We start from the raw sequence: 144,179 nt of genomic DNA on the forward strand, positions 1-144,179 counted from the left end.
AAAATGCTATCCTACTCACCAGGCTCTTGACTTTGAGGTAAGGAAATTAAATGCCATTCTCTCACACTAGGTCTTCTGCCTATTCTTCTGTCTCCTTTCAGAAGAGGAAAAATATCATTTCGTCAAACACCAGACTCTTTCTTTCCAAGGAAGAGGAAAAAAGCCATTCCATCAAATCTCCTGTCTGGTGTCTTATCTTGTGGGAAGATAACACCATTCCTTCTACTTCCAGCATTTATTTTCTGAATTGCCTAAGGCCAGAGACAATTCTACCTTGAGACTAAACTCCTATGGGCAATAAAAACCTACCTGACCTCATTTCTCAAATATATAGAGAAGTGAGCCAAATGTATAAGAATACAAATCATCTTCTAGTAGATAAATGGTGAAACGACATGAAAAGGCAGTTTTCAGAGGAAGAAATTAAAACTATGTATAATCATATGAAAAAATGTTCTGTCACCATTGATTAGAAAATTGAAAATTAAAACAATACCTATCAGACTGGCTAATATGATAGAAAAGGAAAATGATAAATGGAGAAGATGTGGGAAAATAGGAACACTAATGTGTTGTTGGTGGAATTGTGAACTGATCCAATCATTCTGGAGAGCAATGTGGCATTATGCCCAAAGGGCAATCAGATTGTGCATATTTTTTGATCCAGCAATACCACTACTAGGTCTATATCCCAAAGAGATCATCAAAAAGAGAAAAGGACCCACATGTACAAAGATATTTATTGCAGCTCTTTTTGTGGTGGCAAAGAATTGGAAATTGAGGAAATGTCCATCAGTTGGGGAATGGCTGAACTAGTTGTGGTATATAAATGTAATGGAATACTATTGTGCTGTAAGAAATGATGAGCAGGTGAATTTCAGCAAAAGCCTGGAAAGACTACATGAATTGATCCTGAATGAAGTGAGCAGAACCAGAAGAACACTGCACACAACAACAGCAACATTGTGTGATAAACTATGATAGACTTAACTCTTCTCAGCAATGCAATGATCCAGGAGAGTTCTAAAAGACATGATAGAAAATGCTATCCACATCCAGAGAAAGAACTATGGAGTTTGAATGCAGATTGAAACATACTATTTTCACTTTTATATTTTCTTTCTCATGGTTTTCCTCTCTTCCCTCCAACATTTTACCCTACTGCTACCTACCCCTTCCTCTCTGTTCCCTGGAATGCCTGGCTCATAGATAACACAGATAACAAACTCATTTTCATTTCAAATCTCTTCTGTCTTCTGGCTCTCAATGAGCTATGAATCAGATCTCCCCAACCTCCCCAGCTTCTCTTCCCAGCATCAGCTACACTTTAATTTATTCCTTCAATTGACTGGTCAAAGTAGGAGAATTAGAATCCTTCTTGCTTCTCACTGCCACTTTCAGGTTGTTCCTCCACCACCATCAATTAGTAATCTTTCCTTCTTTGAGGTTCATTCAGTCCATATCTACCACCCAATCAAAATTCTGGTAGCTGTTGTTTACCAAACTCCAGGACACTTTCCTTCTTTTCAATCAGCTTGACTCACAGTCTTTCTCTTTTCCTCAACTCCTGTCTTCATACTGGGGGACTTCATCCTAGTTTCCCTAGATTCTTCTAAATTCCAACTAAAATTCTACCTTCTCCAGAAAGCCTTTCCCAGTTCTCCCTCCCTCTTTTTTCCGATTTATATCTTTTTTTTGATAGTTGTTTGCAAGTTGTCTCCACCTTTAGACTGAGCTCGTTGAGAGAAGGGGCTGTCTTGTGTCTTTCTTTGTAATTGCAGCATGTAGCACAATGCATGGCACATATTATGTGCTTAATGAATGTTTGCTGACTGACTATCCTAATATTCATGCCATATGAACAAGATGGTGAACAAATAAGAAAGGACAAAGGATCTCTTTTCCCATCAAATGGCCTGTCTATGGCCATGAAACTATCTCTAAAAACTGGCCAACTGAGGACTAGTGGATCTCTAAGAAAAGAACATAAACAATCATGCACTCTGGTTGTTCATTTGTCATCCCTCACTTTCTTCATGTGACCAGACTATCTTCTCTTTCTGCCATACAATTTCTTAATGCTATTCTTTAGCCCCATTGCTGTTGGTTACATGGTGGAGCTTCCTAGGTCCCCCTCCTCCAACCCCACATGACTTTCCATTGCTCTTTGTGTAATATTCATTTTCAAATCTTCAGAGGCAGTGATGCTCTAGGTTTCATTATCTACATTATCTACATTTCATCAGTGAAATGTTTCTATTGAAAAGACAAGCCAATGCTGTTATAGGAAGTTTGGAATTGCAGGGGAAAGGCTGACTCAGAGACATCCCTTTGTAGTTTAGGTTTCATTTTAGAACAAAATGAGGCACTTCTGGAACATTTAGCAGTTAACAAAAGGAAATTTACTTAGCCATAGCAGGGAAAATATACTCAACAATGTTGTTCAGCAAGAATTTGATGCAACTCTGAGCATGGCTCCCATGCCTCTTTGCTGTCACAGAATAGTCCACCAGTCAATCATCAGGGGCCAGCTGGAGCTCCTTGTTGCTTTTTGTGCTTAGATGATCAGGAAGCCATGCCAAAAGCCTGACCCTTAGTCCTCTGAGTCAACTAAATCTGAGTTTCAAAATTTTACTAGCAACAAAAATATCTACTCTTACTTGCCATGGTAAGGGTCATAGGATATCACTCCTACCACACTTGAGGGAGGGGAAGAGGTCAATAAAAGTACTTTGCTATTTCCTGAAAATAATCTTGGGAGCAAAGATACCTGGATTATATTCTCAACTCTGTCAGTTTTCTCAACTGTAAATGAAAGGATTGGGTGAAGTAATCACTTATGTCTCTCCTAGTTATTACATAGAATCTCTGATTCTGTTTTTTTACCATTCCTTTTCAACTTTTGGTCCAGATCATTGTCTATTTATATTGTCTCTTATAGATATACATAGTTAGACAAACTTTAGACAATGAATTTTAGACATTCAAAAACATTATTTAGAGCAGGTGTCCATAGGTTACACCACCAGACTGTTGCAGGAGACTATGAAAAAAAAAGTTAAGAATTCCTGCTCTAAAAAGTGTCTCTTCAGATGCATGTTGAAATATGAGTAATAGATATTTTCCATCTCTTTGTTCTATCCTGTCCAGGTGGGCAGAAAAAATTCCTTTGGGTGATTATAGCTTTCTTCCTGGAAACTCTACAATGTACTGGTATTTGACACAATAAATATAATGCCATTTGCAAACAGAAGCATGTGGGAATCTCTCCATCCATAGATATTATTACTACTACTACTACTACTACTACTACTACTATTACTATTACTAGTCTTACTACTATAAACTAGTATTCATACACCACTTTAAAGTTTGCAAAACACTTTACAAATATCTCATTTGATCCTCACAACAAGTCTGAGAGGTAGGTATTTATTTTACAGATGAGTAAACTGAAGTTGAAAGAGGTTAAGTGACTTGCCCGGGGTCACACAATCTAAGACTGGATTAAGCTCAGATTTTCCTGATACCAGGTCCTTTGCTCTATCCATTGCACCACTTAGATGCCTATGATCTGTACATTGATCCATACATTGCACTTTGTCTCCTTTATCATATTTACCTGGCTTTCACTATTTATTAGACCATTTACCCTGAGCAATATATTACCCTATAATATAAAGCTTCTTCTAAGGATGAAAGGTCCAAAGCCACCTGCATAAAAACATGGTGAAAAATAAATTTTGCAAATGTTTAAACACTTACTATGTTCAAGGCTCTGATCTAGGAGCTGGGAAAGATGAAGAAAAAAGCTGGGCCTACCTGAGGGATCTTGCCTTCTATAGTGTTTGGACATAAGGTAGAACTGACATTTATACAGATATTCATGATACAATTTAGGTAATTATTGGGGTAAAGGAATGATCCAGACAAAATATTGTAGGGAAATATGAAGAATGATAAGTTACTTTTCAAATGGTAGAATCAGGAAGGCTTTACAGGGGAAGAGGCACCTGAGTTGAGCACTGAATGAAGAGAAAGACTATGAAAGCTGAGGGTGAGGAAGGACAGCTTTATTTAAGATATGGAACCAAGACATAACATATTGAATTCAGGAAACAGGTAGTCGTCCCATTCGGCTAAACTGTAGAGATTTTTAAGGGCAGCCCTTTTATATAAGACTAGAAAAAAAGGTTAGAACCAAATTATGGAAGGTCTTAAGTGCCAGGCTAAGAGAATGGCATTTTATCCTAGAACCAATATGGTATTACTAATTATTTTTGATCAAGGAAATGACATGGACATATTATTTTGTTAGCTATATGATATTATTTTGAAAGTTATGTGATTGGAATAGACAATATACAGTAAGACTAGTGAAGAGGCAATGAGTACATGAGAAAGGTGATATACAGGAGAGGGGGATGAATTAGAATGATGAATATGCGAGTATAAATATCAGTTTATATTAATATTAACTGATCCCTCCCATTAACACTTATTAGAACTTGTTTGGATATGAAAAAAACAGAGCGTTAACAAAAAATTCTGTAAAGGAAGCTGGAATGTTCACTAACTTCCCTTTCTCACCCAGAAATTCTTAAGAGTCAGTGCCCAGGAAGAATTAGAATTCAATTTAACAAATAAGCCCTATGCAAGAGAATACTTGCCTGAATATTTTACTAATACCTTAATGAATGCTTAAAGTTATTTGGGGAATATTGGGGGTATTTCTAGCTCAGTATTGAAACACAAGTATTACAAATGGGAAATTATGAGGGAGAAAAGGACTAAAGGATGTCATAAAATCTAGAAGGCAAAAAGAAGGTGGACTGGTCATGTGGCAGGAATAAGGATTAATGTAAGTATAGCTTGTGTGTTCCAGCAGTATCCTCTTAATTGTTTGCCTGGAGAAATCAAAAGAAGCATGCTTCCTGGATCCCTGGTTTGAACCTGTGAGAGGACTAGAGAACAAGAACTACAGAAGACAAGGATGAATGGGTTGCAAACTGTATTGTTGGAAAGAATACCCACATTGATGGAATCATAAATTTGTTTGAGAATTCAAGTATAAATATGTACAAATATAAATATGTCACATAGACATGCCTTTCAACAATGACAACTATAATTTGAAATTGTAATTATTAATATTCCTAAAGATAAGCAACCACAAACATTCCTCAGGAAAAGAAAAAATTAGATTACAAATCAATATTTATTCTGCTTTGTCCCATTGGGGCAGACCTAAGACCAAAACGGGGAAGTTGTGTAGAAGCAGGTTTAAAGATTGAAGGAAAAAAAGAAGGGAAAGAAGGAAAAGTCTCCCAATAATTTGGGTCTTCTAAAACTGGAATGAGGGCCAGCTAGGTGGCAGAGTGGATACAGTGCCAGGCTTGGAGTCAGAAAGAGTCTTCTTCCCAAGTTCAAATCTAGTCTCAGGGACTCACAAGCTGTGTCACCTTGGGGAAGTCACTTAATCCTGTTTACTTCAGTTTTTTCATCTCTAACATGAGCTGGAGAAAGAAATGGCAAATCACTCTAGTATCTTTGTCAATGAACCCCCAGTGGGGTCATGAAGAATTGGACTCAACTGAAAAATGACTAAAGAAAATCAAAACAAAAAAGTGAAATGTGTGGCATCCGAGATTTCCCTTACTGGATGTCTTCAAGGAAAGGGTAAATGCTAGTTAGCTGTATCGGAGAAGTGCTTTGAATTCAAGTATGGGCTAGACTATTTGGCTTGTGAAGTAATATTCAACCTTACAATTCTAGAATCCAGTCAGAGAAGAGGATGAATTTGAAACATGCTGTGGAGGCAGAATTGATAAGACTTGGCAACTACTTGGATGTGGGGGATGAGGGGAACGTTCAAAGACAACTCCAAGGTTTTGAACATTGGTGAATGAGAGGATAATTATACTACGTGCAGAAATGTAAAAACATGAGTCAGCTACAAATTTAAAACTTGGTGGTGGTTGGAGGATTTGAAGGTAATGTGATGTGTTAGATTTTAGATATATTGAATTTTAAGAGTAACATCCTGTTCAATTCAATATGCCCAGTGGGTGATCTGAGTTTAGGAATAAAATTGGGACTAGGCATATAGATTTGGGAATCATTTCCATATTTGGCATTATTGAATTTATAATGGAGATCACCAAGTTAAAAAAATATGTTTAAAGGGAGAGGAGCCAGGGAAGGATTTAGGGAAGGTTTTTATTTTTTAATTATAAGGTAGAATTGAGCATGATTAATTATAAGCATTGGGGAAGAAACCAATAGATATGGTAGAATTTAAGAGGGTGTGTGTGTGTGTGTGTGTGTGTGTGTGTGTGTGTGTGTGATAGAGAAAGAGAGAGAGAGAGAGAGAGAGAGAGAGAGAGAGAGAGAGAGAGAACTTTAAAGTTCACAAAGTGTTTTACATGCATTATTTTACTAAGTAAAACATATTACAGAATAGGCAACTTAAAACACAGTGTGAAGAATCTCTCCAAAGTAGTTCAAATTTTGGAAAAAAAAAATGATAATGACAGGCTTCAAACTCAAAAATAAAGAAGTAGAAAATTTGATAGAAAAAAAAAAAAACAAAATAGAGTAACACTTAAGAACACATGAATTCTATATAAACCAAACTGACTTTTATATAGGACTGACCTTTAGTATAGTACGTATAAAGATAATATGAGGATCATTGGCTTCCTGTCCCCCCTCCAAAATATGATGAATTAAAAGACCAGAACACAATAATATGGGAAAAATATAATAAAACTACTCAGAAGTTTTGAAGGCAGATGGCAAAGTTCACATTGTTAGCTTTCATACTATCAAATTGGGGAGAAAACTTCAAGGTATCTAGTGGTTAAATGTCAAGATTTCAATGCCAAACAGCAAATTTTGTAGGTACTCAAGAGAAATACTTTTAACTATAAAGTAAACTCATTTTGAACTGTCCAGGGCTGCTCTGCATCTATGAGTAATCAGAAGAGATATTGGAAAAAAGTATTCCCCAAAGGCAAGAATGTATGGGTGCTGCCTGAATAATATACGTTACAATGGGTGAGCCTAGTTATCAAGGATAAAAGATGTACCTTGCATGAAAGGGAAACATTTTTGTTATTATTTCTTTTTTTTTTAATTTCTTTTATTTTTTAATGTTTAACAATCACTGCCATACAACTGCGATTTTATCCCCCCCCACCTACCCCCCACTCCCCCCCTCCCTCCCCACGACTGCATACAATTCTGTATAGATTCTACATATACTTTCCTATTGAGTATATTTTCACTATAGTCATGCTATGTAGTCAGACTAAGATAAATGAAAGAAATCGTATAACAAATCAGAACATGATACACAAACACATACACATACACAAACATGATCTGCTACATTATGTGAGTGACTTCCATATTTCTCTCTCTGAGTGTGGAAGGCATTTTGCCTTGAGATCCACCACTGGGATTTTTTTTTTTTAAGAAGTTCTTGTGTTATTACAAAAATCTAAGTCTCCCAGAAAAAACTCTCACACACTGTGGTTGTTGCTGTGCATAAAGTTCTCCTGGTTCTGCTCCTTTCACTCAGCATCAGGTCATATAAGTCCTTCCAGGCCTCTCTGAAGTCTTCTTGTTCATCATTTCTTATGGCACAATAGTACTCCATTACATTCATATACCATAATTTATTCAGCCATTCCCCAATTGATGGACATCCCCTTGACTTCCAGTTTTTGGCAACTACATAGAGTGCTGCTATAAATATTTTTGTACATGTGGGACCCTTTCCCATTTTTATGATCTCTTGGGGATATAGTCTTAGTAGCGGTATTGCTGGGTCAAAGGGTATGCACATTTTTGTAGCCCTTTGGGCATAGTTCCAAATTGCTCTCCAGAATGGTTGGATGCTCTCGCAGCTCCACCAACAATGAATTAGTGTTTCAACTCTCCCACATCCTCTCCAGCATTTATCATTTTCTTGTTCTGTCATGTTTGCCAATCTGATAGGTGTGATGTGGTACCTCAGAGTTGTTTTGATTTGCATCTCTCTAACCAATAGTGATTTAGAGCATTTTTTCATATGATTATAGATAGCTTTAATTTCTTCCTCTGAAAATTGCCTGTTCATATCCTTTGACCATTTATCAATTGGGGAATGACTTGTATGATTATACATTTGGGTCAGTTCTCTATATATTCTAGAAATGAGGCCTTTATCCCCGAGCTTAACTGTAAAAATTCTTTCCCAATTTACTACATCCCTCTGGATTTTGCTTGCATTGGGTTTGGTTGTGCAAAAACTTCTCAGTTTAATGTAATCAAAGTTATCCATTTTGCATTTCATAATGCTTTCTATCTCTCCTTTAGTAAAGAATTCTTCCCTTCTCCATAGGTATGATAAATACACTATTCCTTGCTTCTCCAGTTTATTCATGGTATCAATCTTTATACCTAAATCATGTACCCATTTGGACTTTATTCTTGTGTACGGTGTCAGGTATGGGTCTATGCCTAATTTCCGCCACACTGTTATCCAGTTTTCCCAGCAATTTTTGTCAAACAATGAGTTCTTATCCCAGAAGCTGGGGTCCTTGGGTTTATCAAACAGAAGGTTGCTATATTCCTTGCCTACTGCATCTTGAGTGCCAAAGTCTATTCCACTTCTCTACCTCTCTGTTTCTTAGCCAATACCAAGTGGTTTTGATAATTGCTGCTTTATAGCAGAGTTTGAGGTCTGGTAGCGCTAGGCCACCTTTCCAAGCATTTCTTTTCATTAGTCTCTTTAATATTCTGGACCTTTTGTTTTTCCAAATGAATTTTGATATTATTTTATCCAGCTCTAGAAAGTAATTGTCTGATAGTTTAATTGGTATGGCACTAAATAAGTATATTAATTTGGGTAGAATTGTCATTTTTATTATATTAGCACGGCCTACCCATGAGCAACTAATGTTTTTCCACTTACTTCAATCTGACTTTATTTGTGCAAAAAGTGTCTTGTAATTGTGTTCATATAATCCCTGGGTTTGTTTTGGCAGGTAGACTCCTAAGTATTTTATACTGTCTACCCTAGCTTTAAATGGGATTTCTCTTTCTATCTCTTGCTGTTGGACTTTGTTGCTAATATATAGGAATGCAGAAGATTTGTGCGGGTTTATTTTGTACCCTGCAACTTTGCCAAAGTTGTTTATTAATTCAAGTAATTTTTTACTTGAATCTCTTGGATTCTCTAGGTAAATCATCATATCATCTGCAAAGAGTGATAACTTAGTTTCTTCTTTGGCTATTCTTATTCCTTGAATATCTTTATCTTGTCTAATTGCTACAGCTAACATTTCTAGTACCATATTGAATAATAGTGGTGATAACGGACAACCTTGTTTCACCCCTGATCTTATTGGGAATGCATCTAGCTTATCCCCATTGCATATAATGCTTGCTGAAAGTTTTAGATAGATACTGCTTATTATTTTATGGAAAGTTCCCTTTATTCCTACGTTCTCCAATGTTTTTAGTAGGAATGGATGTTGTATTTTGTCAAAAGCTTTTTCTGCATCTATTGAGATAATCATGTGGTTTTTGTTAGCTTTGTTGTTGATGTGATCAATAATGCTAATAGTTTTCCTAATATTGAACCAGCCCTGTAGTCCTGGTATGAATCCTACCTGATCATAATGTATTAATCTCGTGATAAGATACTGTATTCGTTTTGCCAAAATCTTATTTAAAATTTTTGCATCTATATTCATTAAGGAAATTGGTCTATAATTTTGTTTCTCTGTTTTGTCTCTTCTTGGTTTGGGTATCAAAACCATATTTGTATCATAGAAAGAATTTGGGAGGACTCCTTCTTCCCCAATTTTCAAAAATAGTGTATGTAGTATTGGAATTAACTGTTCTTTAAATGTTTGATAGAATTCACTTGTGAATCCATCTGGCCCTGGAGATTTTTTCCTAGGGAGTTCATTGATGGCTTGTTCAATTTCTTTTTCTGAGATGGGGTTGTTTAAGTATTCAACTTCCTCTTCTGTTAATCTGGGCAATTTGTATTTTTTAAAATATTCATCCATCTCGTTTAGATTATCGAATTTGTGGGCATAAAGTTGGGCAAAGTAGTTTCTAATTATTGTTTTAATTTCCTCCTCATTGGAGGTGAGTTCACCCCTTTCATTTTTAATGTTAGTAATTTGGTTTTCTTCTTTCTTTTTTTTGATCAGATTAACCAAAGGTTTATCAATTTTATTAGTTTTTTCATAAAACCAACTATTGGTTTTATTTATTAATTCAATAGTTTTCTTAATTTCAATTTTATGAATCTCTCCTTTGGTTTTCAGTATTTCTAATTTGGTATTTACTTGGGGATTTTCAATTTGTTCTTTTTCTAGCTTTTTCAACTGCAAGCCTAAGTCATTGATCTCCTCTTTCTCTATTTTATTTATGTAAGCATTCAAAGATATAAAACTTCCCCTAATAACTGCTTTTGCAGTATCCCATAAGTTTTGGTATGTTGTCTCACTATTGTCATTCTCTCGAATGAAATTGTTGATTGTTTCTATGATTTCTTCTTTAACCCAACCCTTCTTTAGAATTAGATTATTTAGTTTCCAATTGATTTTTGGTTTCTCTTTCCATGGCCTTTTATTACATGTAATTTTTAATGCATTATGATCTGAAAAGGATGCATTGATTATCTCTACCTTTCTGCATGGGATTGTGAGATTTTTATGTCCTAGTACATGGTCAATTTTTGTAAATGTTCCATGTACCACTGAGAAAAAGGTATATTCCTTTCTCTTCCCATTTGATTTTCTCCAAAGATCTATCATATCTACCTTATCCAGAGTTTTATTTACCTCCTTAACCTCTTTCTTGTTTATTTTGAGGTTGGATTTATCGAGTTCAGAGAGGGGGAGGTTGAGGTCCCCCACTAGTATAGTTTTGCTATCAGTTTCTTCCTTCAACTCCCCCAACCTCTCCTCTAAGAATCTGTATGCTATACCACTTGGAGCATACATGTTTAGTAATGATATTGCTTCATTGTCTATGGTGCCTTTTAGCAGGATATAGTTTCCATCCTTATCCCTTTTGATTAGATCTATTTCTGCTTTCACTTTGTCTGAGATTAGGATTGCTACTCCTGCCTTTCTTACATGAGCTGAAGCACAATATATTCTGCTCCATCCTTTGACCTTTATCCTATGTGTATCCCCCCGTTTCAAATGTGTTTCTTGTAAGCAGCATATTGTTGGATTATGGCTTTTATTCCATTCTGCTATCCGTCTCCGTTTTATGGGAGAGTTCATCCCATTCACATTCACAGTTTTGATTACAATCTGTGTATTTCCCTCCACCCTCTTTCCCACCATTTGTGCTTTTAACTCTCCCGTCTCCCTTCCCCTCCTCAATAGTATTGACTTTTCTCCCCCTCCTCCTGCAGCCTTCCCCTCCTTCTTTTAGCCCCCCTCCCTTTTAGTCCTCTTTACTCTTATTGCTTCTTTCCTCCCTTTTAGCCACCCTCCCCTTTCTTCCCCCTTCCCCTCCTACTACCTATAGAGCTAGTTAGGATTATCTACTTAAGATTATTGTTCCCTCCTTTGAACAAATCAGATGAGAGTACCTCTCAAACAATGCTCATCTCCCTCCCCTCCTTCCCTCTACTATAGTTTTGTACTTCTTCCTGTGATATAATTTGCCATTTTCTGCTTCCCCCTTTCCACACCTCCTATTACATTCCCTTCTCATACTTAAATCATATTTTTGCCATGACATCATTTACTTTATGCCCGTTCCCTCTACATATATCCCTTTTATCATAATAGCTGCACAGTTCTCAAGATTAACAGGTATCATCTTCCCTTATAGGGAGGTAAACAGTTTGCCCTAATTGAGTAGCAAGTTTTTGTTTTTGTTTTTTCCCCTCTGTTTACCTTTTTATGATTCTCTGGAGACCTGCATTTGAAGATCAAATTGTCTATTGAGTTCTGGTGTTTTGGTCAGGAAGCTCTGGAAATCCCTTATTTCGTTGAATGACTTTCTCCTTGCCTGAAATGTTATGCTGAACTTTGCTGGGTAGTTGATCCTTGGTTGAAGTCCCAACTCCTTTGCCTTACGGAATATTGGGTTCCAATTCTTTTGATCTTTTAATGTAGAAGCTGCAAGGTCCTGTGTGATCCTGACTGTGTGACCTTGATATTTGAATTGTTTCTTTCTGGCTGCTTGTAGTATTTTCTCCTTCACTTGATAGCTCTGGAATTTGGCAGCTATATTTCTTGGGGTTTTGAGTTTGGGATCCCTTTCGGGAGGGGAATGGTGGATTCTTTCGATGACTATTTTGCCCTCTGAGTCTAGTACTTCTGGGCAGTTTTCCTTGATGATTTCCTGGAAGATATTGTCCAGACTCTTTTCTTCATCATGGGTTTCTGGCAGGCCAATAATTCTTAAATTTTCTCTCCTGGATCTATTTTCCAGGTCAGTTGTTTTTCCAATTAAATATTTTAGATTTTCTTCTATCTTTTCATTCTTTAGATTTTGTTTGACTGATTGTTGTTGCCTCATTGAGTCATTAGTTTCTACTTGCCAAATTCTAATCTTCATCGTATTGTTTTCTTCAGTTAGCTTTTGCATCTCCTTTTCCATCTGACCAATTTTTCCCTTTAAGGAGCTATTTTCTCCATTTAATTTTTGTACTTCTTTTTCCATTCGACCAATTTTCCCAGTTAGGTTTTGGGTTTCCTTTTCCATCTGATCAATTTTCCCAATTAGGTTTTGGGTTTCCTTTTCCGTCTGATTAACTCTTCCTTTTAGGGAATTATTCTCTCCAGTTAATTTTTGAACTTCCTTTTCCATTTCTTCAATTTTCTTTTTCAGAGTGATGTTCTCATCAGTGAATTCTTTTTTTATAATTTTAAAATCATTGGCCAGTTTTTCTTTTATATCCTTCTTCAGATGTTCCAGGTAATCTAGTTGTGCTTGCGAGAAATTCATAGTCCCATCTGAGGTTTCAGATGGAAGTACAGTCTCAGCTCTGACCTCTTTGGTGTTTGTGTTTTGGTCCTTATCCCCATAGAAAGATTCTATGGTTTTTTCACTTTTCGTCTGCTTTTTCCGATTCATGATGTTGGCTGAGTGTTGTAGCTTTTTGTTCTTTCAGTCAGAAGATACAGATCTTTTAAGTTGAGTTGATGTGTGTCTAGGCTAAAAGCAGGCTTTTTTTTTTGTTGTTGTTTCCCAGATCAACCCTGGGGTTAGCTTGTTAGGTGTGTGGGAGGGGTGGTCTGGTCTCAGGAGATCTCCTCAGCTGACTTGAGGCAAAGGCAAGGTCAGGGGATGGTGATCCCAGCTTCCCTATTGTCTTCCCTTTTCCCCTGGAGGGCTGGGGCACGCCTAGAAGCTAATGCGTGTTCCCGCCCCTCCTGGGGCTCGTCTCCCAGCGCTGAGGCTTGTCTGGGTCTCAGTGTGAATTTTCTCTGCCCTGGGTCGTCTGTCCCTCCAGATCGCCTCCGCCACAGTATGAAGAATCCCCCCTTGCCACTTTTCCAGCCTCTGGTGTTATGAGACCACCTGCCCCCTTCTGCTGTTCCCGCTGATCCAGGATTAATCTGGGGAAGAATTTTATGGTTCCCTCATGGTCATCGGGGGGGAGGAGAGAGCACTTACTGATCACTCTGCCATCCCAGCTCCTGGAAGTTCAAGTAGTTGACCCACCGAAGTCCAGTCTTCAGTCTGAAGGTTTCAAGGGCTGCTGCGCTGATATCTGGCGCTCAGCGGCTCTCATCGGCTCGGCCTGGCTTATCTCCTGCTCTGCTGGTCTCGCCCGCCACTCTTGGGCCCCTCAGATCCCCTCTGCCCTGCCACGCTGACGGCGCTGCGCTGTGCGCCGGGGTCTTACCCCCACGGAACAGATCCCTCCCGTGGACCCTCCAGTCCAACCTGGGCTCGGAATCTGTCAAAGTCCGTCACCCACTGGATTCTACACCTCCAAAGTCTGCTCAGACTCTCCCCCCAGAGATATCCAGAGGAGTTTTTCCAGGAGCTTAGGTGAGTCGTTGCTTTCACTCCGCCATCTTGGCTCCGCCCCCCCTTTTGTTATTATTTCAAAAGAAACCAGAGGTAAGCAGAATATTCAACTTGCAAATAATCCATATATGACTAACACAAGTTCAATTACCAAGCAATGAGATCTATTCTCTCATATTTATAAGGCAAAACAAGGCTTTTAAAAATTAATGAGTGAAGGAAAAGGAGCAATCATGGCCAACCTCTGCAAACTGACTTGACTAGTACAGTTCCAGTCCTCTAGGATGTATTTTACCAAGGTTAATTAATCCAGGGACTGATCATAACATAAATTTGCAGTGAACAAATTTGTCATTACCGTGACTTTTTCAAGAAGATTTTAGCATGATTTAATTAAGAACAGGGATGAATTTAATTAAGAACATCCCCTACTTATGGTAGGGGATGAGGGTTTGGCAAGGAGTTACTAGTCATGAGACAAAGGAAAAGAGATTTACCAGTAACTAATAGCGTATGGTTGAATTGGTCAAGCATATTTCCCAGTTATGAAGGGAAGGAAGGGAATTCAGAAGAGGAGTGACAGATAACAAGAAGTAGTAGGTGTAGAGGCACTGATGGTCATGCTGAGGAGATAGGGTTAGGAGGCAGAAGAGAAACTGAAGGATAGGAAGGTTTCAGAACAAAATCAATAGGCATAAAATAAAAAGTGAAATTGGAAGGTAGGAAATAATAGTTGTATTAAATATTTTATAGGGGCAGAGCCAATTTGGCAGAGTAAAAGCAGGGACTACCCTGAGCTCTTTCCCAAAGCCCTCCAAATATATGTAAAAATGACTCTAAACAAATTCTAGAGCTATAGAATCCACAAAATGACAGAGTGAAACAAATCCCAGCCCAAAACAACCCAGAAAGTTGATAGGAAGGGTGTTTTGCACAAGGCAGGGAGTGGAGCAGAGTCTGTGGCAGTTTTCAGACTTTTCAACACATAAACATCGAAAAAGTCAGTGGGAAAACACTGTGGGACCTTGGTGAAACATGACCAGGTGATCTGGCCTATCTGGCATCAGCCCCAGGACAGTGGCAGGAGGGGCCAGCAGCAGTGGCAGCAGGAGCAGCAGCAGCAGTGGTAGAGGCTGCTTCCAGAGCTCTGGGCCCACAGACAGTGGGGGATTGAGTGGCTGATACAAAATCCCTGAAACCTGGGATAGCACACCCCCTCCCCCTAACATCTAAACCCCACTGGAGGCAGAGTCCTAACTTGACAAAGAGTTAGAAAGTCAAGTGTTTGACTGGGAAAATGAGTAAACATCATAAAAGAACTCAGACTATAGAATCTTACTTTGGTGACAAGGAAGATTAGGGCATACAACCAGAGAAGGATAGCAAAGTCAAAGCTCCTACATCAAAAGTCTCCAAGAGGAATATGAATTAGTAGCAGGCCATGGAGGACCTCAAAAAGAATTTTGAAAATCAAGTAAGAGAAGCAGAAGAAAAATTGGGAGGAGAAATGAGAGCGATGCAAGAAATCATGAAAATCAAGTCAGCAGCTTGCTAATGGAGACCCAAAAAATACTGAAGAAAATAACACTTTAAAAACAGAGTAACCCAAATGGCAAAAGAAGTACAAAAAACCAAGGAAGAGAAGAATGCCTTAGAAGGCAGAATTGATCAGATGGAAAAGGAGGTCCAAAAGCTCACTGAAGAAAATAATTCCTTCAAAATCAAATGGAACAAATGGAGGCTAATGCTTTTAGGATAAATAAAAAAATTATAAAATAGAACCAAAAGAATGAAAAAATGGAAGACAATGTGAAATATCTCATTGGAAAAACAACTGACCTGAAAAATAGATCCAAGAGAAATAATTTTAAAATTATTGGACTACCTGAAAGCCATGATCAAAAAAAAAAAAAAAAAAGAGCTTAGACATCATCTTTCAAGAAATTATCAAGGAAAACTGCTCTGATATTCTAGAACCAGCAGATAAAACAGAAATTGAAAGAATTTGCTGATCCCCTCCAGAAAGAGATCCTAAAAACAAAACTTTTAGGAATATTGTAGTCAAATTCCAGAGTTGCCAGGTCAAGGAGAAAATATTGCAGGTAGCCAGAAAGAAACTTGAGTATTGTGGAAATACCATCAGGATAATACAGGATTTATCTTTTTAAATATAAATTTTTTCAATACCTTAGGGTTTTAGAGATGTTCTATCTCTTCTCCACCTCCTTCCAGAAAACTACTCTTTGTAATAGAGTAAATAAAGAGGCAAACAACAACAACAAAATTCTCCTAAACTGTTGAAAAAAAAAAGTCTGATTGTATGCAGTGTCCCATGTCCCTGGTCTCCAGTTCTGCAAAGAAGCTGGGAGAGGTGTCTTCTTGACTCTCTTTGGGGCCAAACTTGATTCTTCATTAGAGTTTTCCAGCCCTCAATTTTTTATCTTTTTATTGCTATTGTTCTATGCGTCTTCATTATTGTAGTCATGTTTCCCTGGTTCTTTTTACTTCACTTTGCATCAGTTCCTGTAGGCTTTTCTCTGATTCTCTGTTTTGATCCCATTCATTAATTAAAAAAAAACATATTTATATTGCATTACATTCATGTAACACAAATTGTTTAATCATTTCCCAATCAACAAATATCTTTGCTGTTTCCAGTTCTTAGTTACCACAAAATTTTTGCTTTCCTCTGTCTGGTTTTCAACCATAGCTTTCAATTGAAACCACTCTCTCTAAAGTTGATAATGATCCCTTACCTGTTAGATCTAATGGGCTTTTCTTAATCCTCATATTTTTTGATCTCTCTGCAACCTTTGATACCATGTCAATCACTTTCTTCTCCTTGTTCTTTTTTCTATCAAGCTTTCATGATCTTTTGTTCTCCTAGTTCATTTCCTTCCCATCTGACCATTCCATCTCAGCCTCTTTTGATGGATTTTCATTCAGGTCATATCCATTGACTGTGGGTATCTCCTAAGGCTCTGCTTTAGGTCTGCTTTCTCTTCTCCCTCTATTTTGATTGGTGATCTTATTGTCTTCTATGGAATCAGTTACCATCTCTGTGATGACAATTTTCAAATCTACATCTCTGACTGCTAGTTAGACATCTGGAACTAGATGTGATATAGACATCTTAAACTCAATATGACCCAAACTGAAATGAATTTTTCTTATTTCCCACTTTAGTATTGCTAAGGATATCAGCATCCTCTCTGTTAATCAGGCTCACAACTTAGATTGTAGCTTTCACACCCTTTCCCCATCCAATCAGTTGCTAATTCCTGTCAATTCTCTTTCATAACAGCTCTCATATATACCATCTTTTCTGATAATGCAATTACTCTGATATAGTTCATCATTTCAATCCAGATTATTCTAATATTTTTGTTGGATTATTCTAATAGCTTTCTGATTGGTCTCTCTGCCTAACATTTCTCTCTACTCCATTCCATTATCTACTCGGTTGTGAAATTGATTTTCCTAAAGCATAATCTGACCATGTCACGCTATTTGATAAACTTCATTGGTTTCCCAGTGCCTCCAAGATCAAATATAAAATCTTGTTTGACTTTTAAGTCCCTTGATAGTCTGGCTCCTTCCTACCTTTCCAGTCTTCTTAAAACATACTTGCCTTCAAATACTCTTTGATCCAATGACAAGATACTGGCCTCCTTGCTGTCTCTCAAACAAGGCACTCCATCCTCTGGTTCTGTGTCTTCTCATTGGCTGTTTTCCATGCCTAGAATTCTTTTACTACTAATCTTTACCTCCTGGTTTCCCTGGCTTCCTTCAAGTCTCAGCTAAAAGCCTCACCCTGATACTCACCTCTAATTTATCCTGAATAGAGCTGACCTGTACATAGTTATTTGCATTTCTCCTCCATTAGACTGTGAGCTCCTTGAGAAAAAGGAATATCTTTTGCCTTCCTTTGTATACTTAGGGCAGTTTCTAGCACGCAGTAGGCACTTAATAAATACTTGCTGACTATAAAAAATTTATATGCATACTGAGGCCTTTGTTGTTGTCACTGACTTCCTTGGGGGTGTGGACCAAGTAATATTTTTATTTGTCACAAGAAAGGGCTTATTAAGGTTGTATGTGGCAGTGTATCCAGAAATGACTTTGACGCAAAAAAAAGGCATCAATAAAACTTATTTTTGAAAAGATTCCTTAGCAATCATAACAGAGCTATTTTTGATGACTCTTTAATTATTAGTAAGTGGAGAGAAATGCTCTGCAGAAATGTTTGCAGTCATTATTGAGGAGGTCCAGCATAGACTCCAAATCAAAGAAAACTTCACTATCGTTGGTGATCCCAGACCTCCCTGTTTGCAGCTGGCAAATTGCTGATCACATAAAACCTTAGGATATTGCAGAACCCCTAAATGAAATTTACAACTATTTCAAAATGTTGATCTATCTATCTCCACAAAGAAAAATTAAGTGGACAAATACTTGCTGTCTAGACTAGGAATCCAGTTGGGTAAATAACTTAATAGAACTTGTCCGCAACTTCTCACACCTGTGCCCTCCAATACCCATGTACTCACGTACCCTCCCTCCATGTGTGCACATGTGCATGTACCCATGTTGGTCAGATATTGAAAATGCACAATGAACAGGACCCAGAATTGAAGAGGAAGAGAAGAGCATTAGAAAATGGCAAAATGAATTCTATTAACTCAAGATTATTCCTGAATTAAAGATCATTTTTTTTAAACAACAACCTTCTATAAATGGTGTTATATGACTTGCATCATATAATTCTGTAACCTTTGATGAGATAAATTTGAAAGTGACCAGGATTTGGTGTGTTTGTATAGGCTGCAAAAGAAGAATTGTGCAGGAATTGTGCAAAATTGTTCAAAAATTGTACAAAAGAATTATGCAGGAAAAAAGTGGTGCAAAATATATCAGAAAAGTGCATAACTAAAAAGAGACAAATCTTTTCCAGGTCAAGAGGGAGGGGTTTTCTTCTGTAATAGGCAGGCCTCATTCAGGCTGGTCCCTTGTTAGTTTAGATTTGATGCTAGAACTGAGTGAAAAACTTGGTTATTCATAATTTAACAAAATATTTACTTAACCATAGCACAGAAAGAATATTCAAGAATATTGCACCCACCAGAGCACCCTTGATGAATCCCATGGCTTTGGGATATCCTCACAATCTGAAGAAACTTGTATTCCCTTTAGCAACCTGGAAGCCAATAGGGTCAGAAATCCTTAGGAAGCAAAGTCAAGAAAGGTCCAGATTGGGCCCTGGCCCAGTAGTCCAATCAAGTCCCAAGGCATTTTTGTTGCCTGCAAGGCAAAAGCAAACAAGCAAACAAACAGACAAGCAAACAAACACCTCCTCAAAAACCCAAACAAACAGAACTATTCTAACCCATGTGGTGCAAGGATAGTGAACCTTGGTACACAGTGGTGCTATCATACCTACTGACATTTCATGTGCCCCATTAGTAGCCTTGGGATGTTGACAGAATGCGAAGAAAGGTCCAGTCATATTGGGTGAAATCTCCTCTAATGAATCTCTGGAAAAACATGGAATTGAGCTGCATGGAATGAGCGAGCATGGATGGGTTATGACCTGCATTTTTGGAATGAATGCTTCTCAGCAGTGGGGTGGCTCAGAGTAGCCTAAGGCTTTCTGGAGGGGGTGGGGGAAGGATTAGATGAGGTTGGGCAGCACCACTGGCCAAGGGCATGCAAGAAAGAGAACATGAGAATAATGTATTTTTAATGTATTAAAATGTCCTAAGGGCACATTAACTTAACAGTTTTTACTTTTTAAAAATTGAGGAGAATTTTATTGATTAAAGCCCAGTCATCTTACACATTTTCATTGAAGATTACACTTCTATTAGATATCCCTGTGAGCTGGGGCCTGAGGCAGAGTTTTCCTTGCTGGTGAAGGCAGGAAAGTGAATCAATCATGCAATAACCAACAAGGGGCTAAAGAGGCTTCTGAATATGTGACCTGCTGGTCCCAACCCTTACTGCTTAGCCAACTGGCTGCCTGAGCTCTAGTGGAGGCTAAGGATCCAAGATTCAGAGATGTGGCTCCCTCTTTCTCTGCCCAGTGGCTAATAAGCAAATTAACATCTAAGCCTAGACTGTGACATAAATGCCCTTGCTGAGAAGATAGGGAATTTAAATCATTCAGCATATGACCAGTAAGGACTCAAAGACCTTACCCCTTGATAATCTCACAATTCCTTTCAACTCAAATAAATTTTCTAGCTGGGGCCTAGGGCACAGATTTTTATAGAGAAAGCTGTAACTAACTGCCATCTAATGACTACCAAAATCTTTCATCAGAACCATTCAAAAACAAGGCTGCCTTAAAAAAAGACTTCCTTTTCCTTCTTCCACTTTCTGCTGGAATTTCCATCAGCCTCAGCTCTAACTCTCACATGACCTTATCTAATTCCTTTCTTTTCCTTTCCCTTTACTCTCAAATGCTATTCTATTGTTAAAGAAGCTCCTTTTCACATTAAACTTCTTTCTCTTACTAGAGAAAATTTGAATACCCTCAAAGATACTGTATCTCTGGCCACCCTGCCCGGTAATGGGTTGCTCTAGTCAGAAAAAGCTGTCAGATTCTTTCTGCCTCACTGCTACTTCCTGTAATGATAATTTAAAATGGGAAGATCTTTTTCATTCATTAATAGCTCTATGTGACCTGGGGCACATGAAAGCCTGTGTCACGTGAGTTTGCTCAATGGATGGAACAGGAAGAGGTGGAGCTAGAGCAGAGCTGAGAGAAAGTGAGTCATGACTGTAGTCAGAAGTGAAGGATGCATGCAAGCCCACAGGTGGCTGTGAGTGTGAAAAGGGGATTTTATTTAAGGAAAGCCTGTTTGTGATTTGTTTAATGGAGATGGTTTGTGGGAAGTGTAGGAGGGGGAAGGTTGGGGATGGTGTTGTTCTCTGCATTGTTGTTTTTTTTTTTTGGTTTTTGTTGCAAAGGTGGATTAGCTTCCTGGCATCTGAATAAATGTTTTGATTCTGTCTTCCATGTGGAGAGTTTGTTGTATTTCATGATTCAGAATTGCGCTGGGATATTCATAACTGCTGTTAAGTGCTGCAAATCTTGTATGCTGTCTATGGGGGTGGGATCAAGAAATATCAGACCTCTATTTAGAAGCAGGAAGGCTTTGCAGGATAAATGGATGCCTCAGGGGGTAAGGATTTGACTTATTCCTCCCTAGCAAGAGAATGGGTTAAAAGCACAGCGTTCTGTGAAAACAGAACCAATGCTACAGAAGGGAGAACTCAGACACTAAGGAATACCAATAGAACCAGGGAAAGAAATGTCAAGGGTGTGTAGGGGAGGCTGGGCCTTGCTAACAAGCTATTGAATTATATGTAAAAGCAGAGACTAGTTGCTGGAGGAGATGGAAAAGGAGCTCCTGATTTGCAAGAGAAACTTTCTATGCTGAACTGTCCTTTAGAAGAGCAAGCTAAAAAGAAGTGGAAGAAAAAGGTGTTGTTGGTTTTTCTCACAGGAGGAGGTGAGAAGTTAACAATAGGAAGGTTAATGCAGTCCTTGCACAGGCTGGGCTTGATTGGGGCCCAAACACAGGCCAGGAGGATGTGTGAGAGGAGAATGAAACACTAGGAAGGAAGCAGGAGAATCAGGGAACACACAGAGTATTTGGGGAGGTAACTGACAATTTTAATTAGCAAGAGGTCTCAGATATTTTGAGTGGCTTCACCCAAAAGAAGGGAGAATTGTTGGTATTTTGGATGGTGAGAATCAGTGAAAAATATAAATTTCCTTGAGAGAAAAGAGTAAATAGCCAGCAGACTCAAAGTCATGATAGATTGACAAGAAAAGAGTTGTTTACTGCTCTATTGAGGGCAGAGGAAGATTTTGGAAGAATAGATGGCATTCCAACTAATGAACTATATAAAATGTATCAAGGAAAGAGTCTTGATATGAGACTGAGCAGGGAAGTGAGAACTGCCTCTATAGATCCTCCTGAAACATTGTATCCAAGTTCATCATACCTGCAGGGAGAATGGGAGCTTGACCAGGAGCCAGCTCAGATTAAAAAAAGTATACCTCTAACAAGAATGATGACCCCAAAAGTGCAAACTGGAAAACAGTAAACAACAGTGAATGAGGCTATGATAGTGGGTTCACAAATTCCAGAAACATGACTGACCTTGTATCTACCCTGCTTCTCGTTATTGTCTCCTTGTTTCTTTTTGGCTTTTTGTTCACCTTGTTTTCCCAATTTGTTTTTTGCAGTCTTAATACCCTCCACCTGCAGATACCTGATTGCTTAAGCAAAATGTCATCCTTTGTCCAAGACACCTCTGTACTTGGTGTCAACCAAGCTCCAAAAGCCAGCTAAAGAACCGATCCCTCAAATGGGACCTCTTAGGGTCAAGGACAGTTCTACATCCATTTTCAGCAGAAAGTAGCTATGGAAGAAAAGGCCTTTGCCCTGTACCCCAAGATTTTGGGCACCATTTGTTTGAGGGGGGAATGATGGGGTGCTTGTGCTCAAGCCCCACCCTCAGATATTGTTTTATGTGCTTATTTTGTGTGATTCCTGTTATATTGTTGTAAATTTCTGTTGGCACTAGTTGCCTGACGTATTGTTTTATATGTTTATTTTCTGTTATCCCTTTATATTTCTGTTGATACCAGTTGCCCCACAAACCTATATAATGAATGCCAAAGATCTTAGGGCCACATATAATGGTAATTTAAAATGGGAAGATCTTTCTCATTCATTAATAGGCCTATGGGACCTTCCTGGGTCACATGAAAGCTGAGTCACATGAGTCTGAGTCACATGGAACCTGTGGTGGGAGGAGTTTGCTGAATGGGTGGAACAGGAAGAGGTGGAGCTAGAGCAGAGCTGAGAGGAAGTGAGTCATGAGAGTGATCAAAAGTGGGCAAGCCCACAGTTGACTGTGAATGTGAGAAGGGCATTTTGTTTAAGGGAAGCCTGTTTGTGATTTGTTTAATGGAGCTGGTTTATGGGAAGCCTAGCAGGAGAAAGACTTGGGAATGGTGTTGTTCTATGCTTTGTTATTATGTATAGATTTTTGTTGTTATGATGGATTGACTTCCTGGTGTCTGAATAAATGTTTTGGTTCTGTCTTCCATGTGGTGAGTCTGTTGTGTTTCATGATTCAGAATTGCTCGGGGTTATTCAAGGTGCTGTGAATATCACTTTGGTGCTACACTTCCAAACCTTTTTTCATGCTTCCAACACTCATCAACCTCTCTTCTTCTAAGAATCACTCTATCTACCTCTATAACTCAGTCTGATTTCTTGTCACAAACATTGACAAACAAAATACAACTTGCAGAGTATTCTCCCTCCATTCTCAAGGAGTTCAATACCTGACTCATAATCTTTCTATACACCCTATTCCCTAATCTAATGTTAAAGGATTACTTGTTGATATCCATTCCAAAACCTTGAATTCCTCCTTGACTTTCATGATCTTAACTCCATACACAGAGATAATCATACCCATGATCTTGCCATTTCCCACAAATGTTTCATTTTGAAATTTCTGAATTTCATTCTGAAATTTCTCTTTTTAACTGTAACCATATCATTCACAGGATCACAGACTTTAAGGTAGAAAGGAGTTTAGAAGTCACCAAGACCAGCTTTCTTATTTTATAGGTAGGGAAACTGAGCCAAAAAATGTTAAATGACTTGCCGATAGCTGGTCTCATGGCTGTGTCACTTAGCTGGTAAATATCTGAGTCAGGATTCAAACTTTTCCTGTTTCCAAGTCCATTTCATCACCTACTAAATGCTTAGTCACCAAATTCTCCACTCTCACACTCCTAAATCAATGTCCATCCCCATTGTAGCCTTCAATAACCCCTTCCCTAAATGTTCTTTCAGTCCCTTGTCTCTGCTTCAGTCTCATATTCATTTCCTCAAATCTTTTAACTGTAGTTAAATAATTCAACTATGCTATTCTTCATTTTCAAATCCCTGGACACTTTGTTCTGTCATTTTTCAGTCCTTTCCTTATATTATTAACTCTGTTTGCCATTTCTATTCCTACTTCCATAATACTTAATATTGCCTACAAATGGATGCAGTAGAATCACAACTAGATTCTGGCTGTTGCATGGGAGTGCTTTATTTTCTCCTTTAACTACCTATCAAACTTTCCTCATTGGCTATATCAGAGAGCTTTCCTTTTCTCCTCAGATTCCCTATGACTTCTTCCCCCTTCTTGTCAGTACATCACTTTAATCTCATCCTTTACTGAGAAAATGAAGGCCACACAGGTCTTACTATGGCACTTTACTGATTAAGAAGTTTCAATGGCTCCTTCTTGCATCGTTTCTGAGTTCCATCTTTTCCCCAACTTATACTCCAGATCTCCCAACATCACTCTCGATATTTCCTTTGTTTTAGTCTCAGAGGAAGATGTGGAACTTGTTTTGTAAAGCTAACTACTCTACCTGTGTACTTGATCCCTTACCTTCTCATCTCCTCAGAGAGCTTCCCTTTCTTGGTCATTCTTTCTTGTTCATCTTTAAATTTCCTTTCTGTTGCCTAGATACAAAAAACCAAAACCAAAAACCCTTTATTTGACCCTGTCATTCTTAAGCTACATCTTTTCTTGTTGTCATTCCCAAATTCTTGGAAAATATGATCTATACTCATCTCCATTTTTATATTTTACAAGCGAAGCACTCCTTGATCTTTTGTAATCTGGCTTCCCATTTTATCACTCCGTTGTTGCAGATCTTTCCTGTGAAAAAATTAATTTCTCAAGTGATGAATGTAACAGCTTTTTTTCCCCAATCAGAATCTTTCTTGAACTCTCTGTAGTGTTTGACAAGTTGACTATGCTATCCCTCCTGGATACTCTCTCTTTTTTGTATTTTCAGGATATTGCTCTCTTCTGGTTTTCCTCCTACTTATATAAATGGTCTTCCTCCTGGGTTGGATTACCATGCATGTCCTGTGTGGGTATATCCTAGGGTTCTCTCCTGGGTCTTCTTTTCTCTCTTCTCCTTACCCTCATCTGTAAGCAATCTCATCAGCTCCCATAGATTCAATGATCCTATCTTTTCATATTTCTTTGAAATCTAAACACACAGTCCTCTCTCCTGAGCTTTTGTACTAAATCACTAATGGCACCACAAATGCAGCACGTCTAAAGCAGAAGTAATGACATTTTTCTAAAAAAAACTTTTTTTCTTCCTGACTTCTCTGTATGTTACCATCACCCTTGTCATAAGCTCAGAGGGATCTTTTCCTTTACCCTTTTTCTCAATCCCCATATTCAATTGATTACCAAATCTCCCTCCTGCTCACCATAACATCTCTTCAATCTATCCCCTCCTCACCTTTCATAATACAAATATCCTAACTTAGAGCTTTGTCAGGCACCAAAGACATCAAGGTCATCTACTGCATCCCAGGCCATCGCCAGTCATCTTGACTTTTGTCTTGTCACTGGACTTTGATGGCTCTGGAAGAGAGAATGAGACTGATGACTTTGTGCGGCTCCACCTCACTTAAATCCAATTCGCTCACTGGTCAAGGCATCATCCCATGATGTTATTGATTCTCTTCACAAGCAAAAGATAAAAATAACAACGACAAGCCTAACTCAGGTCCTCTTTACCTTTTGTCTAAAATTTTAAGAGCCTATTAGTTGCTCACTCTAATCTTTCTCTTCTCCAAAACATCATCCATACCAAATTCCTAAAGCAGCCTATGTCATTCCACCAAAAAGGAAGTTTTAGGGGCTCCCTCTTGCCTCTAGCATAACTTCATTTGACATTTAGTCAAAATCTGATTCCAGCTTATCTTTCTATATTCTTCTTACTTTATACTTTCTCATGTACTCTACATTTAAAAAGCCTGCTTATGCTTTTTAACTTATAATATTCCATCTCCTACCTCAATTATTGCACAGACTTTCCCTCATGCCTAGAATGGTCTCTGTTCTTGCATCTGTACCAGATTACTTTTGTTGTTCAGTCATGTCTGACTCTTTGTGACCCTATTTGGGCTTTCCTTGGTAAAGATATTGGAGTGGTTTGCATTCCCTTCTCTACATCGTCTTATATATGAGAAAACTGGGGCAAGCAGGGTTAAGTGACTTGCCCATGGTCATCTAGCTCATAAGTATTTGAGGCCAGACTTGAACTTGGGAGTTAGCATCTTCCTGACTCCAGGTATGTTGCTCTATCCGCTGTGCCACCTAGCTGCCTCTTTTTGAGAACTAGGCTTTCTCAGCCTCTTCCATATGGCCTTCCTTAATCTTCCAAGCTATTAGTACTCTCTCCACTCACCTCATTTTTTGTACTTCTTTTGTATATCTTTGGAATTTACTTACATATAGAAGGAGGCAGCATGGTTATAGTCATAGGGATATGGCCAAGGAGTTAGGAAGATGTGTTCCAATCTGGCCTCTAACATACATTATATGGAAAGCAAATTCTGTTTCTCAGTGTTCTGGGCAACTCTGTAGAACAATGGTATTAAACTTAAGTAGAAATGAGGCTGTTAAATCATATCAAGACCCTGTGGGCTACAAATTGACTTAGAAAACTACATATTAATATTATAGTTAGTTTATTGTATTTTTATTTTTGTTAAATTTTCACAATTACATTTTAATGTGGTTTGATGAACACTTAGGAGTATTGTAGGCTTCCTGCTTCCTGCTGACTATCTGACATCTGTGCACTAAAACTGATGATAAATTACAGAGGTGTGGACTTGACTTGGTGGTAGAGTGAATTTCTTCTCCAGGGAGTTCCTTATGTTAAGGCAATCCCAGGCATAGTTGCTATCCTGAAGCTGTGTACATGAGGTTTCCCTACAGTAGAACGTAGCTCTCTCAAAGGCAGAGGCTACTACTTTTTTGCCTTTTTTAAAATCATAAGCACCTAGCACCATACCTAGAACTTCATATGCTGTAGGTAGTACTTCCTAGGTGGAGCACACTCTGTTGACTGTGAAATATCCCATGCAGCTGGACATCTTTCCCCTCTGATCAGTACTCTAAATTCTAGGGGTCACTCCTCCCACCAGCTTCTCCATCTCTCAGATTATTCAGTGTCTCCTCTCAGGTTGGAAAAGTACACTTCCCAGTAGCCTTCTCTGCTCATATTGATCTATAATTGGAACAAGTATTTGTAAAGTAGAAGGTAATGGTGGCCAAGAGGATTCTGAGGGAAGCCTGTTTCTGTGGTGTCTTTCCCTGGGTAGATTCCCCACTCAGTTGACTGGGGCAGGAGATAAAGAAGGCTGAAGCTAATAGAGACCAGTAGAGATGTTCACCTCTGTTAACAATGAAATAGCTGAAAAAAAAGTGGAAATAAGGAAAAGGAAAGAGGATATTATGGAATTAGAGGAAAGAGAGAAAAGGAGTGTCAACAAAGGAGGATGAATAGAAAATGTGATTCATTAAGAGGGAGAGACAATGAATAAAAGTAAAAGATGAAAACATGGGGATAAAAGGCACTTCCTTAAAATACCACATTGCTCTGAGCCCTGGGTCATTTTTGTTGTTAAATTTTGATGGGTTTGGGCTCTTCTCTCTCTCTCTCTTTCTCTTTCTGCATTAGTGGCACTATTCAGATAGGAAAGAGAAAATAGGAAAATGCTAATTGTCTGTTGAGGAGAGAGGGAGGAGAAGATACCACATGCAGAAAGGGGAAAAATCACCAGACGCCAGCACAATGATGTACTCACCTTTTTGTCTGGGTATCTCGACAGCTGGGATGGCGCTGACACAGCTCTCCATGTAGAACAGGCAGCAGCAGGAGAGAGAGCCTCCAAGGTGAAAAAAGAAGTAAGGAATGGGACAGGGGGAGAGATCAGAGCAAGGGAGATAAGGGCAAAGAGAGAGTCAGGGATCAGAGATCAGAAAAAAAAAAAGACTGCCCAATTTCACATCACTATTTGAATTTTTGATTGTCTGCCAGGTGGGATAACACGTGAAAAGTGGGGGAGGCAAGAGGTGATTCCCTCCTATTCAAAAGAGATGGATCTTCTCTTTGATTCCCTGGTGGTTGTCACTGACCCATCTTCCCTACTGACTTTATTATTAGCATTTTCATCACCTTCTGGCTCTCCTGCCAGGAACGTTCTCAGCACCAGCTGGAGGGGCTTCATCTAGCCCCCAGGATGCCCTGCACTACACAATTCCCATGGTGTTCAAGGTCTTCTAGTTCATTCTGTCAGTTAACAAATAAATGTTATTGTTAATCATCAGTATTATTAGGATACTTTCTGTTACTTTATTTGTAAAATTCGATTTCATACTTAGAAGCTCATTAGGCTCTATTTATTAGTTATACATACCTCTTTTATTATAAGAAATCTCCTGGTGATGTGTCTCTAAATATACAATATTGTTGCCACAAAATATAAGAATTCCATTTTGATAAGAACACTATCACTTATTTTGGCAAGCCCAGTTGGGGAGAAGCTCAAGATAAGCCATCTCTCTTTCCCCAAATATAGATCATCATTCTTGTTCTTTAACTAATAGTCTTACAGAGGTGCTGGGAGTCAGTTAGAGGCTGTGACATACTTAGACACAGCTAGTATTTTTTAGAAGGTGGATTTGATCCCAGGTCTTCCTGATTCAAAGGTCAGCCTTCTAACCACTATATCACTGTTATTTTTAACAATGTTACTCACTTTTTTGTTTATCAATATCACAGTCTAAAACCAGACATAGCCCAATCACCATAAAGCATTGCCCACCCCTATATGAAACCTATCAAGAAGCATCCTTTTCTTAATTGATGCCATTAAATAATGAATCCCTACTTATTCCTTCTGCTTTGTACATGTTGAACCACCTCAGATGTTGGGATTACTGACTTTGTTTCAGCATCCTCAAATCTTTACTTTTGTGTCTCTTATATTTATTGATCTTCAACTCATCTTGTCTCATCCTCTACTCTATCCTGGCTTTGACTACTTTGCTAGAGACTGCAGCTTGCTTTGAGTAAAATCTCAAAAATTCTGGCCCCAGGCTAAGGTACCTGCTTTCGGATGTCTACATTGTTCTGTATCTGCTGATTGCTCCACTAACCTGTTCACATTAATGGATGTTGATTCTCCTGATAACCTGACATATTCTGTACTGCATGGACCATACCAAGGGATAACAAGCATCTCTATCTATGATAAAAGGACCCATTTCTGAAACAGATGTCTTTGTGTTTTTTTCCCCTATAAGGAACATATGTAGCCAACATATTGTGTTTCCTTTACACTGCATATTGTCAGCAACTTATATGGCCCAAGTGTGAAGCCCGTGGGTTTGCCTTTATCATGGAAAGACCACTTAAGTCTGACTGTGGCATGTGTCTCTGTGACAAATGGACTTGCTTTATATGAATAAATCAAGGGTCAGGCACAAGGCACATGGGATGTCCATGTTCCTTGGGCTGTACTTTGGCTCCTGTTCATATGGACATTTCATATTTGAGCTTCCTATGGATTTCTCCATTGCTAGTGTGAAGCACAGCTTAAACAAAGATTCACAAAGCTGTGGGGCAAAGCTAAAACTGAGAACACAAATGTATTGCAAAGAAATACTGCTGGGAGCAGCTGTTACTATAATACCAAGTGCCACTTATTTTAATTGAGGGGCAATAGAATAATAATACTTTGCAATAATAGACTACCTTTGCAGGAGGCCCTTGGAGTGCTTCCCAGGAATGATGTCATGGGACCCCCTGCCCTGGACCCAAGATGTCATTTGTAACTAGCCCCATTTTTCGCCAACCATGTGGTACTGAGACACAAACCAAGTCAATGCATTGCCCAAAGATTCTCTGACAGTACTTGCACATTTGTCCTGTGGGCAGCAGTAAACCAGGGCTCACCAGGTAGATTAAAAAAAAAAAAAACAACAGTAAGAATTAAGACAATGATTAATTAAAGAGGTCATATAATACAGGAAGTCAGGAATCCAGAGCGCCAAAATAAAAAGCAAGAACATGCAATTTCAAGAGTTCAGGAATTCAGATTAGAAATTCACAGACTGGCATTCTGGGATCATAGAATTTAAACTAAGATGGATCATTGCAAATAATTTGTTCTGAATCCCTTTTTAAATAGCTAGGGGGACTGAAGGTCTAGAAATCATTTGAATTCTGCTAGGTCACACAAATAATACATAGTAAAGGTGGGAATTGAACCTATGTCCTTTGACTCAGAACACAGTTCTCTTTCCACTCCATCATACTTGGCAGGTGAAAGGTCTAAAATCTATACAGACAAATAAATGCTGTCAAGGTACTGGATTTGACCAATGATGCAAATCTGAGGCAAAGTGAGTCTTAGTTATAGGCTCTTCCTTTTTTCTATAAAGACACGGGTGGGTTAGAATCTACAAATGGGATTAGGGAAGTAGAGTCATGTGATTCCCAAGGGGACTAGAGAACAGCTTCTGAAAAGAAGGGGAAATTTGTTTGCATGTAATGTTCACACATATATGCATGTATATATGAATTATGTAAGACTATTTATACACATATACACATATGCACACATATGTTATACACATATACATGTATATATATGCATATGTACATATATAGTTATAGTTATAGATAGTTATAGCAGTCTTTTAGAAAATTAGAAATGGCTAAGGGAGATCATGTCCAGATGCCCAGGGTTGCTTTCCTTTTTTTTTTTGAGAGGAAATGAGATACAGTGAAAATAGCACAAGTTTTGGAGTGAGGGGGACCTGTATTCAGTTCTAGGTCATTCATTATTTCAATAATCATGTACTTAATCAATCTTTTTCCTAGTTTGTAATATGAGGTGCTAGAGTAGATGATCTTTAAGATTACTTCTAGTTTTAAATCTGTAATCCTATAATTTCCCTTCAATTTTTCAATATTTATTAATTTATTATTCCAAATATTTATTAATTACCTACTATGTAAAAAGCACTATTCTAGATTCTAGTGGTTAATTTAAAAAAAATGTGAATACCACAGCTCCTGCTTTCAAGAAACCTATGAGAGGCTATGTCTATATATCAATTGATATGATCTAAGGTAGGAGGTGCAAGAGTCAGGGAAGATTAAGACAAAATATTCTAGGAAAAGGGAACTTTTAACAGATAGGATGAGGAAAGGTTTCATTGAGTAGGTGACCTGGAGATGGGCCTCCAGGAGCATCTCAACAAGCTAAGAAGATTGGGTCACGGGCATAATGTGTTCTATATCTGGGAATTCAAGGAGGTAGAAGAACACAAGACATGATAAGTGATCAGCTAGTAGTTCAATTTGCTTAGAAAATTGTGTGTGTATGTATGTGTGTACACATGAGCGTGTACTAGAATGGTAGACATGGTGTCCAATTTTGGAGGCTTTTGAATTACACAATTTAATAATGTGTAGAGAAAGAGATACAATATAAGAGGACTTCTGAGGTCATGAAATCCAGTTTATAACTCATACCTTCCCTGATTTCCAACACTGCAACCTGTCCCTTGATTCCATTTCCCAACAGCCCTCTTCACCCATGTTTTCTTTCTTTATTTCTCTGTCCTGTGTTTGTGGACTTTGTTTTCTTTCCATTGAGGTGAATTCCATTAATAAGCTTCACCCATTGCTCTTAATAAAAAGATTATTTCACAGATCTGTTGAGATAAGGATTGCCAAGTCATTCAGGGCAGCAACTTGGAAGGATGTCAGGTTCTTAGATGATTTCCAAAATAGTTGGAAATAATACTTCAGAAAAGCTCCTCATATTTAAATGACACAATTAAAGTAGATTTGGTTAGCAGAGGAGATGTAGATTTCACTTTCTGATTCAAAAGACAATCAATCATTTGAGTTCAAGAAACTTGACTGAAGATGTCAACTCCTGTTAGAATAAGAGTAGATAATATTATGACATCTATGTCTGTGAATAAAGCTATTTCTATGACTATATATCTATCTATATTCATATGAACAATATGTATATACATGCACACACATTTATACATATGTAACACATGCACATATCTATATCTATCTATCTGATTTCATTGCATGCATGCATGCATGATTTTATTGATCTAGGGACAGTACCTTAGACTAGAGTTGTGACCTTCAAAGTTAAGTAACTTGCCCAAGATCAAAGCTAGTATGGATCAGAGTTGAGACTTTAACCCAAGTTTTCTGTCTCTGTGAGGCTATCTTTGTTTTTTGAGAGAGAACCAGAGAGCAAGAGTAAGAGAGAGAGAGACAGAGAGAGAGAGACAGAGAGAGAGAGAGAGAGAGAGAGAGAGAGAGAGAGAGAGAGAGAGAGAGAGAGAGAGAGAGAGAGGAAAACAGTCGACCAGTCTGGATCCCATTTAATATCAGCAGTTCTTAATCTGGGGTTCATAAACTTAAAAAAATGAAGACCATTTCTTTCAATATAAGTATTTTCCTTTGTAGTCCTATATGTTTATGTATTTAAAACATTTTGCAGAAAAGGGATCCAAAACTTTCAATAGGCTGCCAAAGAGGTCCTTGCCTTGACTCAAAAAGAGGAGAGAGACAGAGAGACAGAGAGTGAAAGAGAAACAGAGAGAGAGAGAGCGCGCAATTGAAATACCTTTATCTAGAGCATCTGAAGTCAAAACATGCCAGGTATTTGACCCTGCACAGCACTGCATTTTTGAACTTTCTCAGAACTCAAGATCTGAAGGAAGGCAAGAGATTGTTAGTTTGGCTTTGATATCATTCCCTTCAAGATGCTCATGAAGGGAAAATGAGGGTGGTGAGAGTGAAAGGTTAAGGCAGATTGGGGAGAGAAGAGTTATGAATGAGTTGAAATGCCTAGAAAAGTGTTTGTATTTGATCCTAAAAAAAAGAGGAACAAACAGAGGTTATTGAGAAGAGGAGGAATTTGATTAGGGCATTAAGAAGGTCTTAGGCCAGCTACGGGGAAGTTGGATTGGGCAGGGGGAATATTAGAGGAGATTATGAATTATGAATCTATTATAATTATTCATGTGAGTAGTGATGAAGAGTTGAATTAAGCTGACGTATGTAAGTGACCAGAAGGGAAGAGATACAAGACATGTTGTAGAGATAGAATTAATTGGACTTGATAACTAATGAGATAGAGGAGGTGAGAGAGAGGGAAGAGTTAAAGGGGACTTCTTCCCCTCTTTTCTGGTCACAAAATTGTATGATGATATGATCATGCAACTTAGGCTACTCCACACATTTTTTGTGGAGGTTTGGAGACACCCAAGCTGTGTACATTTGACTTTCAAGTCTACACAAAAGACAGAATTGTAGACAGGAATTAATTTCACTGTTGTGCGAAGGACTACCCTTAAGCAAAATACTGAGGTTTGTCTTTGACATCCTGCCCCTTGACTTCCATGTATTTAGGATCCACCTTTTCTGTTTTGATATATTCCCCCTTAGTTGTCCAAATGTGAGAAACAAAGGAAGGAATTCTGTTTCCACAGGATTAATATTATTCTCAGCATTGCAGGAGTGATAACAGGATGCAAGTCAGAGGTGACTGGTTCTAATCAGAACTGTGACCAAGCAGAACCAGGCTTCTCATCAAGTAAAAGATCAGAAGCTTATACACATATTTAACAAGCTGTTTGAGATGGAACATATCAAGAAGAACATGGAAGAGGTGGTCCAGAAAGTTGCATCTAGCCAATGGGGAACAAAGGGGGAAATTTGAATTGGGAACAGGAAATAAAAAGCTTTCATTTGTCTGAGCAAGTGCATTCCTTTAGGGAATTACCCATTCACCAGGAATGTAAAATAAATGTAAAATAAAATAAGAGCTTTCCTGGCTTCACTATGAGTATTGTTCTCTCTAGAGTAAGCATGCTTCTCACACAAGAATCCTCCTCTGGACTCTCCCCATCAACTCTTAATGGGATAGAAGTTATCCCACCTTCCATCAAAATATATCTATCTAATATCCTATTTTCCCAGGACTCAACTCTATTCTAAATGACCAATGTGTTATATATACTAAGTAGCATGTTTCCATGGTGGGGGGGGGGGGGAGTGAGGTGTTTTATGCTAATACCTCCAAGACTTGACCCTCAGGTGATTGTAGCAAAGTAGAAAAGGAGATGTTATGGGATTGTTGGCTGTACTATTCACCTCTACATAGGGTAGGATATGGGCAAGAAATGGCTTTGATTTCTCCCAGAGCAAAGTTAACATCAACAGAAAGATTCTGAGTTTTTTCTCTCTTTCCCATGGGGGCTGAGCACAGCTGTCACCTGCAGAGTAAATGAGAGCTGCTATCAGCCAGAGGAGCGGTGACCTCCGATCTTACATGGAATAAAAAGAGACTGGGAACAAGCAGAGAGGCGTAGTTTAGGGAAATACATGTAAATTGGATTCCCCATGGAAGGCAGGGATGGTCAGTGTTATTCTGGGTATTTATCTTCCTAACAGTCATTTTTATCCTTGTCATGATATCTGTATTTGTTAGTCACACTGTATTTGTCTTACTCTGGCTGCTTCAGTTTGGGGGACATGGTTTATTCCCCATAATTCTCAGAAGTGTTGTTTCTGTGATTTATTGCCTTTTGGCTTTTATCTTATTCTCCCAGTTTTACCTTATTTTCCCCTCCAACTATTGTCTTACATTTCAAAGTTTCACTTTCTATATGGCCCAAATTTGTCTTTTTTTTCATATTTATTTCAGTATTTGTCATGTTCTCCCTGCATATGTTTTATTCTCAGAATTTATCTTTCTTATTTCAAGAATGCGTCTCAGAATATGGTCTTTTTCTTTTCCCTACTTGGTCTTTATTTGTTTAATATTTTACATCTTTTCTGTGTTCTGCTGTTAGCCTGGAATCTGGGCTTTTGAAGAGAGGGTGCTCTCTTGGGGGAGAAGAGGCTGCTAGAACAGCAGGTTGAAGTGTTTCTGGGCAACTTGGATTTGGGACAAGCTGCTTATAACTCGTCATGCCTCAACTTTTTGATCAGGAGAAATGGGGGAGATGAAAGCCCTGGAGACTCATCATGATCTGTGCTTTGCCTCAGAATAGCTGTGAAATTCAAAAAAATGCAAGGAATGAATATTTAGCATGAAGAGGGTAAAAAGAAGAAGTTTTTCGCTAAGGATACAGCTAGTTTTCTCATTTTTCTTATCAGCATTGCAGGGAAGGTAGGTCTATGTGAGTCATTTATACTCCCTTTCTCCTTCCTAGATATGAACTACTACAGGTTTTTCACTGTGGATAGATTTCTTAAATTTTCATTTTGATAGTTTCAGTGGAGAAGCAGATCTATGTAGGAAAATGCAGACTTTGGTTGAAACATGTGCATTTGATTTTTTAATCATTGCTGATGTTCTTTATATCTCAAGGTTTCTTTTAAAAGCATTCATCTCCTGAGTTTTAGCCTGCTTCCCTTTCCACTAGTCACCTTTTCTTTTCTATCTAGATCCTTCAACTCCAACTTATTCTGTGCTAATATGACTGACAAAAGATAAATCAGATGGCTTTGATTAGCCAATGTTTCTACCTCCATTTCTTTCCAATGTTACTTCATACCTATATCTTCTTAGAAGTTCCTTTTCCTGTCTTTTCTCTGTGACGAAAGGCACTGAAATGGTCAAGAAGGGGAGAGTTGGTGAAATGGATCTCATCAAAGAGCAAAGTTATCTTCTTAAAGATTTTCAATTAAGGCCAATTGGATGTAGGGACCTGAGGTTGGCAACTGTTTGGTTTTGCACTAGAGATATTGCTGATACTCAGGAGTCCTCAAACCAGAGTCTTGATGTACCATAATTTTCAAAAGGGTCTCCCAGGCATTGTTGGACCATTAAATCCTATGTAAAGCATAAGCTTACCAGGGACAGCTATTGGAGAGTTTTCATCATCATTCCAGATATGGAGATGATGTTCATGTCTTTGCCACATCTGGCTCTTTTCCTTGTCATTTGAGAGAGGTCTCTGACTGCAAATACTTTAAGGCTGATTCTTCTAGGCAGAGTCATTAATGTTATTTGCTGAATATGATACCCTGACGTGAGATATAGACAATTTAAAAAATATCTCGTCCTAACTTTTCTCACTCCTATACTCCCTCTCTTTTTCTCTTCTTTTGGTTTTTCTTTCTTTCTCTCCCTAGTTTTCCTTTCTACTTCTCCTTTTTCCAAGACAGGGGAGAGAAAAGGTAAAAAAAAGTATCATGAGCAAAGAAGTCTCATCACACTTAGTATGCTCCAAGCTACTCAGCCAAAGGCTTGCTTCTCCAAATTAATTGTCTAAAGATATTGTCTTGCTCTCTTGCTCTAGGGATCAACGTTATATCTCCCTCCCTACATCATCTATCACATTCATTGACTCCCTATCCCTTTTCAAATCCAATTCACAATTTTCCCTTAGGATCACACAACTCTCCACATATAGATTCTCACTACCATATTTCTCCAAGATTAAATGCTTCTGTACTCTAAAATCACCTACTTGCTTCATTCTTTTGCTCCTTTGGTTTCCTCTCTGAAGTATTATTCACTTAGTATCCTTCTATTCGGCTCTTTGTATAGATTCAGAAGGCATTATGGTAAAGTATCACTCATAACAGACCAAGGATGTGATTCAACATGCATTGGGAAAATGGAAGCAGGCAGTCATTAAAATAGCATAAAACAAACTAGTGTTGGCTACGATTGGATTCCACATCTCCAAAGCAATGTGTCTCTAGCATTTGATTGGATCACTTTCTTCCAGTAATTAATGAAATCCTGGCAATTGCCTATATACCTGAAGCTGGCTTGGCACTGCATGGATTCTAGAATGCACTTTCCTCAGGAGCCTCCTCCCCCTCAAAACTTAGATGTACTAAGTCTACTTTTCTGTAGGAAATTTTTGGTCTCAGGGTGGACAACTTTGTTCCCTTAATGCAAGAAGCATGGGATAAGAGCTGAGATGTCTGCTTCTCTTTGTGTCTTTTTCCCTCTCAGTGCTTACTTTCCCCCATCGATGATCTCTTGATCAACTTCAAGTAGCCATTATACTCTGTCTACTCTCCCTTTATATGAGTTTACTCCAAGAATAATAATAGCATTTACATAGCACTTTAAGGTTTACAAAGTGCTTTACATGTTATCTCATTTGGTTCTACAAATTCCATGAGGTAAAGAGGTTAAGGGAATTTCCCTGGGTTACACACAGATGGAATTTCAACTCAACTTGGGTCTTCTTGATTCCAGGTCCTGTGTTCTATACACGACCTAGCTGCCTTGGAGGAAAGAGAAGATGTAATGCCATTTATTTATAATTTAGCATAAATTTGAGCTGGTATTTTACTTGGTGTGTATGGGGGAGGGGTTGCAGAATTTTAAACTTGTGAAATGAGAGACTATAATTTCTGCTAAAGTAACTTTTAACAACAAGAAGGGGATTTTTAGGGGATTATGAGAGTCCATGATGTGAAATCAGCATGGTTACTACTCTAGTATACGTAAGTTAGATTTCACAGATTTAGGCTGAGACAGAGGTCTGTGGTAGTGATGCATCACTCCTGATAACGTTCTGGTGGGGTTTGCTAGGTGACAGTGTTTTACAGTGACAATCTGCATGATCCAAGTACAAATACGGTTTAATGTGGGAGGGGAACAAGTTTAACTGGATTAATTTTTTTTCTTTTTACTTCTTCTTTGACAGATTCTGACAATTGAGAATCTACCTCCTGTAGTATTTATTCTCCTTTCTCATACCTTCCATTAGCTATTTTCTACACTTTTTATGGGTTTGGGGGTACTGGCTTTTTTATTTTTAACTGCCAATTTTCAGTGCTATGGATTGTAGATTCTCTTTTAACCAAGATTTAATCACATCAGAGTTTAGATTCAGTGGGGTTTTCCAAGGTTTCATAACTGGGATATGTAGGGATGTATAAGTGGGCTGGCTTCATGTGACTATGAGTGAATCAGAGATAGAATTCTCACGGGCTGTATGTCACTTTCCATTCATTTCTTGGCTCAGGTATATACTTAGGATGGAATGTGGTACAATGCTAAGAAATCTGGATTTGGAGCTAGAGCACTTGGGTTCAAATCATGGATCTGCTGCTTACTACAGGTGACGCTGAATGATTCATTTAATTTCTCTGTTTATTGGCTTTTTCATTTGTAGAAAAGAAAAGACTAAGCCAGACAAGGTCACTTCTAAATACTAATCTATGATGCAGTGGTGTAATCAGATGTGATTCAGTTTGATATATGCGCCAGGTACAATATTAACCATAATGATAAGAAATGACAAAAATAAAAATAGCCCCTGTTCTCAAGGAGCTTGTATTCTTCTAGGTTTAGGACAACATGCACACAGATATGAAAATAGAAGATATTTATTTATTTACAGAATAAATGTCAAATAATTAGAAAGTGACACTAAAATCTCAAAGAATCACAAAAGACACCTCATAGAAAGTATTACTTGAGTTGTCCTTGGAGGGACCTAGAGATTCTAAAATGTGGAAGGAGAATATTAATGTAATTACTCAGAAATAGGAAGTAGAATGTCTTGGAACAGAAAGTTGGACAATGTGGCTAACAATTACAGTGCATGACAGGGAGTAGTGTATAGCTAGTCTGGAAATATAGTTTGGAGCCAGACTGAAAGTCTTTGAGTGCCAAATAGTGGAGTTTGTATTTTATCTTAGAAGCAATAGGTAACCCTGAAGTTACCTACCTACCTGAAGGGGAATGATATGATCAGGTCTGTACATTAACAATATTGCTTTGATAACTGTGTGGCATGTGGTTTGGAAAGGAAGAATCTGGGTTAAGGGAGTCTAGTAAGGAAGCTATTGGCAATGATGGGAAGCAGAACTAAGCTGGTGGAGTGACAGGAAGCAATACAACAAGCTCCCTGTACAGAACTCTAAAAGTAAAACTAGAAAATGTACCTGATGAAATACTAATGGGGAAATCCAGAAAACAGTCACAGTGAGTCATCTGTCCAGCCTATCTTGATATAGGCAGCCAGACAGAGAGGTCTGAGAATACTGGGACTGAGATATGGCCAGGATTGTTGCCTCTCCAAATACAGCACTACAGTTCCCAGGGAGAGGCTGTGCACCAGAGCAAGCAGATATCTCAGACCATACCAACATTCCAACAGACCAATACCAGGGCATTGCGATGGTGATAGATAAGAATCGTCAGATTTGTCAGCTACTACTCAGTTTCTGGTCACAGACCCAGGGGTGTTCTCAAGTAGAGAGGCCCTGGGTGACATATACTGACAAAGGAGGAAGTACAAAAGCCAGTGGCAGCAGCAGCAGCAGGATGGCTCAGATTCCTGGTACAGAGCAGGGTCTCAATCCCAGCATCTAGTTTCAGGGCCACAACCTCAGACCAAGGTGGAGCTTACAATTTTACCATTTTGAACTAATAGAGATTTCCATCTAGCTGATAAAGTATAGAATCCAGCAACACTTTACTTCATAGACCCGAGACTAGGTTAGGAACTTGAGTAGCACAGACCAGGGAGACAGTAATCAGACCTTGCCCTGGATTAGACCACTTTGGGGGCACTGAAGGCTTGCAGGTCCTCTTCCTGACCTTGAAATCCAGGGATAACACAACATTCAATATGCCAAGAAAGTAACAATAGGACCAGCAAAGGCATTCCCTTCAGAAGCATAGCATGGTCTAGCTATCAAGTCTGAAATGAGGACGTAGGAAAACATATAAACAAACAAAAACTTACCATAAAGTGCTGTGATATTGGCATGGATGCTCAAGACACTAGGGCAGAAAGAAGAGAATGATTTCAAAACATCTACGAAGGAAATTTTGTCTACTCAGAGAAAAACACAGCTTGTGGACAAATTCAACTGCAATTCCTAGAAGAGAAGAAGAAAGAGTTTCTTTAAAAGGAGATATGTTTATTTAAATGTAATGAGAACTTTTGAGGGAAAAGAAGTGGAAAAGAAGTGAGATTTATGGAAGAAAGACTCAGAAAGGAAATTAACAGCTTGGCACAAGACTGTTGCCCAAGCAACAACTTCCTGAACGCTTGAATGGTCCAAATAGAAGTCAATGATTTACTGAGACAAGAAATATTAAAATAAAGTCAAAAGACTGAAAAAAATAAAAGAAAATATAAGATATCTCAGCAAAAACAGATGACCTGGGAAACAAATTGAGGAGAAAAAAAAGAAACATTGGGCTGTCCAGATACCAAAAAAAAAAAAAAAAAAATAGCTTGCACATCCTCCTTCAAGAAATCTTAAAACAAAACAGCACAGATCTCTAGGAAATAGAAGGCAAGGTGGAAATATAATGAATCCTCCAGTCGCCTCCTGTAAAATCTCCAATATGAAAACTACCAAGAACAAAAACATCATCAAAATTCAAGCTTCTAAGCCAAATTGAAAATAGTATAAGCAACCAAGAAGAAACCATTCAAGTACCAAAGAGTCAGGTTAACACATGATATAGCAGCCACCACTATAAAGCAGTAGGGAACTTGGAACATGATATTCCAGAAAGCAAAAGATATTGGCTTACAACCAAAAATAACTTATAAAGTAATACAGAATGTAATGCTACATGGGGAAAAATGAATTTTTAATGAAAGAGAAGACTTCAAAGCATTCCTGATGAAATGGCAAGAGCTGTAGATAAACTTTGGAGTTCAAACCCAAGAGTGAAGAGAAACATGAAAAGGTAAACATGAATGAATAATGATAAAAGATTAAACAAGGATAAACTGCTTATATCATAGATGATACATGGAGAGATGATACATTTCTCTCCTCTGAACTCTGAAATCTTTAGTGTTCATAAAAGGAATCCACTTTGAAAAGGCCTGGGAGTGGTTCTATTATGTCTTTCTCCTTTTTGCTTATTTATTTTCAACATTCATTTAAAAAAATAAATTCCAAATTCTCTCCTTCCTTCTCACCCCTTCCCTACATATGTTGCTCTCTAGAATGGTTGGATCATTTCACAGCTTAACTAACAGTGCATTACTGTCCCAATTTTCCCACATTCCCTCTAGCACTTGTCATTTTCCTTTTCTGTCATGTCATCTCATAGGTATGAGGTGGCACTTCAGAGTTGTTATAATTTTCATTTCTCTAATCAAAGTGATTTAGAACACTTTTTTTTATGTGATTACTGATAGCTTTGATCTTTTTCTTTTAAAAACTGCTTGTTTATATCCTTTGATGATTTGTCAGTTGGGGAATGGCTCTCATTTTTTTTTTTTTAATTTGGCCTAGTTCCTCATATATCTGAAAAATGAGGTCTTTATCAGAGAAAATTGCTCTAAAATTTCCTTCCAGTTTCCTGCTTTCTTTCTAATTTTGACTGCATTAATTTTGTTTGTGCAAAGCTTTTTTTAATTTTATGAATCATAGTTTTTCCGTTTTACTTCCTGTGATCCTCTCTATTTCTTGCTTGGTCATAAACTATAAACCATAGATCTGTCTAGCAAAATTTTCCATGCTCCCCTAATTTGCTTTTGATATCACCTTTTGTGTCTAAATCATGCACCAATTTTGACCTTATTTTGGCATACAGTGTGAGATATTGGTCTTGGCCTAATTTCTACCAAGCTACTCTTCAGTCTTTTCGGAAATTTCTTTTGGTCAAGTGGTCAGTTCTTTTCCCCAAAGATTGGATCTTCAGGTTTATCAAACACTAGGTTACCATGATCATGTACTCTTCATTGTGTACGTAATCTAGTCTATAGATTCACCATTCTATCTCTTAGCTAGTACTAGATTGTTTGAATGATTACCACTTTGTAATCTAATTTGAAATCTGGTACTGCTAGACCACCATCTTTCACATATTTTTCATTGATTTCCTTAATATTTTTGAAATTTTTTTCTTCCAGATGAATTTCATTGTTATTTTTTCTAGCTCTATAAAATAATTCTTTGGTAGTTTGATTGGAATGGCACAGGATAATTAAATTAATTTAGGTAGAATTGTCACATTTATTATATTTTATTACATTGGCTTTGCCTACCCACAAGCAAGTGATGTTTCTCCAATTTTTAGATCTATATTTGTGTGAAAGTTTCATAATTGTGTTCATCTAATCCCTGGGTTTGTACTGGCAGCTAGACTCTCAAGTATTTTATAATGTCTGTAGTTATTTTAAATGGAATTTCTTTCTCTATCTCTTCCTCCTGGGTTTTGTTGGTAATATATAGAAATGGTGATGATTTATGTGGGCTTATTTTATATCCTGCAACATTCTTGAATGTGTTGATGGTTTCACTTGGTTTTTTTTTTGGGGGGGGTAATTCTCCAGGGTTCTCTATATACCATCATATCATCAGCAAAGACTAATAGGTTTATTTCCTTAAAGACTTTTTATTCCTTCAATTATTTTTTCTTTTCTTATTGCTAAAACTAGCATTTCTAATATAATATTGAGTAACAGTAGTAATAATGGATAGATTTGCTTCACCCCTGATCTTATTTTAAGCTTATAGCTTATCCCTGTTACACATAGTGCTTGCTCTTGGTTTTAGATAAATATAACAAAGCATTTTAAGAAATGATCCATTTATTACTCTACTTGCTAGTCTTTTTAATAGGAATGGAAATTTCATTTTGTCAAATTATTTTTCTCCATACATTGACATAATCATGTAATTTGAATCGTTTTTGATCTTGATATGGTCACTTATAATTTTCCTTGTGTTGATCAGCTCCGCATTCCTGGTATAAATCCTTACTGATGTAATCTGCTTGCTAGTATTTTATCTAAAATTCCTGCATCAATACTCATTAAGGAAACTTTCTTCTGCTTATCCTTCTCTCTATTTTTATCCTCTTTTCTCTATTTTGCTTCTGATCTCTGCCTCCCTTGCTCTGGCCTCCCTTTCATCCCCTTCCCTCTTTCTCCTACTTCTCTGTAGGGTAAGATAAATTTCTTTACCCAGTTGGGTGTGTACAAATATTGGCCCCTCTTTGAACCTATTCAGATGACAGCAAGTTTCAAACAAACCCCCCTGCCATCTTCTTTTCCTCTGTAAAATCTCTTCTTTGCATTTCTCTTTTACATGAGATAATTTCCTTCCTCTTCCTCTCCCTTCTCCCAGTGTATCCCTCTCTCTCATCCATTCATTTTAAAAAGATTATCCAAATGTAATCAACTCACTTCTGTGCCCTATGATTTTGTAGAGTCCTTCTAACTTTTAATGATAAAATTGTAGAGGAGTTACATGTGTTACCTTCCCATGTAGGAAAGTAAACAGTTTAACTTTATTCAGTCCCTTATGATTTTTCTTTCATGTTTACCTTTTTATGCTTTTCTTGAAATCAAATTTTCTATTCATCTTTGGTGTTTTCATCAGGAATACTTTAAAGTCTTTATTTTTATTAAATGTCACATTCCCCACTCTCCTTCCCCCCCTTCCCCCAAAAGATTATACTAAGTTTTGCTGGGTAGATGATTCTTTCTTGTAATCCTAGGTCTTTTGTTCTCCAAAATATAATAGTCCAAGCCCTCTGATCTTTTAATGTAGAAGCTGCTAAATCTTGTATTAACATGACTTGTAGTTCCACGATATTTGAATTGTTTCTTTCTTGTTGCTTGCAATATTTTCTCTTTGACATAGGAGTTCTGGAATTTGGTATAATAATCTTGGGAGTTTTTATTTTTGGATCTCTTTCAGGAGATGATCTGTGTATCCTTTCCATTTCTATTTTACCCTCTAGTTCTAGTACATTATGTCAATTTCCCATGACATTTTATTGAAATATGATGTCGAAGCTGTTTTTTAATCATGGCTTTCAGGAAGTCCAATACTTCTTTAATGATCTCTCCTCAACCTTTTTTCCAGGTCATTTGTTTTTCCAATTAGATATTTCATATTTTTTTCTATTTTTTTCATTCTTTTGACTTTTTACGACAGAATATTTTTTAAAGGGCAGTGATGAGAACCTCATTTAAAATGGTTTTGTTGAAAGCACAGAGAAGTAGACAAAATCAAGAAATATTGTATAGAATTGAGAAGACTTGGAAACTTGTTAGTTATGGTGGGAATAATAGGAATATGAAGAGTCAAGGGTGACCATAATTTATGAACCTGGGTGTCTGAAAAAATGCTGAAGCGCTTGACACAATAAAGAGAAGTTAGGAAGATATATGGATTTGAAATGCATGTGGGAGTGGGATGGGAGGGAGGTGGTACATGGAGATAATAAGTTTTATTCTGGACAGACTGAGTTTGAAATGTCTATGGAATATATATAGGTGGGGATATTGAATATGTACAGATAATGAGAGAGATAAAGTATGCATATGGAAATTTGGAGGACATATAGATAGAAATTTAGTTGAACTCTTGGGAGCTGATGGGTTCACCAAAATAAATGTAAAGAGAGTCTAGAAGCCCTCTAGACAGAACTCTGGGGTATACCACACATAGGATAGGACTTCACTGACCATCTAGCAAAGGAGACTGAGAATGACGTCACTAGATTCTCAGAGCTTCAGAATTCAGGGTTTGAAGGGGTTTTAAAAGTCATTCAATCTAATCTATATCTTGGAATCTACTCTGAAACATACGTAACAAAAGAATATTCAGTTTTTTTCTTGAAGACCTCTGCTGAGTAAGTGGGTGGAGGAAGGGCTTGCAGTTTGAGGAATCCTTTTGGACTTCTTCACAGTGGTGCTGGAGCTAGAATCAGAAAACAACTTGATTGCAGCTCTGCCTATAACTGTCCCTAGATGACCGTGGGAAGTCATTAACCTCTCTTTGCTTTCTATAAAATGAAGATGCTACCTCATAGAGTTGATGCAAGGATCAAATAAGATAGCATGTAAAAAGTATACTGCAAACCTTAAAATTCCATATAAATGCTGATTATTATTATTTCATGGCACTGAGTTCAACTTAATTCAACAAACATTTGTTAAATATTGGCTATATAAAAACATCTATGCTAGTCACTGGGATTAAAAAGTACATATAGAGGCAAGTAAGTGGCATAGAACTTTGGACCCAGAGTTAGGAATTCCTGTATTCAAATACTGTCTTAGACATTTACTAGCTCTGTGACCTGGGGCAAATCATTTGAACTTGATTTGCACCAGTTTTCTCATCCTCAAAGTGAGGATGACAACAGTACTTACCTTCTATGGTTGTAGAAAAGATAAAATGAAATAATATTTGTAAGACACTTTGCAAATCTTAAAGCCCCATAAAAATGGTGGGGATTCTTATTATAGTAATCAGTTTGTGTTTCAGTCAAGTTAGACTGCCTTTTCTTCTCCCTCAATGTGGTTCTTCCCCTTTCATCTTCTCTTTTTGTTTGGTTGTTTTCAGTTGTGTCTGACTCTTCATGATCCTGTTTGAGGTTTTGTTGGCAAAGATGTTGGAGTGGTTTGCCATTTCTTTCTTCTGCTTATTTTGCAGATGAGGAAACTGAGGCAAACAGGGTTAAGTGACTTGCCCAGGATTACACAGCTAGTAAGTGCCTGTACTTGAACCATAAGTAGGAATTCTTAGAAATGAGGCCAGTTCAATTGTGCAGGGAGCAGTATTTCCCCATTCCCCAGACGTTGTGGCTGATAGTCTTGTACAGTCAGGCAGCGTAAAGTAAGAAAACGCAGAAGAGGGCAGTGTCATAGCAATGGAGTCTAAGGAGCAGTTTCACCCAGCAGGAGGGTTAAAAAAACACAAAATTAGGAATGGTTATCCTTGTGAAGAGGGAGTGCTTTCCTTCCATTGTCAGAAGTCTGAGGCAAAGCCATCTTCAGACTGTGATAGTTCAGAGCTCTGCTATGTACATCTGTTCACTCTATTTTGGGGACCTGGAATAGACTCCCTGTGTTTGATTTCTGCCAATTGGTCCAACCCAGCCCAAGGTCTACTTTCTCTGTAAAGTGTTTGCAGATTGCAATAGAAATAATTTCTCCACATTAAAGTCTCTGAGACTTCTCCTATATATTTTGCAACATATTGATGTTGTTTTATGAATGTATCTCATTCCACCCAAAAAGGATTATGATTTTTATCAAGGCAGGGCTCATATTATTTTTTTCCCTTGAGCTCCAAGGCCTAATGTATAGCAGTACCTTATGTGTAGCGAGTGTTTTAAGAAATCACTCTTGAATGAAGTTGAAATATTGATGGCCAGCTCAGTGACAATAGGAAGCATATCTTCTTCAGTCTTTTTCATGTCTCCCCCAAGAACTTATCAAGTACTCCACATGAATTGGCAACTCATGTGGGCATTGTCAATTTTGGAACATTTTTAAAATAAATATAGTTTTATCATCATCAAACATTCACTGAATACCCACTAAATGCAGGACATGAAGGGCTAATAGCTGGGATACAAGAAGACATAGATAGGTTCTCATATTCCAGGAACTTAATCACAAAGTTAGGCAGACAAGAACACAAATAGTAGAATAGAGGCTCCTTGATGGCAAGACTTCTTTCAGTTATTATATTTCTATCTCCAGTACTGGAATAGGGTTTTATACATAGTTTAAATTTATTCAATGTTGAATTAAATTGAAGGAATGTAAAAAGACAGCCAATAATAGAAGACAAAAATGACTGTTGACTATAACTAGTGAGACAATTCAGAGAAGAACCTGGGATAGTAGGATGAAGGCTTCTGGGAGATGAAACTAGAACTAGCCTTTGAAGAGATGACAGGTCTTGGATGGACAGAGAGGAATAAGGAGGAAGTCAGGAGTTAGACTGATTGAAATCTCAGAGGCAGGAACATGCATGAGGCAGATGGGGAAATAATTAGATCAATTTTGTCTGGAGGGTTCTGTAGATACATGGTGGGTTAGGTAGGACAAAATTGTGGACAACTTCAAATGCCAGGCTAAAAAAAAATGTTCTGGGAGATTGGGAGCCATTGTAGGTTTTTGAGTTTCAGCTTGGGGTTGGGATGTCAGATTGGAGAGGAGGGGCTGTTCAAAGCAATGTTTATTTTCAAGTACCATAATTTGGAACTAATTACTCAAGTGTTTATAAGATGAATATTTGAATGTCATTTGCATGCAAAAAGATGCAAATATCCTTAAAATTATTTGTTCCCTTAAGCAGGTTAAATATACTCTTTTCAATCTTGCAAATATTATGCATTTGGTTAATAAATTATTTTTAGATAGAATCAAAGTTATCTGCAATCTGGTCTAGGTTAGGGACATAACAGATTCTGCTTGATTAGGTAATATCCAGACTTAGGAATTTAACTATTATATAAGAAATTAGAATTCTAAAATGGTAGAAATTTTTGCCACACTAGGAATTAGTTGAGATGGATTTTTGATCTCTCTTTGTTACTAACTAGCTGGGGAATTTTGGATGAGTCACTTGTTGTCTTTGATCCTTAGACCCTACAACACTAGTGGTTGGATATGATTTCTATGGATCCTTTATGTCTAACATTCTATAAGAACTAACATTTGCTTTCTCTTGGTAAGTGGTGGTTTTCAAATCTTCTATTTCCCTGCAGCTGGGGGACTCCAGCAGCAAATGCCCTGCCTCTGTCTTTCTGATTCCCTGACAAACCCTGGAACATCCAATATAGAAGTTTGTCTTTCTATTCCAGCAGCTCTGAAGTGGCAGACATGTTCCACAGGCTCACAAGTATCTCATTGAAAATCTCTGGAGAAGCTCAGGACTTCATAATGGTCCTATTCTGCTTGCTGCCATCTCTGATATTTTCCAACTAGTTAGATACAAATTCTTGTTCCCCATTGACATTCCCCCCAAATCTCTTCAGCCCATTCAAGGCTTTCCTTTTATATTTAATTCTTAAACTTTTCACCCTCATTAAATTAAGCTCCATTTTTGGCAAAACTCTGCTCCTGGGGGAATTCTTTAAAAGTCCCACATGGTGATGAAATAAAATATTTCTTCAGCAAGTATCACAGAAGCAGGGCTTGTAAGCATTAAAAAATATAGAGAACAGAATTATGTATGTACTGTAACTGCTTTTGTTTCATGTCCTAAATGACCTCTCTCTCTCTCTCTCTCTCTCTCACACACACACACACACACACACACACATACACACACATGCGTGCGTGCGCGCACACACACACACACACTCAGCAGGGAGGCTGGTTTGAAATCAGTAGGCATCCTTAAATTTGCTCAACTTCTTAGAAATACCTCATTATAAATCTCTTCCTTGTCCAGCATTTGAGGGTGAGAGTGAGTGGGAGATCATACCTCCCAGACAAAAGCGTAAACCCTTTATTCAGCCATTAAGAGTCCTCTGATTCTCTCCTCTGTCTGGACCAGTTCTAGCTAGAGATGTTTCTAAGGACTGTCCTTTCAAGGTCTGACTGTTAGAACACTGCTCCCTTTTCTCATTCACCATCAAACTCTGTCTTATTTCTTAGACCTTTCTTCTCTTCTCTAGCAACCACGATTAGAACACTGTGTTAGCTGAATTTAATTCCTTTTACTCATTACATTTTCTCTAACACCTATACTTTTTGCTATGAGTGGACATTATTAGTCAGTTATTACATAACAATGCCTCATTTTATAATAGAGTGGTGATTGACTATTAAAAATGGGGTAGTATCTAGAGGTTTGGTGGTAAATATTTAACAACCAGCTCTTGGGGGGAGATAGAAGGGGAGTATGTCTGAATTACTTTTGAGTTTAATCTGTGTTGTCAACATTTCTCCATCTCTTTCTTATGTGTAGACAATCAACAAAACAATAAAGTAAACCCTGATTCATAGTATTTGTTGATTTCTGAGGTGTAAATGCTTACATGGAAAATTTAACAACAGGTTCTTGCAAGCCTTACAAGCTGCTTCCAACATACAGCTGGTAGTAATCCTGGAATACTTGGAATTGGATTAAATTGGAGGAATACTGAGTTTGAAGCTATTTGTCCATATGTTATGTCTTCTGCATTCAGCCATGTTGTCCCTTTTCTGTTGCATGTTAAAGGTCTTCACTTTTGTCCTCACCCTGAAATTCACCTGCCAAGTCTAACCCCAACTATCAGTAATAAGTATCCTAGGACTTGAAAGATAAGAGGGATGTTAGAGATTATTGAGTTGGAGGATCAAAGTTCTATAACTGGGAAGAACCTCTGAGGCTATCTAGTCTAAACCCCTTTTGCAGGAGAGGAAATTGATATTCAGAGAAGTTAAATGAATAGCAAGATAAGGAACCTAGACTGGAACTCATCTCTTTTGACTCTAAATTGAGTTTTCTATTACATTCCTTGATGGATCAATGCATTTGAATATAGCTAAAATTTTCCTCCTTCCTGGAAGTTAATAAGATAAGAGCAGAAGAAAATGAGAGATGGAGTAGGAAAGAAAGAGCAAAAAGGGAAAAGAATTGTGAAAGGAAGGGGGTAGGAGTGAGAATTAAGTTAAGAAATCTGCCAGTGCCACTTGGAGGGAGGGTGAAACTTATGCATGGAGGAGTACAGAAGACCCTTACCCTCCTCCCCTCCCAATCATTTATGTTCTACACTCCCTGAAAACAAGTATCTGTTAAAAAAAAATGGAAATATTCCTGACAGGGGCAACATGTCTGGTTACTAACAGCTAAGTGTGAATTAGTTTATGCAATTCAATTTATTCTGCAATAGAAAGAAAGGGGCATCTGGGAAGACCTGGGTACCTGACAGGGTCCCTAAAATGGAAAATACAGTTCTAGAAAGGTGAGTGAGGGTAGGAAAAAATATCCTGTCTCTCTGGTTACTTTTGATTCTCCTCTGAGCATTGATGTTATAGACATAGATTCAAGGGGAGTTGTTGAATGCCTAAAGAGTTAGCCAATTGTATTCCCTTTAAAGAGGGGGGATCTAATTAATGGGAGCCTTCCTAGAGATTGAGGTCTAGAATCAGTCCTTAGTGGCCCAAGTTCTGAGCCAAGAGGTTAAGCAAATCCAAAGGGCTGTGCTATTTGAGAGACAAAATTTGAAGACTTCAAGGTTGAGGAAGTCAGCCTAGAATCCTGAGTGCTCTACAAAAGGAATCTATATGCATTGGGCAATTTCTCTACCCATGAGGAGGTTCTTTTATGGTGGCTGGCTGATGACCATGTTCCATCCTTGCCCCACTATGCTGATGCTGCCATGTTTTGAACAGATTTGAGGTGTAATGAAACCTGTCAGCAAACCAGAGGTAGGTTGTGCAGAGGAAGGCAAGAACCTGCATTCCAGGCTGATCCACAGAATTAAGTAAAGACCATGATCAGGATACATAAACAGGTCTAGGAATGAATTAATGGAAGAAGTAAATTCAATTCAAAAAGCATATACTAAGCACCTACTATAAGCTAAATGTTATATGTAAAAATAAAAATTAAACACTCCCTACCCTCAAGTGTCTGAAGATAAATCTGAAACTTGGATATTAGTCTACAAGGGGAAAGGACAGGAATAAAATTCATGTATCATTAGATTAAGGTCTATATTCAGCCTAAGATGGAAGTCTGATAAAGAATATAGGTACTTTCTTAGTATTATATTGATAAATTATTGAAGGAAATGCTAAATTTCAATTAGAGAAAACTGAAAATAAATGTGATTTTTTTTATCCCATCAGAGGTTATGGACCCCCTAAATTGGACACAAGGATGCTTTGGGGTATATAGTCCCCAGGTTAAGAACCACTTCTTTATTATGTGCCAACTACTTTGCTAAATGCTGGGGATATAAATAAAAAAGAAATATAGTCTTTCAACATGCATATATTTTAATTAGGGGAGGCAACACTTATATGAAGGCTCAGTTACAATTCAGATGGAAAGACTCAGGCATCTAGGGTCCAGAAGGTCAGAGGGTAAATTGGTAGGCCAGAAAGCAAGGGTTAGTGGGAGCAATGACAGGACAGAGGGTGCCTGGATAAAGACTCTTGGGAAGGGTTGGGGTGGAGCTTTGGCTTACCTTAGAGAGAAGCAGCTATCAAGGGTGACTATCCAAATGGGAGGGTACTCAGTGCCTGTTTGGAACAGGGCAATAATGATTGGGGTGGAGGAGAAGGGTTTCTCAAGCAAAGCCTGCTCCTACTTTGCATTTATTATGTTCTGATGGTTTTTATCCAAACATAGGGATCTACCAAAGTTGAAGCATCAAGAAATTTACTCCGCAATAAGAAGAAATTACATTATAAATTGTATTTGTGGTCAGTATTGAAGAGATTAGGTAATAGACAATATCAATATGGTATGTTGGAAGTTTGAATTTTATGGGCAGAAAGTCCATCCTCTAGGAGGATTTGGTCCCAAGATAGTGTAGTAGCAAGCACCATGACAAACCCAGGATGGCCTGATAGCACAGGTTCTTAGATCTGCTTTTCTAAAAGGAAAGCAACTTTTGAGGGGTCAACCATCTTCTTTAATCACATACACCAAGAGAGAAAATATAAGCTGAGAAATAAAGACCAACAGACAGGGCTTCTAACTGTCTTACTATAAGCAATATGTGTATCACAGATCAACAGACAGATCCAACTGTCTGACCTTTACATACATACATAGTTACCACAGAGAGAAGCACCAACATCTGGGTTTTTAAAGGGAAGCAGAGGTAGATGGTGGTCCTTAACGGCTATCCAGAGTCCCATCTGGCACATGAACCTTTTTCCAAGGAGTAAGCCCCCAAAGCAAAACCTCATCTCAGAGTATATGTACGCTTTTCAAAGCCAGAGGGCATCAAGACCCTTGTGACTCACTTCCTCATTAATTAACAAAAGGTGTGGGCCTTCCCAAAAATCAAGCCTCCCCTAATCAAGCTTCGCTTAATGGGCTCACCTGAGGCCTATTAGTGAGCCAGGAAGATTTAACTCTCATTAACATTACAGAGAGCAAAGCAAGAATCTAGTTATTGAGAAAGTGGGAAACAAGGCACATTTCATTAGGTGTAAAGGTAAGAACCAAAGATGCTGAGGAATGAATGTCAGAATAAGACCAGCTGGAAGACTGATTTGACAGCTAGTTGAGCATCCAATAAGCCACAGAACCAAACCTCTTTAAATTCTTGCAGAATAAGGATAGTACCACACAGTGTCAGAGTCAGAAGTACCCTTAGAAACCATCTTGTTTTATAGATAGGGAAATTGTGTCTTGAGGAGGTGAAACTCCTTGGCTAAAGTCACCCAGTGAGTATATGGGAAGTTTAGACCCAATTTCATTTCTCCTGTTTCTACAAGTCAAGTGTTCTTTCCATTACTTCACACTGATTGTTACCACTGGCTTGAAAAATCTGGTACAAAATTCAGTCTCTCAGAGGAAGTTGAGTGGCCTCTCCCTCACAAGTTTAGAAAACTTCATGGGTAGGGATCCAAGGTGACCATGCATGTAAAGATATTTCAGACTGATCCGCACATATGCAGCATAGATTTCCATTTTGGCTCTTTGACTTCCATCCAATGTGGCTGACAGAAAATGTAGGGGTGACAATACCAACATTCCAACAGCAGTGTTATAAGAATTGCTTATAAGTCCACTAGCCTGTCATAAGAGTAAAATTCCTGCCAGTTTAAAGAGAAGCACAATGGAAAACAGTTTTGATCAAAGTCTAGATCTCTTTGTGGAAGGCGTTTCCTCTGCAACGCACCCAAAGGCATTTTGTAAAATTGCAGTAGTCTCTGAAGAAAAATGTGTTAATAGCATACAGTTTGGGTGTCATTAGCTCATTCGCAGAATGGGTTTCTTGTTGAGACAGATGTCTATCAAAACAGAGTGGAGAGGAATTCAGCCACATATGACCTAAGGTGTTTGAGTGGCTTGGATAAAATGAGAGCTAGCCCATACCTAATCCCATCTGTTTTTATCTCCAATTATCTTTCTAAAAGCAGTGGGGTGATAAAATCATCTGGTGGGAGTGACACCATTACTCGATGTAGTCTTATTCTTTATTACAAATTAGTATGATATGAATGAACAAATATTTATTATCTACTATGTGCCCAACACATTGTTAAGCACAGTTGGGGATACTAAAACACAACTTGGGCCCTCCCAGAGCTTACAGACTATTTTAAGAAACAAAGAGTTTGCTCCAGTGGAGAAAATGCTGTATTTAGAATCAGAGTATCTGGGTTCAGATCTGGCCTTTGCCAAGTAATAAAGTATGACTTGGGTAAGTCACAGCCTTTCTGCTTCTTAGTTTCTTCATCTGTAAAATGAAGGTGTTGCACCAAAAGATCTCTCAAGGCCCCTTTCAATTCAAAATCTATGAAAGTATGAAAAATAATTAATCATGAATGACAATACACATTAAGTGTTAATGGGAGGATGATCTCATGTAATACATCATTTCTGGATACTAGTCTGGTGTTTAGGATTATTAGTGCATTTTATAGAGGCAGTGACAAACCTATGGTCAATTGGATAAAAGCCTAGAAAATTGTGGTTATTCTAATACTAGAACTCAAGTATCCTTATGTCCAGTCTGAAAATATCGTCTTTAACCCTCATTTTCAAGTTGATGCTCTCTGTTCAGCTCTATTTTGTTGTTCACTATGACAATTTCATGATGGCATGTTTGCCCGGGTCCTGGATAGTGGACAATGCTCTCATGCCTTCCCAGTCATCAATGGAGTGAAACAGGGCTGTGTGCTTGCTTCCCATGCCTTTTAGCATGATGTTTTCAGCCATATTGTCAAATGCTTTCAATGAGGATGAACATGGCATCAAGGTCAACTACCGTACTGATGGTAAGTTCTTCAACCAGAAAAGGCTACAAGCCAAGACCAAAGTGGAGGGAAAGGTGGTGTATGATTTTCTGTTTGCAGATGATTGGGCACTCAGTGCAGCCTCTGAAGCTGAGATGAAACAAAGTATGGATAAATCCTCTGCTGCCTCTGCTGATTTTGGCCTAATAATTAACACCAAGGAAACACAGGTGCTCCATCAGCCACCATCACACTATCCATAAGTGGAACCATCAGTTACAACAAATGGAGAAGTCTGGAATGCTGTGGATAAGTTCACTTACCTCAGTAGTATACTTTCCAGGGATGTACACATTGACAATGAGGTTGACATATGCGTTGCCAGAGGTAACTCAGTGTTTGGGAGGCTCCAAAGAAAAGTTTGGAAGAGAAGAGGTATTAGACTGACTACCAAACTGAAGGTCTATAGAGTCATTGTGCTGACCTCATTGTTGTATGCCTGTGAAACATGGACAGTCTACCAGTGCCATGCCAGAAAATTGAATCACTTCCATTTGAACTGTTTTAGGAAGATTCTGAAGATAACTTATCAGGATAAGTTATCAGACACTGAGATCCTTGCTGGAACTAAACTGCCAAACATTCAAACTATGCTTCAGAGAGCACAACTCCGATGGGTTGGCCATGTTGTTCAAATGCAAAATGTATGCTTGCCAAAAGGACTATTTTATGGAGAACTCACATGGAGCAGGCGATCACAAGGTGGTCAGAAGAAGCGATACAAGGACACTCTCAAGGTCTCTCTCAAGAACTTTGGATTTGATTATGGGCCTTTAGAGACACTGGCACAGGACTGCTCAGTGTGGTGTGCCCACATCAGAAAGGGTGCTGTGCTCTATGCTTCTAGCAAAGCAGAATTGAAACAGCACAAAGTAAATGTAAGATGTGCAAATTTGGAATAACCACCCCAAATGTTCACACTGACTATCTGTGCCCAATCAACGGTAGAGAATTCTGAGCTCGTATTGTTCTGATCAGCCACAGTCATACACATTGAAACTTCACTTTTTCATGGTGATGTCATTTTGGTCCTATTTGAGAACATAGGACAACAACCAAACCATTTTATTGTTTAGTTGTGTTCAATTCTTCATGAACTCATTTGGGTTTTTCTTGGCAAAGATGCTGGGAACCTTTACCTTTTCCTTTTCCAGATCATTTTACAGAAGAACTGAGGAAAAACAGGATTAAGTGACGTGCCCAGGGTCACACAAGCTAGTCAGCATCTGAGGCCAGATTTGAACTCAGGAAGAGGAGTCTTCCTGACTCCAGGTCTGTTACTCTAATCCACTGTGCCACTGATCTGCCCCTTCTCAACTCTGTAGAATGGGCTGTTTACTTTCTGGAAGCCTACATCTAGTATAAATTGTGCCTGGGGTATTTCATTTGAATTCCCTTGGCCAAAGCACAGAGAAATCCAGCTTCATTACACATTGAACCTGGCCTGCCCCCCTGCTAAATTTCCTCCAGGTAGAGAGAGCAAAATAGTCTCTCATCACCAGAGAATGACTGTCTGCATCACTGTAGAGAGAGCAGAAACTCTGGTCCAAAACTACTTGTTGGGGAATTGATGTCTTCCATTTATTTCCTGTACAAAGAGGAACAGGGGCAGGGCTGTCATTCTTTCCTCCCTTCACTATCTGCCTTCTTTTCCCCCCTGCTATAGCATGTAGGGGCTTGCTGTGGGGAGACATTGGGTTAGTGTGTCTGGGCTGATTTGCTGAGGGGCAGGGCTCAGAGACAGAGCATTTCAGCTCAGGAGGTGACAAGAGAGGCATGTTGAGGAGCTGTGGTGGTGACATACTGCTGTCCAATGAATTTATCACAGGGCATCTTGTTCCTATTTCCAGAGAAAAGAAATGCTAAGCACCAGGCAAAGAGAGTTAATCTGTGTCCAGAGCACTTTGAAATAATAAAATGAAAGCAGACTCACTGGCTTCCGTCCATTTCCATTTCATGCTCTCAGAACCTGAAGACAGACCAATGAGTTTGGCTGGCATGCTTCTTTATTTATTTAGCTAGCTAGCTAGGTTACCTTGTTCACTTTACCCAAATAGAAGGGAAAGGATGAGTATCCTGAAGGTTTGATTTAGCAAAGTGCTGGCTATGGTATTAAGACAACTCCATCAATCTCCCCAAACTTGATAAATCCACTCTGAAAGTACATTAGGATACAAAATCCCACCTCCTTGCCACCTGCATTGTTTGGAAGTCTAATGGTATAGTAAATGGTTTTGAAGAGAGAGGACCTGAGTCCAAATCCTGATTCAAACTGTTACTATATACAGGAATTTTGGTTAATTTCCTTGTTGCTCAGTTTCCTCATCTGTAAAATGAAGATGTTTGGGAAGCATCTTGGTTTAAAGTGCTAGACATGAAGTCTAAAAATGATGGGTTGGAATTTATTTGTGTCACGCTGGACAAGTCAAGTTAGCTCATTTATAAGATGTGGGGGTTGGATTCCAAGACCCATAAAGTCTCTTCTAGACCTAAAATACACGATACTATTCTTAAATTATTAAATAAGACAGTGCTGTAGACAAGAGCACTGGGCTTGGAATCATCTTTCTGAATTCAAATCTAGTCTCATACACTTACTAGCTGTGTGACTCTGGGCAAGTCACTTAACCCTGTTTGTCTCAGTTTCCTCATCTGTAAAATGAACTGGAGAAGGAAATGGCAAACCACGCTAATATTTTTGTCAAGAAAACCCCAAATGGAATCATGGAGAGTCAAACACGGCAACAACAAGAACACTACTAAATGGCCTCTGAGATCTGTTCCGCTCTAAACCTATGATTCTTCCAGTTTGTGTAGGAAGACTCTCTTTCAGAATGATAGCATTTGACTTTATTCTAAGGATGCCACTTTCATTTTCAACAGGCTGTCAGGTAGAAGCCTTGTCAGACAAGGACTGCCAGAGCTAATGGCAAGGACTTGATTTCCTATTGCTATCTTTGGCTTTCCAGATGTGATGCCGAAATTCCAGCCTTCTTGGTCTAGGCACATGATCTTTTGGCCTTTTAGAGACAGAAACATACATGGACGCCTGGACATCTTGTTTGGGGTCTCAGCTTCTGCCCTGCTTTGTCTTGTACCCTTCTGCTTTTGCTCAGCAGCCAAGGAGGAATGGAATTAGAAAAAAAATGAAATCTGAATCCTCCTTAATCAAAGCACTTGAAAAGACCTGACATGCAGTCATTGTGCTCCCAATTTATTACTACAACAGGACCACAGTAATGCTAATGAAACAGCAATCTGCTGAAACACAATAGGCTATTTATGGAAATGCAGCTCAGCTGGAGCAAGGGAAATACAAAAGGGACCCAGTCTGTAAGGGAAGGATGATTATGTTTCTAGGTTTGCTGTTGTCCTATAGTAATTATTGGGCCCAGAACAACAACAACAAAAAATAGTTTGAGGGAAAACACCCATTTTCCAAGTCCTTGGAAAATGGCAATGGGTATGATTTTAGTAGCTCCTATATATGTCATTTCTTAAGGCTTCTATTTCTTTCATCTTTGGTGTAGAAAAGAGGATGAAGGGGTGAGTAGAGGAAACATGGGATTCTAGGTCAACTTGTTCTTCTCAGAAAGTGAGTGGTGGGTTCCCAGAGAAAGCATTACCATTTGAAGTTATTTTTCTCCATAGATTAGGGAGGAAGTTTAGGTTAACCAAATTTCAACTGGAATATACATAGATTTATATATTATAGGTAATGAGTTGAACTCCCTCACAGCATCAGGCAATAGAGGACAAAAATGGAAAGTGAGGTCACATAGCTAAAGTCAGTAAGGTTTAGAACTCAAGTCTTTCCTGACTTACAGTCTTCCCTCCCTCCTTCCTTTCCTTTCCTTCCTTCCTTCCTTCCTTCCTTCCTTCCTTCCTTCCTTCCTTCCTTCCTTCCTTCCTTCCTTCCTTCCTTCCCCATTCTTAAAGCACACCCCCCCCACATTATAGTCATTTCTAGATATCATACTAATCTCTTTATCTGCCCCTCTCCCTCCAGCTTTTCTTCATAACAATAACAAAGAGGCTATGAAAAGCCAATCCATTCAGAGACATGGGTCTGACAGCATAGGCAACTTTCTACACACATAGGTCTCTCAGTCTCTGAAAGGAGGGAGGTACAATTGTACTAATGATGCCCAAATTCATCACCACTGCTTTTCCCTGAAACATTTTCCTTTTCTTTACTCTCCTAAATCTGCTTATGTTGACAGTATTTTCATGGTCACTCATGCTCAAAATTTGAACTTTCTTTGATATCCTTATTACTAACCCCAATTGATTAGATCTATCTAATGACTCTTGCATCTAACACCCTCTTTCCTTTTTCACTGCCTGTCTTCCAATTCAATTCAACAAATATTTATTAGCACTTAATATGTACAGAATATTGTTGTAGACTCTTGGAGTTTCAAGGATGAATAAGATATGGTCCTTGACCTTAAATCAATCAATATTTATTAAGGATTTAGGATGTTCTAGGCACTGTGCTGGGTGCTGGGAATACAAAGGCAAGAGTGAAACAGTCTTTAAGGCACTGAAAGAGCTTATGTTCTATCTGAAGGAGGCAAAAAGTACACATACAGGTACATTCAAAATAGATAAATGGCAATTTTCAGGGATAAGCACTAGTTTCTAAGAGGAAATGGAAAGACTTCATGTAGAAAGTGGGATCTGAACTGAGCCTTGGAGGAAACTAGAATTTCTCAGAGGTAGAGGTGAAAAGGGAATCAGTTCCAGGCATACAGAACTCGTGCAGAGGTATGAGAGAATTATGCATAAAGAACAGTCGGGAATATTTAGGTCATATGAGGATAAAAAAAGAATGGGAGAAATATGTAATAAGACTGGAAAGGTATGTTGGGACAAGGGTGCAAAGGGACTTAAGTTTCCTAAGGAAGATCTTAAATTTGATTCTTAAAGTAATAGGAAATCCACTTGAATTTATTGTGTAGGGTAAGGGAATGACAGTGGTTAGACCTGCATTTTAAGATTGCTTTAGTAGTTGGGTGGAAGAGAGATTAAAGCAGGGAGAAAATTTAAGGAAGCAATTCTAACAATTCAGACAAAATGTGATGAGGGCCTTGATCTAAAGGGTGGCTGAGTGATTAAGGAGAAGGGAATAGATACTAGAAATATAGCAGAAGTAAGAATGTGATGTTTGGCAACCTAGTGGATATGCGAGGTAAGTGAAAGAAGTCTGGGATAACAGCAAGGTAGCAAATCTGGGTGAGTAAAAAGATGGCATTATCCTGGATAGGAAAAAGAAAGTTGGAGATGTGTCGGTTTCATGGGAAAGAGAATTTATCTTTCAGTTCTCTTGAGTTTGAGATGCCTATGGCACAAACAGCTTAGATAGTCATTTGGCAGTTAGAGTTCTAAGGGAGCAGGGATCTGGTTTCTAGACCAGAAAGAAACTCTAGAAAGAGACTAGGGCTGGCTACACAGATTGGAGAATCATCTGGTAAAGGTGATAATTTAATTCATGTGAGTGGATGGGTTCGCCAAGAGAGAGTGTTAAATTCAGTCAATCAAAATGCCTTTATTAAAGATCAATGTGCCAAGCACTCTTCAAGCTATATGGGCTACAAATTAAAAAAAAAAATAGCAGTAATGATAAAACAATCTTTACTCTAAAGGGTCTTACATTCTACTGGGGAGACAACTTGTATGATTACATGAGGAATACTTTTTTTTTTTTTTAAAGCAAGGCCATTAAGGAGGGTTTACTGGCATTTCGGAGATCAAAGAAAAGGCTTTGTGTTGAAAACGGCAGTTGAGGTGTTTCTTAAAAGAACTAAGGCATTGTATGAAGTGGATCTATACAGAAAGTTCATTACAGACAGGGACAACAACCTATAATTTGTAAAATGGAGAAGATAGTAATAGTTGATATTTGCATAGGACTCGAATGTTTACAAAGGATTTCACATATTTTCTTTTTTGATCCTCTCAGTAAGTCTATGTATGGGGCGGTGTTATCATGATCATTTTACAGATGAGGAAACAGAAGTTGAGAGAGTTTTGATGGTATGGCCTAGGTCACATAGCTAGTAAGCTTTCCAGTCAGGACTTGATCTAGGGTCTTCCTGATGTCAAGTTCAGTGCTATATGTACACTACTCTTTACTTCTAATTCTTTCTATATCACACATTTCTTGAAAAGATCAAATGAGATAATGCATGTAAAACTTACAAATACGCACACACACATATATATGTATGTATGTATGTACTTATGCATACTCTCATTCAAGCAATCCATGTGTGGTGTGAGTCTACTCTCCCATGAATGTATTTTAGATTGTCATTATACTTCCAAAATTGTGATGTCAAAAGTTAAAGATAACATTACAAATATAGTCTGGCCAGAAAAAAATACTGTTGGAAAATAACTTACCTCATTCTGAATGTTATGCACAATTAAAATGGTCCAACATTCCATTAATTTCCATTCTTTCTGCCCCACTCCCCCCCTCCACTACTGTATCACATTATTGATTCATATTAAGCTTGCTATCCAAAAATTACCACTTGACCCTTAGATGTATTTTTAATGAATTGCTATTTAGCTAATCTTCATCCACATCAACTTTTCCTTGTGCTGTTGATTTTTTAATCTAAATAAAGAACTTTGCATTTACTCCTATTCAGTTTCTTTTTATTATATTTTAATCTGTAAAGTTTTTTTTGGGGGGGAAATCCTGCATCTGTAGTCTTGTGTATTATCTGTCCCTTCTATCCCTGTATCATCTATGAAACTTGATACACATGCCATTTATGCTTTAGTATTGGTAGAGTCCTGTGGTAGTAATTTAGAACACAGTCTAGTATGCCATAGTACTCTACAGTACTCTGTTTGAATGAACAGCAATTGATTAACTTCTCCTTTTCTCTGGTCAGTTCAGCCAGTTCCAAATCCATCTAATCATGCTAGGATCCAAATCATATTTTTTCCTTTCATTCACAAAGAAATGATATTACATTACATTACACCACTACACTAATTAAATGTCAGTGATGCAGGGTCCATGGCCAGAAAAAAGGAAATGTTTACTTTAGCATAACTTGGTTTTGAATGAACCTTAATGATCATTGTGTTTTAGAGAGTATAGTAAATAAGATGTGGACTTTGAGTCAGGAAGACCCGGAGCCAGATCCCACATTGATCCTTGCTAACTGTGTGACTATGGTCAGATTACATAAACTCTCTGAGTCTCAGTTTCTTTATTGTGAAAAAGAAATAATCATATCAGTAATAAATATCTGACTGGGTTTAATAAAGCTCTGACAATATAATGTACATATAGCATATGCTTTGGAGTTATTTTTCTAAGCCCCCAAATCACTAGCAAGCTGAGTCCCCACAGCAAGGCAACTAGGTACCCTTAGAGCTCTAGAAGTATCCCTGACGGATTGGGAGCAGGGAATATTTTCTTAATACTGTATCTCATGATACGCCCATCAGTGTGCTTTCCTGTGTGATCATCAATAGATTTAAATTAGACAGCCTAACTTAATTAACTTTTGGAAATGAGTATTTACTTAGTATAATTAGTGTGCATATATATATATATATATATATACATATATATATATATATATATATATATGTGCATAATTAGTATAGTTACTGTGAAACATCTCTCCAAAAGTCTGTGTTACATTATGTCACCAGTACAGAGTTCAGAAGAAACTAGTTTCAAGCTAAGAAAGCACATATAGTAAAGAGGGTAATTCACAGCTCCTAGAAGTCCTTTCACTGGAATCCTTAATGCTTTTATGTCAGACTCCTTCCTTATAGGACTTTGGATATGTCTTTTCTCATATTCAGTCCCAGTGTGGGCACAGTGATGAAAATGACATAAATACAAATCCTCTTGTTCTATGAAGTTCAGAGGTCTTTCTCCCACTGAAAGTGGTGAGGTGGAGGAGCAAGCTAAGAGGTTCTCCTTTCCCACAAAGTGGATCCTGAAAAAGAAGTTTGCTGGAACTTTCTACCACTAAGCTCCAAGATTCTCAATTCCTGATTCCAAATTAGTTTCCTGGTTTCATACAAACCCACAGGGCATGATCCACCACCAAACTGAAATGGCTTATTTGAATGATTGAACAGTAGATGTTCAGGCTTTGTTCATACCTTGATATGTGTTCTTACCTGACCAAAGGTATTAAGATTTAATGTTTTATCAGTTACTTTAAGGTGGGTAGGGATAATTTGATTGGTTGACTCAGTCAACCCCCTCACTCACATATCTAAAAGAATTTGAAAACTTTAAAGCACTAGAGAAAGTCAGTATTATCATTATCGCTACTACTTTTTCTAAGCACTCACAAATCATCCTTTTCATACTGTATTCTGGAATTTTGCCAGGAATCAATGCAAATTGGCTTGTAGTTTGAGAAATCTACCTTTTTCTCCATTTTGAAAATAAGGATAATAGACCCCTGGGTGTTCTGTCCCTATCACCTTTGCCTTTCCCTTTTTACACTATACTCTCTCCAAATTGGATTACTCACGATTCCCTAAATGTTTCTTACTTCTGTACCTTATACTACTCTTAACTCTAGGATATAGTTGTCATTGTTGTTGTTCCTGTCTTTTAAGGCCTAATTCAAATGTCACCTACGTGAAGTCTTCCCTGATACTCCCAGTAAAGGTGTGATCCTTTTCTTTCTATGAAATCCCCTCATACTTTGTATGCACATAACTCAGTGACATTTACTTATTATCCTGCATCCTACAGTTACTAGTAGATATGTACCTACCTTTCTAGACTTATATCACGAATATTATTTTCCTCTAGAATTCTGTTCAAGTCCAATTGCTTTGCTCTATACTCTCCAAATCTGCACCGTATTCTATTACCTCTGAATAATATTAATTATAGATATCATTTATATAGAGTTTAAGGTTTGCAAAGTACTTTCCATATTGATCTCATTTGTTATCTCACTGTTATCCCTGAATTCTTGGTTGGGTTGTTCCCTCTATCAGGAAAATTATTCATCTCTTTCTTTCAATTGTTGAATTTCAACCTATCTTTTAAAAGTTAACTGAAATGTCACATTCTCCATGAAATTTCCCTTACTTCCCATGGTTAGTAATGATTTTTCCCCTTGGACCTAAGGCAAGACCTTTTTGTAGAATTTTTTCCCCTTGGGTCTTCATTTATAATTAATTTTACCCATAGGATTTCAGAATGACACAGTCGCTAGATTTTCTTTTTGGTTTGCCTATTGTTTCATTCGCTCATTTACAATTTTATTGATGCCTCTCTACAAACATCAATCATTTCTGTATATATCTCTACTCCAACCTGTCATGAAATGTATATTTCTGAGTCCAAATACAGAAACTGGGGAAGAAAAAGAAAGTCAGATTACAGTATGGCATTCTGTGAATGATAAAATAATACTTAGAATTGGGAGGGATCCTAGAGGGTCTTATAGTGTAAGACAGAAAAGTAGTTATCAACACAGAAAACACTAAAAGCTCAGGAATATGGGATACAGAAAGGTAATGTCAATTTTCAGTGTAACTGTAGAAAAATAACATCACCTCTCTGTGTCACAATCTCTCTTCCTCAGAAAAAAGGTAAACAATGTGATTAGTCTCTTAAGATGCTCTCTTGTGCCAAGCTTAAAGTCAGTACCTATAAAAAAGCATGCAAACTTCTCTTGATGAGAAGACCTGGGAACTACAGCGCCCATCTGTCAAGTGGTGTGTGCCTCTGTCCACGTTCCATTTCTTTCCCCCATTCATTTTACATGCACTCTCAGTTGCTGCTATTTCCCAGGCCTTTGGCTAATGCAAGCAGTAGCAGCTGTGACCATCCAGCTCATGTCACTAATTAAATGGAATTTATGTTTCAAATTTGGAAACGAATGTTTTCCTGCCAAGGTGTAACTGCTATCTGAAATCAGGCAGCTGGACCTCCTTGCACGGGGGAAAGCTTCAAATAATCTTCCTTCTGTTCCTCCTCTTTCTTCTTTTCCTGCTTCTATTTCTCTCCTTCCCCTTTCTTTTCTGCTCTTTTCTATCCTTCTTTTTAATGTTCTTCTTGTGGCTCTTCTTTTCCTTCTGATGCTCCTCTTTTCACTCCTTTCTCTTGCTTCTTCCAATCATTTTATACCTCCTTTCTTTTTTTTTCCTCAACTTTCCTCATTGCCATGTTCATTGCTAGTGAATATTTACTGAGCATGCAAAGATTGTATATTGTCATATTGTGTATCAACTTGAGGAGGTTTGGCACTGCTGTTAATAGAGTGCTGGGCCCAGAGTCAAGAAGACCTGAGTTCAAATCTGACCTCAGACACCTACTGGCTATGTGTGTGACCTTAGGCAAATAATCTAACCTCTGTTTGCCTCAGTTTCCTTAATTGTAATAAGGAATAATACATACCTACCTCCCAAGATTGTAGTGAGGATCAAATGAGAAAGTATTTGTAAAGCATTTAGCAGAGTGCCTGACTTATAGTAGGTACTATTTAAATGCTAGATATTATTATAATCTTTGTCTGCCTCAGTTACCTCATTTGTAACGTGGGCATAATAATAGCCTCTGCTTCCAAGTTCTATTATGAAGACAAAATGAGATATTTGTAAAGCATTTTACAAACCCTAAAGCATGACATAAATGCTATTTTTATAATTATATTATTTTTGTTATTATTTTCCCATAGTATTTTCAAAAAAATCACAGAATCTCCACATTTAAAGGGACCTTGGTTGACCACATATTCTTGTAAGTAGGCTTCTAATCAAGCCTTTTCTGGTTATACTTCATCCCAATGCAAGTTCTTGTGTATTATATTTCCAGCCAATGGTTCTCTACCCTTCCCTTGAAGACCTCTAGAGAAGGAGAAATTATTACCCCCTCAGGTAGCCCGTCTAACTTTTGGGTAACAACAATTGTTAGGAAGCTTCCCTTACTGTCAAGTTCAAATAAGCCTCTTGGTAATTTTGGTGCACTGCTTCTCACTTTGCCCTCTAGCACCAAGAAGAACAAGTCTGACTATTCTTCCTTATGACAGACCTTCAAATACTCAAAAGATAGCTTTTATGTTACCCAATCCCCCAGTTTTCTCATCTCTAGACTTAAAATTCTTAGTTTCTTCAACTAGTCTTTAAATCACCTGATCCTGAGGTCCTTCAATCTATCAAGTGTTTATTAAGAACCTATGATATACAAGCCATTGTGCTGGTCGAACAAACACAAAATCCAAATATTTCTAGTCCTTAAGGAACTATCATTTTACTAAGGGAAGAGAGAAGTTTCTTCAAAATATAAGCAGATAAGTTAATACATAGTATATACAAGGTTGAAGAGAATATTAATGGTTGGTGGAGGAATAAGGAAGAGCTGGGGACTGCTACTAGCTCCATGGGACCATAGATCCAGAGCTGACAGGAGCACCAGAAGGCATTGAGTCCAATTCCTTCATTTTAGAGATGAGGAAAATGAGGCCAAGAGAGGTAGTGACATCCCATAGGTCATAAATTAGACAGAGCTGAGTTTTGAATTCAGGACCTTTGGCTCCAAAGCTCTCCCAGTGAAGGAGGTAGAATGTGAGCTGAGCTTTGAAGACAGCTAGGGATTCCAAGAGGCAATGATGAAGAGGGAAGGTATTTTAGGCATGGGGAACAGCCTCTGTCTCTACACTGAGAGAGAGAAGACAAAATGTCCTGTACTGGGGCCATGGGTCAGTTTGGCTAAAATATATTGTTCATTATGTGGAGTAATGTGTCATCAGCTTGGTCAGATGAACTGGAAACAAAATTAGAAGAATCAAATAAGTCAAATGGAAGAGTTTGTCTTTCATCCAGTAGACAAGAAGGAGCCATTGATGCTTCTTGGGCAGGGGAATGATAAGGTCATACCTGCATTTTAAGAATATCAGTTTGGAGCTATGTGTAAGATGGATTATGGAAGAAATAGACTGGAAGTCTCTGAGCCATCCTTTAAGTATATTCCAGCTTATAAAATGCCCCTTTCTTAAATTCAATGCCTGAACCGAGTATAGTGCTTAAATATGTTCTGACCAAGAAAGAATAAAATAGGACTGTTATCTCTAGTCCTGGACACTATGCCTTCTTCTTTTAAAAATTCAATAAACATTTTAATGCTAACCTTTTTAATGCTGCTCTCTCTCTCTTAAGGCCACACCTTCACCTTCCTTCATAAGAAGGATTATAGTTAAGCAAAAAAAAAAAAAAATCCAATATACAAGCCTTGTCTAATAGCATATACCTTAGCTGGTACCTGTAACCCATCACGTCTCGACCAGAAGAGGGAGACTATTTCACTGCCTATGCTCCAATGTCACAATTGGTCTCTACAGTCATAAGAGTTGTCATGAGTTCTGTTATTATTTTACTTCACACCATCAAGGTCAGTGTCCTGGTTTTATTTCACTCTTGGAGTAACATAAGGTCACTTCAGTTTTTTGGCTGCCAAATTTTTATTCTCCCACTTATCTTTTAAGCAGCTCCCAAATAGACTTCTGTTTCTAACTCAGTTACTACTCAGTGGTATTTATTTCTTTCTGTACTTGAGCAAGTCTTTTCTTTGAGTCCTGAAATACATCTTACCCACTGCTCATACCAATTATGTATTTTTCATAGCACTTTACATGTGGAAGGGACTTCTCAGAACATTTACAACCTTTATTCGAATAAGTCATCCTGCTTTCAGCATCTCCTGAATAGTAGTCATCCATCCTTCCTTGAAACCTCCAGGAGCCAGCAGCATAGAATATTCTAACCTCTTCCCTAGGGGATCCTTTTTATTTTTGGATACCTCTAGTATTTAGGAAGTTTGTTCTTATTCTGAGCAGAAGTCTTCTTTTCTTCCACATACTGATTCTAGTTCTGTTCTCTGGGGCCAACCAAGGTCAATCTAATCCCCATAAAATACAACTTACTTTTATATACTTAAACACAGGACAAGGTCTGTGGTTTCATTGTTAACAGGGAATTCCTGTTGAGGAAATGCCTTCTTATCCATTCTAGTAGGCATCTTAGAGAGTGGTCTAGAGCCATGAGAAGTTAAGTGACCTGTTCAGCGTTACACCACCAATGCATATCAGAGGAAGGACTTGAACCCAGATGTTTTTGGCTCTAAGATTAGTTCTCTATTCTCTATGTACTAAATATCCTATGTACTAAATAAATGTATATGAGCTAGTAGATACGTAAGCTAACATAATAATCTACTGAGTCAGTTTGGCCTCAAAGCCACAAAGATGTCACTCAAGTACTGACTCAGAAACATAATTAGTATGTGACTTTAGGCAAGTCACTTAACTTCTCAGTGCTCAGGTGTTGGCAATGGCAACTTTGCAGAGAAGGTGCTGATATGAATTGGTAGAGGGAGTTTCCTTAAGAGAAATTTCTTGTCATGATAAAATCATAGAGTTGACAAAAAATAAAAATGCATGCAATTATCCCTACCAAGGAAGATTCCAGATGGGTACTCTGAGAACTTCTCCATAGAGTCTTCCTCTGATGCCTAGTCATACCATTGAGATGACAAGGAGTCTTTGAAAGCTGTGCCAGCAGATGGCAAACTCTGGCATGCCCTGACAATTTTGGAAGGGCTTGAGTACAATCTTGGCAAGGGAAATATGTCTGTTGTCTGAAGTCCATTCTAGTTATCTTTGGGGAGGCTTCATCAGAAGATTGGCTTTGTAATGAAGAATTTTTGGAGTTACAGGAACTCTTGAGAAGCTGTCTACTAAGACATGAAGGAAATATCCAGGCTGATTAAGCCATGGAACTTCTGAAATATTGAAATCAGTCTGAGGAATCAAAACCTCAAATGAGTAGTCAACAAAGCAGTTGAACAGATAACTCAGGGATAGATGCTGCTAGCCTGAGCCTCTCAGTGCCAGATTCTAATCTTTCCATTTTACTGTCTCTCCCACTCTTAAATAGGGTTCTCTGATCTTCTTAAAGGTAGGCCTGATTCAGGCCAGTCACTTTTAGTTTGGCTTTGATGGTGAAATGAAATAAAACATGTTCAACAGTTAACAAAAGGAAGTTGTGTGTGTTTATTTTCTTCTTCTTATTGTTTTTTAAGTGATAGCATAGAAAAATATTCAAGAATAGCTAACAAGGAAACAGCAGCCTTTAGCTTGGGTAGACAGAATCCCTATGTCTCAATGCGGAAACCCATCTGATCCATATGACAGGGTATGGTGACCTCTGGGTTTTGAAACATCAGTCAGGTCTGAAGAACTCCACATGGGTGAACATTTTTATGCCCTCTGACCCGGAAGCAATTTAAATATGGTCACATTCAAAGGAGGCACGTTCTTATTCTTAGTCCAGCTGGGTCAATCAGTTGTTTGGGAAAGCTGTAGTACCTACCTCTCAGGGTTGTTGTGAGGATAAAATGAGATATTCTTAAAGTACCTAGCACAGTGTCTGCTAAATAGTAGAGGCTATATAAACACTATTTTTATTGTTGTTAGTGTTATCATTACTATTATTGCTTATTTTACTAATAACTATTAGCATATTAAGGGAAAAATAGACTAAACCTTGTTGGGAAAATTAGAGAGATGAATGCTTGTAGATAGTGTTTTTATTACAGAACTACTTTCCACCTCCAATAATGTCTTCCTTCACCAGATTCTTTGCATACAGTGATTGTTCCTTTTTCTAATCCCCTGTCACACTTAACCGAATTCCGTAATTGGGCACAATATAAATTGTTTTGTATTGGTCATTGTTTTTTTCTTTTAAATAGTATTTTTAAAATTATATGTAAAGACAATTTTAACACTCATTTTTAAAATAAAATTTTGAGTTCCTAATTTTCTCCGTCTGTCCCTTCCTCCTTCCCTTCCCTCCTCTCTAAGATGGTAAACAATAGAAAAAACAAATAAAAGTGAAAATAATATGCTTCAATCCACAATCAGACTCCATCAGTTCTGTCTCTGGATGTAGATAGTATCTTCAATCATGAACCTTTTGGAATTGTCTTGGATAATTGTATTGCTGAAAAGAGCTAAGTCCATCATAGTTGATCTTTGTACAATGTTGTTATTACTATATACAGTGTTCTCCGGGTTCTTCTCACTTCATTTTGCATCAGTTAATGTAAGTCTTTCCAGGTTTTTCTGAAATCATCCTGCTTGTCATTTCTTATAACCCATTAATATTCCATCACACATTTATATATCACAACTTGTTCAGTCATTCTCCAATTGGTGAGCATCCTCTCAATTTCTAATTCTTTACCACCACAAAAAAACTGCTATAAATAATTTTGTACCTATAGATCCTTTTCCCTTTTTTATGATTTCTTTGGAATACAGACCTATTTGTGGTATTGCTGGATCAGAGCATGCTTAGTTTGATTGTCCCTTGAACTTGGTTCCAAATTGCTCTCCAGAATGGTTGGATCTGTTCACAACTTCACCAATAGTCTATTGATGCCTCATTTTCCCCACATCTTCTCCAACATTTATTATTTCCCTTTTCTGTCATGTTAGCCTGTTGACTTGACAACCTGGTTGCAGGGCTCCCATTAGCCAATCAGATAGATGTGAAGTGGTACTTCAGAGTTGTTTTAATTTGCATTCCTCTATAGTGATTTAGAACATTTTTACTTATGACTATAGATAGCTCTGATTTATTCATTTGAAAATTACCTGTTCAAATCCTTTGACCATTTATCAATTAGGGAATGACTCGCATTCTTATTAATTTGACTCAATTCTCTATGTATTTGAGAAATGAGGTCTTTATCAGAGACATTTGTTGTAAAAATTTTTTCCTGGCTTTCTGCTTTCTTCTAATCTTGATGACATTGGTTTAGTTTCTGTAAAACCTTTTTGATTTAATATAATCAAAATTATCCATTTTCCTTTTCATAAAGCCCTCTATCTCTTGTTGGGTCATTAATTCTTCCCTCCTCCATAGATCTGACAGGTGAACTATTCCTCGCTCTCCTCATTTGCTTATGGTATCTCCCTTTATGTCTAAATCCTGTACACATTTTGATTGTATCTTAGTTGTATTGCTCTTTGTTTAATGTGTGTATGTCCTAAATCCTCAACCTGGCTGAAAACCCCTTGAAACTAGGGACAATGTTCCCTTCTTTTATGTCTCTGATATTGCCCAACAGAGTCTTTGCAGTAAGCATTGAATGACGTTGGTTACATTCACTTTATTTTTATTTTTTTATCTTTAAAAATTAAGTTTATTTGGAGAAAACAAAATGAAACAAAAAACCCAGGAAAAAAAACACCACCAAATTCAATAGGCCAAAAGATAGGGATTTTGCATTATAAGGCATCTTCCAGGTAGTAAGTCTACAAATTACAAATCATTTTCATGGAAGATGTCCTTGTACAAATTTTACATGTTTACAGGTACTGCATGCAAAGCAGTCCTTATACCTGGTCCAACAAGGGGAGCAAGAAGGGAAATAGAGATACAACTCTATTGGATACAACTATTTGGAAGGACAGTAGAAATGAAATTGGCAAACTCTACTTTACCAACACCTATGGCAAGTAAATTGTAACTGCTTAAGTATGGATATGCTTTCTAAATGTCCATTTCCTAGCTAATAGCCAATCCATATCAATTACTTATATTTACTTACTTATTCAATTTGTCTACCTTTTATTTCCACCTTATAAAGTAATTCAATATACCCACTGCTGTAGCCACACAAATACCAGCTCACTGACTTGGCTGGGTTGGGAATAATCTAAGATTGCCTGAAGAATTACGCAAGTATTAGAGACTGACATGGCATCCCTCTCTCGTTGGTGCTAATATTTCTTGCATTCACTTTAAATGAGTTAAACGGAAATGAATTGAACAAAATTACACTGAAGGGGGGTGGAGGTGGGGGGTGGAGGTGGGGGTGGGGGCAAAGGGACTGTTCTCCCTCAGAGACTGTTTTGACTATTCTGCTGCCCTTGATATCTGCAGTGCTCTCCTGTTCCTCCTGCTTATGGGGTATACCTAGTAGATTTTTAAATAGAGTAGCATGTGGATAACTCCTTTTAATAGGAAGTTAAGATTCCAGTGACTTAATGCACATCAAATATCGTATCTTTGTTGTATTTTGTTTTATCTATGTATTTTTGTTATATCTCAACAGGTACTGCCATTTTAGAACTGTTCTGGTCAGAATTTACCACAACAGTTCTTTCATTAAGCTATTGTTAAAAGTCAAATATTCTGGGGAAAAGATGAAAGAAATATGAGAAGTTTGCCTCAGAGACTGGGATGATCCCAGGAGACCCATCTCAGAATAAGAGGGAGGTGGGAAGGGACAGGACAGGAAAAAGGATAATTATTGTCATCATCATTATTATAAATCACTTATCATTATCAGCCATCATTACCCTTTCTGCTCTCAGAATCTCAGAAAATCTCAGAACTGGCTGTAGGATTATAGAATGAATAGAATTGGACAGACTCAAGATTCAGGTTAGTGACATTTATTTGCCTTCCTCCAGAAAGAGACACATTTAAATTGTTTAATGTAGACATTTACAAATCTCATTGGTAAAATTTTCCACAGAAACGGACACTCCAGCTCTCTTAGGTCACTTGTGTCCATCTTAGAGACTTTGGCCAATAAGTTCATCCATAAAAGTGCTGTCCACATCCAGCAAAGGAACTATGGAATCTGGATGTCCATTGAAACATATTATTTGCTCTCTCTCTTTTTTCTTTTTTGTTTCTTCTTTCTCAGGGCTTCTCCCATTGGTTCTAATTCTTATGTACAACATGACTAATATGAAAATAAGTTTCATATGAATATGTGTGTTGAAGCTATATCAATTTACATGCCATCTTGGGGTGAGGGGAGGGGAAAGATGGGGAGAAAATGTGGAACTCAAAACCTTGAATGTTGAATTGAATATGGAAAACTGAAAACTAAAAATAAATAAACAAAATTTTAAAAAGAAGTTCATTCTTTTATCCAATTTAATCTCTTTTGCTGCAGTTTGAGGCAGGCTTCCAAGTTGTCACTTGCATACCCCACTTTTTCAATTCGTATTTTGTTTAATTTTGTAGAAAAAGATGCCAGCAAGGTATTGCTTGATAATTTGCTATAAACCTTTCAGTTCTACATTAGTGGAATTTATTAGACTCTCTCATCTTGGTGAAAACCTTTTTCATCAGGTTTTAAAAAATCAAATTGTATGAGCAAGTTCATGTATATGTATGCTTACATATCCAGATGCTATCCTAAAGAAGCTAAGCATTCCCATACCCTGTCATCTATGAGTATTTACTTTAGACTCAGCTTCTGCCTCTGTAGAATGGGTGAGAATTGTCATGTACTTTCATGGCCCATGACATGGAGCAGTTGTCATGTGCTCTCATGGATGTACAGCCGAATAGTACCTGAGAAATCATCTAGTCAAACCCTTTCATTTTGCAGGTGAAAAAGCTAAAGCCTCATGCGATGATGTGATTCATCCAAGGTCACACAGGAAGAAAGATTGCAATCTATGTCCTATTTCCTGAAATCCATTATATTATTCTGAAATCTATGTATATTTTGAGGATAAATATATAATCACTTAACAACTACTCATTGAGTACCTACTACGTGCGGAGTAAAAAGCTAAGTACTCAGAAATGGCTCTAAAATACTGAATGTGAGTTGAGAGATATTACGCATATATACAGTACAAGGTCCTGTCATTAGACACAGGATACTATCAGCTTAATACCAAGAAAATCTTACCTCTAAGACCTGACACAATTCCCTACTAGATTTTTTTCCCCTGTTGAAAAATTGAGCACATTCTTTTTCTCATGACATTTCATCTAAATCAAGTTGTCAGAAAGGTGTAATTTCTCCTAGGTGTGCGTATGAAAATAGATAGGCTGCTTTTTACTTGGGGTCATTAGCACTTACCTATTTTCTGGATCCGTAGTTTGCTGAAAGCAACAATGGATGACATTCACAACCAGAGCAACTGCCTGTTCTTGTTGCCTGGGACCATCTCAGTTTTATTTGTGGTTGTTCCTTAGGATGTTCAGTATCCTTTCATCAACTTAGCTGGACTCCTCTTTCTTAAAAAGGACTTGCCAGCCTCTTAAAATATTCCAGAATTTCTGAAAAACAAGTTTTAGCCAAAACACAATTCCAGATCCCCTTGATTTTTGAGAATGAGTTCTAAACGGTAGTGGTAAGTTTGATAGGGCTTCATAGTCTTGCTGGAATAGATATTTCTTAGGAATATTAGATATAAAATGAATGAACAGAAAATGAATCATATTTATTATTGACTTTTATGATAAAGTTGGAGATGTGATCCCTCTGGGGTCAGAATTGGAGGGAGGTGGAAAAATCCTCAAAAGATGTAGATGATAATGTGTAAAAACACTAACCATTTGAGGGGAAGATATCATGGAACAGAGAAGATTGGTATCTTTTGAAAATGTAGGATTTTTAAAAAAAAGATTGTAGATTTGGAGCCATAAGGAACATTTCAAGTCATTTGCCCCAGTTGCTCATCTTTCATATTCAGCAAATGATCCCTAAAGATGTTAAATGACTTGCCCAAAGTCATACAAGTAGCAAGTGGTAGAGCTGGGATCGGAACTCTTGTCTGAGAGTGACTATATCTAGCACTCTCTTTATACTTCACTCCATAGCTGAAAAGGATGACCTTAGATATTATGGATCCTTTCAACTTATTATCTGGGAAGATACTAAGGGAAGTGGTCAGTCATTCAATTTGCAGCCACTTAGAAAGACATACTATACAGCAGCCAGCATGGCTCAGTAAAGAATAAATCATTCTAGATCAAAGTAATTTCCTCCTATGATAAGAGTGACAGACCACATAGACAAAGAGAAAGTGACAGATATAATCTATCCTGATTTCAGCAAAGCTTTTTATTTTTGCTTACATTATATTCCTGCCCACAATCTAGAGAAATGCTATCTTGGCAGTTGAATGGGTGAACAGTTGATTTGAAGACCATTATCAAAGAGTAATTATTAATAATTTTGCATCCTGGTTGTCCCAGATATCAGTCCTGGGTTTTTAACTATTTAATATGTTTATTGATCACTTGGATGAAAAGGACTGAAACTAAACCAGTAATTTGTGAAGAAGACTTTAAAATAAATGGGGTCACTAATCTTCTGAGAGAATAGAATGAAATGTTTAAAATGACATTGAAAAAATGTAAATTAGGTTGACATTCAATACAAATGAGCACAAGTGGTACAGTAACAAAAGAATTCAAATTTAAAACACTGAAGGAGTAGATGCCAAAAAATATTAAAGAAGAAAAAATAAAGACAAGCTATACAACTTACTACCTGTGTGACTTTGGGCAAGTACCTTAATATATATTGGGAGAGAAGGGAAGGAAACATGTTTGCATTAGGCGTCTACCATTTTCTAGTAACTACCTGTAAATTGTAAAGTCAATCACTTTACCATTGTTATCTCATTTGATCCTTATAACAATTCTGAGGGAATAGTGGCTATTATTATTCCCAGTTTCTGTCTGAGAGGACTGAGGTAAATAGATGTTAAGTGAATTGTCCAAGGTCACACAGCTAGTAAGTTTGTGACACCATACTTGAATTCAGGTCTTTAAGACTCCAGGCCCATCATTATGCACCATACCACTTAAGTCTTTTTTTTTTTTAATTTGTCAAATCTTTATTGGGTAAGTGGGGAAGGTTGGCAGGGTCCAGTTTTGTCCTTGGCAGCAGCCTTCCTCATGGCAACTAGGACATTGCTGAGCTCCTCCCTCTTCCTCTTGGCCCGATGTAACTTCCCAACCTTTTTTTGGATGAACTTAATGGCTCTCTTCTCCTTGGAGACCTTTAACAATTCCATGGCCAGAGGGATCGCAACTCAATACTCTTATGGAAAGATTATAAGATCCCTAAGGCTGAGAAATGTGTCATGTCATATTTATGTCGTATCTTACCCAACACAGTTCAGAGGCTGGAAAATAGTAATAATAATGATGATTATTGTGCTACTACTAGTAGTAATAAACAGTTATATAATAATTATACTTTAAGTTTTACAAAATAATTTTCCCATAGCAACCATGGAGCAAGGGAGTGAAAGTAATTTTGTTCCCATTTTTAAATGAGAATAACATGATAAATATCTGCATTTATGTTTCCTAGATTTTTCAAAGGAACCACTGAAGTCAGTGAAAAGAAAAGTAGATTGAAGTGTGAATGTGATCTGTATGACCTCTGTGTGTGTGTCTGCTGTAAGATTGGTAGATCTACTTAGATGATCTAAATACAACTGGTGGACATCATGAATAGATATCTCTGGAATTCGACCTATCCTTCACCAAAGACTACTATTTTCCCCCTTCAGACAAACAGGAAAAGACAAGTGGATAGATGGTTATTTTTTGCTCTGCCTGTCTCCAGGAAGAATATCAGATCAGAATTATATCTATTCCCCTCAAATATTTCGACTTTTTGGGTTTGATTATGGTATAGCACAAAAGCTCATTCTGTAGTTGCTAGCCCTTAGCTTATCATCTCCCACTTAACTCCTTCCTACAAGTGTTGATTACGCAAAAGACCATTAGAAATAGCAAATAGCTTGTAAATTCATTTATCCATTGAACAGTGAATGGAATAGAACATACCAGAAAACATGAATGAATAAGCTTTTTACTGGGAGTAAAAGTTCAATTCAAACCAAGAAATAGAATCTGATCCTATTTAAGGGAAAATATCTGAAATCTCTAGTGAGGCTAGGTAGAAATCAAGATCAGAGATGGGAGGTACATGGGAGGTATATTGCCCAAGGTCACACAGCTAGTAAGTTTGTGATGCCATATTTGAATTCAGGTCACGGAAGTTCCATGGGCATGGAAGTTCTGTGGGGGAGGCATCTTCTCACATCTCATTTCTGAGTTTAAGCTTCTTCTTAGGTCAATTTTGATTTAAATGAATCAAAATTCAATTCTGATTGTGTTGTGATTGGTCTTCCTCTTTACACTGTTGTGAGCATTGTGTATATTATTTTTTGTCTCTTCTTGCACCACTTGCATCACTCTGCATCAATAAATATTTTCATACTTCTTTATGTTCATAATTTCTTCCAGTATAATAATACTGTCATTACATTTACATGCCACAATGTGCTTAGCCATTTCCTAAGTGATGGTTATCTGCTTGGTTTTAATTTCTTTGCTACCACAAGAAGTGCTGTCATGAATATTTTGGTGTTCATGAGAATTTTCTTATTTTTGATGACTATCACATCCTTCTAGCAGATATGGGTAGCAACATGAATTAAGGTGATGTAACTTTTATTCTTCAGATATGAAGTTCTCTAGTTTAAGATTTGAGGTTGTTTAAAATGAACAAGGTACCACTTTATCAATGTGTTTACCTAAAACACTGGACACGTATATAGAAACTATCCTTTTTGAAATGAAACCTCATGAAGTGGTCCCAATAACGTTACAAAGACTAACAAAAAAAAGAAAGACTAACACTACCAGTAGTGGCATACTGGAAAGAGTATTGTAATTAGATTCAGAGAACCTTGGTTTAAAGCCAAGCTCTGCTACTGACTACTTTTGCTCTCTCGGACAAGTCATTTAATCTCTATGGGCCTTAATTTCTTCATCTATAAAAATGATTTATTTGAACTAGATGATCTCTTCTAGAGCCCCTCTCAATTCTGAAATTATGATAGCAATGACAAATCTCTTTCTTATGCTTCTGAAGAATAGTCTTCATTGAGAAACAGCAATTCTCAAACTTTTTGGTCTTGGGACCCTTTTACTCTCTTAAAAATGACTGAGAGCACACCCCTCTTCCAAAGCTTTTGTTTATGTGGGTTGTATTTATCAATATTTATTGTATTAGAATTAAAATATCTTGTATTATAAAAGTAGGTTTGACTTCATGGACCCCTGAAACAAACTCAGAGACCTTCAGAAATCTCTGCACCACACTTTGACAACTGTGGGTATGACGGGGTCAGCAAGAGCTGGATTCAAATAGTTGTAACACTGCATGTGTGATCTTGGTCAGGTGACTTGGACTTTGGAAAGCAACTAGATAGTGTAGTGGATAGAGTGCTAGAACTGGAATTAGGAAGACCTAAGTTTAAATCTGACCTCAGGTGCTTGCTGACTGTGCAGCTCTGGGCAATTCACTTAACTTCTATTTGCCTCCGTTTCCTCAACTGTAGGTTAATAATATAATAGGACCTACCTCCCAGGTTTGTTGTGAGAATCAAACATTTGAGCATAGTGCCTGACACATAGTGATGCTATATAAATGCTATTATGATGATGAAGAACACTTTGTAAACTTTTAAGTACTTTTTAATTGTTAGCCATTATTACTTAAAGAGACACACAGTGTGGTATATAGAGCACTGGGCATGAAAGTAAGGTCCTAGGTTTGAAACTGCCTCAGATTTTTAATAATTGTGTTACAATGAGCAAAAGATATAAAATGGGGCTGCTAATACTTAGGCTACCTACTTCATGGGTTTGCTGCAACTCATGTCTTAGTTCAAGCTTCTTAGGTCAATTTTGATTGAAATTAATCAAAATTCAATTTTGATTGCGTTGTGATTGGTCTTTCTCTTGACACTGTTGTGATTGTTGTCTGTATTGGTTTTGTAATCCTTGATGTGATACATAAATGAGTTGTAGTTGTTGCTGCTTTCTGGCAGGAAAGTGCCAGTGAATGCAAATCATTGACTAGCTCTGATTCATTAAAGGCAGTCAGCACTTCTGACAGGGCAGCTAGGTGGCACAGGGGAGAGGGTGCCAGGCTTGGAGTCAGTAAAACTCATTTTCCTGGGTTTAAATGTGGCTTCAGACCCTTACCAGTTGTATGATTCCAGGCAAGGCATGTAACTCTGTTTGCCTCAGTTTCTTTATCTGTAAAATGAGCTGGAGATGGAAATGACAAACAGCTGTAGTAATTCTGCAAAGAAAAACCCCAATGTGGTCATGAAGAGTTGGACAGGAGTAAAAATGACGGAACAACACTTCTCACAAGGGCTTGTGAATTCTGATAACCTTCTTTGTTATGTATTTGGTTTTAAGGAACTCTTGATGGACTCTATACTTAATGGTTCTATATTAGTACCTGTCATGGAAATCCCCTCCGGGCCCTGATTGGCCCAGTATCATGCCTTGTAAAGAGTAGGCAGTCAATAAATATGTGTTGATTTGGTTTGTTTTAATTTAAAGTCATGAAGCAGGACTCAGTTCCTCGCATTCATTAGAGCTGACATAGCTACTGACTTCCTTACATACCCTTCTTGCTTGTATTTATCACGCACTCACACAGGCCATCTTTTGGACAGGGTTACTAGACTGCTAGATCAAGAGAAAGCTATGACACGGTTTAGTCAATTCTATTCAACAAGCTTTCATTAAATGTTTTCTGTGTGCAAAGTGCTCAGCAAGATGCCAGGGATACAAAGGCAAAGCCAAAACAATCCTTTCTGTCTAGGATCTTACTTTTTTGGCAGGGGGGTGAGTAAGGGGGGAGAGGTATAGTATGTACACAGATCATTTGAGGCAAGAGAAAGCTGCAAAGAAGGGGGAAAATCAGAGAGAACTTCAAAGGTGAGGTGATTCTTGATGAAAGATGATAATTACAATAGGGAAGAGATATGAGTGAGTGAGTGAGTAAAGTGAATGAGTGCATTGCTAGTATGGGGAAGCAGGGAAGAACAATTTTTGAGAGTTCTGTAGGAAGAAGATAAATATAACATTTAGGGAACAGCCAACTAATTCATCCTTCAAATTATCCAGATTTGAAACCTCAGAATCATCCTTAATTTTTTTCCCCACTCCTTTAGCTCTGCCATTTCCCCATAGTCCATGGATTTTCAATTATCACCTTTATCTGTACAACATCTCTCACATCTGTCCTTTTCTTTTCACCAATCATCAGTACTCTACTTCAGGTCTAGATCACCTCTTGTCTGGAGTTTTGCAACAGTCTGCTACTTCTTTTGTCTTCTGACAGCCTCTTTCCTGACACCCAACTCTCACCTGTGGCTCCAAGAAGCTGTAGCATGTGCAGCAGCCATACCCTATAAAACTATCTTGGTAGATAGGCTAAACCAAGGTAAGGGTAACCAACAGGCCTCAAACCTGTTAGTAAGTTAGGAAGATTAGTACCCCAAGTGTCTGAAGACTTCTTCTGTTGGAATGGATAGATTAGAACAGTTTGTTCCAATGGCTTTGAAAGTGGCTAAAGCATGGACTGTGGAGCTCTTAGAGCATACTTGGTCAGACATCAAAGATACCAAAGTCACCTACTGCATCTTGGGCCAAATCCAGTAGTCCTGTCTTTTGTATTGCTACTGGACTGACTCTTGAAGAGAAAGTAAGGCCGATGACTTCATGCAACTCTGCTTCCCTTAAATCCAATTCACACTTATGTCAAGACATCGCCCCATGATGTCATTGGTCTTCCTCAAAGATGAAGGATGCATAACTCAACGCAACCCTTTTAAATTCAAATCCATCCAGCTTTCAAAATTATCTTCTCAAAGAATAGACTTAATCATGTTATTCTCTTACTCAGGTGTCTTTAGAAGCTTCCTATTGACTCTAGGATAAAAAGCAAACATCCCAGATTAATATTTATAGTGCTTTACAATCTGGCTCTAATCTTCACTTCTATACTAATTTCACAGTATCAATAATACTCTTCTTTCTGGCCAAATTTGCCTACATATGCTATTCCCTAAACTTGTTATTCTATCTCATAGAAAACTGAGTGTGAAAGTTGAAACCTCATTGATCATCTGGTCCAACCCACATATGAAAGGAATGTCCACTACCATGTTCATCTTTGTCTAGATGTTCCTTTCTTCCTGAAAGCTTCCAAGGAAAGGGAGCACACAATTTTCTACCTCTAAATCTTTGTTTATGCTGTCTAAGATACTTGGAAAGCACTTCTTTTTACTGCTTCCTCTTTCTCACATGAAGATGTGATCTTTCTTTCCACCAATAACCCTTATGTTTGCACAAGTGATCCTTCTCCATCCTATCTTCTTCAGCAGATCACCTCCATTATTGTCCCTATTGTCTCACTAATCTTCAGTTCTGTATACTGTCTGCTGCCCTACTGCCTACAAATATACCCATTTCTCTGCCCTGTAGCCTTAAAAAACACCCTGGATTGATCTATCCATCCCTGCTAGCTATCATCCTATATCTTCTCCATTTCATGGCTAAAATTCTTGAGGACATGTAAATCAATGCTTTTGCTTTCTTTTCTCTCACTCTCTTATCTCTCTGGGTTCAGTCTTCAGTATTCAATTGAAACTACTTTCTCTGAAGTTACCAATGATCTCTTAATCATCAAATTTAATAGCCCTTTCAAAAAACCTTTAACTTCTTGACTTCTCTGAAAGTTATAATATTGATGATCATTTCTTCTTAATACTTGTTTTTTTCTAAGTTTTCATAATACTGTTCTCTCCTGGTTCTTCTATCGATCTGACCACTTTTTTCACTCTACTTTGGTGAATCTTCATCCAGGTTGTACCTGCTAACTGAGGTCTCTCCTGGGCCCTCTTCCCTTCACCCTCTATTGTATTTCCCTTGGTGATCTCATCAACTCTTGAGTTTATGCAGATGATTTTCATATCTATTTGTCCAATTCTAATATCTCTGCTACTTTCCAGCCTTGCATCTCCAACAATCTCTTGGACATCTTGAACTGGATGTGTTATAGTTGTCTTAAATGCAGCACTTCCAAAACTGAACTCATTATTCCCCTCCTCCCCAAACCCTACCTTCTTTATAGCTTCCCTATTACTGTTGAGCATATCATCAACTTCTCAGCCCCTTGGAATCATGACCTAGATATTATCCTCAACTGCTCACTGCCTCCTTCACTCCTCATACCCAAGCAATTACTAAGTCCTGTTCAGTCTACTTTTCACCATATCTCTCATATACATGACCTTCTTTACTCTGACACTACAACTCTGGTCCAGGCTCTCGTCACCTCATGCCTGGATTATTTCAGTAGCTTCCTGGTTGCTTTTCTTGCCATGTCTCTCCTTGTTCCAGTCTATTCTCCACTTAGCTGTCAAAGTGATATTCCTGAAATACTTAAGTACAAATAAGTCTTTCTGAAGAACTTTGGGATTGATTACATGATGTGGGAGACATTGGTAGAGGACTGTCTAGCATGGTGTGCCTGATTCAAAAAAGGTATTGTGCTCTAAAGGGTGTGAAGCAGAATTGTAGTAGCTCAAAAAAAAATGTGAGATGTGCGAATTTAGAGACATCTCCACTCCAAATGTTCACAGAGTCTATTTGTGCCTGACCTGTGGTATAGCCTTCAGAACTCATATTGGTCTTGACCAGTTAGTCAGACACACTGTACTTTGACTCCAACATAGTGATGTCATTCTCTTTGAGAATGGACAATGACCAAACCAATTTATATATTAGAGTTGCATGTAAACTAACTTTTTAGGGCTATTTTTCATTTTTGACTTTGGGTCATTAGTTCTGTAGTGCAGGACCCTGCACAGAGTAAGTAATTAATAAATTATTATAGAACTGAATTGAATTGAAAACTAGACAGAATGTATTTCACAGAGATATTCTAAGATAATATTGATAATTATAGTAATAACTAACATTTATGTTGCACTTTAAAGTTTGTAAAGTGATCTCATTATGCTGTCTCTTTTTATAATTACAGCCTCCCACCTGTGAAATAGGCACTCTTTTTCTAATTTTATAGATGTGGAAACTCAAACAGTGAGAGATTAAGTGATTTTTCCCAGGATCACATAACCAATCAGAGTTAGAAGTGAGATGTGTCCTATGGTCTTCTTGACTTTAAGGCCAGTAGTCTGTTCACTGCTCTGTTTAATGCCTCCTTGCAATACTGTATGGCCTGATTTTCTTAGCGTTCATTTGCCTTTGTGCTAATATTGGATTTGGCCAAGATTCATTACTTTTTGCTGGATGAGGATCAGTATTGTCCCTATTACTCAAAAGTGCTCTTTATGGTGTCTTATCATTCTTGTTTCATTGATGTAGAAACTGAGGCTCAGAGGAAATAAGGACTTTCTGAACCATGGAAATGAAAAAATACACCCTTGAAATAATCATTCCTAGGGCAGGGATCTTCTTTATTAACTCTGGTAGGCCACTCTAGTTGGCCTCTCTAGTTTAATGGTCTAGAGTTTATTTCTAAAGTTAATTTGTGTATCTTTTCCTGAAGCAGGTTTATCTATCTATCTATCTATCTATCTATCTATCTATCTATCTATCTATCTATCTATCTATCTATCTATCTGTCTGTCTGTCTGTCTGTCTTTCTGTCTATCTATCTATCCATCTACCTATCTGTCTATCTACCTATCATCTATCTATCTATCTATCTATCTATCTATCTATCATCTATCTATCTATCTATCTATCTATCTATCTATCTATCTATCTATCTATCTATCTATCTAATGTCTGTCTCTCTGTCTGCCTGTCTGTCTCTTGATCTATTTACCTGCCTATGTGCCACTATCAATTTACCTATCTATTTCTTTCTCATATATGTCTCAAGCATAATACCCACTTGCCCCACTATCCCCTTACCCTATCCATATTTTCTTGCACAAAGTCAATGTGTCTGGATCTAAATCACAAATTTCTTTTTTGCCCCCCCTTTACAGATGTAATTGTCACATATATTCTTTATGAATTCATAATTAAGGCCTAGAACAGATGGCACAGGCTTAAAATGACTTATACTACTAACAATGCTTCACCATAACAGGGCGGCTACAGTATCTGAATACACTGTTGGGAGGTGACAGAATGGGTAGCAAGGTCTAGCCTGCCTCGCTGAAGTGCCTGCAGGGGAGGCTGCCTGGCATTTCTATCCCATTTAGCTGCCTCTCTAAGCAGCATATCTTGGAAGCTGACCAGCTTTCTAGGCTTCCCTTGTAGCCCTTGTACCCTTAGCTCAGTCTTCCCTATTCTGAGTTAGTTTGCAAAAGTCATGAGAAATGTAAGAGACCAGGCTTTCCTATGAGCTCTGGGGTGTTGAGATCTGTATTAGTCATGACTTTCTAGTGATAAAATTCTGAAGAAGAATTTTTTTCTTTTAAACCTCTGATTTAATTTCCAGTGTCCCTGCAATCCTCCCTCCCTCCCCCACCCCCCACCGTGTACCCTCCCAAACAAAACAAAATTAAACTGAATTCCTCTTATGGCAGCTAGGTGGCATAGTGTATTTCTATACTGAACTTGGAGTCAGAAAGCTTTTTGCCTTGTTGAGTTGTTTCAGTCATATCTGACTCTTCCTGACCTCATTTGCAGTCTTGTTGGGAATGACACTACAGTGGTTTGCCATTTTCTTCTCAGGACACTGAGGTAAACAGGATTGACTAATCCAGGGTAATGCAACTAGTAAGTATCTGAGGCTGTATTTGAACTCATGAAGATGAGTCTTCCTAATTCTAAGACCTATTTAAGTGCTCTATCCACTGCAGCCTAGCTGCTCTGGAGTCAGGCAAAGCTGAGTTCAAACCCTACTGCGGACACATACTAGCTGTGTGACTCTGGACATATCATTTAACCTCTTCCTACCTCAGTTTCCTCCTGTGTAAAATGGGGATAATTATAACACCTACCTTCCAGGGTTATTATGAAATAAAATGGGATAATATTTGTAAAGCACATTGTAAACCTTAAAACTGTATGAATATTACTGTATGTGAATACTAATTAAGAATGATAATTTTTCTTCAGAATTCCAACTAAAGCAACCCACTGAGGCCTACCTTCCCTCTCACTATTAAAACATATCATTATCCTCTCCTTGAGATTGTGCACCCCAAACTAATTTACACTATGTTATCAATAACTGATAATAGCTTAATGAATTATCCTTCTTAAAGGCCTTTTAATATCAACAGAAAGTATTTGAAGGGATAAAAAGACCTTATGCCTAATGAATGAATCGTGAATGTTAGAATTTAAAGCAGTGAAACCAGCAGATAAGTCTGATGATGATGATGATTAGCTGTGTGATTTAATGAGAAGGGCAGTAGATCTAGAATTAAAAACCTTGTGTCCAAATCTCAGATCTTCCATTTATTACTTGTGACCCTGGGCAAGTCACATAACATTGTTGGGCTTCATTTTCCTCATCTATTAAAAACAAAAGCAGGTTTGTGGAAGGATAACCTCTAAGGTCCCTGTCAGCTCTTAGATCCTATGACTTTTCTGGTTGGGGCCCTCAAATCACATCAAGTGGGAACTGTGTGCTCTCCCCATAAATAAAACTGGCCCTCAACACTTAGTTCCGGGGCTCTCTGTGATGTGAGACACTTCCTCTCCGGAGGGAGTAATAGATCTCATTAGGGATGTGGAAAGGAATGATGACTTATTTTCTTACCTGGATAATGTCAAGATAGTGATATAGACCACTAAAAATATAATCAGTTCTGCCTCTATATTCCCAGATGTTATTTTCACTAAAGACAGAGAGTATGCTCAGTCAGTGATTGTAATTTATCCCCAGTGCCCTTCCTTCCAGATATTGTATTATTTAAGTCATAAAAGAAAAAATGCTTATCTACTGACAATTTAAAAAAATCTTCCTTTTTAGATGTCCTTTGTGAAGCAGATCTTTGTAATTATTTTAGGAACAGAATATTAAAGACAGAATAAATCCAAACATTTAAAGAAATAAAATAGAGTGTATGGTGCAATGGAAAAATTGGTAAATCTGAATCAGAGGATGGAGGTCAGAATTCTGCCTCTGTCCCTTATTATCTATGTGAAATTGAATGTTACATCACTTCCGTGGAAAATGAGAGAGCAGCCCTGATCTATATGATCTTGTAGGTTTCTTCAGGTACTAAATCCATTTTGATCAAGTTAGGATGGTGGTCAGTGACTATTATGTTTTTCCGCTCCCTTGAAAACCTAACTCCCTTTAACTGGGGAGATTTTCTTGTTGTGAGACAGCTAGATAGTACATCCTGTAATTATTGGCAATAAATGTCTCCTAGCAAACCACACGCTAAATTGTTAAGTTGTGGGTCCCTGTAAATGTGTACTACTGTAAAGTCTGTGTGCTTGTTAGTAATGTTATACTGGTATAATCAAAACATAAGTGAAATCACTTGGTACTAATGAAATATCTGCATTACAAGAATTAAACTTTCTTACAACTCCCCCTCCCCCTGCAAAGGAAGTAAAATTGATTCCCCCAGAGTTAATGTGATATATCCTAAAGAATATCAGATTCAGAGTCACAAGACATGGATGCCAATCCTAACTGGCACACTCTTCAGCTGTGTGACTTGAAGCAAGTCATCTGACCTCTCTAAGCCTTCCTTTCCTTATTTGCAAAGTGTGGACAACACTGGTAGAACTTACTTAAGAGGCTATGTGGTATAATCGATATATGCCCTTGGAGCCAGGAGACCCTGGGTTCAAGTCTTAACTCTAACACATACTGCCCATGTGACCCTTAGGCAACTCACATCACTGTCCTAAGTGGCTGTCAAGACTTAGTTACACAAAGGTGCCCAACGTCAGAGGAAGATTTTCACCCACTGTTCCCTACCTCCATGAAATCACAGGTCCAGTTCCTATTCTGAGACTACAACCTGCCTTTCAAGGAGGTTTCATGAAAGATCCTTTAAGGAGAGATAGAAATGTGGGTTTTGTCATTGACGGAGATAGGAGAACTCGAGAAAACTAAGTTTCCTGGAAAGAAGTATCTCTATAATGAAGTTTGTCCAATATTCATATGCTATTTCATTGGTTAAAAGTTGATGTTTCCAAGGCTAAGGTGTGATACGGTATGATAGCTTCAGTTACCATTCTCCCTACCAAGATTCAGGAGCCTCTGGTGAAATTTGGGACACTTAAGGGTAAAGGATTTTGAAAGCCAATCTTCTTGGTTCTAAATCATATTTGGAAATTTGGACTATGTAAAGAAATCAGTTTGATTCTGTTACTATTTATTGGATGCTGACTGGAGGAACTGAATCTTGTTCCTGGTGCTATGTGAGGACTAGCCTTTGGCAAGAAGGAATCAGAGATCACAAATGCTTCCTGGGACTTCCTATTTAGAGGTTTTTTTCCTTCCTATGTCTAGTTAAACCTGCTTTGTCTGAAAAAAATTGGACAGCTCCTGTTGCCATTGTGTCTGGCCTCTAGGAGTGCTCAGATACTCTTTGGTCCTCTTGGCCTCTGTGCCAACACATGTGCTTACAATAGAAAAGGCCCGGTTAGAATGTTACCAAAGGAACTTTTACTAGAAATTGAAGGGAAGAGACAGCAAGCACAAAAACATATAAACAGATGAGTTTAGTGCACTGAATCTTTATCCTAACCTAACAAATATCTCAGTATCTGTATATTCAGGGCTAATTTTATACTGAATAGGGAAGTTATCTAGCAGAGGTAGGAAACTTGCAGCCTTGAGTCCACATGTGGTCCAAATCCTGATTTGTTCTGGGAAGTCTGGATTCAGTCAAAGGGAGGCACTTGAGGGCCTCAAGGCCTCAGATTATCCATCCCTGGATAGCATTTGAATAATAGGGTCAGAAGGGCCTCCAGTATGCAGTGAGAGCACCACAACTGGAAAGAACCTGACTGTACATGTAGTCAACCCACTTTATGCTATGGATGAGAAAACTAAGACTCAGGGAGGTTCTATGATTTGCCTAAAGTCACCCAGGTAGTAAAGGGGTGCTTTCCATGAAAGCCTTGGGAAACATGCTTATTTCTCTGCCCTGACCTTGAGGCTGGTAAGCATGGGGTAGTTGAAAGGATCTTGTCTATGGAGACAGGAGATGGAGTTGGGAGAATTTAAGAAAAAGAAATCTCTCCCTAATCTGAATTACAGCTTCTGACTGAAATAAGTAGTGCAGCACTCTCTCAAATAGTAAGGGATCTAGAGTAGAAGACCCGAGTTCAAATCATGCCTCTGGTACTACTTGTGTGATCTTGGGAAATCACTTCACCATCTTGTGCTTCAGTTTCTTTATGTATGAAAAAAAGGTGGCTTGAACTAGATAGAGTATGAAATCCTCTCTAGCTCTACATCTGTGATCATTTGTGACCTTAGGTTATGAATCAGCTGGAATTTACTGAGCAATCACTATATGTTGAGTACTGTACTAAGTGCCGGAATTCAAAGAGAAAGCAAAAATAGTCTCTATCCCCAGGGAGCTTACATTCTAATGGGGTGTATAGGGTGTTAAAGGAAAACTAGTACCTTTGCTGTGAGGGTTTGAGAAGCTCTTTTGAAGGTTTCTCACCCACGTTTGGTGTCTACCTGTCCCCCAACTCTCACCTATGCCTCCAAAAAGCTGTAGCATGAACAGTGACCACACCCTGATAACCATCTAGGAGAACAGGCTAAATCAGGTTCAGGGTAATTGACAGACCTCAAACACATTGGCAAATTGGGAGGATGTCTACTCCAAGCATGGAAAGACTTCCTCAGCAGAATAGGTGGATAAGAATAATTTTTTTCATTGGTCATGAAGGAGGCTAAAACAGGGCTGTGGAGAACTTAGAGCTCAGTTAGATATCAAAGATGCCCAGGTCATCCACTGCATCCCAGGCCATCACTATTGGTCTTGACTTTTGCATCGCCACTGGGCTTTGATGACTCTGAAAGAGAGAGTGAGGCTGATGACTATGTGCAACTCTGCCTCACTTAAATTCAATTTACTCACAAGTCAAGATATCATCCCATGATGTCAATGATCTTCAAAAATGAAGAGCAAACAACAATAGTTTAATAGAGGAAATTCATATACAGATACATGTGCATATATACATATACATAAAAGCACATATATGTATATGCATATATACAAAATATAAACAGATATGTGTATACACACACACACACACACACATATATATATATATATATATATATAAACATAGAATAAATACAAAGTAAATGGAAAATGGTCTTATAGAGGGAAAGGCAAAAAGGACAATCACAACTTCTTTGAGCTAAGGTACCCTCAAATATAAAATGAGGAGGATTGGACCAAATGATCTCTAAGATCTCTTCTAGTTCTGTTCTTAATCCTAAACCAAATTCCCATTTTAAGTCCCACTCCTCCCACACCCTTCCATAGTGTTATTATCACCTTATAATTGAAGAAGTGATTGGAACAAGAGACTTAGTCATATGCTTGGGAAAATGATGAGTAGTTGGTAGGTTAATAGGCATCCTGGAAAGTTAAAAGAACTCACTGACCTTCCATTTGTTTATCTATGAAATGATGTAGTTGCACTATACAGTATCTAAGATGTTTTTCATCAGCAAACTTTTACAATCCTTTTGATACACAATGGGGGCTTACCACTTGCCCCTAACCATAATTTTTATTAATCTTGGTAATGGTAAAGAGTTTTCCACAAACCCATCTTTGAAAAGATCAATTTATGCATTGAGCTCTATGGCTTCGTGTCAACAGTAAGTTTTAAAAGTAATTATCCTTTCCAAAAAAAAAAATATAACCACTTTCTTTCTGCTTAAAAGTGTCATAGAAAACTAAATATGAAATTTTAGGAATAAAGGGGAAAAAAAGAAAAGTCTCTAATTCAAGAGGAGTGGAAATAAAGATCCTGGTCAGTAAAAAGTTAAACCAGAATAGTGTGATGATCCTTTGTTTTGGAGTTGTATTCTAATCCAGTCTCTGCCTTTAGCTTCCTATGTGACCTTGGACAAGTCACTTAGCTACTTTGCACCTTAGTCTATTATTCTGTAAAATGGGAAAGCTCTCCAGTCCCTTCTAATACTAATATTTGATATATGACTGTAAGTGAATTTTGGGGGCACAGATATATATATTTCTTTTTTAACTTTCAAATGTGGTATTTGAGAGAAGGAATAGATGTAGTTGGTAATGGAGGAACAGAAGGCTGGAACAATGTATACAATATATTTTGTCATTTCTTAGAATTTTTTTTTTGTATATGTCACTCTAGCAAAGTGCATTATTAAAAATAATCTCAGAGAATTTGTTCCAGCTACTGAACAAATAAAAATCCAAAAACTTTTAAACTATTTTTACCGTGTGTGGATGAGTTTAAGGTTATATTACTATAATTTTATCTCAACCCTTTGTTATTTTCGATGTGTTTTCGCATAATTTCCATTTCTTTTGACTCTCAATCCTATGAAGTACATAGGACAGGGTAGTATTATCCCCATTTTATAGACTCAAAAACTGAGTGTCTTAGAAACTAAATAACTTTCTTAAGGTTACACATTATGAAATGGTAAAGCCAATACTCAAATCTGATGTTTTTTTACTCCTGTCTAGATTTCCATTCTTTTGTATGTTGTCACAGAAAAAAAAGTTTAAGTGTAATAATTCTGTCTCATAATAATAAATCTCTGTAAGCTAGAAAACTCTTGGGCCTTAACATCTGCCTTGCCACTGTGTTCTAAGGTCTACTAGGCCTTATCATCTATTCTACTACTACATTTTCCAGTACCTCAAACAGTGCTACCTGACTTGTCATTGCATGCTAAAAATACCAGGGGCTCACCTTCTTCTCTGAAACTCAGTCCTCTGATATGATACATGTTTTCTTTTCCAATTAGTATATGAATTCTTTGAGAGCAGGGTCTGTCTTGCTTTTCTACTTATATCTGCAGTACTTAGCATAGCACTTGGCACTTAGTAAGTACTCAATAAATGCAATTCTCATATACTTATTCACACATCCTTTTAATATGAAGATGACCCTGCTAAACTACCATCTGTGGCATGTATATTTTCAGGCTAGGTGATGGGTTTATTGTTGGTCCATTTCAGACTCTCATCTGACACTTTTGTGATCCAGAGCATGCATTTGCCAGGCAAGTAGTCAGCATTTACACCAGATGAAGATGCAAAGTGGGCTTGGCTTTCCCTTCCCACCTTCTCTTTCATTGCAACCTCTTTCCCAGCCTCTATTTTTACCCCCTTCATGGATTTTCTTCCTTTCTTCCCATTAACATCTATTTTCAGGAAAGAAAATTTTACACTCATTCATGTAAAGGTAAAACTAATGTATTTGTATTTGTATGTGACTGAGACATATTGATCCATCTCTCAGGCATTGAAAGTACACTTCACCCTCCATCTCAGTAGAACCACCAACTGATTCCCTGAAGGCTTTGGATTTCTTTTTGTTGCAGTACTTTGAGACCATTCTCCAGCAGTAACAAGTCAGTCAACATATATAGCCTCAAAAGACGGCAAGCGTCTTGCTCCTCCAAAGAGATCTGCATGCCAGCAAAGACACAGTGGGTTTGTCTCACCCTAGTTCCTCCTCCTTGAAGTAATCAACATGCCAGAGATGACAAGGTCCTTGTGTTCTTCCCTTCCTGCTACTTTCTTGTATGTTATCCCAGAAAGGTATGAATTGTAGATCTGGCACCAGAAGATTTGAGTTTAAATCCTGTCTTTGTTACTACTTGCATAATACCAGGTAAGTAATTTACTCTGGGACTCAGTTTCTTCATTTGTAAAGTAAGGGCATTAGATTAAATCACTTTTGAAATCCTTCTTGGGGTGGAGCCAAGATGGCAGAGTAGAAAGATGCACCTATATTAGGTCTTCCCCCACAGCTCATAAAATACCTGTAAAGAAAGACTCTCAAATTCGAGAGCAGCAGAATGCACAGAACACAGAGTGGAGGAGATTTCCAGTTCAGGGTGACCTGAAAGGCCAATGGGAAATATCTGTTGCATCGGATATAGAGCAGAGCCCAGTCCCGCCTTGGTCGAGCAGCACAGCTCTGGGAGGAGGATGAGAGCAGGTCTCAGGGGTGGAATCCCCAGTCACTGTAGCAGTGGTTCACAGATCCCTCAAATTGCAGGTGCCAAAGGTCAGTGACAGGGCTTTTTCAAGTGGCTGAGAAGGGAGAAGGGCCTTCCTATGGCTCTGGCCTCAGGCAGCCTGCATCCATTGTTGGATCATAAAACACCTGGGGTCACTGAGCAGCTGATTCTTACCTCTGCCCTTTGTAGTAGCCCTGCCCCCAACTAATACTCCTGGGGGATTTGAACAGTTGATCTTTATCTCACATTGAATGGCAGCCCTGCCCCCACAGCTTATCTGAATCTCAGCCCCCAGTGCTGACTTGGTGGAACTGGAGGCGAGATGGTTGTGAAGAGGAAATGCTACTACTCAGGTTCTGGGCACAAAAATTTCTGCTTGCTCCCAGACCACTGTACATGCTTGATTGAGTCACTTTAGAGGAACTGAGATATTACAGATTCCCAGAGTATACCCCACTCTTGACAAAGGACCCAAAAGTCAAGTAACTGGTTGGGAAAATGCCCAAAAAAGGGAAAAAAAAATAAGACTATAGAAGGTTACTTTCTTGGCGAACAGATATCTTCTCCTATCCTTTCAGGTGAGGAAGAACAATGCTTACCAACAGGGAAAGACATAAAAAGTCAAGGCTTATGTATCTCAAACATCGAAAATAAATAATCAGTGGTCTAGGTCATGGAAGAGCTCAAAAAGGACTTTGAAAATCAAGTAAGATAGGTGGAGGAAAAATTGGGAAGAGAAATGAGATGCAAAAAAATCATGAAAATAAGGTCAACAACTTATTAAAGAGACCTAAAAATATGCTGAAGAAAATAACATCATTTCAAATAAGCTAACTCAATTGCTCAAAGAGGTTCAAATAGCCAATGAGGAGAAGAATACTTTAAAAAGCGGAATTAGCCAAATGGAAAAGGAGGTTCAAAAGCTCACTGAAGAAAATAGTTCTTTAAAAATTAGAATGCAACAGTTGGAGACTAATGTCTTCATGAGAAGCCAAGAAAGTACAAAACAAAACCAAAAGAATGAAAAAATGAAAGACAATGTGAAATCTCATTGGAAAAACAACTGACCTGGAAAATAGATCCAAGAGAGACAATTTAAAAATTATAAGACTACCTGAAAGCTATGATCAAAAAAAGAGCCTGGACATCATCTTTCATGAAATTATAAAGGAAAACTGCCCTGATATTCTAGAACCAGGGGGCAAAATAAATATTGAAAGAATTCACTGATTGCCTCCTGAAAGAGATACAAAAAGAGAAACTCCTAGGAACATTGTAGCCAAATTCCAGAATTCTCATGTCAAGGGGAAAATATTTCAAGCAGGTAGACAGAAACAATTCAAGTGTTGTGGTAATACAATCAGGATAGCACAAGATCTTGCAGCTTCTACATTAAGGGATCAAAGGGCATGGAATATAATATTCCAGAAGTCAAAGGAATTAGGACTAAAACCAAGAATCATCTACCAAGCAAAACTGAGTAAAATACTTCAGGGGAAAAAATGGTCTTTCATTGAAATAGAGGACTTTCAAGTATTCTTGATGAAAAGGCCAGAGCTGAAAAGAAAATTTGACTTTCAAACATAAGAATCAAGAGAAGCATGAAAAGGTAAACAGCAAAGAGGAGTCATAAGGGACTTACTAAAGTTGAACTGTTTACATTCTTACATGGAAAGAATATTTGTAACTCTTGAAACTTTTTTCAGTATGTGGGTAGTTGGTGGGATTACACACACACACACACACACATACACACACACACACACACACACATAGAGAGAGAGAGAGACAGAGACACAGGGTGAGTTGAGTAGGATGGGATCATATCTAAAAAAAATAAAATTAAGGGGTAAGAGAGGAATATATTGGGAGGAGAAAGAGAGAAATGGAATGGGGTAAATTATCTGTCATAAAAGAGGCAAGCAATGGAGGGAATAAGGGGGGAGGTGAGAGAGAAAACATGAAGCTTACTCTCATCACATTTGACTCAAGGAAGGAATAGAACGCACACTCATTTTGGTATGAAAACCTATCTTACAATACAGGAAAGTGGGGAAGAAGGGGATAAGTAGGGTAGAGAGGATGATGGAAGGGATGGCAATGGGAGGAAGGAGCAATTAGAAGTCAACACTCTTGTGGAGGGACAAGGTCAAAAGAGAGAATAGAAGAAACGGGGGGCAGGATAGGATGGAGGGAAATATAGTTAGTCTTACAGAACATGACTATTAAGGAAGTTATTTGCAGAACTACACATATATGGCCTATATTGAATTGTTTGTCTTCTCAGTGGGGCTGGGTGGGTATGGAGGAATGGAGAGAAGTTGGAACTCAAAGTTTTGGGAACAACTGTTGAGTATTGCTCTTGCATACAACTAGGAAATAAGAAATACAGGTAATGGGGTATAGAAATTTATCTTGCCCTACAGGACAAAAGAGAAGATGGGGATGAGGGAAGGGAGAGATGTTAGAAGGGAGGGCAGATTGGTGATAGGGGATAATTAGAATGCTCAGTATTTTGGAGTAGGGGGAGGGGAGAAGTGGGGAGAAAATTTGGAACTCAAAAGTTTGTGGAAATGAATGTTGAAAACTTAAATAAATAAATTTAAAAATAAATAACTTCATAAATATCTGTTGACTGACAGTAAAAAAAAAAAAGAAATCCTTCTCAACATGAAATGTATGATCATTCTGTTTTTTTAAAGCATATTTCCCTTGCCTAGAAATGGGGGCAATATATTTAATATAGGTTGACTTATTTTACATAGGCAAAATTCTGAGCAATTCCAAAAGAGATGGCTCAGAAAGAAATGAATTTAAGATTTTAGGGCACTAAAGAAAGCAGAATAACCTTCTTTTGTATTGTTGGCTCTTGCTTTTTTCTTTGTTTTTTCTTTTGCAAATTATTTTCCTTCAATCAACAACAATTGTTGAGAGCCCTCCTTCACCATCATCCTTATGTTACACTCTGATGCACAGTTGAGATAACTAGCTTTGGAAGACAACCTGGGAATTGATAGGTGGCTTCAGGGCTGGCCAGAAGGGAGCTGAACTTAGGTGAACTCTCCAACAGCCCCAGGTTACAGTAGCCTCCGAGTGACAATTGCCTGAAGTCAGAGACAAAAGTCCATCGTAGCTGATTTTCTTCTAATTGCAAAACTTCCTGGTCTTGCACTAAATTTCTTCCCACAAATCTTGTGCCTATTTTGTAATTAGAAGTGGAGGTGTTTGTGAGAAGCAAAGTTCTAAAATGATATGACTACACATTCAGCTGTCTCTCCAAATGCTGGCTAAATGATTCTTCTTAGGAGAGTCCTACTTCAGGACTGTGTCACACATTCACAGGACTGTAGTTACAGCTGAGATGGCACTTCCATTATAAGCCCCTATTTTCAGGTGCTCATAACAGCCTAGTGTGGAGGGAAGGAGGCCCTTTAGGGACTGAAATTTCTCATATTTGTTTTCACCTCTGAGGTGAAATTCTTATTTTGAAAGTCTAACTGAGGACTGTGTCTAGATCTATGACTCACAATCTGACATTAGCTTTGGTTCCTCAGGTGTTTATCAAAAGCCTACTATGTGTAACAGTTTTATGTTACATATGGGAATATATATAGTCTCAGCCCTCATGGAGCTTACTGCAATCCTGTAATAAGAAGCACACAGGACCAAGATTTCAGCTTGCATCAGAAACCTCACTGGAATGAAATATTCAAAGAAAAATATCATACATACAGAAAAGCATGGACAGACATTTAAATGATGCAAAGTGAAGAAAACCCAGGGAATCAATATATACAATGACTATAATAATGTGAATGGAAAGAATACTGACAGTTGAAACTAAATATTTTTAGGTCATAATGATTAAGGTTGGTCCCCAAGAAGAATATGAATATAGGCTTCTCTCTCCTTTGCAAAGGTAGGGATCCATGAGTGTGTAATACTGTCTATGATATAAGATTTTTTGATGTGTTTATTGACTTGGTTGACTTTTTTCTTCTTTACTTCTTATAAAAATCTTCATTATTGGGGATAGTTCTCTGGGAGGAGGTCAGTGGAAGAAAATGGGAAAATGTAAATGATGTAAAAACAAAAGATTTCTAAAAAATATAATAATGAAAAGAAATTCCACCAACTTTCTACATTTTATAATGGAAACATTACTAGGTTTGGAGTCAGAGGAAGAGAATTTGATCCCTGGATCTGTGACCTCAGAAAAGTAATTTTAATTTAGGGCTATAGGTTCATAGATTTAGACTTGTAAGGAATCTTAAAGATAATCTAATCTAATCCCTTGATTTGGTAGATGAGGAAACCAAGGTAAATTGAGATCACTTGACTCCAGGTCACACAGCAGTAATTGCAGAGTCAAAATTTTAACTCAGGTTTTCTTCTTCCAAATTCATTTTACTACTGCGTATGGATAGGTATTTGCTTCATTTTCTTTGCAATGAGGAGTTTGGAATAGACAATCTCAAAGATCCTTTTCAACTATAAAAATATAATGTCTAAGTTTGATACCCCAACAATTGAGGCATCCCAGAGACCCATAAAGCATTTTCATGTGCATATTAGGATGGTAGTGGTGGCGAGACCTCATGGGTTCCTCACGACATCACTATGATATTTAGCATTCAGTTCTCCAGAAGTCCTATTAAACCCTTAGTCTTGAGTGGCTCTGCCAGCACTGTTTTTTCATTTCCCAGCTGCTGCCAGAGAGTTCAATGAATACCAGGAGCAGGGCAAAGACAAAAATTTGATTCAATTTATTTCATCACCATCACTACCTACTGCCATCATCTTCATGCTGTAGTAGATTGAACTTGAGGTCAGAAGGCAATGGTGAACAATGAGACAAGTCAGGAAAGAGATCTCCCCTCCTTGTGGAATCATTGTGATACATGGGGAGATATACTCCTAAGAGGGAAATAAAAGCAATGAGCCAATGAAGCCTCAAATGAATGTCAAAGGCAGGAGCAATTTGGGGTGGAAGGCATAGCGTGAGTGAGTAATTGGACCAGGCTATGGGTGTGTGTGTGTGTGTCTATGTGTGTGTGGAAACAGTTGTGAGATATCTTATTCCTGAACATTGCTTCTTTATCAACAAGACCAGGGCACTACTGGGAAGGTAAGTGGAAGTGGCACAGGAGAAACCTTGCTCATTCATGGAGAAATTCCTTGAGATTCTCCATGAAGTGCCAGGTTTATGGGGAAATCCTTGATTTGAGTGTTAGCTGATTATACCAGCTGTTCTACTCTACTAAGGTATTTAAGAGAGCTAAATGAAGGCTACTAGTGAATCTCATCTTTGGTTGAATGGTCAGTGAGATTTGGTGGATGTGGGGGGAACTGTTGTAGAGAAAATAAATAGCATGTGCTTCTTGGAAAGACCAGTTGAGGATTGGAGGCTCTCCATATTAGAGGTGTCTGTATAATTTATACTTGATTTCCTGCCTTATGTTATCATGGTGGTGAAGATGGGCATTTAGTTAGGGGTTGTGTCTCATGCTATTAAAAATGCCCCAAATAGCCTTCTCTGAATCTAGGGAACTGAGCAGTCTTAAGAGCTATGATGTTGAAATTGTATCTGCAGAGCTTAACTCTGGATTTCCTGCCCCTGGGGAGGAGGGTTCTATAGTTGGTGCTGGCTTTGCATAATATTCTGGATGGGAGAAGATAAAGCCTTTTCAAAGAACTGTTACTGGAGTTTTAAACCCACTTATATAATCATTAAGTTTAACAATTCAATTCCAACAAATGTTTTCAAGCACCTACTATTCCCAACTATGCAAGTATATTCTAGAGTTAAAGGACTTACTGGAATAAGGTTGTTAGCCCCTCTGGCTACAGCTAACCCCTGGAGCAAAACACTAGACCTCTTTGGGATTTAGATTTTTCATTTATTAGGTGGAAATAACACTTGCCTAGATAAAGGCAAGATTCTATTGTTTCTATACTCATTTCTAAAACTGAACTTTACTTGATGGTAGATATTGCTGGTGCTCTCTCTGAGTTGCTTTATGTCACTATCATATTGACCTTAAAGTTTTTTTTTTTGGCTAAGAAGACAGCCTGAGTGGGAGAAGATGTGGAAAACCAATCAGATCTGTCCCTTTACTCTCCCTACCTGTTCTTTTAATTTACTACTACTTAAATGATATAAGCCAGCACACATATGACATGTACATTTCATTCCTCTGTACACTTGTTATTTTTGTTCTATTACTGACAAGACAATTCCTGTGACTAGTTCCCTTTCCATCAATTTTCAAATGGATTTGGATTTTGGAAGATCTTCTCAGCTTTTGTGATTAAATCCAGCTCAGGATTCAAAGAGCAGGCATTTTGTTCATTGGAAAAATTAGCCAAAGCTCATTCCATTGTAGTCAATCCTTTCTGACCTATTTAAGGCGCAATGCTTCCAACAGCTGTGTTCCAAAGGTCAAACAGGAAGAACCAATCAGAAGCAGTTTAATATGCCTATCCTCACCCTAACCTCCAGCCCAACTATTCTATACTATTGAAGTAAAACTTATTTCAATACTTTTTGTTAGCAAGCCCTGTTAGATGTAAGGATGCAAGCTTGCCTTCACAATTTCTATAGAGTGGTGCATTCAAACAAAAGGAATAAAATCAGATAGAAGTTCTGGCTCAGCTTGAAGGCACTGGCTACTCCTATCCATGTGACCCTGAAAATGGTAAGTGTGCAGCCTGAACAAGAAAAATGTCCCATTTTCTAGTGAGGTCAACCATGACTCAGCTGAGAGTGGGAATGCTCGCTCTCTCTCTCTCTCTCTCTCTCTCTCTCTCTCTCTCTCTCTCTCTCTCTCTCTCTCTCTCTCTCTCTCTCTCTCTCTCTCTCTCTCTCTCTCTCTCTCTCTCTCTCTCTCTCTCTCTCTCTTTCTCATACACACAATACACACAATACGCCCCTTCCCCCACCCCCCCAAACAAAGAGGTAAGAGAGAAGAAAATGAAGTCTCAGAGGAAGCTGGCTAAAAATAAATGAATGATCAGATAAGAAAAAAAAATCCAGAAATGTCCTCTCTGCCCCATTCTTTAGCTCCCAGAGGGAAAATTCAACTAATGGTACAGTTGTGATTTAGTAGAAAATACCATTGCAATGGGAGTAGAAGGGTGTTGTGTGAATAAAAAGTCTCACCACCATCTGGCAAAACACCTCTGTCTTCCCCTTTTCCACTTCTTTGACCTCTGCCACTATCTTCAGATTTATCAGCAACACTAGATGGCTTTTTCACATCAGTAAGCACCATCCAAAATATAACAATCAAAAAGAACCAGAGAAAATAAATCAATGTCCACAAACAACTGACCAGTTTTGGCAAGTACTATTTATTAATAAAAGCTACAGTGCACAGGGGATTCTCTTGTCTTGCATTCTCAATGCCCTTAATTCAGATGCCAATGCAATTGAGCGTCAGGTGGCAGCCAAGATGGGAAAACATGCATTGTTCCTTTCTGCCTGTTTTGTTCTCTTAATGCCTCTGGTCTCCCTCTTTTTAATCTCTGTGAGACCCATTTTCTGTCTGAATTCTATGTGACTGCTATCCTAATTAATTGAAGATAGTAATTAAAGTGGAGCTGGCCTGATAGTAGGGTGGAGAAGCCTCCAGTTATATTGGTATGATCACTGCTTCCACAGATGCTGGATGCATTCTTTTGATTGTACATATCATCACTCTACAGAGGTCGTAATCATGCACCGGCAGAAATCACCTTAGCAGAAAGAGCTCCTCATTTCAGCTCTCAAGACACTCCAGGATTAATTGTATATTTTTATTTCCTATACACCTAGTTTTGTATCTGCTGCTAAAGATATTCTGTTTCGAACCTCATTACCCCTCCCCTCCAAGTCTTGTGTTTCATTTGTATTTAATACGTATTCTTTCCTTGACCCATTTCCCACATTCTGCCATTGTGAATATTTTGTCACATCCAGGTATAAAGCCAAATGAAATACTCTTGATGAAGGGAAAGAGGTAGGATGGCAAGTGAGAAGGCATGAGAATATGAGAATTGTAGATTGAAAAAAGAAGAGAGGACAGAGAACTGAGAGATTATTGTTCACACTTGAGGGTGGGATTCTGGGACTCTAGGCTAGAAAACATAGCAGAAAAATATTCTTTAACAAATAAACAAAAGCTCGTAGCCCTGAAAACACAGAGTGCATAATTCTATTGACAATAATTAATTAACAATAATAGCTTGCACTCAGAGCACAGCTTTTATCCAATAACCTCAAAGCACTTCACAAACCACACTTAATTAAACCTCCCAGCCCCCTATCGGAAGGTAAGCATATATTAATTGCACCATTTTCAAGGACTGAAAGGCAGACACTGGGAAGTTAAGTGACTTGTCCAGTGGCTTGTTATTTTGCAAAGCCAGCTCAACAGGGAAGAAAAAAGCCTTCATTCAGTTGAGTCTGGCTCATGTTTTCATCACCTGAAATGGCAGGCAGTGACCTGTTGGAGTGACCAGTGTGTACAGTCAGTAATTAGTTGCCAACCTAACATAGAACCTGCTGTGTGTTCAATTCACTTTTCTCTTTCTTTCCTACTGTGGACTCACTGACTTTCAGCCTCTTATCTGGTATAGAGAATCTCTGCTCCTCAATCCTGGAGCAAGCTGGGAGGTGAACTCTCCTACACAGACAGTATTTAATTTGTGATGGCTTGATGGGGTTAGTCACCTTGTTCTTTCCTGTTGCGTGCCACTGTCCATGCTCTAGCTAGAGTTTCTTTTGCTGGTGCCTTGTCATCAGGGATACTGATGGATGAGGATCCAGAGCGACAGAAGAGAAATGTGCTTGTCTATTTGGGTGTTTTTCACATTCCTCTTTGCTGTGCATCCTCCCTATCACCCCAGCCCTCAGTTGGCAACTATTGCTGTACTCCCTCTCAGGCCCCCCAGATGGGAAGGAGGAAAGATTAGCACTCTCTGGATCTCATGCCAGTGCTGTGTGCTGGATTAAGCTGGCAGAGAAACTTGAACAGCTTCATCTCTAGGAGCCAGGGAGGTTCTTTCAAGGTCATTCAGCAACTCACACATGTTTTTAAGTCGCCACAGGATGCATGTGATGTCCATAGGTTATAAGTATTATTCATTCTGCTTCCCAGGTTAATGTGGGCCTTTCTTTACTGTTTTTGTTTAAGGGCATAATGCTTATATGGGGTGGTGTATCCATAAGTTTGTGAATATCTGAAACCTTCCTGAGAAAAGTAAGTCAGATTCCTAGAACTCAGGTACCACTAGGCTAAGTATCAGATTACAGCTTCACCCTTCATATTCTGAGAAAAGTATACCCATAGGGTTCATATTAAATGTTTGATTGCTGGGGAGGGAGGAGAGCCTCACCCTGTACACACAGCACAAAAATAAGATTAATGGTGAAACATAGTTACATCAGAATTCAGTGATTATTCTTTAGGATAATTCAAATGAACAAGTGAGTTAAAAGTGGAAGTCACCAACAGAGGTAATAAGTGCAACCTCTCCTCATGTCTTTCCCTATCACATGTCACTTAACATAGAGTGATTCTCATAGTTTTCTTTTATCAGATGATCTGAATGTATTTTACAAACAGCAATGCATTAAGGTTTGCAAGATCTCAGTGAAACAGGAAATACACCATTATCATCGATCTTTGGTTCGCGAACGTGTTTAAGGGTTGAAAGGACAAAACAGAGAGCTGGGGAAGTGATGGCATATGAAGTGAGATGCAAAGGAGCAGTTGCAGTCGAAACTGTATTGTTGTAAGACCTGCAATCACTCTGAAGGAGAGAGCCCTCACTAACTTCTTTGTGTCTGTTTCCACATTTATAAAATACCGAAAACCTACATCCTGAATTTATGGTGAGGATCAAAGAAGAAAACATATGTGAATATTCTTTGATGATCACATTCACATATTCTCATTACTGTTATCATTAGCCAATATATATCACTGCTGGCCAGCAACAGCTCTTTCCATATAGGGATATTGTGACCATTGCAAAAAATGATATATTTTATAGAAGGGACATTGGTGATGCTTTGAGGTGAGATAAACAATATCCTATGAGGACATAGATAGTCCAACTTTTAGTCCCTGGCCTGATCTAATTAGATTGTATATAATCTCCCACCCCTTCAGTAAAAAACAGGCGCCTAAAGCCCATTTAAAACTATTGTTTCACAGAACTGGAAGCCGGATGACCAGGTGCAAAATATTCAGAACCATGGATAGTAAAGGGCACCGGAGAAGCAACATGGGTGGCCAGGAAATGCTTAGAATAGATCATATGACAGTTTTAATTAAAAACATAGAGTCCTCATAGAAGCAAACCCAGAAACAGAATTTCAAGGAAGTTGGCTTCTAATACAATTGAGGAGGAACTCATCCCCACAGCCTTACCTGGGCCGAACTGTTTAGAAACAATATTTGACAAAATTATCTGAGTAATGATAGTAAGTATGAACCATTAGACAGGTATGTGAAGTCATGACATTCAGCATAAGTAGTTGATAAAAAAGAAAAAGAAATTTGAAAACTTCAGAAGGGCTGTCATTGGTGATGATGATGATAACGAAATCCCTAGGACCCTCATAAAGTCTGAGATTAGAGAGTATGAGGAAGGGAAGACATATCTGATTGTGCTATTTTATACAAGACCACCTGACTTTACTGTTCAGGTTCCCCAGCCGTAAAAATGAATTCACATACAGAACCCTGTATCTCAGCAGCTCTTAGCTTTCTAGACTTTATAACTGTCCCCTTCACTGTAGATGAGTGTTCTATGGTAGGGGTGAAGACCTTACATTCACCATAAAATCATTAGAATATAATTGCCTTTGCTTTTATTATCTGACATTAAAAAAAACTAAAGAGCATCACAGGGATGACATGTTGATTAAGAGATAGCCTTAATGTAATGGAGAGCTCTCTGGGTTTCAGATGACTGCTCTGTCTAGGTCTAGCTCTGTCACTGACAGCCTATGACCTGAGGAACGTTCCTTAATAGCTCTTGCCCTCAGTCTCCCCATATGTAAATGGCAAAGATTCTAGTATTGCTTTTTCCATTTTTAAGATGAGGGGAAAAACAGGTTAAGTGGTGAGCTCAAAGTAAATCGATGGAACTCAGTGCAGAGACAAGTTTGTGATCCAGGAATACTTTCTCCCAATCAATTGTATTGGAGCACTTCTCCTTTCTTCCATTTCTCACTTATTTGACAGGGTCCCAGCTAGCTTCCTTTAGACTTTTTCTCAAAGTCCTCTCTTTTTGTCTCTCTCTTGTCCAGGAGGTTGTAAGCATGTGGTCAGGTGATCATAAATTTCCATCAAGAAATCTGCACAAAATATAAAAAAATAAAATTCATATCAATGCCAGTGCAGACTCATGGAAATCACACAGCTTTCTGCAGCTGCACAGAAACTGGGCCAGAATTACCATCCAAAGAGACTTCTGAAAATGCCAGCAATAATATACTATCACAGTGTCAGGTCTGGAGGTTTTCACCTTGCCACTTGCAAGTTTTGTCCAGCTGCCCTCGGGGTTTACTTGGCCAATGAAAGACCCGTAGGAAGATGAGCCACTTAAAATCTGTGTTCTATTGGCTGTGTGTGGTAACTAGAATTTTTAGGGGAACTGGACAGAACTGAAATTTCTTTCCTGATCATTATGTTACAAATACACTGAGTATATAATTCTTTAAGCTCAGTATTCTTTTTATCCTAATTTATCTCCAGGCACTAAACTGCTATTATTCTAATTACAGCCAGCTTTCCATTATTTGTGGTCATGGGATGAAAGAGTGGGGGGTTGGGTGGTACAAGAAGAAGTCACAGGATAATGAAAATTCACAGATTTGCTTCATTAACTTGTCTCTCAGATTCGCTCAATTGCTCGTAGAAAGATTGTCCCAACATAGCATCTTAGTCCAATTCAACCTGTGCCTTTCTTTGCTACCTATCAACTACTTTCAGGTGGAGGTACTAATGAGCAAGGAAGTGGCTGAAAATAAGGATGTAGACAAGACAGGAAAGAGAATCAAAAGGCTTGGATAGTATGAACATTGACTCGTATACTCGTCAGTTACCAAGGACTGAGTATAACAGGAAGGTCCCTAGGAGAGGGGATCACTTTCTGTGTAAAGCCACAGGGTGAAGAAACTCAATGAAAACTCAATGAAGACTCTTCTCTCAAGGATAGAAGGGGAAGGATTGCTCTGCTCACTTCTCTGATGGGCACTTACTGATAACTACCTATTACTGCTTAGAATCACAGGCAATAATTATAAGAGGGGAGTTAAGTCTGAAAAAGGAGGAAAGAGAGATGTTAGTATATGTTGGTCCTGTTCCTGACCTTGAGGTTAAATCCCCTGGGAGTAGGATGGTACAAATCTCTGGACTAAATGGATAGGAAGGATTTTGAAATCGTGTCCATTTGATTATAGAAAATCCCACTTAAGCAGCTGCTCCAAAGATAAAAACATGATCATTCAAATTTACCTATATTACTGTGATTATTAAAAGAGATGAATTTCAAAAAAGATATAATTAGATTTAATTGCTCAGTCTACAGTGCTGACATTAGAAATCAGGCACATTCTGAGGGTTTGAAGAGCTAGGGGTAGCTCTGATTGGGATAACTTTTTGTATCCTTTTTGCATGGCCTTAGTCTTTATTGAGTCCTCATAGCTGTAAAGACCCTAGAGGTGACAGCAGGTGCTTTGAGAGGCAGTGTGGTAAAATGGAAAGGGCACTAAGTATAAAATTATGAGATGGGGGTTCAAATTCTAATTTGGAGACTTACTAGTTCTGTGACTTTGAGTCTGGCACTTCCTTCATCTATGACATGGGAATAACACCTGAACTCAGAAAGCTGTTCTGGGAAAGTGCCTTGTAGAGCTTTAGGTGATCTATAGACGTGAATTGTAATAATCCGTGAAGTGATTTCTATTCTTAAATGAGGAGGTGTGGGCTTTCAGATAAGAGTTGTGTTCAGAAAAGCCTAGACAACAGGAAACAGCTAGAGGCTGTTCGCTTTTCTGTTAAGGTGACTTTTTTGTAAGGTTGTTCTTTTACAGATGGCAACTGCACAACTGTAGACAATAGGGGTTAGGTCTATGGGAATTGAGGAGAACCTATACAATTACAAAATGTCAGGGTTTGAAGGGATCTTAGAAAACATCTAGTCTAGTCCCCTAATTTTAAATAATTTTACCAAAAATTAAAGTGATTTGATAAAGGTCATAGATCTATGGTAGCAACGCCTGCACAAATCTTTTGACTTCCATTCATTCCAGTGATTTTTCTACTCTTACTCTGTGGGCCTAAGTAGGGATGGAGTGAGATGTTCTTGGTTCCTCTTGGTACCCATTGTGACTGTGTTCTTGGATAATGGAAAAAATCTTCCTGGATAAGTCCAGTTCCATGAAGGGACCAGGGAATGGGAACTATAAATGCTCATTTCTGAATTCTCCTGGTTCACCTCTTCCTGACATGGACTCTGTCATATTTATTTCTATTTCTTGAGGGTAGAAATAATTTGAATAGAAAGCACAAATGAGCCCTTCTAGGGGCAATCATATATGGAGCCCTTGGATCAGGCTGAGCTAGGCCAAATCAGATCCAAAGTATTGCCTACATTACAACTTCCTCTGGGCCTCCAAATCTTTCCAGTGACTCTAGTTTAATGCCATCTCTGCTATGCAGAATCTTTAAAGGTGCCCCTTCCCCTATCCAATTACTGAACCAGTGTAAATCAAACTGTGCTTTGGTAGTTTTTGCTTCAGTTTAGACTCAATTATGCCATTATCTGCTCCCTGTATAGCTCAGGTTATGTTCTTTATTGAGAGGTGGCATAACGTGGTAGAAACAACATTGAATTTAGAGACTGAAGATCTAGGCTTGAGCCCCACATGTAGCATTTACTAGTCATGGGACTTCTGGCAAGTTGACATCCCTTAGCTTCTTGGTGTCATTGTAAGTCTGGAGGTAGAAGGGACCTTAGAGCTCACTGGTGCAGTTAAGTGACATGCCCAAGGTCACACAGATATTAAACAGCAATCTTAGTAGCAATAGGAATAGCATAGGAATTGAAGGTTATATAACTCCAAGTTTAATGCTTTCCCCACTGAGTCACACTACCTCGGTGGCCTCACCTCACAAATGGGGTAGCTGCAATATCTACCTCATAGTGTTGTTAGATGGAGAAAACAGTAACAATATCAAACTGAGCCAAAACACAGTAAAGGGTCAGGTACCCGATAATGTGAGTCATCAACATTTCTTTTGACCTCTTGTTCTTGACCAGAGAGGAATGCGTATTTCTACTTGTACCATACCATTCAGATATTGTGACCCACACAGCCCTCACGTAGGATCTGGTCTCAGTGCCAAAAAACAAAAAGAAAAAAACACACCTCTTTGGGAGGCTGTGAATCAATTCACCTCCCTCTCTCCTTACTCTCCTCACCTATAATTGGGAGACCACTCACCTGTCTTAAAAATGCATGGGCACAGAAGATGAATGAGAGTTGGGAGCTAAATTCACTATTACTTTTCTATTCAACCCTGCTGTTTATTTTCCACAGAAACTAAATAATGGATCTAAACTGTTCGCTATTACTTTAAGGAACTGCTGATGCGTCATAGAAATCTTTGAAAAACATTCTCTTTAGATTCATGAATCTATTTCAAATGCAGCCATTTCCCTTCCCCCTTCTGACTTCTTTTCTTTACTTTTTAGCAAAAAAGCCTCTTGTGGGAAACACAACCTTTCCTTTTCAGGCCTGTCATTGACATATACTCTGGGCTGGAGCCATTGGACTTGGCCTGGAAGGGCTCACTGGTTTCCAGGGCATAGAATTCATAGACCTGACTCCCATTCTAGGCACCATGGTGCCTTGCTGACATGCATGCTTTCCCAGCCCAATACGTTTTTCTGTCCTCTTTTGAGGCTTGTTCAAGGTCACACAGAAATTTTGCGGCACCATTAAAATTACAGCTGTCTTCAAGCTTCCCCAGCCCTTTTGGCTTAAGTATGAGGCAAGGCTATACCGATGTATTATATTCAAAAGGAAGATCACAACATGACTGTCCATTTGTTTAATCAGAGAATTTTCATGCAGAAGGGGAACCGAGAGAGCATTGAGTTTAATTCTTTCCTTTTATGGATTAGAAAACTGGGTCATCAGAGAAGCTACATTGTTGCAGCCAAGATTCCAGATCTCCTGATCTCCTGATCTCCAGTACAGGGTTCTCTAAAACACAACAATGACCTCCCTGTTAGATGCAACATTTATTTGAGGATAAGGAGATTTGGTTATGCCTTGTTTCTAGCAATTAACTTCTACTACTAAATGCAAATCATTTCATAGAAATACAGAAAACAGTTCCTACTCTTTATGAGCTTAGAGTCTAAGAATTAAAACTCAAGAAGACAACCTAATAGAGTAGGGGAAGATCAATAATGTTAGAATAGCTGGATTCAAATTCTGAACTTGCCTTGTATTATCTCTGTTACCTTGGACATGTCACTTATAACTGCCCTGTATCTCACTTTCCTCATCTGTAAATTAAAGAAGTTGGACTAGATTATCTCTGAGATCTAACCTCCTCTCTTCTCTCTAGGCACCTGATCTATATTATTATGACATCTCGGGTCCCCAATTTCTTCAAATATAATATCAAGGGGTTAGATTTGGTGAGCATGAATTTTTTCAGCCTTAGTTCCTATGAAATACCTTGTTCCTAGTCCATCCCTTTTTCTATTCTTTCTAGTATTCAGTTTTTGAAGGGAGGGTGGCAGTGGATTAGAAATATGCAACACAATAGGAAGTTTAAGTCAGTTCTCACTGAGTCTGGTGAAAATGCATCTCTTTCTTCACTTTGTTCCCCACAGGCTGCCTGGAGGAGTTTTTACTTGGAGAATGGGGGAAAAGGACAATTTCTCCTCATTTTCTTCTACAATCAAATTATTGAATAAAATTATGGATATGTGTTGCCTTGCCCGTAGTGGGCATTTAAATGCTTGTTGAACTGCATTGCATTGGGTTACTGCTGCAGAGGTCCAAAGGTATAAACCTTTCAGGCCTCTCTGACTAAATCATCCATTGGGCTAGAGGCTCACTTGGATCTTCAGAGTCAGAATAACTAGGAATGATATAACCCAGTCAAGAATTGACTAGATCTCTTGGATTTTATAAATAAAAGATAATTCAAGGTTACAAATGAAAACCAAGACATCTTCTTTTCTTTCCTATTTACTGCGGTGGACTCAGTCTTTCTGGGTCAGACCATTATACAGTAAACCTGGGGCTGGGTTCCCATGGTTTGCCTGGATGGATGAAATGACCTTGGGGCTGTTTTCTGTTTCAGACCTCAATGATGAAAGGCTTTCACAGCAGACCCAAGGTGAATTTCCAACTAATTTGCTCATGATCCAATCCATGGGTTGACAGCTTCTGTGAAACTCCAATCCTACCTTTTAATAGTTGCTCTTGGGCACTCCTCACTCCACCAAATCCAATACATATAATATACTGCGGTCAGTTTTCAGAATTGTACTGACAGTTGATTGAAGAACACCAAAGAGGGAGAGAGTAGACATTCTTAGCTTGCCTGGTACAGTCATGTATATTCCTACCACCTTGACATCAGTGCCAGGTCTCCTTGTCAGACCTTTGATATGGACTAGCAGAAGAGGGTTGTGAGAGGAGAAGGGAATGAGGAGTAGGGGTTGTGGGAGAACTGACTGGAAATAGAGATCTTTTCTAGTCACTATTCAGGTGTCAGCTGTGAATCAGCAGTTCTTTTTACTTTGTTTCTTTAGGGAGACAGCTTTCAAGCAGCCAGATTCTTATTCAAACTGCTACCATTCTGGTCAAAAATTTTATTTGAGATAGGAGTAATCTGTATGGTTTGGGCTTCCTCTGGAAGGGAGAGAGGTCCTATTTTCACTAGGGTTTTGGGGATGCCTTAGGTATTCCATAAGTTTCTCCACTGTCAAACATCAGGGAATGGAGGAGAAGGTATTAGAAACAAATTATCTCCTAACAGATTAAGGGGAGACCTCTCAGTTGTACCGAGATCTTTGTGTCCCCATTTTTGGTTTTTCTTGGCAAAGGCACTGGAGTCATTCACTATTTCCTTCTTCAGCTCATTTTACAGATAAGGAACTGAGCCAAACAGGGTGAAATGATTTGCCTAGAGTCATATAGCTAGTAAATGTCTAAGGTCGGATTTGAACTCATGATGATAAGCATTACAAGTCGAGTGCTCTCTCAATTGTGCCATCTAGCTGCCCTCAGGTAGACTTGTTATTCCTCCATTTCATTAAAGTAACATTTTCCCCCTCATGTGATTTGTAGAATGTAGGATTTCTCTAGTAGGATATAGAAAAGTTGAGTATAAGGTTGTAGTCTTATATCTTTTGCCTTCAGGAATATCACATTCCAAGGCCTCCACCCCTTAAGAGTGGCTGCTAAGTTGCATGTGATATTGATTTCAACTCCTCAGTCCTTTTCTTTCTTCTTGGCTGCTTGTAATAGATAGACAGACAGACAGACAGACAGACAGATAGATAGATAGGCAGATAGATAGATAGACACATATATATGTATATACATGTATATATATATGTATATATACTTTTACCTAGAAGCTCTGAATTTTGACTATATTGTTCCTTGAAGTTTTCATTTTGGAGTTTCTTTGAGGAAGTGATTGATGAATTATTTCTATTTCTACGTCATTCTCTCATTCTAAGTGATCTGAGCAGTTATCTTTTACAATTTTTTGAAATATGATATCTAGGTTCTTTATTTTCATTATGACTTTCTGGTAGTCAAAAGATTCTTAAATTTTCCCCCTTAGATCTGCTCTCTAGGTCAGTTTTTTTCCTATGAAATACCTTACATTTTCTTATATTTTTTTCAGTCTTTTGATTTGATTTTTATATTTTTTGTTTTCTCATGGAGTCATTAACTTCTATTTGAACAATTCTATTTTGGGGGGGAGTTTCTTGCTTTCAGAACTCTTGTTCTAAGCTGCTAATTCCTTTTTCAATTTCTTTTTCTATGTCTCATCTTTTCCATTTTTTTCTAGTGTATATGTGAATATGTATGTGCATCATTGTATGTGCGTGTACATGCACACACACATACATCTTATAATATTTAACTCTTTTAAAAAACAATCTCTTGTTTCATTTCCTCCAGGAATTTTAGTTGAATTTGTGCCCAAGCTACGTTTTCTTTGAGGCTTTGCTTATAACTATTCTGGAGACATTCTCTCCTTATGGGTTTGTGTCTTGAACATCCTTGTCACCATAATAGATTTTATACTGAGATTCATTTTTTGCTTGCTCATTCTTCTATCCTACTTTGTATACTCTGCTGCCTTTGATGTGGCCAAGGCTATTCTGGTTTCATGAAATCAGTGACATAGACAATAATTCAACAGAGATCAGCACATTTGTAGGAACACATTATAGGAGCTTAATAAATATTTGTTGAATTGAACTTTTTAGGGTATCCTTTGAGAAGAATCATCTATGAACTAATTCTTATCATGAAAGCTCATGTTTCAAATTTCATCATTCTATCTCTTAAGTCTATTCACAAACACTGATGTCCAGAAGCAGACAGTTTGCAACTGGTAGCATGTAGTCTTGTACTTACAGCTTACTTTCTATTTGACATATGGCTGCTGGTCCTGTTTTCTGCAAGACATAGTAGTTTGGGGGACATAATGGGGACTTCTTAAAAGAATTGACCCCAGCCATTTAATACTGAGAGTATTAGACATTTATCTGGCATGTTATAACTAATATAAAGGAAGTTTACTTGCTCTTACTTGAAATAATTATGAGTAACTGGTTGGAAGAGGCAGTGATAGTAAGGAAAGAATTCTAGGATAGCACCAGCTATCACATCCTAGGATAGTACCCCCCTATAAATTAGAAGTAGCAGCTCACATCTTAGAACATGGAGAAAGGGTAGGGGTAGTGGTGCTATCTATCCATAGGGATGTCACTAGGCCCTTAAATGTGATGGACTTCAAGTGATAGCAGAAGAGGGCATTCAGTAATTCCTAAGCTTTTATGAATCTTCCCAAGTTCAATGGATGGAGTTTTGGTGTCCATCATTACTCCGCAGGTGGGGATGGTGATAAGAAAATGCAAAAGAGATTTTATGGGGGAGACTTTTGGGATTTTATAGGGAGTAAGAGCAAGGTTTGGCTTACTTGAGTAAGATGGTAGAAGTTCCTGGCATGGAAAGTTCCAGGCACAAGTGATTCCAACAAAAAGAAGGATGTCAGAAAATGAGCAAGAACGCAAGAAAGGTTTTCTGGACTACTAAAAGTAAAGGAATGGCCTAGTAAACAAGTACATACTCGCTGTTTTAAGTGGAATTGGCATACTAACCTTTAAGTTAAGATCTTAGCTCAAAGGCTTTCTCCCTTTCTCTCTCATCTCACCAATGTTCTCCCAGATGATAAAAGAAAACATTTATTTTCCTTTGAGAGATACTTACCTTAAACCTACTGGGGATTAGAGGTCATTTGCTGGATGAAAGGTTTACTAGACCCTGGAATGAAGTCTATGGGGGTTGGGTGTGGGGATTAGTATCTTTAAAAGTTTAGAATGCAGCTATATGGCTTCCTGAAGAACTCATTATTTCCACTTGAAATTCTGATGGATTCATTTCAAAAGGTTTATGCATAGTGACATTAGATAAAGGAAAGTGACATTATTTCACAGGAAAGTGCTGCACTGAAGACAGATCTACTACTCACTCTGCTGATAAATTTCATACCAATAATAATGGCAACAACTCACATTTATATACCATGTTTTATGGTTACGAAGTGCTTTTCATATATTACCTCAGTTGATTCTCACTATAACCTTCTAGGGTGCATAGTACAAGATAAAGGTCAAAATGAATTGGAGGCAAGTCAGAGGACCTAGGCTCTGATTCTAGCTCTGTTACTTATGTAGTCTTGAATAAGTCAATTTTGTTAGTTATAAATTGTAAGCATTGAACTGAATGACCTTGAATCTAAACTCTATGATGCTTTATTTTTGAGGCAATCAGGGTTAAGTGACTTACCCAGGGTCACACAGCTAGTAAGTGTCTGAGGATGGATTTGAACTCTGGTCCTCCTGACTTTAGGGTCCATGCTCTATTTACCATGCCATCTAACTGTCCCAATGATGCCTTTTAGAGATAAGAAAGTTGAAAATAGAGTGGTCAAGGGACACCTTAATGGTCATACACCTAGGGGGTGATAGAGCTGGGACTTAAATGGAAGTTGCCTGTCCCTCAACTAAGTGTTCTTGTCATTATGCTAGATTATCATTATCAGCATTTCTGTGCTTTGGTGACTCACTTCTGCCCTGATGAGGGAGAGGAGACATAGATCCCATATGTGTGACAGACTCTGATAGGTGTGGTCTGAGATCCCAGTGCAACTGGATTCCCAACTAAGGTCCTGGATCTTTTTCACTGTTCCAGCCCACACTGGTGTTTCTCTTCAGCAAATTTCTATGGCTCTTGAAGTTACTACCATACAATTCTGTTCTTAATTATAACCTGTCTTGTATATTTGTAGAATTGTTTCATGGGTGTTAGGTTTGCTTCTTCAAAAGACTTCCAGCTGGAGGTAATTTTTCTCTTCTCAAACCTCTCAGAAATTCATACCTCTCCTATTCCCATATGATACTTGTTTTTTGATTACTGTCATTTCTATGTGTCTTTTCTCCCCACTAGACTGTAAGCTCCCTGAGAGAATGGATCATGTTACTCATTTTCCAAATTTGTAGGCCTAGTATGGTTACTCGCAAATAATAGAAAAGTAATTAATGCCTGTTGAATTTAATTATAAGCTCCTAGAAGAATGAGACTATGTCTTTTATTCCTATTGTCTACATATACAGTGTCTGGCCCAGTTTTGAGTATGTCATTGATGCTTAATAATATCTGTTGATTGATTTATATACACAATAGTCACTTATTAAATTCTTTTTTAATTGAATTAATTCCATAGTGTCATTCTCTTCCTTAGCAACTCAGGTAGAGTCATAACCACTTCTTGATGCAACAGTACAGCTTGCTCAGAACTTGTCTGAGTGGTTGGGATCAGACACAATTCCTTTTTGAAAAGAGAAAATGTAACCTTAATGGATCCTACCCTCTCTTTTTCTTTTTTTGAAAGATGAAGTAGATGCTTCACTCACTTGAAGATGCAGTCGACAGCAAATAACCCTAGGGATTTGAAAGGTTTTATTTGGCCACTGGAGGGCTCTTATATTTTTCCATGTAATGCAATTGAGACCTATTCAGAATGACTAAATAATTAATACCACACTGAATAAAGTGTGTTTTCCAGTTCCTAGCATGGTTTTTATAAATGCAAAACTTCAAGAATAGCAGACTTAATTTACTGTGTGTTTTGCTTCTTCAACAAAAACATGAGATGAATAATTTCTGCACATCATGGCTTTACATTTCTCCATAAATAAGGCATCTGTTTAACATGATCTTTTATGTATGCAAAGCTAACATGATTAGGTTGGTACAAACGCTCACCAAAAAAGCTAATTTTAAAAAAAATGACTCATGAAAAATAGGAATGGGGATCAAAATAGAGAATAGCATCCCAAAGGGAAGTTGGCACCTGGATGCTGAGTAATGTTTCAGTGTGGGCTGGTATTGCAAAGCTCTCTCAAGAAACCTGTGGAGCCTGGCTTTCCAGAAACAGAAGAGACATACCAATATTACATATGAAATGAGTGTCTATCTTTATATGGGTGATGTCCCTACCAGCTCATCTGGCTTGCTCTATATGAAACACTGAATGATGTTACTCTAGCCCATAGACATTGATGACCAGGTTTTCCCAGAGAATCTGCTCTTTCTCATGACTGATTCAGGGGAATCTAGTCACTTGCCCAAAACCTTCTTTTCTTTCTTCCTTCCTTCCTTCCTTCCTTTCTTTTTCCTCTCCTTCCTTTCTTCCTTCTTTTCTTTCTCTTTTTGTTTCTCTCTTTTCTTTCCTTCCTTCTTTCCTTCCTTATTTTCTTTCTTTCTTTTTTCCTTCTTTTTCATTTCTCTCTTTCTTTTTCTGTTTCTTTCTTTCTCTTTCTGTTTCTCTGTTTCTTTCTCTCTCCCTTCCTTCCTTCCTCCCTCCATCCCTTCTTTCTTTCTTTCTTTCTTTCTTTCTTTCTTTCTTTCTTTCTTTCTTTCTTTCTTTCTTTCTTTCTGTCTTTCTTTCTTTCTGTCTTTCTGTCTTTCTGTCTTTTTGTCTTGAAACTATGATGAGCTCTGAAGCTTAACTTTTGATCTGGGTCCCTAAGTCCACTTGGTTCACTGGGTTCGCAGAAATCCTGAGCTTGATTCCAAGTGATTTCTTCCCTTTTTGCTCTATCTACTACATATTGATGATGGGTTCTAGCTTTCACTCCTTTACATTCTTTCAATCCATTACATTCTTTATTCTGTAGCCACACCCTTGAGAACAGTCTGGTAAGAGCAGTAATAGAAATATCAAGATTAGTGTTGCAGATAACTGAGAGAAGGTGAAAAATACAACTGTGTAGTATAACTTGGATAGGTGGCAAGGTGGCTCAGTGGATAGAGTGCCAGGCTTGGAGTCAAGAAGACTCCCCTTCCTGAGTTCAAATCGGCTTCAGACACGTATACTCTGTATGACCTTGAACAAGTCAGTTAACCCTCTTTGCCTCACCTGTACAATGAGCGGGAGAAGGAAACTGAAAACTACTCCAGTATCTTTGCCAAGAAAATATCAAATGGGTTCAGGAAGAGTTAGACACAACTGAGATGACTGAATATCTATGACAATAAAGTGAACAGAACCCAAAGTTAGCAAACATGAAGCAAGTAAAGTGTGATAATAGAAACAGCATGACTTTATCAAAATAGATCATTCCATAAATTATCTCAAGTAAAAGAGGCAAGAAAAGTTTCTTCAGTGAGGGGAACAGGGGAGAGATGAGAGGGAATTAGTGAACCTTACTCCCATCAGATTTGGCTGAAGGATGGAATAACATACACCCTCAGTTGAAGATGGGAATCTATCTTACCATACAGGAAAGTAGGGGGGAAAGTGATAAGCAGGGGATGATAGAAAAGAGGGTAAATGTGGGAGGAGTAGTCAGAAACTAACACTTTTTAGGTGGGACAGGGTCAAAGGAGAGAAGAGAATAAATGGGAGGCAGGATAGGATGAAAGGAAATATAGTCAGTCTTTCATAGCATGACTATTATGGAAGTGTTATGCATGACTACACATGTATAACCTACATCAAATTGCTTGCCTTCTCAATGAGGGTGGGTGGGGAGAGAGGAAGGGAGGGAATTTGGAACTCAAAGTTTTCAAAATGAATTTTTACACACAACTTGGAAATAAAATGTACAGGCAATGGAGTATCTTGCCCTATAGAAAAATAGAAGGGAAGGGGATAAGAGAAAGGGATTATCAGAATGCATGCTCTCCTGGGGTGGGGGAAGGAGAGAGATGGAGAGAAACTTTGGAACTCAAAATCTTGTGGAAGTGAATGTTGAAAACTAAAAATGAATTAATTAAAAAAAACAAATGTCAGCATAAAAAAGAGAATAGGTCATTCCAAATGAACTGTATGTACATATGTGTATATATATACATACATACATACACACATACATACATACATATTTGGAAAGGTCAATGAAATTGGAATATTATAATTGTGATACAGGCATAGTTTACCTAGATTTTGGCAATGCATTTCACTGATTTTATCATTCTACCTTTGTGAAAAATATGGAGAGATGTAGACTAGAGAGTCATATAATTAGTTGAATTCAGAACTCTTTGAAAGAACAGAATTGGAGTAGTCATTAAAAAACTGATATCTATTTTGAAGGAAGTCTCCTGTGGAGTTCCCAGGGATCTATGCTCAGTCCTAGGAAGTTTAGCACTTTTTATCAGTGACTTGAATAATTGGTGACTTAATGAATCAAATTTACCATTGAACTGGGAGTGTTAGCCAACATGATCAGTGACAGAGTCAGGGTCCCAAATTATCTTTAAAAAATTAATTATATGTGTGAAATTATGCAAAACATATTTCCACATTAGTCATATCACAAAAAATGCAAAAAAGAAAACAAGAAAAATTATACTTCAATTTACACTCAGAGTTCACCAGTTCTCTCTCTCTCTCTCTCTCTCTCTCTCTCTCTCTCTCTCTCTCTCTCTCTCTTCCTGGAGGTGGATAGCATTTTTAAAAATTGAGTCCTTTGGAAGGACCATTGTATTGATCAGAGTAGCCAAGTCTTTCACAGTTGATCCTTATTACAGCATTGATCTTATGGCACACAATGATCTAGTTCTTCTCATTTTGAAGCAGATAATATAGGTCTTGCATTTTTTTCTGAAAACATCCCTTTGTCTTTTTTTTTTTTAATAGCACAGTGATATCCCATCACAATCATATGTCAAAATTTGTTTAGCCATTCCCCAAGTTTAGCCATTCCCTCAATTTCAAATCCTTTGACACCACAAAAAAAAAAAAACAAAAACAAAAACAAAAACAAAAAACCAAAACTTCTGCAAATATTTTTGTACACATAGGTCTTTTTCCTTTTTCTTTTCATCTGCCTGGGATATACATCTAATAATTGTATTGTTAGGTCAAAGAATATGCACAACTTTACAGCCCTTTGGACATAGTTCCAAATTGTTCTTCAGAATGGTTGCACCAATTTACAACTTCACCAACAATTTATTAGTATACCTATTTTTCTTCATCCTCTCTGGAAGTTTTCATTTTTGGTAGGTGTGAAGTGATATCTCAGAGTTGTTGTAATTTGCATTTCTCTAATCAATAGTAAGTTGGAACTTTTTTTAATATGACTATAGCTTCGATGTCTTTTTCTGAAAACTGCCCATTCCTAAGCTTTGAACATCTATCAGTTGAGGAATAGCTCTTATATTTTTCTAAATTTGACTTAGTTCCCTATATATTTGAGAAATGAGGACTTTACCAGAAATATTTGCTGTAAAAATTTAGATATTACTTTTTTGTCTGTTACTTTTTAGTAAAATGTAATTTCACTGATTATTTCTTTTAATTCTATTTTTTGTTTTTCCTTTGTCTGAGATCACAATGCTACCTCTGTCATCTTTACTTCAGCTTACAAATAATAGATTCTGCTTCACCTTTTTATTTTAACTTTGTGTGTATCTTTTGTTTCAAATGTGTCTCTTGTAAAAAACACATTGCCAGATTCTGGTTTTTAATCCATTCTGTTTCTATCTGCTTTTGCTTTTTTTTGGGGGGGAGGGGGTTGAACACCTCTCATTCCCATTCGTGTATTTCCCTTCATCCTATATTGTTCTGTTCATCCTTCTCTCTCTCTTTATATCCTGTCCCTCCTAAAAAAGTTTGTTTGCTTCTGACCATTTCTGACCATTGCCTCCTTTAATCCCCGTCTCCTCTTATTTTCTTATTGGGTAAGAAACATTTCCATAACCAACAAAGTATGTGTACATGCATACAAAAACACACATACACATTTGTGTATGTTTGTGCATATGCATACATACACATACAAACACACATGCACAAATAGAGAGACAGAGACAGAGAGACAGATTCAAGCATTGTCTACCATATTTCCATTTTCCTCTTCACCTCAAAAGCTTTCTTGCGTGTTTCTTTTATGTGAGGAAATTTACCCCATTGTACCTCTCTCCCTTTTCCCCATGAATTTCTCTTTACTCTCTCTTTCATTTTTTTGAGACCATCTTAACATATTCAACTCATACTCTTGCCCTCTGACTATGTAGATTCCTTCTAACCACCCTAATAATGATACAGTTCTTAAAAGTTACATGTACCATTTTCTCATATAGGAACATAAATAGTTTAACTTTATTGAATCTCTTACGATTGCTCTTTCATGTTTACCTTTGTATGATACTTTTGAGTCGTCTGTTTGAATGTCAATTTTCTATTCATCTCTGGTCTTTTCATTAGGAATGTTTGAAATTTCTCTATTTAATTTAACATTCATTTTCCTCTGGGAGGGCAGGAGCAACTTATACTCAGTTTTGCTGGGTAGGTGTTTCTTGGTTGTAAACCTAGCTCCTTGACTTTCAGAGTATATTCCAGGTCCTCTGTTTCTTTAAAGTGGAAGCTGCTAAATCTTATGTGATCCTAACTGTTGCTCTCTGATATTTGTATGGTTTCTTTCTGACTGCTTGCAGAATTTTCTCCCTGAGCTAGGAGGTCTGAAATTTGGCTATAATATTTCTAGCAGTTTTTATTTTTGGATCTCTTTCAAGAGATGATTGGTGGAATCCTTCAATTTCTATTTTACCTTTGGGATCCAAATTATCAAAGAATTTCCTTCAATAATTTCCTGAAATGTGATGTTTAGGTTCTTTCTTTGTTCATGGCTTTCTGGTAGTTCAGTAATTCTTAAATTATCTTCTCTAGTTTCCAGCTTAGTTTTTTTTTTTTCTGATGAGATATTTCATATTGTCTTCTATTTATTTATTTTTTGACTTTGTTGTATTGTTTCTTGATGCTTTTAAGCAATTATTTTCTTCAGTGAGCTTTTATATCTCCTTTTTTCCATTTGGCCTATTCTATTTTTCAAAGAGTTCTTTTCTTCAGTGAGTTTTTGTGCCTCTTTCACCATTAAGTCAATTCTAGTTTTTAGGTATTATTTTCTACAGTATTTTTTTTTTGTTGTTCTTCTTTTACCACGATGTTAAATCTCCTTTCATATTTTTTCTTACATCATTCTCATTTCTTTCCCCATGTTTTCCTCTACTGCTCTTATTCTTTCTTTAACTGTTCTAAGAAATCTTTTTGGCTTGTGTCTAACTATAATTTTTCTTTGAGGGTTTTCTTGTAGCTCTTTGCATATTGTTGTCTTTTTCTAAGTTTATGTCTCAGTCTTCCCTGCCACCATACCTAGCTCTTTATAGTCATTTTTTCTTGTTTGCTTATTTTTCCAGCCTATTTCTTGACTTTGAATTTTATGTTAAAGGGAACTGCTTCCACCAAAGCACTGTTGAAGATTTAGGCTTTTTTATGCTTCTGATTTTAGAGCTAGTTCTAGGGGTCTTCCAGTTTTTGGTGCTTTTAGAGTGGTGTGATCAGGGAAAAGTGTGGTCGCTGCTCTCTTAGCCTATCCTCTTAGTCCAGGAAGGGCTCCTTCTCCCCTGAAGCCCAAGCACTAATATTACTCTTGGTTCTGTCCTGCAACTGTGACCAGGTTCCTGTTTTCCTGTAAACACAAGCACTAGTGCTTTTCTCTGCCTTGGAACTGTGCTTGATCTCTTGTGCTTGATCTGCCTGATCCCTTGTGCTTGAACACAAGTGCTCCTCTCCATTCTGGAACTGTGACCCAGAACTGCTTATGGGCAACAGAGTTGCTAATCACTACCAGTTGCACTCAATGCCAACAGAGGGTCCTTTGTATCTTTTCCTGATCAGTTGTTTGTCCCCCTTACCACTTCTGGGCTGAGAGTTCCCAAAGCTGTCACTGCTGTTGTCACATCTGTCTCTAAGGCTCACCACTGGTGCTGCCACCATATGTGCTCTGGGCAGTGTCACAGACCTCTCTTGTCAATTTCTCAAGTTGTCTTAGGCTTGAAAAGAGTCTCATTCCAATCTTTTGTTGGCTCTGTGACTCCAAAGTTTGATTTGAGTAGTTGTTTTAAAGTTGTTTGGAGGGGAATATTGAAGGAGTTCAGCTGGGTTGCTGTGTGTACTCCACCATCTGGGCTTTGCTTCTCATCCCAAATGATGTTAACAAGGACCAGCCTCTTAAACCAGGTTGTTTAAGAAACAGAGTGGTGAGGAGGGTGGTGGCATTTAGATGGTTGTAAATTTAGTATATTTCAACAATGTGAAATAGCAACCAAAAATGATAAAGTGGTTTTAGGATATAGTTTTTCTAAAATAGTGTCTAAGACTAGAGATGTGATAGTCTTGTGGTTCTCTGCCCTGGTCAGATCATATGATTTGTACTGTATCAGTTTGCTCCCTCAAAAGAAGGGAGTCTTTCCTCTTGAGTGTTGAAGGGCTTTTGGTTTTCTATCTATATTCCTACTTAATCTTAGGGTGAGTATTTGTTTTCCTTCCTTTTCAATGAACAAAGGGGAATGTAACCCATAATAGGTATTAAGATATATGTTGTATATGGACTGTCACCTCAAAAAATCAAGCTACTTCTAAAATTTACAAAAGACATTATCTTTTTCTCATGGGACCACGTAAAATAGCCTTACTTGTTCTACAGAGTAGTAAAAATTAGAGTAAATTCCGGTTTGACATGTGCAATAGCAATTATGATTTGGATTGGTGCATATTACCATAGGAATTGGTGATTGTTGTCATATCTAGTACTTTGCAACCAGGCTTGGTGATATCCCAGTGAACTTGGGAATTTGAAGGTCATGTCTATTGTCCCTGATATATGATAAATAACCCAAAACTCAATGAAATAACAAGTTCTTAGTTAATAACTTATGGTATACAAACTGACTTTTAGAAAACTTTTACAAGACAGAAACTGGTACCATAACTCCCTCCTTATTTCAAGAGAATTTTCTGTATGAAAGAATTGGTTTTGGAGCATTTCCTTCTTAAAGAAATCAGTTCACAGAGTAAACAATGCCTTCTGTTCAATCTTTTTCCCAGACCAAATCAGGGTCCTTTCAGCTCCCAGCACCTGTAGTAAATCAACAAGATAATTTGACATCCTATAGAATGTAATCTAAATTGTAAAAAAATGGGCCAATAAAATATAATGTCTCTGAGCATCCAAAGGACTTCCTGTTCCCCTGCTCCCCTTCCCCCAAGGCCCAAACCTTTTAGATTATGTATATGTTAGATTAGATCACTCGTACTCTCAATCAACAAACATTCCTTAAGCATCATGCATCAGGTACTGTTCTAAGTGCCTGGGATACAAGAATGAGCTAATCTTTACTCTTAAGGAGGTTACATCAGGGAGGCAATGTGTACATATATAACCATATACAGAATAAATATAGAGTAAACACAAAGGAAGTTAGGTACAAGGTAGTTAAAGAGAAAGGGGCAGCAGCAGTTGGGGGACCAGGAAATTCTTCATGTAGAGGGCAATGCTGGAGCTACATTCTAAAGGAATAGAGCTTCTGAAGTGGAGTAAGAGGGAATGCATTCCTACTATGGATGATTACCAGGTGCAGAGGTCTGGAACTGGGAGGTGGAGTGCTGTGTGTTAGAAACAGAGAGAAGGCCAGTTTGATTGAATTACAAAAGGGAAGAAGGGGATTAATATAAAATAAGCCAGGGAAGATAGGGTGGTAGAAGGTTGTGAAGGCTTTAAAGGCAAAAGGAGCATTTATATTTTATTCTAGAGACAATAGTGAGCTACTGGGATTTATTGAATAGGGGAAAATGAGGCAGAGAGATAAGTTAGGAAGCTATTGTAAGCACTCATCACCTCTTCACTAAACCATTGCGATGGTCTCCTAATAAACTTCACTGACTATTGTAATTGTTAAGATTTCATAATGGATATATAGGGTAAGGGGGAGCAAGGAGCTGAGGATAATGCTGAGATTCTCTTATTAGGCAGTTAGATGGAGCAGAGGATAGAGGGTTGAGCTTGGAATCAGGAAGATCTGAGTTCAAATCCAGACTCAGATACTGACTAGCTGTGTTGCCTTAACTGCTTTTTGCCTCAGTTTCTCCATATATGAAAAAAGAAGAATAGTGTTACTTACCTCCCAGGGTTGTTGTGAATATCAAATTTGCTAAGAATTGTCAAGCATGTAGCATATTCCTGGTCCATACTAAGCACTATATAAATGCTAGCTATTTGATGAAGCTCTTTGATTTCCTATGCCTTAATCCAGACATAGTTAAGACTTTTATACTAAATGGTGTCAAAGGCCACTGTCAGCTTCCAGTTCATGGAGTTAGCCATCTGCAATGGCTTCAAACATTGGAGGTTCTGATTTCCTCCAACTTTCCTAAAACAGAGATATAGGTCAATGATCATGGTAAGTGTCACGGCTTAGAAGGCATTTTCATGCCCTTCTCCGCCCCCATGCTTTTATTGTGGGGCAGTGTTAAGGTTAAAATGTCTGCTGCCTGGCTTCTCCCCAAGAAGGGGATTGTCTAAGGAACAATGGTGAGCTGTGTCTCAATGTCACATGAACATCTCTGACCAGAGATCCCTGAATACACTGAGTTACATAGTTTTACTGTAACCCTGAAGAAAAAAAGGAATGGGAGAGAGAAATTTAAATGATCAACAGGTGACTGTTACCATAATGGGCTAGGAGATAAAGAAAACATACAAGTCACCTCAGGAGAAAGCTCTGTTTGTGGCTACAGTAATTAGGAATACTTCAAACCCCCAAAAGCCTCATCCTACCTTTGCCCCAAGAAACAACTATGCTACTTAGAAATTGGGAAAATTCTAGAGACATTTATATGTTTTGACATGCCTGAATAAAAATAGCCACTTCTTTCCTCCTATCCTCTCTGCCCAGCCTCTTCTCACTGCCACATCCCTCAGTTTTTCCTCTGCTCCATTTTTCCCTCCTTTGAAGATGCATCAGGTCTCAAGTTCAGCTTAATCCAACTGCTAGATGTATTATTCATTTCTACGCTTTAATGATGTGATAAGGTTTCTGGAAATAGGAAAAGGCTCATTAAACTGTCATTTGAATATAGATCACACCTAAATTCTAAGGAAGACAAAGTCTGCCAGCAGAGTCTGAATTTGCTTTCCCAAAGCTGCTCTCTGCAAACCAGGAAGGCAGAGAGAGAAGCATTTCAAAGGCAAGATCCCTTAGATTAGAGTCTATTCTTGATTTATTCTGTAATTAATGATAACTCACAAACAGAATGAGGGAATCAGAGAGACAGGAAGCGAAAAAGGGCCAAATGAAGAAAGAATTTGGGATGTCATACGTGGTGAGATGCATGTTCTGTCTCTGTCAATGATTGGCGGTTTGATCAGGCAGTACTTGAATGAGGGGAATATGTGGGGATTTTAATTTGCCTCGCATGACTTAGGACATGACATCGTCTTCGGCTGCAGGGACTCATTTACATTTGTTTAAAAACTTTGCCAGCACATTTTTCCCTCCTCCTATTTGGCTTTTTGTTGGAAAGAGATAAGGAAAAAAAATAAAACAAAATAGGAGAGCTGTTCAACAAATGGTGTCTGGGTATGTGAATATTTCTGGGTTCCATTCTGAGAAGTGATATGGCCTTGGTGGGGTCAAGTCACAACTATGGGTCTCTATTTTCCCACTTCCAATTCTGTTGGGCCATCAGGATACATTATATCAATACCTATGCAGGTATTGATTGACATTAGCCAGGGTATTTCAGAGACTTGGAGGAAAGTCTGTCAGGGCAAACACGCCCTTCTATGATACTACCAAGGACCAATGGAAAGAAAATATTGTTGTTTCTCTTATTTCAATGAAGAGACTAGTTAGCAAGTGTCTGCACCAGCATCAGTGGGGGACTCATAATCAGAGTTACAGTCTATTGAGAATCCTGACATCATATTTCCATCGGGAATTTTGCTATGAAGAAAGAGTGTAAAAGATATCATGAAGGAAATCTGTAATATTAAGATCAGATAGGTTGGTTATATTGAGGACAAAGGATGACAGATGGACAGTCAGAGTTTTCCTTTGGTATTCTTTTTTTTTTTTTTATTTTGTAATGTTTAACAATCACTGCCATACAATTGTGATTTTATCCCCCCCACCTACCCCCCACTCCCCCCCTCCCTCCCCACGACTGCATACGATTCTGTATAGATTCTACATATACTTTCCTATTGAGTATATTTTCACTATAGTCATGCTATGTAGTCAGACTAAGATAAATGAAAGAAATCGTATAACAAATCAGAACATGATACACAAACACATACACATACACAAACATGATCTGCTACAATATGTGAGTGACTTCCATATTTCTCTCTCTGAGTGTGGCAGGCATTTTGCCTTGAGATCCTCCGTTGGGATTTTTTTTTTTTTTTTGGTAAGAAGTTCTTGTGTTATTACACAAATCTAAGTCTACCAGAAAAAACTCTCACACACTGTGGTTGTTGCTGTGCATAAAGTTCTCCTGGTTCTGCTCCTTTCACTCAGCATCAGGTCATATAAGTCCTTCCAGGCCTCTCTGAAGTCTTCTTGTTCATCATTTCTTATGGCACAATAGTACTCCATTACATTCATATACCATAATTTATTCAGCCATTCCCCAATTGATGGACATCCCCTTGACTTCCAGTTTTTGGCAACTACATAGAGTGCTGCTATAAATATTTTTGTACATGTGGGACCCTTTCCCATTTTTATGATCTCTTGGGGATATAGTCCTAGTAGCGATATTGCTGGGTCAAAGGGTATGCACATTTTTGTAGCCCTTTGGGCATAGTTCCAAATTGCTCTCCAGAATGGTTGGATGCGCTCGCAGCTCCACCAACAATGAATTAGTGTTCCAACTTTCCCACATCCTCTCCAGCATTTATCATTTTCTTGTTCTGTCATGTTTGCCAATCTTATAGGTGTGATGTGGTACCTCAGAGTTGTTTTGATTTGCATCTCTCTAATCAATAGTGATTTAGAGCATTTTTTCATATGATTATAGATAGCTTTAATTTCTTCCTCTGAAAATTGCCTGTTCATATCCTTTGACCATTTATCAATTGGGGAATGACTTGTATGATTATACATTTGGATCAGTTCTCTATATATTCTAGAAATGAGGCCTTTATCCCCGAGCTTAGCTGTAAAAATTCTTTCCCAATTTACTACATCCCTCTGGATTTTGGTTGCATTGGGTTTGGTTGTGCAAAAACTTCTCAGTTTAATGTAATCAAAGTTATCCATTTTGCATTTCATAATGCATTCTATCTCTCCTTTAGTAAAGAATTCTTCCCTTCTCCATAGATCTGATAAATACACTATTCCTTGCTTCTCCAGTTTATTCATGGTATCAATCTTTATACCTAAATCATGTACCCATTTGGACTTTATTCTTGTGTACGGTGTCAGGTATGGGTCTATGCCTAATTTCCGCCACACTGTTATCCAGTTTTCCCAGCAATTTTTGTCAAACAATGAGTTCTTATCCCAGAAGCTGGGGTCCTTGGGTTTATCAAACAGAAGGTTGCTATATTCCTTGCCTACTGCATCTTGAGTGCCAAGTCTATTCCACTTGTCTACCTCTCTGTTTCTTAGCCAATACCAAGTGGTTTTGATAATTGCTGCTTTATAGTACAGTTTGAGGTCTGGTAGCGCTAGGCCACCTTCCCAAGCATTTCTTTTCATTAGTCCCTTTGATATTCTGGACCTTTTGTTTTTCCAAATGAATTTTGATATTATTTTGTCCAGCTCTAGAAAGTAATTGTCTGATAGTTTAATTGGTATGGCACTAAATAAGTATATTAATTTGGGTAGAATTGTCATTTTTATTATATTAGCACGGCCTACCCATGAGCAACTAATGTTTTTCCACTTACTTAAATCTGACTTTATTTGTGCAAAAAGTGTCTTGTAATTGTGTTCATATAATCCCTGGGTTTGTTTTGGCAGGTAGACTCCTAAGTATTTTATACTGTCTACCCTAACTTTAAATGGGATTTCTCTTTCTATCTCTTGCTGTTGGACTTTGTTGTTAATATATAGGAATGCAGAAGATTTGTGTGGGTTTATTTTGTACCCTGAAACTTTGCCAAAGTTGTTTATTAATTCTAGTAATTTTTTACTTGAATCTCTGGGATTCTCTAGGTAAATCATCATATCATCTGCAAAGAGTGATAACTTAGTTTCTTCTTTGGCTATTTTAATTCCTTGGATATCTTTATCTTGTCTAATTGCTACAGCTAACATTTCTAGTACCATATTAAATAAGAGTGGTGATAATGGACAACCTTGTTTCACCCCTGATCTTATTGGGAATGCATCTAGCTTATCCCCATTGCATATAATGCTTGCTGAAGGTTTTAGATAGATACTGCTTATTATTTTATGGAAAGTTCCCTTTATTCCTACATTCTCCAGTGTTTTTAGTAGGAATGGATGTTGTATTTTGTCAAAAGCTTTTTCTGCATCTATTGAGATAATCATGTGGTTTTTGTTAGCTTTGTTGTTGATGTGATCAATAATGCTAATAGTTTTCCTAATATTGAACCAGCCCTGTAGTCCTGGTATGAATCCTACCTGATCATAATGTATTAATCTCATGATAAGATGCTGTATTCGTTTTGCTAGAATCTTATTTAAAATTTTTGCATCTATATTCATTAGGGAAATTGGTCTATAATTTTCTTTCTCTGTTTTGTCTCTTCCTGGTTTGGGTATCAAAACCATATTTGTATCATAGAAAGAATTTGGGAGGACTCCTTCTTCCCCAATTTTCAAGAATAGTGTATGTAGTATTGGAATTAACTGTTCTTTAAATGTTTGATAGAATTCACTTGTGAATCCATCTGGCCCTGGAGATTTTTTCCTAGGGAGTTCATTGATGGCTTGTTCAATTTCTTTTTCTGAGATGGGGTTGTTTAAGTATTCAACTTCCTCTTCTGTTAATCTGGGCAATTTGTATTTTTTAAAATATTCATCCATCTCGTTTAGATTATCGAATTTGTGGGCATAAAGTTGGGCAAAGTAGTTTCTATTTATTGTTTTAATTTCCTCCTCATTGGAGGTGAGTTCACCCCTTTCATTTTTAATATTAGTAATTTGGTTTTCTTCTTTCTTTTTTTAATCAGATTGACCAAAGGTTTATCAATTTTATTAGTTTTTTCATAAAACCAACTATTGTTTTTATTTATTAATTCAATAGTTTTCTTAATTTCAATTTTATTAATCTCTCCTTTGGTTTTCAGTATTTCTAATTTGGTATTTACTTGGGGATTTTCAATTTGTTCTTTTTCTAGCTTTTTCAACTGCAAGCCTAAGTCATTGATCTCCTCTTTCTCTATTTTATTTATGTAAGCATTCAGAGATATAAAACTTCCCCTAATAACTGCTTTTGCAGTATCCCATAAGTTTTGGTATGTTGTCTCACTATTGTCATTCTCTCGAATGAAATTGTTGATTGTTTCTATGATTTCTTCTTTAACCCAACCCTTCTTTAGAATTAGATTATTTAGTTTCCAATTGATTTTTGGTTTCTCTTTCCATGGCCTTTTATTACATGTAATTTTTAATGCATTATGATCTGAAAAGGATGCATTGATTATCTCTACCTTTCTGCACTGGATTGTGAGATTTTTATGTCCTAGTACATGGTCAATTTTTGTAAATGTTCCATGTACCGCTGAGAAAAAAGTATATTCCTTTCTATTCCCATTTAATTTTCTCCAAAGATCTATCATATCTACCTTATCCAGAGTTTTATTTACCTCCTTAACCTCTTTCTTGTTTATTTTGAGGTTGGATTTATCGAGTTCAGAGAGGGGGAGGTTGAGGTCCCCCACTAGTATAGTTTTGCTATCAATTTCTTCCTTCAACTCCCCCAACCTCTCCTCTAAGAATCTGGATGCTATACCACTTGGAGCATACATGTTTAGTAATGATATTGCTTCATTGTCTATGGTGCCTTTTAGCAGGATATAGTTTCCATCCTTATCCCTTTTGATTAGATCTATTTCTGCTTTTGCTTTGTCTGAGATTAGGATTGCTACTCCTGCCTTTCTTACATGAGCTGAAACACAATATATTCTGCTCCATCCTTTGACCTTTATCCTATGTGTATCCCCCCGTTTCAAATGTGTTTCTTGTAAGCAGCATATTGTTGGATTATGGCTTTTAATCCATTCTGCTATCCGTCTCCGTTTTATGGGAGAGTTCATTCCATTCACATTCACAGTTATGATTACAATCTGTGTATTTCCCTCCAACCTCTTTCCCACCATTTGTGCTTTTAGCTCTCCCGTCTCCCTTCCCCTCCTCAATAGTATTCACTTTTCTCCCCCTCCTCCTGCAGCCTTCCCCTCCTTCTTTTGACCCCCCTCCCTTTTAGTTCCCTTTACTCTTATTGCTTCTTTCCTCCCTTTTAGCCACCCTCCCCTTTCTTCCCCCTTCCCCTCCTACTACCTATAGAGCTAGTTAGGCTTATCTACTTAAGATTATTGTTCCCTCCTTTGAACAAATCAGATGAGAGTACCTCTCAAACAATGCTCATCTCCCTCCCCTCCTTCCCTCTACTATAGTTTTGTACTTCTTCCTGTGATATAATTTGCTATTTTCTGCTTCCCCCTTTCCACACCTCCTATTACATTCCCTTCTCATACTTAAATCATATTTTTGACATGACATCATTTACTGTATGCCCGTTCCCTCTACATATATCCCTTTTATCATAATAGCTGCACAGTTCTCAAGATTAACAGGTATCATCTTCCCTTATAGGGAGGTAAACAGTTTGCCCTAATTGAGTAGCAAGTTTTTGTTTTTGTTTTTTCCCCTCTGTTTACCTTTTTATGATTCTCTGGAGACCTGCATTTGAAGATCAAATTGTCTATTGAGTTCTGGTGTTTTGGTCAGGAAGCTCTGGAAATCCCTTATTTCGTTGAATGACTTTCTCCTTGCCTGAAATGTTATGCTGAACTTTGCTGGGTAGTTGATCCTTGGTTGAAGTCCCAACTCCTTTGCCTTACGGAATATTGGGTTCCAATTCTTTCGATCTTTTAATGTAGAAGCTGCAAGGTCCTGTGTGATCCTGACTGTGTGTCCTTGATATTTGAATTGTTTCTTTCTGGCTGCTTGTAGTATTTTCTCCTTCACTTGATAGCTCTGGAATTTGGCAACTATATTTCTTGGGGTTTTGAGTTTGGGATCCCTTTCGGGAGGGGAACGGTGGATTCTTTCGATGACTATTTTGCCCTCTGAGTCTAGTACTTCTGGACAGTTTTCCTTGATGATTTCCTGGAAGACATTGTCCAGACTCTTTTCTTCATCATGGGTTTCTGGCAGGCCAATAATTCTTAGATTTTCTCTCCTGGATCTATTTTCCAGGTCAGTTGTTTTTCTAATTAAATATTTTACATTTTCTTCTATCTTTTCATTCTTTAGATTTTGTTTGACTGATTCTTGTTGCCTCATTGAGTCATTAGTTTCTACTTGCCCAATTCTAATCTTCATCGTAGTGTTTTCTTCAGTTAGCTTTTCCATCTCCTTTTCCATCTGACCAATTTTTCCCTTTAGGGAGCTATTTTCTCCATTTAATTTTTGTACTTCTTTTTCCAATTGACCAATTTTCCCAGTTAGGTTTTGGGTTTCCTTTTCCATCTGATCAATTTTCCCAATTAGGTTTTGGGTTTCCTTTTCCATTTGATTAGCTCTTCCTTTTAGGGAATTATTCTCTCCAGTTAATTTTTGAACTTCCTTTTCCATTTCTTCAATTTTCTTTTTCAGGGTGATGTTCTCATCAGTGAATTCTTTTTTTATAGTTTTAAAATCATTGGCCAGTTTTTCTTTTATATCCTTCTTCAGACGTTCCAGGTAATCTAGTTGTGCTTGCGAGAAATTCATAGTCCCATCTGAGGTTTCAGATGGAAGTACAGTCTCAGCCCCAACCTCTTTGGTGTTTGTGTTTTGGTCCTTATCCCCATAGAAAGATTCTATGGTTTTTTCACTTTTCGTCTGCTTTTTCCGATTCATGATGTTGGCTGAGTGTTGTAGCTTTTGGTTCTTTCAGTCAGAAGGTACAGATCTTTAAGTTGAGCTGATGTGTGTCTGGGCTAAAAGCAGGCTTTTGTTTTTTGTTTCCCCCTTCCTTTGGTATTCTTGAGAGGTAGGGAGAAATCAAGAAAGACCGGCAGCATGTTGAGTGAATCTCCCATGGTGAACTTGTGGGAGGACACATGGGTCCAGTGGCCCCGGAGAGATTTTGATCTGTATCCGTGGAGGGAATGTGCATATCAAAGAGTTCATGGATATATTCTGTTACTCAATGTGTGATCATATTTCTATTGTAAAGTGACTAATATTCACATGATTGGTGAAGGTCTGATGGGGACATACTCTGGTATGAGGACCAACGCCACTTCCTCCTACCTCCATTGCTTTTGGGAACTTAATTCAGGATCTTTTTGTTGGCATTATCATAGGGAAAGTCACACACTGGGAGGTTGCTTTTTGGTTTTGTTTTCATGCTTATCCCTCATTTTCCTTATAGGGATTTTTGCTCTGCTATCTAAGTCAGAAGTTAACAGTGAGGGCTCTAATATTCAAGAGTATCCCGTTGTAATAATTACATTATATATATATATATATATATCTATATATATATATATATATACACACACACACTAAGTATAATATTAATTAGTTAATTAATATTATATATTAATATATATTATCATATTAATATAATATATAATTATATATAATTACACCATATATATAGGAAGGTAGATTTCCATCCAAAATAAGCAACAAGTTCTTAATGATTAGAGCTCTGTGGAGATGGGATGGTCTTCTTTAGGGAACAGTGAATTTAAGGTCAAAAGAGATCTTCAACTTAGAGCTGGATGTCCATCTGCCATGTTGTAAATGGTATTCGTGCTTTTGATTTTGAGTTATCATAGTTGACCTCTGAGGTTCCTTCAAACACCATAATTATAAGATATTAAGATATTCTGCTCTAGCTTCTAGGAAAGTCAGTATCAATATTTAGTCTATGTTATCATGGCTAGCAGTTAGTATTGCTATCAGGACCCAGAAGATATCCCTACATTATACATATTAGAAACTTCGTTCATTGGCAGATTTGTAGTGATAGAAATTCTATTTGGATTAGGGTCATAGTTTCAAAGAAGAAAGTAGCTTAATGCAAGATTGTTAAAGTAACTGAAGTTTATCTTCAGGAATTTTCTTTATTTTTTTCAATCCTTTCCTCCTTCCCAGTATATTTTGGGACATCTCATTGGCCTCATTTCTCTGTGTGTGTATGTATGTGTATAAGGAAAAGATAAATCTACCTCTGATAAATTTATCTCGTCAGGTGTTAATTATTTAATGTACTATCCCTGGGAATGGGGTAAGGTTGGGAGGTGTCTTTACATATTAAAAACAAGACTGTAGAAAGAAGCCATTGCTTCATCCAAAGGAGATAATCATAGGCTAATAGAATGTCAGAGCTCTAGGGGAACTTAGAAAAAAAATAATCCAATCTCTTCATTATATAAGAGTAAATTAGGTTTAGAAAGGTTAAATTGATATAATTGTCCAAGGTCACATGGCTAGTTTGTGACAGAGTAGGGTATTTGCCTCCAAGACCAGTGTTCTTTCCACTCTATCACATTGGCACCCTTAAATAATTGAGTTTTAGGTACTATGTCATCTAGGTAGAGGAGAGATTTTTAGGTTTATCAAGTAAGAGGTATCCATATGTCTATTTTTTTCCTACTGAAAATGGTGACTTACTCACGTAGAACATAAGACTCTATGAGTATATGTGTGTTTGTGTGTGTGTGTGTGTGTGTGTGTGTGTGTGTGTGTTTCTCCCTTCCCCCTCCCCACTACTTGCCTTGAACAAAAACTATAAGTAGGGGAATGAAATCCCAAGTATAGGAAAATAGATTTGGGACATGGGCTCCCTAATGGTTGAATTCTTATTTTGGTTGGTGATGAAGATTGATGGCTTTTTCCATTATTGATTGGAGGCCGTGTAGACAAAGCAGTTGTTATGACCATAATCCTTGTCATAGTAGGAAATTAAGTTGACCTAAATGTCTTTAAAGATAATAGTAATATTACCATCAAAGGTAGAAGAATGGGTTTTACTGTCGCAGGATACAACGTGGTCCTCTATATAGCCTAAGTTGCTTTTCAAGGACTCATGCTAGCTGCTTAATCACTTTCTGAGTAACATATTTGGCAAGTTGTTTTTTTTTCCCCTCAGGACGTAGGTCACAAGCTCGGTTTACATCAAAAGGGAGTTGAATTAAACTTTAGGAGTGACTCTTTGGCTGTGAGGATTATTAAACCCTGTGACAGTATGATCACTGGCTGTACTAAATGGTTAAAATGACCTTGTTGCAAGGGTAGAGGGCTAATTGATCTCTTGAAGTTCCTTCAAGCCCTTATTTTTTGATAATGGATAGTATCAGGTAAGAGGCCAATGATAGTAGTAATTGTTGCTTTTTTGGGTGAGCAGCCCTGAGGGTTTTTGGATTAAAGGGGTCATACTTTGACTCATTTCTTAAAGAGGCCTAATTACTGAATGGGCTTTGCCTCATTCAAAGTGAGAACTCCAGTATCTTAAAGACCTTAGCTTAAAAAGGCCAAGTTCTCCTGCTGCATCCTGGGTGATCTCCAGTTGTCCCGATCTATATCTGGCCATTGGACTCAGATGGTTTTGGAGGAGAAAGTGAGGCTGGTAACTTTGCACAGCCCTCCCTCACTTAAATCCAATTCAATTGTAATCATGTGATCATCTTCCTGATGTCACAGTCTCCTCCAGAATAAAGGTACACAGGAACAGCTGTGTGGAAACCATTGATTTTGGTGTGGGAAAGAGTGAAAGTATATTCATTTAATAAGCACTCCTTTTGTTCCTATTAGGTACAAAGTATTGTGATTAGTACGTTAGTGGGTATAAAGAGGAATAAGATGTAGCTCTTTTTCTTGGCATCTCAACCTTAATAATTACAAAACAATCCACAAGTCAGTCAACAAATATTTATCAAGCACCTACTATATGCTAAATACTGTGCTAAGCACTGGGGATAAAAAGAAAGGCCAAAGACGGTCTTGGTTCTCAAGGAGCTCGCAGTCTGATGGGAGACAACATGCAAGAAAACAAAACCAAGCAAAAATGAAAACCTGTGACCAAACAAGCTATATTCAGGACAAATTGGAAATAATCCACAGTGGGAAGACATTAATATTAAGGGAGATAGTGAAGGTAGGAAGACCACTTTGACAACTGAGTAGAGGATAGACATGAGTGGGGAGAGGCTTGTGGCAGGGAGACCTACCACAGGCTATTGAAATAGTGCAGGCCTGAGGTGATGAGGGTCTATGTTAGGGTAGTGGCAGTAACATCAGGACATATATGAGAGATGTTAGGAAGGTAGAATGGACAGAGCTTGGTAATAAATCAGATATGGTGTGGTAATGGATGATGAGGAGTTGAAAATAGCACATCAGTGGCAAGCCTGAGTGACTGGGATGATGGTGGTACTCTCAGTAGTCATACAGGAGTTAAAGACTGAGGAGGATTTTAGGAAGAATGTTGCATTCAGTTTTGAACATCTTTATTTTAAGATATCTATGGGACAACCAGTGGGAGAGATGTAATAAGCAATTGGAGATATGACACTAGAATTCAGCAGAGTGGGTAGGGCTGGACAAATAGATTTGAAAACCATCAGATGGAGATGATATTTGAATTCACAGGAGCTGATGAGATTATCAAGTGAAATGGTATAAAAGGGAGAAAAGAAGAGGACCTAGGACACAGCCCTGGAGAACAGCCATAGTAAGCTCTGCATGAAAATCTAGCTAAGGAACTACAGGATAGGTAAAAGGAGAACCAAGAGAAAATAGTGTTATAAAAACCCACAGAAAAAGAAAGTATCAAGAAGAGAGTGACAGACAGTGCCAAAGGTTGCAGGGGATAAAGCATTTATTCAACACTTATTATGTGCCAGGTACTACGCTAACCACTTTAGAGATGTTGTCCAATTGGATCCTCACAAACAATCTTGGGATTATTGCTATTATTACTCCATTATTATTATTCCTCCAATTTTATAGATGAGGAAACTAAGTCAGAAAGAAGTTAAATGACTCACTCAAGGTCACACAGATAGTAAGTTTCTGAGGCCTGATTTAAACTCAGGTCTTCCTGACTCTAGGCCCAGAATCCTATACACAGCGCTACCTAGGTAGAGGAAAAGGATTGAGAAAAGGCCATTAATAACCTTCGGAAATAGCAGTTTTAATTGAATGATAAGGTTGGAAGCCAAACTGCAGAAAATTAAGAAGAAAGGAAGTGTAGGCACTCATTATAAATAGCTTTCTCAAGGAGTTTATCCATCAAAGAGAAGAGAGATATACAATGATAATAGACCTAGAGAGGTCAAGTATAGTATTTTTGAGCATGAGAGATGCATGGTGAATTCTTAAATAATTAATTTCTGAAATTATGAAATGGGACAGAAGCATGCCCAGTTCTTTGGGTACTTATCAGGAAAGACTATGAGGGCAGTACGAAGTACATCTGTAATCACAATTTAACAAGACACAGTGGCTATCAGGAAAAATGGCACAGAAAGCACAGAGGCAGGTGGTAAAAACTGGGGAGGGATACAAAACTTGATGGCATGGAGATGGGGATGGAGTAGGAGAGGAAGGTATGTATTGTGGGAAGAGGATGAGGAAAGGGAAAGGTACAGAGAATCACTCATATAACAATGGATTAGAATTGAGAACACTTAACTGCATGGGCCTGATGAGGATGAAAGATGGCTTGGCTGAGGGAGAGCAGGAATTTGAGGTCTCATTTTTATTGGGTTTGTGAGGGAGAAAGATTAATTCTTGTACCTACCATCTTGGGGTTAATTTGTTAACATATCTAAATCATCTCAAAGCTTTCAGCACCATTTGGTGTTCTGCTGGTATCATTTAGTTGGTCTTGAACTTATCTGAAATTTACATATCGTAGGAACAAAAGGTGCTGCTAGCAAAGTTTAGGTGGCTTCTCTGATTTAGCACATATTACCAAGATGCGATTTTTGGTTAACATATAACAAATCATGTTTCTTTTATTTAAGGGACAATCTACATGTGACTTCTAGGTTATCCTTCACAATCTTACATCCTGATATTTTTACTTTCTATTGGCTACTTATAAATTTCTATACTGACTAGAAAGTGGGGTGTGGTGATCAGGGAGAGCAGACCAAGATAGAATTGTAACATACAGGGCCATGTCTATAGGCTATAGCGAAGCAGACAAAAAGAAGAAAACAGAAAAGTAGACACAGAGATCGAAGCTAAATGAGGAGTGGAGATGAAAGAAGGGACAATCTGCCAGAGAAGACAGGATGGAATAGGATCACTTCTACACATAAAAGAGATTGCTTTGGCAAGGAAAAAGGCTACCCAATTTTGTGGGACAGAGATAAAGGAGGATATTGTGGCAGAAGGCATCTGGGTGATGTGAGATGAAGACGAGGGGAAAAGAGAAAGCTCTTGGCAAATGGCCTCAATTTTTACAGCAAAACATGAGGCAAAGTTCTCTGTTGAGTGGGTGGGGTAAAGGGAAACTAGGGAGGCTTCAGGAGGTATGAAAACATTTAGAAGAGCTACTATGGCAATTGGAATAGTGAGTTAATTAGTGAGGTATAAAAGGACCATCTCATAGTAGTGGGGGCCTAGTTGATATTACATAGCATACATTTGTCGTACGCCCGGTCACCTTAGTTTCATGATTTTCTCCAACTTTATTCAGCAGCGTGTGTAGGAACAAAACTTCATATGCTGGGAATTTGGCAGGGTGAGTTTGGCAATACAATAAAGGCATCAAAAACCAGGAGAAGAGGACACTATATGATTTACCAACGGGTCAAGATGGGGAAGGAATGAGAACATAACTAGTAAAAAGGTGATAGTCTGGTAAAGAACTAATGTCTAAGGTACTGGACATCGTGATGTGGACAAAAAATAGGGTTTGAGGTTTCAAAACAGTGGAAAATGTAGAACGATAGTAGATTATAATCACATAAGGAAATTTCAGAATTCATTGACATGAAAGGAGTACCTTTGTGGATGATGGGAAGATCATGAGTTTGACCATATTTGTATGAGTCTGAGGTGGGGGTGGAGGAATAGGTCATATGCAATCAATTAGGAAGGTAGAACCAAAGTAGTGGAGACAAGGCAGGGACTTGCCTGAGCTCTTCTAGTTTCCCTTCTAATCAACTTTAAATAGTGCCTCGAAAGGAATTCTGGAGGCACAGAACCCACAAAAGGACAAGGTAAAACAATTTTCTAACTTAGAAGAATTGCAGAAAAGGTCTATCTTACTCAGGTAAAAGGAGAGTGCAAACCAGTGCAGGCAATGTCTGGGGAAACTAGGAGGATGTCCACAGCCTCACCATAGGTCAGCAACCAAGGCCCTGTGGCTCTAGTGCAGCAGGCCAGTGACACAATAGGCCAGCTGTGAGGCCTCCAGCCCCCAACACAACAGGCCACTGGTCAGACTCCTGGTTTGCATTGCAAGAGGATTGGGGCAGTGCCTGTTGTGGCCTAGTAGCTGAGTTCAACTTTAAAAGTCACAAAATACACTGAGAAATGAGCAAAACAACTAAGAAATAAAAAACTTTCCAAGAGAAAGATACTATGGTAACAGGGAAGACTAAAACACCAACTCAGAAAAGAACAACACTGTCAAAATGCCTACATGTGAAGACTCAAAGAGTAATATGAATTGGTCTCAACTCCCTCCTCCCCCCAAAGACTAATGAAAGAGCTCAAAAGGATTTTTAAAATAAAAAAAAAGGAGTAGAGGATAAAATGGGAAAAGAAATGAAGGTTATGCAAGAGAATTATAGAAAAAGAGTTAATAGCTTAGAAAAGGAAGCACAAAAAATGGGAAAATATATACAAAAATTCACTGAGGAAAACAACTTAAAAAGTGGAATTTGCCAAATGAACTAGGTGGAAAAAAATCCTCAAAAATTAGAATTGGGTAAGTGAAAGTTAATGACTCCAGAAGATATCAATAATCAATAAAACAAAATCAAGAGAATGAAAAACATAGGAGAAAATCTGAAATATCTCATTGGAAAAGCAACTGAACTGTAAAACAGATCCAGAAGAGATCAATTTCAGAGTTATTGGATTACCTGAAAGCTATGCTAAAAACAAATCCTGAACAACATCTTTCAAGAAATTATCAAGGAAAATGCTTTGATATTCTAGAACCCAAGGGTGAAATACTAATTGAAAGAATATTCTGATCACCTCCTGAAATAGATCCTAAAATGAAAACTCTCAGGAATATTATCATCATCTTCCAGAACTTTTGGGTCAAGGAGAAAATACTGTAAGCAGCTGGAAAGAAACAATTCAAATACAGTGGTGCCACAGGCAGGATTATACAAGATTTCACAGCTTCTACATTAAAGAATTGGAGGACTTAGAATATTATAATTTGAAAGGCAAAGGAGCTTGGACTACAACCAAGAATCATCTATCCAGCAAAACTAAGAATAATCCTTCAGGAGAAAACCAGGTATTCAATGAAAAGGAGGACTTTCAAGCATTCTTAACAAAAAGACTAGAAATAAATGAAAAAGTTGACTTTCAAATACGAGACTCAAGATGCACAAAAAGATAAACAGGAAAAAAAGTCTAAGTTATTCTATAAGCTTAGATTGTGAACATCTCTACACAGGAAGATGATCCTTGCAACTCTTAAGAAATGTATTACTATTAGGGCAGTTAGAAGGAGTATATATAGACAGAAGGACTAGGTATAAATTGATTTTGATGGGATTATATAAAAAATAAGGGATGAGAAAGAGGAAAGCACTGGGAGAAGAGGGGGAGAGGTAGAATGGAGTAAATTAGCTCACATGAAGAGATTTGAAAAGCCTATTACAATGGAGGGAATTTCACCTAGCCCATTTGATAAATTCTACTTTTTAAGTTGTTTTCTTCAGTGAATTTTTGTATATCTTTTCCCATTTTTTTGTGCTTTCTTTTTGAAGCTATTAACTCTTTTTTTCATAATTCTCTTGCATAACCTTTATTTCTCTTCCCATTTTATCCTCTACTCCTTTTTAAAATTTATTTTAAAAATCCTTTTGAGCTCTTGAACCTTGCTCTCATTGAATTTGGCTCAAAGAGGGATAATATACATATCCACTTAGGTATAGAAATCTATGATATCCCTTAGTGAAATAGGACAACATAAAGGGGAGGCTCATAGAAGGTAGGGCAGAGTGAGGGAGACAGTGGTCAGAAGCAAAACATAGGGTGAAAGGTGAGAGAGACAGAGAGAGACAGAGACAGGGAGAAAGAGACAGAGAGAGAGAGAGAGAGAGAGAGACAGAGACAGAGACAGAGAGACAGACAGAGAGACAGAGAGACAGAGACAGAGAGAGAGACAGAGAGAGAGAATAAACAGGGAAAATAAGACAGAGGAAAGTACACAGTTAGTAATGGTGACTGTGAATGTGATGAACTCCCCCATAACATGGGAAGAGATAGCAGAGTGGATTAAGAACCAGAATCCAATAAAATGTTATTTACAAGAAACACTTTTGAAGAAGAGACATATACAAAGTAAAGCAAAAAGGCTAGAGCTGAATATATTATTATGCTTCAGCTGAAGTTCAAAAAAAAAAAGCAGAGTTAGCAATCATGATCTCAGACTAAAAACAAAAATAGATCTAATTAAAAGAGATCAGGAAGGAAGTTATATCTTTCTAAAAGGGGCCCTAGACAATTAAGAAATATCAACACTAAACATATATGCACCAAATGGTATTGAATACAAATTTTAAAGTAAATAAATAAGAATGACAAATGAATTACAGGCAGAAAGAGACAGTAAAACTATACTAGTGGAGTGGGGGAATCTCAACTTTCCTCTTTCAAAAGTAGATAAATTTAAACAGAAAATAAAAAAGAAAGAAGTTAAGAAGTTAATTAGAATTTTAAGAAAGTTAGATATGATATATCTCTGACAAAAACTGAATAGGCATAGAAAGGAATATACCTTTTTTTCTCAGTGTTACATAGTGTCTACACAAAAATTTATCATATATTGGGGCACAAAAACCTCACAATCAAATGCAAAAAGGCAGAAATGTTAAATGCACCATTTTCAGATAATGATGCAATAAAAATTACATGTAATAAAGGGCCATAAAAAGATAGTTTAAAATGATTTGGAAATTAAATAATCTAACCCTAAAGGATGAGTGGGTCAAAAAACAAATCATAGAAATCAAAATTTCATTATAGACAATGATAATAAAGAAATAACATATCAAAAATGTATAGGATGCATCCAAAACAGAACTTAGGGGAAATTTTATATCTCTAAATGCTTACATCAATAAAATAGAGAAAGAACAGATCAATGAATTGAAAATCAACTAAAAAAACTAGAAAAATCTCAAATTAAAACTCCCAAATAAACATCAAACTGGAAATCCTGAAAATCAAAGGATAGATAATAAAATTGAAACTAACAAAACCACTGAAAGAAAATTAAGAGCTGGTTTCTTGAAAAAAAAAAAGCATAATAAAATAGATAAACTGCTGGTTAATTTATTAAAATTGTGGTGTGTTTTGCCCTTTGTTCTCTAAGAGGACCGTGACATCAGGAAGATGGTGACATTACGTACTATTAAATTGGATTTAAGTGAGGGAGGGCTGTGCAAAGTCACCAGCCTCACTTTCTCCTCAAGAGTCATCTGGTTCCGGTAGTCAAATATATATCAGGACAACTAGAGAGACTCAGGATGTAGTGGGAGCCCTGGTCTTTTTAAGTGAAACTCTTTCCAAATTTTCACTTTGAATGAGGCAATGTTCATTCAGTGATTAGACCTGTTTAAGAAGTGATTCAAGGCATGTTTTCCCTTTAATAAAAAAAAAATCTTTTGATTAAAAAACAAAAAGAAGTAAGAAAACCAAATTACTAGTACCAAAAATAAAAAGTATCAATTTACCACCAATAAAGGGACAATTAAAGCTGTAATTAGGAGCTATTCTGCCCAATTGTATGCCAACGAATCTGACAATGAAGTGAAAAGGAGAATATTAGAAAAAAAAGTAAATTGCCCAGATTAATAGAAGAGGAAATAGGATACTTAACCGCATTTTAGAAAAAAAAAAGTCAATAAACCATCAATGAACTTCCTAAAAAAAAAATCTCCACAGTCAGATGGATTTACAAGCGAATTTTACCAAACATTTAAAGGACAAGAAATTCCAGTACTACATAAACTATTTGGAAAAATCGGCAGAATTCTACCAAATTCCTTTTATGTCACTAACATTATACTGATACCTAAATCAGGAAGAGACAAAAAAGGGAAAGAAAATTATAGATGAATTTCTGTAATAACTATTGAGGCAATAATTTTTAAATAAAATGCTAGGAAGGCAATTATGGAAATATATTACAAGGAAAATAAACTTATCATAAGGGATTTATACCAGGAATGCAGAGCAAGTTCAATATTAGGAAAACTATCAGCATAATTGACCGTACAAATAACAAAATCAATAGAAATCACATGATTACCTCAATAGTTGATGAGATACATCACCCATTCCTATTAGAAATAGTAGAAAGTGTAGGGATAAATGGAGCTTTCCTTAAAATGATAAGTAGTATCTATCTAAAAACATCAGGAAGCTTTATTTGTAATGGAGAAAAGCTAAAAGTCTTCCCAATAAGATCAGGAGTGAGGCAATGATGCCTATTACCATCCCTATTCAACATAGTATTAGAAATGTTAGCTATAGCAATGAGAAGAAAAAAGAAATTGAAGGAATTACAACTGGCAATGAGGAAACAAAATTATCAGTCTTTGCAGATGATATGATTATATAGTTAGAGAATCCTAAAGAATTAACCAAAATCCTATCTGAAATAATTAACAACTTTAGCAAAGATGCAGGATATAAAATAAACTCACATAAATCATCAGTGTTTCTATATATTACCAACAAAGTCAAGCAGTAAGAAATAGAAAGAGAAGTTCCTTTTTAAAATAACAGTAGAAAATAGAAAATACTTGGCAGTCTACTTGCCAAGACAAACCTAGGAACTATATGAATATAATTACAAAACATTTTTCACACAAATAAAGTTAGATCTAAACAATTGAAAAAATATTAATTGCTCATGGGTAGGCTGAGACAATATAATAGAAATGACAATTCTTTCTAAATTAGTTTATTTATTCAGTGACAAGCCAATCGAACTACCAAAACATTATCTTATAGAAGCAGAAAAATGATAACAAAATTCATCTGGAAGAATAAAAGGTCAAAAATGTCAAGAGAATTAATGAAAACCAATGTGAAGAAAGTGGCCTAATTGTATCAGATCTCAAACTGTGCTATAAAGCAGTAATCATTCAACTTATGTGATACTGGCTAAGAACAGAGTAGTGGGTCAGTAGAATAGATTAGGTACACAAGATACAGCAGTAAATGACCATAGTAAGCCAGTGTTTGACAAACCCAAGACCCCAACTTTTGGGACAAGAACTCAATATGTGGCAAAAACTACTGGGAAAACTAGAAAACAGCATTTCTTAATCTAGGAAAAGAAAAACATCTTATACCATATATCAATATAAGATCAAAATGAGTACATGATTTAAATATAAAGCGTGATACCATAAGCAAATTAGAAGAGTGAGGAATAGTTTACCTGTCAGATCTATGAAGGAGGGAAAAAGTTATTGACCAAATAAGAGACAGAGAACATTATGAAAAGGAAAATGGATAATTTTGATTATATTAAGTCAAAAAGGTTTTGCAGAAACTAAACCAATGCAATCAAGATTAGAAGAAAGCAGAAAGTTAGAAAACAATTTTTACAGCAAATGTCTCTGATAAAGGCCTCATTCCTCAAATATACAGAAAATTGATTCAGATTTAAAAGAAAATATATAGAGAATTGATTCAAATTTAAAAGAATACAAATCATTCCCCAGTTGGTAAATGGCCAAAGGTTTTGAAGAGGCAGTTTTCAGATGAAGAAATTAGCGTTATCTATAATCATATGAAAAAATGCTCTAAATCACTATTGATTAGATAAATGCAAATTTAAAAAAATCTCCAAGGTGCCACCTCACACCTATCATATTGGTCAATATGAAAGAAAATAAAAATGACAGCTGTTGGAAGGGATGTGGGAAAATTGAAGAGACTGGAAATGAGGGATTTCATAGTGGGGGATAAGAGCTCAAAATTTTAACTCTTACAAATTCAGTTCTCTCAATTTCCCATTTCTACAAATGCCACCATCATTCTTCCTGTCACTTGGGTTTGTAACCTTCATTCTCCCCTTTCTCTTCAATCTTCATATTCAATAAGTTGCCAAGTTTTTCCATTGCTACAACTTTCCTTGTATGCATCCCTTTCTCTCCATTCCAATAGCTTCAACAATAGTTTAGGCTAGAGGTACCAAACATGCTGCTGTAGAACTGTCATAGCACTTCCTCTTGAATCTGAAGCAGATTAAAATTTAGTTAGGAAATATTTAACAAAAATGAGTAAAATATAGCAAATAGAATAATGTCAATATGTGATTCTCTTATCCAATATTCTGCCATAGAATGTTTCATTACAGTTTAGTAGTCACTCTTTCTATTTGAATTTCTCATCATTGGTTTATATTGTTATCATTTTTCACCTAGACTATTTCAATAGCCTCCTAATTGGTCATTTTCTAGTCTCTCCCCTCTCCTATGCATCCTCCACATGGTAGTCGAATTAATATGCCTAAATCAGAAAGCTGACCATGTAACTCCCTACTCAAATGTATAATAATGTAATGTAATAAGCTCCTCATTGCTTCTAGGGCAAATACAAGATTTTCATCCAGACAACTAAAGCCCTCAACTTTAATCTTTCCTTGTAGGCTCCCATCTACCTCTCTAGTGTTATTTTCTATTGCTCTCTACCATGCCTTCTCTGTCCCAATCAAACTGATTTACTAACTGTTCCCCATATACTACATTCTACCTTTATGCCTCTGCACAAATGGACCTAACATCTGGATGGCATGCCAGCTTCATCTTCATCTTCCTACAAAGCACAACTCAGGTGCCATCTCCTCTCTGAGGACTTGCTGACTCCCATAATTATTAGCACTCTAAAAGCTGAAAGTAACAAGGTTAAAAGAATATGTGAATTATACACCAGTCAGAGTGAGTGATCATTAAGAGAGAATTGGTAGAAATAATTCAAAGATCTAGGTCTTCCTAAATATAATTAAAAAAAGATTAACCCACCTAAATACCATAATGAAGGAAAAATATGAAACAACTCTCCTGAACTTTTGACTGTAGAGCATCAATTAAGAGAATCCACAGATTTCTAACGAGGAAATAAAGGGAGAAAAATCTAAAGCTTGAACTGGTTAAATATCACAGTTTCAGTAACAAGCAGCAAAATTTGCAAATAGGAGAAAGCCCTTCATGAAGTAAAGATAATAAGTAGCATAGAGTTATTCTGCATTTGAGAGAAACTATAGGAGGCAAAGGAATATTAAATTTCAAAAAGCAAAGAGGCTCGAGCTCCAACCCAGAAATAACATATCCTTAAAACCTGAGCCTAATCATCATTACCGTCATTAACAACAACAGCAGCAGGTGAATGTTCAACAAAAGAAAAAATGTTTGAGGTATTCTTGACAGAAAAAAAACTGGAGAAAGGCAGTTTATTTGACTTGCAAACACTTCACATAACAGAAATACAATAAGGGTAAACAAGTATGATTATCAAGAAAATAATTAAGAAATAAATTCAATTCTCTTCTTTTTTATAGATTATTACTTGAAAAGAGAGATTCATCTATGTGGGAGATGAATAAAAAGGGGGGATCATCAAGGGACCAAAAGGACCAAAGGAATTTAAGATTTAAGGGGAACTTAAATAATTGGGAGAAGGGAAAGTGATGACAAATTAATTTTCTCTGACTGCTCTGAATCATTATCTTTTATGAGAGGGAATGATACTAGAAGAGTACATGGATGGGGAAAAGAGATCAGGTACGGAGGAGAATAGGTGAAGAGTTAGTACAAGGAATCCCAAAGGTCTCAGTGGCATTTTAAGCTATTAGCTTAAACTATTAATTTATTTAAGCTTTAATAGCTTAGTAACTTAGAGACACTCAGGTGCTTAAAACACTACAAATCACTCTTACTTTTGGGACACTCTACTTAGTCTCTCAATAAGGGGATGGAGATAGAGAATGAATGGAATAAGAGCACTGGAGGGGTAAATATTGAGGTGGGAAGCTGCCCAGGAATCTTATTTCAGAAGTGAAGAGGAATGGGTGCAATTAAATTTATTTTTTTTGTGGGAGAGGGAAAGGGAAGAAAGATTTATTAAGTGCCTATTATCTGCCAGTCACTATGCTTAGTCCTTACAGCAATGCTGGGATGCAGATGCTATTATTATGCCCATTTTGAAGTTGAGGAAACTAAGACAGGCAGTTTCTGCCTCGAAACAAGTGACTTGTTTAGGGCCATGCAGCTAGAATGTCAAAGGCTGATTTTAAAGTCAGGTCTTCCTGACTTTAGGCATAAGTATCCCTGCAGTGAGAAGCAGCTGGGCGACAGAATGGATAGAGACTAAATGAGAAGACATGTATATCTGTGCTGAGACAAGAACATTTATAATGGGTTTTGTCTGTATGGATTTGCACATTATTTTCTCTGAGAAAGGGTTGTACTGCCATGGGCAGCATCCCGTTTAAGAGAGGGGATGTTTTGTTCCCCAAGGGCAGTCAGAACCTACAATAGTAGGAGGAACTACAAATTGTGCAAGATGACCTTAGAAATAGAAATGGATTATGATAAAAGTTGGGGTTTAAGATTAGGTCTCAGGGTTTGGAAAACTAATTGACCTACCACCCAAGCTGCTCCATCCAAGAGTCCAACATACAATTCATTTTCTCATGAAAATCATATTTTTCAGACTAGTTTTAAGACATAATATTTTTCAAGACTGAAGTCAAGAAGGAAAAAAAAAGAGAGTGGAGCATGAAGAAAGATGTACAAAGGCAATGCCTTTGTAAAAAATTGGACAAAAGAAGGAGTTAAAATCTTGTGCTTTAGAAACAACTTCTATGAGGGTCACAGAGGCTGCAGAAAGTGCTCTGCAGTAATATACTATGACAATGTTGAAGTAAGGTTTTATGCTTGTTTTGTTTTATTTTTTTACCTTTCCTTATGTGAATTTTGCTTTGGAGGTTTAATCAGAGTATGAGAGGCCAGTAGGAGGTTGAGCCACTGTTAGAGGTATGCTATTGGTCATGTATCATATTCCATTCCATCCATCTACAGATAGTGGGTTGTTGGGGAGAGAAGAGAGAAAGGGTGGGGTATGTGGGGGCATTCTGACTTGAAGAATTCTTAGGGAATTTGGGAAACTTTGATGGAAAAGGTATATCAGGATTATGTGAATGATTTGGAATGGCAAACTGAAGAGTGTGGACTTTTTTTGTGTACCAGGTGAGGAGCATAGAAGATTTCTAAGCTTATTCTATGTACAAAGTATGGGTCATAGAGCTGGGGAGTTACATTGTAAAATAAGTTGAGAAAAGGACGCAGAGAGAATGGGGACAGGGACCAGTGAAGAAGCTATGAGGTGAATTGGTCTGAAATGGTAGATGGCGGGGACCAAGCAGTCTGAAGATTATGGGGTGATTCATAATGTCCCTGCTGTGACATGATGGGTCTAATCAATGGGAAGAAAGTAGGAAGGATTATGTGGTTCTCAGAAGAGGGGGTGACCAAACCCGAGCCAATAGGCCGAACTTTGAACAGAGGGCAGTACCACAGATGGCAGAGATCCCAATGTCCTGGATTA

General features: G+C 37.7%; 1 long non-coding RNA gene across 1 annotated transcript; it reads right to left on the bottom strand.

Moving 5' to 3' along the window:
* Positions 1-27,941: 27,941 nt before the first annotated feature.
* On the bottom strand, positions 27,942-65,955 carry LOC140509057 (uncharacterized). Its single transcript, XR_011968554.1, has 4 exons — positions 65,930-65,955; positions 39,712-39,847; positions 31,472-31,880; positions 27,942-28,216 (listed from the first exon to the last, which is right to left on the bottom strand). It is a non-coding gene; the product is annotated as an uncharacterized lncRNA (long non-coding RNA).
* Positions 65,956-144,179: the final 78,224 nt, after the last annotated feature.

Source organism: Notamacropus eugenii, chromosome 5 (genome assembly GCF_028372415.1).
Source record: "Notamacropus eugenii isolate mMacEug1 chromosome 5, mMacEug1.pri_v2, whole genome shotgun sequence".
In the NCBI taxonomy this organism is placed as follows: Eukaryota; Metazoa; Chordata; class Mammalia; order Diprotodontia; family Macropodidae; genus Notamacropus; species Notamacropus eugenii.